The sequence below is a fragment of the Pipistrellus kuhlii genome, unplaced genomic scaffold, assembly GCF_014108245.1.
Source record: "Pipistrellus kuhlii isolate mPipKuh1 unplaced genomic scaffold, mPipKuh1.p scaffold_m20_p_30, whole genome shotgun sequence".
NCBI lineage: Eukaryota > Metazoa > Chordata > Mammalia > Chiroptera > Vespertilionidae > Pipistrellus > Pipistrellus kuhlii.
The window spans coordinates 2,166,789-2,288,684 of record NW_023425530.1 but is presented as its reverse complement, the minus strand read 5'-3'; the positions used below and the strand labels follow the sequence as shown (position 1 = coordinate 2,288,684).

At 46.7% G+C, this 121,896-nt stretch overlaps 3 protein-coding genes and 1 pseudogene across 21 annotated transcripts; 3 read left to right on the top strand and 1 right to left on the bottom strand.

The window, feature by feature from the left end:
• Nucleotides 1-514: 514 nt before the first annotated feature.
• Nucleotides 515-39,466, bottom strand: LOC118731175 (scaffold attachment factor B1). 10 transcript variants are annotated; one of them, XM_036459506.2, is made up of 22 exons: nucleotides 39,156-39,459; nucleotides 35,685-35,769; nucleotides 24,783-24,847; nucleotides 24,494-24,697; nucleotides 22,921-22,983; nucleotides 22,360-22,392; nucleotides 19,040-19,067; nucleotides 17,591-18,101; nucleotides 17,133-17,182; nucleotides 15,800-15,894; nucleotides 12,965-13,114; nucleotides 12,802-12,884; nucleotides 12,320-12,459; nucleotides 12,057-12,145; nucleotides 10,047-10,153; nucleotides 7,580-7,879; nucleotides 5,678-5,815; nucleotides 5,180-5,222; nucleotides 1,949-2,067; nucleotides 1,555-1,661; nucleotides 1,069-1,135; nucleotides 515-862 (listed from the first exon to the last, which is right to left on the bottom strand). In XM_036459506.2, the coding sequence occupies exons 1-22, from the start codon at nucleotides 39,342-39,344 to the stop codon at nucleotides 727-729; spliced, it is 2,802 nt and encodes a 933-aa protein (XP_036315399.1). In that variant the 5' UTR covers nucleotides 39,345-39,459; the 3' UTR covers nucleotides 515-726. The 10 variants fall into 10 exon arrangements, with proteins under 10 accessions (XP_036315399.1, XP_036315400.1, XP_036315401.1 ...); XM_036459507.2 differs by having other exon boundaries at nucleotides 515-828; XM_036459508.2 differs by having other exon boundaries at nucleotides 1,555-1,655.
• Nucleotides 39,467-39,651: 185 nt separating this feature from the next.
• On the top strand, nucleotides 39,652-78,299 carry SAFB2 (scaffold attachment factor B2). Of its 6 annotated transcripts, none has more exons than XM_045589140.1 (21): nucleotides 39,654-39,977; nucleotides 41,088-41,175; nucleotides 43,885-43,949; nucleotides 44,034-44,237; nucleotides 48,730-48,792; nucleotides 49,879-49,906; nucleotides 50,811-51,321; nucleotides 51,746-51,795; nucleotides 52,467-52,567; nucleotides 57,578-57,727; nucleotides 57,853-57,965; nucleotides 63,253-63,383; nucleotides 64,856-64,947; nucleotides 68,178-68,314; nucleotides 69,892-70,161; nucleotides 71,113-71,256; nucleotides 72,414-72,456; nucleotides 73,446-73,576; nucleotides 77,431-77,543; nucleotides 77,706-77,772; nucleotides 78,067-78,299. In XM_045589140.1, exons 1-21 carry the CDS (start codon nucleotides 39,792-39,794, stop codon nucleotides 78,215-78,217), a joined length of 2,838 nt encoding a protein of 945 aa, XP_045445096.1. In that variant the 5' UTR covers nucleotides 39,654-39,791; the 3' UTR covers nucleotides 78,218-78,299. The 6 variants fall into 6 exon arrangements, with proteins under 6 accessions (XP_036315397.1, XP_036315393.1, XP_045445096.1 ...); XM_036459499.2 differs by having other exon boundaries at nucleotides 39,655-39,977; nucleotides 69,892-70,164; nucleotides 71,116-71,256; XM_036459500.2 differs by lacking the exon at nucleotides 77,706-77,772 and having other exon boundaries at nucleotides 39,653-39,977; nucleotides 69,892-70,164; nucleotides 71,116-71,256.
• Nucleotides 78,300-88,112: 9,813 nt separating this feature from the next.
• Nucleotides 88,113-89,385, top strand: LOC118731438 (annotated as a pseudogene). The gene is made up of 2 exons (XR_004991872.2): nucleotides 88,113-88,710; nucleotides 89,350-89,385. The product of XR_004991872.2 is annotated as a ubiquitin-conjugating enzyme E2 C-like (transcript).
• An 11,014-nt stretch (nucleotides 89,386-100,399) lies between these two features.
• LOC123653311 (ubiquitin domain-containing protein TINCR) lies at nucleotides 100,400-103,230 on the top strand. Of its 4 annotated transcripts, none has more exons than XM_045589135.1 (2): nucleotides 100,400-100,741; nucleotides 103,103-103,230. In XM_045589135.1, the coding sequence occupies exons 1-2, from the start codon at nucleotides 100,482-100,484 to the stop codon at nucleotides 103,140-103,142; spliced, it is 300 nt and encodes a 99-aa protein (XP_045445091.1). In that variant the 5' UTR covers nucleotides 100,400-100,481; the 3' UTR covers nucleotides 103,143-103,230. The 4 variants fall into 4 exon arrangements, with proteins under 4 accessions (XP_045445091.1, XP_045445094.1, XP_045445093.1 ...); XM_045589138.1 differs by lacking the exon at nucleotides 103,103-103,230 and adding an exon at nucleotides 102,492-102,579; XM_045589137.1 differs by lacking the exon at nucleotides 103,103-103,230 and adding an exon at nucleotides 102,176-102,482.
• The last annotated feature ends 18,666 nt before the right edge of the window (nucleotides 103,231-121,896 follow it).

Here is a 121,896-nt window from a genome sequence, read left to right as displayed (position 1 = left end):
CTTCTCATGTCCTGACAACACCCATTCCACACTCAGACCCAGCCTCTCCCCCAGCAGAGTTCATCACTTCCTGGTATTCAACAGCTCCTCTTTCTCCAGCTCCCCACTTTGCTATTAACTTGTCCTCACCCCACTAGGATGCAGTTCCATTCAGATGAGATCCGTACATGAGTTAGATCCAGAGTCAAAGTAGATGATGGGTGCTTGGGGAGGGGGAGGGGGAGATGTTAGTGTTTACTGAGTTCCAGTTTGGGGAAAGATGACTGGTGATGGTTGTACACAGTGTGAATTAAATGCTACTTCTGAACGGTGCACATAAAAATAGTTAAAACAGTAAATTTCATGTTACATATATTTTACCACACACAGAAAATAACAGCCTGTTCAGCAAGGGCTACAGGACTGCTGGAAACCCCCCAGTCCCTGGAAGCTGCCCTCTTTCCCTAAAGGAAAAGCTGTGCTGAGTACAATTTTGTTTTAAAGAGGCAGAAGTAAAAAGAGAGGATGATTTAAATAAAGGATATGTGAACAGAAACACATTTATTACAAAAAAACAAAACAAAAAAACAACCCACATCCACATTGTATTGAGCTACAATATGGCAGCAGATAAAAAAAAGTTATTGTACACAGTTTAAGATAAATCCTAACAGAACGTACTCTGGTTGCCACATGATGGAACACAGGATTCCAAGCACTTAGTAGTGGCGAGTGAAGTGAGCTTCATTAGGTTGGCTGCCCCGGTTCTGGCCAGCAAATCCACCTTGCATTCCACCACGTAGGATCACGTGACCCCGAGAGGCCCCACCGGGGGCAAAGCTGCCACGCCTGGAACAAATGCAGATGCTCATATATCCTAAGTCTGTTTAGTGGGATGTGTTGGGTGCCTGTGGGTCACATGCTCTTCAGAACCCTCCTTCCTCAAGCAGCAGCACCATGGGACAGACCTCGCACCATTTTAGGACACAGCATTAGGGGAGGCAGGGTAAGTTGGGAAGACTTGAATGTTTCAAAAACTCCCCCAAGGCAAGCTAACATATAGAGAGACCGACCAACAGAATGCCTTACCCTGATATCCCTCCCCTGTTCATCATGTGACCTGGCCCAGAGTGACCAGACATGCTTCTCTCACCACCTGGAAAACAAGAGACACTTTTCACATGGTGCTTCCAAGCACAGAATGCAGTTTAGAGGACAATGACACAGGGTTCTGGTGTGTCCAGTCCCTTTCTTGAGCCACCCAGTCAAACCAAATCTCACAGGTCCCCAGGGAATGTATAAGCACCAGAAGGCCACAGGACGGTCCTCACTAAGTTACAGGGGGGAGGGGTTACCAACACCTACATCACTCTTCTGTGCCAACCCTCACTCCTCACCCCATCCAGTCATTAAGGGGCTTCTCCTCTACCAGGCCCTGGGGAGGAAGAGCAGAGAAAGTACTCCTGCTCTCAGAGGAGGGGGATTAGCAATGATTAGTGAAGAACAGGTGCAGCTTCAACTTTCTAGATGCTTCTCTAAAGACACACAGATGCTTCCCTGAGAGCCAGTCCTTACCTTGCCACCTCTTGTGGCCCCTGTCTATCATGCCTCCGTCAGCAGCACCCTGCCATGCACGCTCATCCTCAATTCTTCGGCCATGGTCCCCCCAGTCACGCCTGCCCCTTGGAAAGAAACATCTCTGATTTGGAGGGCCCCATCTCTGCCTTTCAGAACAGCGACAGGAGTGGGTTCTGGGGCTTGGGTTTAGCATGCTGTGTTCCCAGCCCCCCATCCCTTCAGGCAGTGGGGACTGAGGGAAACAGGGCTGGCTCTGGCCCATGTTACTCAAAGAGCTCCAAGGTGGCCTGAGTAATAGAGCCAGTGCTCATCTCACCCCCGTAGACGGTGGGTCCTCAGCCTATCAGCTCTATGTGAGGCTCACAAGGGAACTGGAGTGTGAGACACAAACCTGGGTGGAGGAGGCAGTCCCCGGCCCTCGCTCATCCTCTTGTCAGAGCCATATCTGCCCCACCCGTCACGGGAGTCCCGTCCGTGGCGCTCTGGTCCTCCGTGGCGTTCAGGATAATGCTGAATGTTAAAGAGCCAAAATGAAAAGGCTTTAGTATTAACCCCTCATCCCAAGGCCTTTGGGGCAACAGGTAATAAAGACAACTACTACTCAGAAGCACTTGCACACCCGAGTCCATGTTGCCAGGCACTCTGCACACTGCCTTATGCCACACATGCCATTTCATCTCACATGACACAGCTGAATCGCTGAAGCTTGCTCATGGCCTGGTGAAGAACAGGTGCTCAGAGACAAAGAGAAGGAGAAGGAGGAGGAGGAGGAGAAGGAAAAGGAGAAGAAGGAGAAGGATATTTAGGGCTGAGATTCACCCTAATCAGAAGGCAGAGAATTGAGAGACTGAGGGACTGAGGGGTGCTGGCACCTAGCAACTGCTCCATGCCAAGAATGAGCCCCTGTGCTAACAATATAAACCCCCTGCAGAGCCACAGAGTACAAGGGCCACAAGGGATCCTTTAACACAACTCACTACTGGGCCTGGCATTATGCCCGACGTGCCACCGGCTCTGCACCAACAAGCACTGGGCTGCGCAGCCTCAGTAGTGCCTGGCCCCACTCTTTGTGCTCCAAGAAGGAGGGATGAGAGAAGCCCCTGTCTGCTAGAGGAACATCCATGGATGACTTTTAGGAACCAAGGAGGTGGCTTTCCCTCCATGATTTGCTGTTCCACAAACCCTACTGGTGACCTTGGGGGATTTGCCCAGAACCACATTTGATATGAGAAGGAACCAGAAGGGAGCCCTGGTCATGAAGCGCCTTGGATGCCTGTTACAGCAGCCCGGTCACTGCCCACAGCCATGTTCACATACCCCTTAGGCTGGGAGCCCTCCAAGGTCATGCCCTTACATGAAGCCCTAACCGCCACCTGGTCTCTTACCCCCAAATGTGCACAGAGACCTCCCCTCAACAAGAGAAGATAAGGTGTCAATTTTACCAGGTGGACAAACCAGAGCATTGTCCCTTCAAGGGGTGAAACCAAAGACCAAAATGTTAACGAAAGTCTGTGCTGTCAAGTGAAAGAAAAGCTGTTTAAAATGGACTCCTGAAATAACACTTCTACAAAATAAATTATAGCTCATGATTTACAGAGCTTCTTCATCTGATTGTGGACAAAGACTAAGGTTTAAGAAAGAATGAATTTTGCCAAAACCAGTTTGGCTCAGCGGACAGAGCGTCAGCCTGCGGACTGAAAGGTCCCAGGTTCGATTCCAGTCAAGGTCACGTTGGTTGTGGGCACATCCCCAGTAGGGGGTGTGCAAGAGGCAGCTGATAGATGATTCTCTCTAATTGATGTTTCTAACTCTCTATCCCTCTCTCTTCTTCTCTGTAAAAAAAATCAAAAAAATATGTTAAAAAAAATGAATTTTTACATGTAGCCTTCTATCTAAAGACATATAACTGGGCAGAGGAGTATTTAATACAGGGAAGCAGGAAAATTCAACTTATCAAGACCTGGTTCTTCAAAGCCCATTTTCCACCTCTTTCTGGCATTTTAAAGTTTAACCAATTCTTTTGTCAAACTAACTAGCCCATGTAACAGTTCAACAAGGCCCCAAAGGTCTGTACTATTTCCCCTTCCTGTTGTCATATGTCATCATCTGCCACTAAAAACAACAAATCCTTTCAGTTTTGCATTGTCTGATACCAGATGAAAACCTGCTAGCAATAACAGCTATGTGTGGGGGACTGTGCAAACACTTTCTCTGACCATGTGGTCTCCTTTATTCAACCACCTATGTGGTATAATACTATAACCTCATTTCACAGCTAGAAAAATCGGCTCGGCAAAAGCGGTGGCACGAGGCATGACCCTGATTCTGATTCTAGAGCTTTGACAGTTTTTTTTAAAAAAAATATATATATATTTTTTATTGATTTTGTACAGAGAGGAAGGGAGAGAGATAGAGAGTTAGAAATATCAATGAGAGTCATCGATCAGCTGCCTCTTGCACACCCGCTACTGGGGATATGCCCGCAACCAAGGTACATGCCCTTGACCAGAATCGAACCCGGAACCTTTCAGTCCCCAAGCTGACGCTCTATCCATTGAGCCAAACCGGTTTCGGCGAGCTTTAACCGCCGTGTTCAATTTCTCCACCAAAGAAAAACCTTCAGACTGGGTCTAGATTTAGCTGCATGTAAGATTTATCTCCAAGAGTAGAGAAAACAGACTCATGCGAGGATTGTCCTGAGGTGGCAGAGGAGCCCCTCATATACCAAGGAACCAAGCCACTCTTCAGCCACTTTCTTAGGAAATGATGGACAGGCCGGGAAAATGCTGGAGTCAGGGAAAGGACAGACTCATAGGACAGCAATTCTGCTGAACATCAGCCTGACCACAACCTTCTCTCATCCCTTCGATTTTCCATTTAACCACTCAAGAGTTGGCGCTCCTTGGGAAATTTCTCAATCCACATGTAAAATAGGAAATAAAGTAGAAAACTAAGCTTATTTCCTAAGGTGTTAATTCTGCAAAGGGAACGAGTGTGGACCAGAGACTGGGATGCTAACTAGGATCAGCAGGGAAGGCTGACCAGGGACCACAGGTGCACCTGGACTCCACAACAAGGAAGTGTGGCATCTGTCAGCTGTGTAGGTCACAAGGTTCACTCGTACAGAGCCTTTCTGGCATTTTACTACCAGTGAATTTAGTTTTTAGGGTATAGAACTTGAGGTCAAATCCACAAAAGGCTCAGAAAATCTGTTGAGATTTCCAAACAAGACGAGCACAATTCAAATTGTCATCCCAGCCGAAACCCTCAGTGGTAGAGCGTCGGTCTGCGGACTGAAAGGGCCCCAGTTCGATTCCGGTCAAGGGCATGTACATTGGTTGCGGGCACATCCCCAGTCTCTGGTGTGCAAGAGGCAGCTGGTCGATGTTTCTCTCTCATTGATGTTTCTGGCTCTCTATCTCTCTCCCTTCCTCTCTGTAAAAAATCAATAAAACATATTAAACAAAACAAAACAAATTGTCATCCCACACACAGTGAAGGGCTGCCCTTCTCCTTTACTCATTCTCGCACTGATGCAAAAGGGAGGAGGAGGAGGGCTGGTAGAAGAACAAAAGGGAACTCAATGGGAAAACTTGGCCTAAAACCATAGTTTCTGACTTACCTGTCCTTCTCTTTCTCCCATTATTGACCTTGAACCTTCTCTCCTGAAAGAGATAATTGAACAGAAACCGTAAGGAGCTAGTGGTTAGACCACCAAATAGAAAACATCTCCCAAACTGAATCCAGTACTCAACACACACACTGTTCAAATGGATTCACAAAACCTAGAAGTGCCAACCTCACTTTTTTTTTTTTTTTTTTTAATATATATTTTATTTATTTTTTACAGAGAGAAATGGGGAGGGATAGAAAGTCAGAAACACTGATGAGAGAGAAACATCGATCAGCCGCCTCTTGCACAACCCCTACCGGGGATGTGCCTGCAACCAAGATACATGCCCTTGACCGGAATCGAACCCGGGACCCTTCAGTCCACAGGCCAATGTTCGATCCACTGAGCCAAACCGGTTTCGGCCAACCTCACTTCCTTGCTATTTGGAATGATCTAGGACAAACATCATCTGCATTAAGTAGGCAGGATTGTGGGGGCCCAACTCACCTGTCTACTGAATGATCAGGGTAGCGGCCCCGGTCTCTGTGGTCAAAGTCGTGGAAGCGGTCGTGGCGGCTGAAGTCAGAGTGGTAACGCTCATCCAGGGCAGCTCTCTTGGCTTCTGGCCAATAGGGATCGTCTCGCCTGGGATGGGAAGTAAGAAAGGGCTGAGTGCATGTCCCCCCTCCAAATAAACCATCTTGTGGGAGCTGGTGAACTACCACTTAACTTGATCAAGAGTATTCTTTGCTGTACAAGCTGAGAGAGGCTGGGGGGTGACATAAGATCTGATTGAAAGCCCTGGCTGGTGCTGGCCTGTGCACCAAAGGGGTCACGGGTTTGATACATGGTCAAGGCATGTACCTGAGTTATAGGTTTGATCCCCGACTCTTGTAGAAGTGTGTGTGGGTGGCAAGCAATCGATGAGGTCTCTTTCTCTCTCTGCCCCTTCCACCTTTCCATTGTAAAAATCAGATGAGGATTAGCAATCAAACGGAAAAAAATCTGACTGAATTACGGTTCTATTTTGTTCAACACATCCGTTCCCCTATGTAGAAAAGCTTTGGTTGGCCTGTAAGAGTTGATCACACATACTCATCTGCAGAATGGCCACCCTGAGGATTGGCCTCAATCTATCAAGATAGCAAACAAGAGGTGTTATCGGGGCTCTATAATGTACTTCTGTGTCTTCACCCATGACACTGGCTTGACCCATTAAAGACATCCAGTGGGGACGAAACTGGTTTGGCTCAGTGGATAGGGCATCGGCCTGGGGACTGAAAGGTCCCAGGTTGGATCCCAGTCAAGGGCATGTACCTTGGTTGTGGGCACATCCCCAGTGGGGGTGTGTGAAGGAGGCAGCTGATCGATGTTTTTCTCTCATTAATGTTTCTAACTCTCTGTCCCTCTCTCTTCCTCTGTGAAAAATCAATAAAATATATTAAAAAAAAAAAGAAAAAGACATCCAGTGGGGAGGACTTTTAGAAGTATTTGAAGTGATGTTTGAAAATATTTATGAGAACAGACTCCCAGCATCAGTATTCTGCACAAAGGCATTAAAAAGTCCTGAAGGAATCTCAAGACCTCTTATAGAAGTCATGTTGTATGTTATATAGAGACCTCTTTTAGCTCAAGGAAGAAAAAAGATAAATGCATTTGGAAACACTCAGAAAGGATCACTGCTGGGATTACCACCCAGAGTCCTCACAGCAGGGTTCAAATTTAGTCCTCTTTTTCACCGGTGGTTAGCACTTTAGTTTCACGTACCACATCATATTTTTCATAACAGAAAGTTTTATTATTTGAATAAACAAAAACAAATTACTGCAATGATTACAAAGCCTGGAAAAGGCTCAGAGCAGGTGCTCTTTGGTCTGCCTGCCTGGGTACTTGAACTCACTCCTCAAGGAATCTGCTCTGGGACTGAAGATAATGCCTTCATCAGCACAACTTTCTCCAACTATTTCCGCACTGGACCTCAGACCATTGCAGATTCCCCGACCAAGTACAGGATATTGAATTGGACTGTAGCAAGTCCTAGAGCTTCCTTTTATTTATTTATTTATTTATTTATTTATTTATTTAATATATTTTTATTGATTTTGTACAGAGAGAAGGGAGATAGAGAGTTAGAAACATCGATGAGAGAGTCATCGATCAAGCGGTGTCAGGATGGCCGAGTGGTCTAAGGTGCCAGACTCGGAGAGAGTCATCGATCAGCTGCCTCTTGCACACCCCCTACTGAGGATATGCCCGTAACCAAGGTACATGCCCTTGACCGGAATCGAACCCGGGACCCCTCAGTCCCAAGCCGACGCTCTATCCATTGAGCCATACCGGTTTCGGCCATAATACAATTGTAATGTCATAGGCCACCCAAGGGTAGCCAGTCAGAGCAGCTCGGCTTACCGGCCATCCACATCATAGGGCCTCCGCACAGCAGGCCGCCGTTCGTGCTCATAGCGTAATTCCTGCTGACGCCGCAGCTCCTCCCGCTCTCGGAGAATGCGCTCCTGCTCCTTCCTGCGCTCATGCTCCACATGCATACGCTCCCGCTCTAGCCGCTCCCGTTCCATGCGCTCCCGCTCCAGGCGGTGCCGATGGAAGGCCAGCCTCTCTCGGGCATACTCCAGCTGCTCCCGCTCCTCCTGCTCCTCCTGCTCCCACAGTGCCTGCATGCGCTGCTCCCGTTCACTGCGTTCACGCAACCTGTGGGCAGAGAGCAGCAGCTGCAGGGGCCGAAAGGCCGCAGTGCTGGTGGCATCACCCTGTGAGTGATGAATGCAGAGAATGCTTTATGAATGCAGATCAGCCATGGAATACTGCAGAAATGTAGCTTGCAGGGCTGGGTGTAGACCTGCAGAACTGCTGCTCTAACGGGAAGAACAAGGATGGAACCCACTGCATACAAAAGAGAGGCAAGAGCCTGGAAACTAAGCATTGGCTGTGCTTACAGAGGAGTCCAAGACCAGCCAGGTTACAACAAAGAGGTATGTGTGGGATCTATAATATAAACTAAGTTCAACATCTGATTCTGTAAAATTACCCTCTAAAATAAGAAACAGAACATAGTTGTCATAGAAAGTCTGAATTAGAACCTTTGCTCTCTAAATCAGCAACTTCAATTAGTCACCGTGAAACCAAGCTAGTGCACTAGAATCAAAACCATTTGCTGCTGTTATATAAATTCAGGTGAATTTAACAACAAGCAAGGGCCTGTAACAGCTGAGTTGTAAAGTGCCATCAAGGCCATGCAGGGCCCCTGCCCCATGCTGGAGAGCCATTCTTGTGGTAGTGACACTGATCATAGAATAGCACGTTTCCTCCAGTCTCTGTATATCTGCGAGCCTGTCTCCGTTCCATCTTTTGCTATGCACTTACTGACACATATTTGTACTAACAGAAATGCATAATCTTGCCTTGTTTGTGTCTGTATTTAGGACAAAATGGCAGCTTCCTTGGCTCACATATCACATCCAGAACCTTCCCCATTTTGTATTTTTCCATGGGCTTTCAGGAAGGAGCTCGTGGAGTAGGCAGGTTTACATAACCAGCACCCAGAGGCAGACCTCATGGTTGTTCCCAATCTCACAAAAAGGGACACCCATATCCCCATTGTCCTGTGCATAAGTTCCTCCAGGGAGCTTTGAAGAGGTGGCATTACTGTGTCTGGGACAATAGGACTGAGAAGTGTGCCTATGCAGAATGTCTCCCGAGGCTGTGTGCCATGTCCACTCCCACCCTACCAATACCCGTCTCCCACACTATAATTCAAATGGTGGATCAAACTAAACTGGTGAATGAAAAGCTGGTTTCACTGCTGTTTTCATCTCAATTTCCCTGATCCCCAGGGAGGCTGAACCACTTTCTACAGGTTTCCTGGACACTTGAATGTCTTTTATCCATTTTACTATCAGGTTTTTTCCTTATCACATTGATTTCAAATGACCTTTAGTCCCAACTGTCACATGTCTTTTGACTTTTTTTCAGTCTTTCATTATAGAAAGGTTAAGTTATGATTTAGTCTACTTCTCCCTCGTGACTTTTCAGGACCTCTAAAGCTAAAATTCACAAATATACTTACTTTCATATTATATGAATGATTTTAATTTTTATGCTTGTGTTCAGTCATCAGTTCATTTTAACTATTTTGTCAGGGACATTGGTGAGTTGGGAGACCCAAAGGAGTGTCCAAAGAACAAATGACCCAAAGTCATTTTTGGGAGAGTCTATCACTACTGGGAAATGTCATTTTTATCAGGTTAATTTTCACATGTACATGGTTCAGTTCTGCAGATTTATTTGCCAATTTCATTATGAAAACAAAAATTTCCCTCTTAGGCATAAGGTTCTGTGCGAGACATTAAAAACAGTAACCCATTCCCTTTCCTCTCACTTTCTAGACTTTTTTTTTTTTTCCTAACAATTATTTTTTAAACTAAAGTTTAAAAGTTCTTTCTTGATAAGGAAAACTGTCACTCAATGTGGTCAACACTATTTGTGTTTAGTTTTTAAAAAATTATAAAAACTTTTCTTTTCTCAGCTTATTGAAGGATGAGGACGTCTCAGCTTCCTCAATATCTATACCACCATTTTTACTTTTTCATAGCTTCCGGAGCAAATCGGAGTAACTAGCATGAGTGCACCAATAAACATTCCATCTCCTGCCACTGTTCCCTTCCCTAATCTTCAGGAAGAGATGAGCCTATTTACATGAGAAAATAATTTGAAAAAGCCTAAAAGTCACAGCATGGAAAATGGAAACCAAAGGGGCCAACAGTTTCCACCCACAGCGGGCTTTGAAATAGCCTCGGACACAGTTATAACCAGTTCAGGGAAGCAACCAACCAGTGAACATTTCTGGACCCTGACTCACCTGCGGGACTCCGAGTCTCTTGATTTCCGAGGTTCTTTGACTCTATCAAAGGACACAACAGACCGCTTCTCTCTGCTGGCTGATTTGCGATCCTGGCTCTTAGAAACCTGGTTCACCAAGGAACATTACGAAGGTAGAAATGACAACAGAAACAACCATGTCCAGGTCCAAGCATCCAACATGAAGATAAGAAATGAAGATTAATGAGATAACTAGGTAACAAGATGTTCCCTCCTAAGGAACTTCATATATTGCTTATAATTCAAAATCACAGATCTTCATCACCATTTAATACTAATATACAGGTGATGCAAAAGTAGGTTTCCAGTTGTTCATATGGAAAATATAATAATTAATAATAAAAGATCAAAGAAGTATTTTTTAATCCTTTGTCTTTTGCATCCACAGTAAATTCCTTAATCTTGTTGTTTTTGTTCATAATTTAATATGCAGTGAGTGTCCAACTGAGGCCCCTTTTGGTATGTGGGAGGATTCCTTATTTGTGCTGACTGCATTCTTTTTGAGATCTACCTATTTTAGCCCTAGAATCCACTTTCATTTTTTACCATTTTCTTAAAAAATGTATTTCTATTAATTTCAGAGGAAGGGAGAGAAAGAAAGAAAGACATCAATTATAAGAGAATCATCAATGATAAGAGAATAATTGATCGCCTGCCTCTTGCATGTCCCACACTGGGGATTGAGGCCACAACCCAGGTACATGCCCTGACTGGGAATAGAACCCGGAGCTCCTGGTTCATAGGTTGATGCTCAACCACTGAGCCATGCGGGCCGGGCCTAAACATTTTTAATAAAGTAAGAGTAAAGGCTATCATATATTAAAATATTTGCAAAAACATATACACAGACTTCCATAATCAGAATGTTTACTTGAAACTGATGCACACTACTCAATAGCTGGAATGGTTTGTCATCTGTGCAGCACAGGGTTAACATAATGGGCCTAGGGTGGAATCTGGGAACTTGATGCTCCAGTGTCCCCAGTGGAGGGTTAACAGGTATGGGTGGTTCACTGAAGTGTGAACTATAGTTACACAGGAACTCCTGCTTTCCTTCTGGGAGTTGGGAATTTGATACATGCTAAGTAACCAGCCCCAATAAAAATTTTGCTGAGACTCTAATGGGCTTCTGTGGGCAGAAGCATCACCTGTGGGTTGCTGCATTTTCACTGCTCTGTGAGCCTTCATGGGAGGGAGGGAAGCAAAGGAGCTGGTAAAGGGTTCCCTCCAAACTCTGCCTGTCTTTCCCATGATCCACTGTGTATGCTCACTGCATCATTGTAGCCACCCTTAGCTGGAAGTACGTAAGCTCAGTCCATGGGTCCCTCTAGTGAACTAAATGTGGGTGAGCCTGGAAACCTACATCTATCAAAGTTGTAAGGCTGTCAAAAGTTGAATGTATGATTATCAACCCTAAAGAAGGGATACTGAAGCAGTAAGAACCTAACAGGTATTTTGTGGATTCTGGGTTCTGTAAAGCATCTGCAAGGAGACAGTACAGGATGAAGCTAAGGTGGCTGCAGGTTGGCTGGGTCACATGTAGATTAGGAATGCACAATGCAGTAATGTCAAAACTTTCAGGGCAGGCAATGAAAAATGGACTGGTAAACACTGGCTCAGGGAAAAGGTCCACCGCTTCATTTGAATCTTAATATTACCTTTAGAAAAGAAGAGCAATAATTCTCATCAGGACAGAGTTAAGTATAAAGGAAAGCATTTACTTATTTATTCAGAATTTCAAGAGTTTACTGAGGGGGAAAAAGAGTTTATTATAACCAAACTGATAGCATGGGCCAGAGAGCAAGATCTCATGTGCTCCTAAAGGAAAGCTTTAAAGCTTTTTTTTTTTAAGTTCAAGATATCTACATTTTGAAAGGGAGACAACCTTTCTCAAATTAACCTCAAGAATCTCTAAAACACACTTAGAAATGTAAATGGATGTCAAATGAAAAAAACTGCTAAATACCCTCGTTAGAAAATCAATACTCACTCTCTCTTTGGATCTCGATGTTTTGACACTAATAACAGGCACACCTTTAGATTTATCCATTACTACAGTCCGCTCGGTTCCTCGACTACCTACAGGAAGAAAGGTGTAAGGTAAGAAACAAGAAACATCCAAAGGAGAAAAAAAATACTGAACTCTATGGAAAATAAATCTAGTTTGTGTTGCAAACTGATGACAGCAAACCAACAAACCACAAGGAACAGAGCTCAATGCGGCTCTTCCATATCGGTTAGGCGGTGTGCTACCTGATTTTGTGGTTCGAGATCGCTCTGAAGGGCCAGGTTTCTGATCATCTGGATCTTTACTCTTTTCTCCACTTCCATCTTCACCCTTTCTACCATCATCTTTCCTGTCAGCTTTATCTTCCCTTTTAAGGTTTGCTGATCTAGGGAAGACCCCAAAACAAACAAGTGTGTTAGATCAGGTATTCTGATAAACAAGCCAGCCACTATCAGATTTTTGCAATGAGCACCAAGTGCCAAGAAGAAGGCTCCCTCAACTGGCATGGACATGACAACCAAGAACAAGGAGTCTATCTTGCTTTCCCCAAGTACCCCTGGATTAAGGAAATCCAGCACAATGACTGGTGCTGGAACTGCCTTACAACAAATGGGAAAAATAAAGGGGGTCAGGGGCCTCGTGCTCTTCCCTATCTGCGGAGAACTTGAAGAATGTGAAACATAGAAAAAAATCATCCTGGCTACAATTTCTTTAGAAAAAAGAATACCTCTCACTGGTGCCAAACTTCTCTTTTTTCCCTTCACCCTCTCTTTTGTCAGAGGTTTTCTTTCCAGCAGGCTCATTTTTTGCCTGAAAAACAGAAGCAAATGGAAGTATTACCTTACTGTTTCCTCAAATAGTCACAGCCCTAGAAGAAAATGGCCCTTTACCTTTTCCACTGAGATCATCTTCCCGTGGAGCTCAGTCTTGTGCAGGTGGTTAATGCATTTTGTGGCCTCTTCCGCTGTGGACATTGTCACAAAGCCGTAGCAGCGAGCTCCAGGACTCCGAGCATTTGTCACAACCTTGGCACCCACCACCTCAAAGGAAAACACGGAAATATGTCTTGCACACGAAACGCTCCCACACAGTCATTACCGTTCACACTGCTTTCCTCTGATATGCCCCAAGTTAGGCTTCCTCCCTGGTATGAGGATCCATGGGAAAACCCTGTCACCAGGTGCCTGAAAAGAGGCAGATGACTGGGGAAGATAATGCTACTGTCTTGCAGTTAACTAATCCAAGGACTTTCTCCACTTATGGCTATTCCTTCAGGGAAACAGGATGGCAGTGTGGCAAAAGCAAAATGAAGGCAGAGTTCTGCAAACATTCCTTTAATATTGTCTCAAACTTGTAAAAAAGTTACTCTGAATATACAGTCATAGATGTGAGCAGCAAATAGAAAGACACATCTATAGACGGCTATTGACCTAAAAACAAGTTTGTAAGGAGCACTCTGGAAGCAGAATCCATCTCAGGAATAACAACAACTTCATTAAGATATTTGAAGCACTAAAGGTACATTCTCACATACTGAGTAATTCCCCCAATCTTTCAGCTGATGTCTGGCACCAGGTCCTGGAGAAGCCCCATAGGAGCCAGTATTCATCCTTATTTTCCACGTGGAATCTTAGCCCCAAAGGAAGGCTTCAGAGCGGTCTGCTTCTGTGTTCAATGAAACCTACAATGCTCCCAAGAACCCATAGGTCTCAGGGTGACGTTTCCCTGCTGAGAGCACCCATCTCCTCTGAGGCCTCAGGGGAATGAGGAAAGGCTCACCCGGATTACTGAGGCCCAGGGAGACGTCAGCTATTTCTATCACCATGGCGTGTTTAATCTTCCCTTTGTTAGTTCTTGGACATCAATACAAACAAGTGTGTTAGATTAGGTATTCTGTCGATTTTATCTCTTATAATTTGCTCAAGCCTTAATATGAACAAGGGCCTGTACCAAGTTTTACTTTGGCTTGCCCCAAAAACTGACTAACAGAAAAGGAGCCCTGGATGTAATTTATTTGGGAGGCAAGTCCAGGAGCCACAGAGAGGAGGTGAGAAAAAAGGAAGGAAACCAACAAAAGTGCCCTAACAAACAAGCAACTGCAGTGGGAACTGTGGGGGGTGGGTTGGAGGGCAAAGTGGCTGGTACACGAGAGTCTATCAATCACTGCCATTACCAAGGGCTGAGGAGGGAGGAAAGAGAGAGGGGCTGGGAGTGCCCAGGGGAAGAGGCCATAAATGCTCCAGTTGTAGATAAAAACAGGCTATGGGTGCCCTAACTGGTTTGACTGAGTGCATAGAAGGGTCAGGGACTCTGGTCAGGACGTGTGCATGAGGCAACACAATTGATGTGTTTCCCTCACATCAGTATTTCTTTCTGTTTTTCCCTCTCCTTTCCACTCTCTGAAAATCAATGGAAAAAATATCCTCTGCCCTAACTTAGTTTGGCTTAGTGGATAGAGCATCAGCCCATGGAATGAAGGGTCCCCCGTTCAATTCCGGTCAAGGGCACATGCCCGGGTTGGGGGCTCGATTCCCAGAAAGGGGTATGCAGGAGGCAGCTGATCAATGATTCTCTCTCATCATTGATGTTTCTCTCTCTCGCCCTCTCCCTCTCTGAAATCAGAAAAATGTATTAAAAAAAGACAAAGCCGAAACCGGTTTGGCTCAGTGGTAGAGCGTGGGTCTGCGGACTGAAGGGTCCTGGGTTCGATTCTGGTCAAGGGCATGTACATTGGTTGCGGGCGCATCCCAGGTGGGGGGTGTGCAGGAGGCGGCTGGTCGATGTTTCTCTCTCATCGACGTTTCAAGCTCTCTATCTCTCTCCCTTCCTCTCTGTAAGAAATCAATAAAATATATTAAAAAAAAAAAAGACAAAAAAGAAAAGGAAATCCTCAGTTGAATATATATATATATATATATATATATATATATATATATATATATATATATATGTATATATTTTTAAATTAGGCTACAGGTGAGAGCTACATACCATCTTTAGGAGGCAGTAATTAAAGGTCCCTCAGTGGGATATAAAGTGGAGAGATAAGAAATGTAGTGACTGGATAGGAGTGGGGAAATATAGGATGGAATCAAGGCACTGGCAAGCAGAAGTACTGAGTACAATGTTTATTATTATTATTTATTTTTTAACAGAAATAAACAAATACAAAATTTGTTAGATTGTCATGGAACTACAACTATGACAACCCCTAAGGGTAGGTTATCTGGCTAAAAGCAGGTGTTAAAGTATAGAACAAAGGGCCAGTGTACAGATGATACAGATGTTCCCATAAGAGAATGACATGAATCTGGGCACACAACTGTAAATGGCAGAGCCGGAACCTGTCACTGGTCAAGATGCAAAGGCCTGTATGTGTACAGCCTCACTTGTGCTGTCCTGCAGTTACCACTGGCTCACAGAGTGCTGATAGCATCCTCTGCCATGCCCTTTGCTACAGCCCCTGTAGCCCTTCTTGGGTTTAAGTCCTGAAGCCTTAAAAAAAAGTGGTAGCTTGGGGGCAAAGGATGGGGGAGAACAGAAAATAGAGAGGGCCTGGAGGTTCCACAGATCTGTCACCTCCACACGTAGAGGGATAGGTGATCCTGCACAGGCCATAAACTGTGAGCTCAAAGAACAGCAAGGTGCCAAAGTGGTCACTGAGAGGACAGAAATCTGCATATAAAGGCTTAAAGACATCTTCTCCAGAAAACCCTTGGTCTTACCTTTCCATATTTGCTGAAAAGATTCTTCAAATCTGTAGCTCTGGTGGTGGAAGAAAGTCCACTAACCCAAAAATTTCTACCAGAACTGCTACGACCTATTTAAAACACACACAAAGAGTCTGGTCAAGAATATAATTCAAACAATATCTTAAAGTCATTAGGAACCACATAAGTTTCCCCAACTTGTCCAATATACCAGCAGCCCCCAAAGTCCACTGTCCTTACACAACTTGATTGACACACTAGGCCCAACAGGACCTGCAGCAATGCTACTTACAACAGCAAGCCAGGGGCTGTTAGGATCATTGAGATTTCCTCAAAGTTACCAAACCATATCATGAAAAACAGTGAGGTGGCTTTTGAACAAAGAAGGCTGGTATCTGTGTCAAACCACTTCGGGGTTCCTTGCAGGTGACATATACTTTGCACCTAAGCCAGTTATGGTTCTTTTTATTATATATATACATACATACATACATACATACATATATATATATATGTATATATATGTATATATATATGTGTGTGTATATATATATGTGTGTGTGTATATATATATATATATATATTTTATTTTTGTAAATATATTTTATTGATTTTGTACAGAGAGAAAGGGAGAGAGATAGCAAGTTAGAAACATCGATGAGAGAGAGTCATCGATCAGCTGACTCTTTGCACCCCCCCTACTGGGGATGTGCCCGCAACCAAGGTACATGCCCTTGACCGCAATCGAACCCGGGACCCTTCAGTCCCCAAGCCGACGCTCTATCCACTGAGCCAAACCGGTTTCGGCTATTTAAATATATTTTATTGATTTTTTATAGAGAGGAAGAGAGAGGGATAGAGAGTTAGAAACATCGATGAGAGAGAATCATTGATCAGCTGCAAGGTACATGCCCTTGACTGAAATCGAACCTGGGACCTTTCAGTCCATAGTTCGATGCTCTATCCATTGAGCCAAACCGGTTTCAGCTCTTTTTATAATATTGATTAAGAATGAATCTAGATAGTAAAATGTCAATTAAAGAAAAAATTGTAATCAAGAGGTAAGGTGCTGATAAAGCTGAAATACCAGGTAACTCCAAGATATCTGACACCAGAGCATTATTTTCCATTTCCAAAGTGCCCTCATGAAAACAAGGGCCAGCATGACATTGATACATTAACCCGAAAGCACTGGCCTGCTCCCCATAACCCAGGACCTGCAGAGTGAAGAGAGGAGTGGAAAAAGACCCATGTAACACACACAGACACATCTGGGTGAGAATTGCACTAACACACTGCACTGGTGCTGAAGATACATAACCTACAAGACACTGCCATAGGGACCTACCTTTGTCCTCTTTGGAAAGCCGTTTTGTATCCGAGTCATCTTCCACAGAACTAGAGAGAAAAAACAATGTCACCCCAGGAGGAAAAAGCAAAAAGGAAACCAACTCAAAATTATAACATGTGCTGAGGTTGCATACCTACCCGAAATTTAGTTCTGAAAAAATGATACCCCGACAAACTTGTATTAAAAATCTGACCTACCCATAAGATTTCAGACCCACAGGAGTTAATTAATTCGGCTGGGCTAAAGATAATTAAGAAGAATTAAAGAAAACAACCATGACGGTTGAGAATAGAAAAAAAGACTTATCAGTTTAAAGAGAAATAAAACGTTCTTTAGAAATAAATTACAATTTCAACATTCTGACTGGCCAATTGTAGAAAAAACAGCTTATGTTTATCATTAAACAACCAATGAAAAGGAGATAGCATCTGATCTAAAACTGAGAAAAAACAAACCTCATTTTCTGATCAGCGCCCTCACTGGCTGAGGACTCTTTAGGAGCCGGAGGGACTTCATTACAAGCTTCAAAAGCAAACTTCTTCACGTCTTCTTTGCTATCCCTGAGGTCTGGGCTTGAGGCTTCCTGGGGCGCTTCTGCCACCTCCTCGCTAGAGGCTTCTGTGCGCTCTGAGGCTTTACTACTCTGCTCAACTGGCTCCTCTAGCTCTACAGGCTCATAGTCCATCCTCTCGTCACCGCCTGTCTGCTCCACGGGCTCCCTTTTCACTACCGCTAACAGGGTGTCTGCCTCGCTCCACTGAGCTTGTGCTGTTGACTCGCTGGCCAAATCTAAGTCACCCTCCTCCGGGTGGCCGCTGCCAAAAAGGTCCTCTTCCTCCGCAAGCTTTCTGTCTGGCCCCACGCTACTTGTATCCTGTGCAAATGGCTGCTCCAGCTCGGAACCTTCTTCTTTTACTGGCTCAGATTTACAAGTTTCCCCCAAAATGTCGAGTATTTTCTCATTTTCTACGGATTTAACAGGAATAGAATGGCACAAGGTTTAATTACCAGGGAAATAAAACAATCACAAATGTGGAACTGGTGCGGCTGCCACACTAACACGAAGAGAACTGCTAGCTACACAGAGATTGGAAAACCCATGGGTACACACGTTATACTGGTTACACTACCTGCACGCCAACCGACTGCTACAGTAAGCCGCTGTGCTACATGGAAGAGAAAAGCATCCCAGAGATTTAACCCCCAAAACCTTCTGGCTGATTCTTGACAGTCTTCATTCTGTCGTCGTTTACATATGACTCTTCCAAATTTAGCTTCCAAAGTCCATGTTGTTTAACTGAATGTATCACCATTCACTGAACAGCTCAATTTCCAAATTTCTTTGAATTTCTTTTAACAGAACAGTCCAACATGACAATCAGAATCTTTTCCATCGGTGCTCTGAGATATTTGAAGTCCAGAAAGTGAATAGTATTTGTTTGGAATTCTCATGAAGAAACTCTTTCCTCTTCTGGATTCCAGTAATGTCTCAATGTTTTAAAATTTATCTCCCTGCCTCAATCTGCACTGCCTGAATTAAAAACCATAAAGTTAAGGTACTGTCCAATATCACAAGATCTGTTCTGTGGGTTACCGCAGTATTAGCTCGAGAGGCATGCAAACTCTTTCTACATACATTTAAGTGCCATTTATATTTAAAAAGGCATGAGATCGGTTCATCTCATAAAATCATTTTGCAAAATGAGAAATTAGCCACTTTCACAGATCTGGTGATATGGCTGGGTTTCCAATCTCTATGATCCTGGTATGGTCTGGATTGTAAACTTTTAAAACAATGTATAGTATACTAGGGCTACTTTTTAAAATTAAGAATTCAAATTAGAGAAGGTGGAAAACTAGAATAGTTCCAAACCCCCACGAATAAGTTTTTCATTGAACAGTACCTGGCTCCAAGGAGGGCTCTTCAATTTCCTGTGAAAAAAACACACACAAATAAATAAAATTAAAAAATAAGATTTGTACTACTTGGTTTATACCAAAAACTACAATAACTAAAAGGGAAATAAAAACATGGACTAGAGCATTCACAAATGCAACAGGGGAAGAACTTGCTTGTGAAGGAAAAGAGCCCTCACATCTGGCATTCCAGCTCCTTCCTCGGGGCCGCAAACCCCACGTTTCAGGCTACTCTCAAGCAACCTGGTCTCTGGTTTTCATTGTTTGCTGTTTCCCCAGCACCTAGTAACATTTCACTTTTCATGGTGATGAGCTGATCGCATGCCTATCCGTCCCTCTAGACAAAACTCTTAAATGCCAGGAGAGCGGTGTTTTCATTTTTCTACTTTTAGTGTCTAACAGAATGCCTGACACATAGCAAACAACCAGGTTTTCAGTAATTAATGTAGCATTAGTTTAGAATATTCGCAAGACTGAGGGAATACAGGCACGTAGTTGGAAACTGTTATTTTGCAGTTGTACCACAGCTACCCCTTTGTCACCTGAAAGCTCTCCAAGACTACATAGATCTCCTACAATCAAGGTCCCCACTGGGCCAGCCCTAATTCCTCAATATCCCTCCAATCCTTCTCAGGAAGCCCTGCCAATTCAGACCATTGTTATCCCTCACCTACAATAGCCTCTGGTTTACTATTCCCATCTCCATCTGTCTGCACTTTTGCCACCATAATGAGCACATGCCCCTCTGGGGCCTAAAAACTTTAGAAATGACCCCTCACATCACCTCCTTCCCCAACAGGCCCACTTGTTCCCTGACCTCACTCGCAGCCAGGTCTTACACATTTAGGTGAGGGTCCTCGAATCATAGAAAGGTCATCCTGAATGGCTTCAGAGGCTGAAGGGCCTTTCTCTCAATATGTAATGCCTGTCCCCTACAAAGGACATTATTCTAGAATTCCAGTCAATAGTGATGAGCACTATTTAAACACCTTATGTTTACATATATTAGATAGTACGAGCAGCTTGAAACTATTAGTGTCATCTTTTTCTCCGATTAGGGGACTGGCACAGAATGATCAACAAACTTGCTCAAAGAACACACAGCACACAGAGCCCAGATGTAAGCAAAGGCTGTGTACCAGTCAGGCCAATTCCCAATGCTGTTTATGTGTGTAGTGTGTACTCCACGCATGGAGGACTGGCTTTGTGAGGATGGAGAACAGTCTTTCTTCTCACTCATGTCTGTGTCCACACCATCACATCACACGTACTTCACATATATCTCATAAATGGTTGTGGATGGCCTGTATCTTTCCCTGGAAATTGACCTGCCATTCTAGGAAGCCCTAGGAAACTGTTCACTTTATTCATAGTTTCATTTAACTGTTAATCAAGTTGTTTTTAACATAACATATGCCACTTTGGGAAGTAAAACACTATGAACAAAACAAAGGATCACTCCAGGCAGAACAATTCTCTCAACTTTTTCCAAAGAAAAATGAATATATTCCTATTTGTCTCTGGAAAGGATTATGTGCTTTCCATTGTAATTTGGGAGTCCTTTGACCTAGAGCAAAAACTCAATAAAACAACCAGAACTGGCTCTTCCTTTCTTTTCATAGGGAGAAACAAAATGCACCTCTTCAAAGTAAGAGAGACATCAGTCCTAAAGTGAACTGGGTTCCATGAAGTTTTATTTTTTGAGGTTTGCATAGTCCTTGAGGCTAGGGCTCTACTTAACCAGTAACAACCAACCTTGCCCTGCCTGGCAGAGCAAAAATAAATTATTTGAAAGGTGATTTCTTTTTTTTCTTTTAAAAAAATATATTTTATTGATTTTTTACAGAGAGGAAGGGAGAGAAATAGAGAGCTAGAAACATCGATGAGAGAGAAACATCGACCAGCTGCCTCTTGCACACCCCCTACCAGGGATGTGCCCGCAACCAATGTACATGCCCTTGACCGGAATCGAACCTGGGACCTTTCAGTCCGCAGACCGACACTCTACCACTGAGCCAAACCGGTTTTGGCTGAAAGGTGATTTCTAATTAAGCAGCACAGTTGACATAAAAACAAACAAACAAACAAAAAATCAAGGACTGGAATAAGCTAATTGTATTTTCATTTCCTTACAACAGTTTCTATTAAAGCCTTAATCAGCTTGGCTCAGTGGCTAGAGCATCGGCCTGTGGACTGAAGGGTCGCATAAGCCTGGGTTGCAGGCTTGATCCCCAACAGGGGTTGTGCAGGAGGCAGCTGCTAATTCTTTCTCATCATTGCTGTTTCACTCTCCCTCTCTAAAATCAATAAAAATATACACCGTATTTTTCGGACCATAAGACGCACTTTTTCCCCCCCAGAAGTGGGGGGAAAAAGTCCCTGCGTCTTATGGTCCAAATATAGCCTACACATATACTTTTAAAAAAAGTTTTTTTACTTGCCCGGCTCTGTGTGGTCTCTCTGTGCTTGCCCGGCTCTAAAATGGTTCTAAATGCTGCTGTTTACTTTACAGGGTTGATTACATGTGTTTATGACTGTGATGTTGGGTTTTAATGCACATAAAATATTTTAGGACACTATTTGTTTCAGAATCTTTTTTTCTTCATTTCCCTTCTCTAAAAACTGGTGCGTCTTATGGTCCGGAGCATCTTATGGTCCGAAAAATACGGTACAAACAAACAAACAAACAATTTTTATTAAAAATTAGACCCAAACCCTGGCCAGTTTCTCAGTGGTTAGAGTTCTGGCCTGTGTAACGAAGAGCTGTGGGTTCAAATCCCAGTCAACTGCATGTACTTGGGTTTCATGTTTGATCCCGTCTTGGTTGGGGCGTGTACAGGAGGCAAAGAGTTGATGTGTCTCTCATATCAATGTTTCTTTCTCTCTGCTCCCCGCCCTCTCTAAAAAAAAAAAAATCAATGGAGAATATACCCCTAATTAAGGATTTAAAAAATAATAATTAGCCGAAACCGGTTTAGCTCAATGGATAGAGCGTTGGCTTGGGGACTGAAGGGACCCGGGTTCGATTCCGGTCAAGGGTATGTACCTTGGTTGCGGGCATATCCCCAGTAGGGGGTGTGCAAGGGGCAACTGATCGATGACTCTCTCTCATCGATGTTTCTAACTCTCTATCTCTCTCCCTTCCTCTCTGTACAAAATCAATAAAATGTATTTTAAAAAAATAAAAAAATAAAAAATAATAATTAAAAATTAGACCCAAGTAAGTTTATTCCAACAGTTTATATACATATAAGTCTGGCAGAAACATTAAAAGGAAACTCAAGACCCACATTTATTGAAATCATACCTGTAAGTTAGTCCACATCTCATTTTTTCTCATCTAAGGTTTAATATTTACAGATGGTAATGAAACAGCCAAGATGATAGAGTAATCAAAAAATTCCTTGCATTTTCCATAAGAAATACTTCCCAAAGGCAGAACTAGAAGCCTTGGAATCCACCTGTCCCAGCTGTGATGTCTGTGCTCTGCCCAGCCTACCCCGCCTGCATCCTACTCTGGACCCATCAATCTTTCTTAAGGAGGGAGCCCCCCTTGCTATTGACCTAACAGTCTTTCTGCAGAGGATGCCCTCAGCAATCAAATCAGCAAAAACTTTCCCAAATATGCCCTCTGTTACAGGGAAGCCATAGTAATTGAATGGGAAACCAAGACAATTAGTCCTTTGCAACAGGTACATGTATTTAAGGGGAGGGGAGCAAAACCCTCTCTAAAGATGCTGACAAAGTAGGCAATATTAACAAACCTTGCAATGACTTTTCCTTGGGAGTGCAACACAATGTCTGTATTGGTTTCCAGAAACTGTAGGATAAGCTTTGATGCCAAAATTATTGAGACATAACAATTTACCTGTAATATAGTGAAGTCAGATGATGAAGTATCTAAATTATTTATAGTTTCTCTGTCCTCTAGCTGTAAAATAAACAGAGAAGACAGTTTATTACATCAATAAGGCAACATAATGGAACATCTATACAAAGCAAGTAACAGCCATGAAAAATCACCTATGATAGCCCTGGTCGGTGGAGCTCAGCTGGTTGGGGGTTGTCCCACATACTGAAAGTTTGATTACCAGTCAGGATGCATGCCTAGGTTGTGGGCTCAATCCTTGGTAAGGAACATGTAGGAATCAGCCAATCAATGTTTCCCTATCGCACTGATGTTTCCCTCTCTTTCTCCAACCCCTTCCTCACTCTAAAAATCAATTTAAAAAAATCATTTGACAAAATTCTAAATACAGTACAGAAATCAAAACAATATAGTGTGATTCTACTGGGGGTTTGGAGCCTACCCCCATGGATAGGGGAGGCTACTGCAGTACATAAACTTTTATAAGCAGATTTGGAGCATGAGGTTTGGAGAATACTCTTCAAGGAACAATGTCTAGAATCATGTGTTGGAGTGGATTCTTTTTAAAAAAATATATTTTATTGATTTTCCACAGAGAGGAAGAGAGAGGAATAGAGAGTTAGAAACATCAATCAGCTGCCTTTTGCACACCCCCTACTGGGGATTTGCCTGCAACCAAGGTACATGACCTTGACCTGAATTGAACCTGGGACCTTTCAGTCCGCAGGCTGACACTCTACCCCACTGACACAAACTGGTTTCAGCTGGAGTGGATTCTGAAGACTTTGGTGGCCACCACCACTTTCCCCAAACCTGGATGCCAATGACAATGGGGCTATTGCTTCTAAGGTGTCAACTTGCCCTGAATGGAATGGCATCTCTGAGAACCCTACTTCCTATACCATTTTCAACATCCAAATCAGCGTATAGGGACAGAAGCACAGGACTGGCAAAGCCCTGGTGATCCATCACTTTTTCTGTGTACCTAGCAAACTTATCTTCATAAAAGTAAAATTATCTAATAAATGGTACCAAGACAACATGGTGCATGAGTTAAGTCCATGGACTCTGGAATTGGTCTGGTCTTAATTCTTATTCTCTCATGATCCTGGAGATAGTTCCTTATCATTTAAACCCTCAATTTCTTCAACTGAAAATGGGCATAACAACACCTATTTGTCATACTGTTGTGTAAAGAACAGCCCGGGCCAGAGTGACTCAGTGGTTAGAGTTGGTTATGACCAAAGGGATCTCAAGTTTGACTGGAGGTTCTATCTCAGCCCTGTCAGGGTGAGTGAGGGAGGCAGCCAATCAATGTCTCTCTCCCCTCCTGCCCCCCCTTCCCTTTCTCTAAAAAATAAATGGGAAAAATATCCTTAGGTCACGATTAACACCTCCCCACACCCAATTAAAGAACATAATGCCTAATGCCTGGCAGACAGGCCTTCAATAGTGTCCCTGAAACATTTAATGAATCATTCTGCAAATGTATAGCATATACTCCACTTTTCATCTATTATGACTTTTGAGGAATTGATGCACTCAGGGCACATTCTAGAGACCGAGTACCTACAGCATGTTCTTGAAGCTGCTCAGGAAGTTCTTTCATTTCTCCCTCTAGCTCTCTACTATCAGATAGAGACTCTGGGAGGTTATCATCATCATCGTCTTCCACACAATCTGCAACACTTCCATTATCGATTTCTGCTTCATCTAACACGCTGATATCCATCATGTCAATGTCCTGCAAGTTCTCCAAACTGGCTTCAACATCCTCCTGTGACATAACAAAACACAGCCATCAACAAATGAACTGCTACTGGTTCATCACTAAGCAGAATTACTGTCAATGCTACACATACCTGTCCATCCCCAGAATTTTCCTCCAGCCCATTATCTTCCACACCTTCTTCTTCTGGTTTACGTCCTAAAGAGATAATTATCAAAGCAGGAGATTAGTAACATGCGTTTTGCAGAAGCAATACATTTTTTGGGAAGTATTTTTATTGAGAGAGAGAGAGAGAAACATCAATGATGAGAATCATTTATTGGCTGCCTCTTGAACACCATCTTCTGGGGATCAAGCCCACAACTGGGGCATGTGCCCTTGAATGGAATCGAACCGGGACCTTTCAGTCTGCAGGCTGACACTCTATCCACTGAGCCAAACCAGCTAGGGCCAGAAGAAATAATTTTTGACTTTTATAGGCCCACAGCACTACAGAAATGGCCAGCTAAAAGACCCCCACTGTCATTTTATAATCCTTTCACTTAATATGTTGTAAACATATTTCCATATTCTTTTTTTCTTGTTAATCGTCACACGAAGGTATTTTTCCATTGTTGTTTTTTCCAAACAAGAAAGTAAATAGAACGAAAGAGAGGGAAGAGTGGAAAGGAGAGAGGGAGAGAAAGAGAGAGAAGTATCAATGTAAAACATCAATTGGTTGCTTCCTGAACGTGCCCTAACTGGGGCCAGGGATACAACCTGCAACCTTTCAGTGTATGGATGATGCTCTAACCATCAAACCACATGGACCAGGAAGTATTTCCATATTCTTTAATAGCACCGCATAGGGATATCATTATTTGTCTAATACCTATGGCTGAAAATTTTAAAAAACACTTATTAAGATGAATACTCTGGTGATTTTTATTTTTTACTTGGCATCTAGGCAATTATCCTCTTAGAACATGTTTCTAGAAATGGTACCCCCAGGACAAAGAGGATGTGTATTTTTAAGGCTTTGATTAAAACAAATGAAAACAGACATAATATTGTAATATCCCAGAAGATAGTTATTTCAATTCACACAGTATAATCTGCAATGAATAAAAGTGCCAATCTTTCTGAATCTTTGTTAAAATCAGCCATTTTTCTTTACCCTTACCACTGTGCCAGGTAAAAAGAACTACTTGTAACCTGAAGTTATCCGATTACTGTTTAGGTTGAAATTTTGTTGTTGCTCAAATTGTAGTTTTATAACTCTCATTTACATCCTTTTGCCATTTAAAAGTTTCTGTTCTTCCCCTACTGGTTTGGCTCAGTGGATAGAGTATCGGCCTGTGGACTCAAGGGTCCCAGGTTCGATTCCGATCAAGGGCATGTACACTGGTTGTGGGCACATCCTGCAACCAACGTACATGCGCTTGACCGGAATCAAACCTGGGACCTTTCAGTCAGCAGACCGACACCCTCTGCCCTTACCCTCCCTGCATTGACCTCATCCATAGGTGTATGATTTTAGTCCAGTCTTTTCCTGCATCCCCCCAAAACCATTTTCCCCTGATAATTATCAATCCACTCCCTTTCTTTGTAAAAAATCAATAAAAACATATATATATATATTTAAAACAAGGGTTGGAGAAGTTGTGGAAGAAAGGGAATCATCATTCACTGCAGGTGGGAATATAGACTGGTACAACCACTGTGGAAAGCAGTCCAGTGATCCCTCAAAAATTTTGAGAATAGCGATACCATACAACTCAGCAATCCACCTCTCCTGGTTATATACCCCCAAACCTCGAAATCATGTATTGACAAAGATTCATGCACTCATATATTCATTGCGGTATTATTCATGATGCCCAAAACATGGAAATGACCAGTATCCCATGATAGAGGACTGAGTAAAAAAGATGCAGTACATATACAGAATGGAATATTACTCAGCCACAAGAAAGGATGAAAGAGTACCATTTGCAACAAAATGGATGGACCTTCAGAATATTATGCTAAGTGAAATGTCAGTCAAAAAAAGCTAATAACCATATAATATCACCCATATGTTGGTTATAAAATTGAAACTCGTGAACATAACCAACAATGTGGCAGAGGGAAGGGGGTGGGGAAAGAAGGGAATCTTAATACATGGTGGCAGGTGGTTTGACTTTGGGTGGTGCAATATACGGTGCAATATACAGATGTTTTAATATAGAAACCACATTCGAAACTGTATGTTCACATTGACCAACACCATTCCAACAAAATAAAAATTAATTTAAAAAAATAAAAGATTCTGCTAAACAAATTATTGGTCTCAAATTACTTTGGAGGAATGCTGAGAGTACCTGAGATATGCTTGCAGGGATTCTGATTAAAATAACCAGGATGCTGATTTCAAACCATCTTGAATTTGTTCATCAAGAGGGTTAGAAGAGCCCTGACCAGTTTGGCTTAGTGGATAGACGGCCTGTGGACTCAAGGGTCCCAGGTTCATTTCCAGTCAAGGGCATATACCTTGGTTGTGGGGACATGACTAGGAGGCGGGGATGTGCAGGAGGCAGCTGATTGATTCTTCTCTCTCATCAATGTTTCAAACTCTCTATCCCTCTCCCTCTTCTCCGTAAAAACAAACAAACAAACATCAATAAAATTATTTAAAAAAAAAAAAGATGGTTAGAAGACAGAACTCTACAGTATTTTCAGTTAAACTCCCAATACAATCTAAAAAGGTAGTTGAAAATTGAAAATATTTTCAACTACCTTTTTATTTATTTATTTATTTATTTATTAAATATATTTTATTGATTTTTCACAGAAAGAGAGAGGGAGAGTTAGAAACACCGGTGAGAAAGAATCATCGATCAGCTGCCTATTGTGCCACCCCCTACTGGGGATGTGCTCACAACCAAGGTACATGCCCTTGACCGGAATCAAACCGGGGACCTTTCAGTCCACAGGCCAACGCTCTATCCACTGAGCCAAACCGGTCCCAGCTCAACTACCTTTTTAGATTGTATTGGGAGTTTAACTGAACTTGTCATATAAAATATTTTAGAACTTCCCATCCAATCTAATAAAAGAGTAATATGCAAATTGACCATCACTCCAACATACAAGATGGCCACTCCCATGTGGTTAAAGATGGCTGCCCCCATGTGGACACAAGATGGCCACCACAAGATGGCCTGCAGGGGATGGCAGTTGTGGGGGACCAGGCCTGCAAGGGAGGGCAGTTGTGGGGGGCCCAGGCCTGCAGGGGATGGCAGTTAGAAGGGGACCAGGCCCGCAGTGGAGGGCCGTTGGGGTGACCAGGCATGTAGGGTAAGACAGTTGGGAGAGGACCAGGCCTGCAGGGGATGGCAGTTGGGGGTGACCAGGCCTGCAAGGGAGGGCAGTTGGGGGGGACCCAGGTCTTCAGGGGAAGGCAACTGGGGAGGACCAGGCCTGCAAGGGATGGCGGTTGGAGGGGGACCAGGCCTGCAGAGGAGGGCAGTTGGGGGTGACCGGGTTGGCAGGGGAAGGCAATGGGGATGACCAGGCCTGAAGGAGAGGGCAGTTAGAGTGACTAGGCCAGCAGGGGAGGGCAGTTAGGGGCAATCTGGCTGGCAGGAAAGCAGTTGGGCATCGATCAGGCTGGCAGGGGAGTGGTTAGGGGCAATCAGGTAGGCAGGCAGGCGAGCAGTTGGGAGTCAGCAGTCCTGGATAGTGAGAGGGATGTCCCAGATTGGAGAGGATGCAGGTTGGGCTGAGGGATACACACCCCTGTGTAAGAATTTTGTGTATTGGGCCCCTAGTATAAAATATCACAATACGCCATACTGGTTTGGCTCAGTGAATAGAGCGTTGGCCTGCAGATTCAAGGGTCCCAGATTTACCGTATTTTTCGGACCATAAGACGCACTTCCCCCCCCCCAGAAGTGGGGGGGGAAAAGTCCCTGCGTCTTATGGTCCAAATATAGCCTACACATATACTTTAAAAAAAAAGTTTTTTTACTTGCCGGGCTCTGTGTAGTCTCTGTGTGCTTGCCCGGCTCTAAAATGGTTCTAAATGCTGCTGTTTACTTTACAGGGTTGATTACATGTGTTTATGACTGTGATGTTGGGTTTTAATGCACATAAAATATTTTAGGACACTATTTGTTTCAGAATCTTTTTTTCTTCATTTCCCTTCTCTAAAAACTGGTGCGTCTTATGGTCCGGAGCGTCTTATGGTCCGAAAAATACGGTAATTCCAGTCAAGGCCTGTACCTTGATTTCGGGCACATTCCCAGTAAGTGGTGTGCAGGAGGCAGCTGATGTTTCTCTCTCATTGATGTTTCTAACTCTCTCTTTCTCTCCCTTCCTCTATGTAAAAAAAAAAAAAAAAAAAAAAAATCAATAAAAATATATTAAAAATATATATACCACAATATTCTATAAAGCTCCAAATAAAATTAATTCTGCTAGGCAAAGAAACCAGACACAAAAGTGATTCTACTGAATGAGTTCTACTTTACATGAAGTTCCAGAGCAGGCAAAACGAATCTATGGTGACAAGAATCACAAAATTTTGTGGGAGGTAGGAGGGGAAGTGTGACTGGGAAAGAGCAAGAAGAATCTGACAGAACTATTCCTTATTTTGATCTTTACCTACCTCAAAACATATGTGAAAATGAATTCCAAATGAATTAAAAATGCTAATGTAAAAATAAAACCATAACTATTAGCTCTAACAGGGGTCCTCAAACTTTTTAAAGTGGGGGCCAGATCACGGTCCCTCAGAGAGCTGGAGGGCCGGGCTATATGAACTACTAATTCCTACTGTAACATCTCGGCTGCGCTCACTGCCCAAAAAACCTGGCGGGCCGGATCAGACTCCTCTGCGGGCCGCATGTGGCCCGCGGGCCGTAGTTTGAAGACGCCTGCATAATGTAAAATACTTTCTATATTTTAAAGAGAGGACCTTTTAAAAACACAAATAAAATCTAGAAAACATACAGAATAGGTTGACAGCACTGCCTAAATTAACAAATAGAACACCACAAACAAGTTAAGTCAAATGACAGACTGGGTAAGAAACAATAGCAACATTTTATAGAGTCCTTAAAAGTCAACAAGATAGCCGAAACTGGTTTGACTCTGGAGAGTGTGTCGGCCTGTGGACTGAAAGGTCCCAGGTTCAATTCCCATCAAGGGAATGTACCTTGGTTGTGGTACATCCTCAGTAGGGTGTGTGCAAGAGGCAGCTGATCGATGATTCTCTCTCATTGATGTTTCTAACTCTCTATCCCTCTCTCTTCCTCTCTGTAAAAAATCAATAATATATATGTATTTTTTAAAGAGAGTGATAACTTAAAAAAAAATGTCAACAAGACAAACAACTAGGTAGAAGAAAATGGGCAAAGGGCATGGAAAGACAATTTGGTAAATACAAGTGGCCAATTATCAGAAACTGTCTAATCTGTGAAGAAATGCAATTGAAAACCTTACCTGTAGAGAAATGCAGATAAATACAATAAAATATCTTTCTCCTATAGAAGTGGTAAAAAAGGATAATACTCAGTGTTTTTTTGTGTGTGTGTGTTTTGTTTTTAAATATATTTTATTGATTTTATACAGAGAGGAAGGGAGAGAGATAGAGTTAGAAACATCGATGAGAGAGAGTCATCGATCAGCTGCCTCTTGCACACCCCCTACTGGGGATGTGCCCGCAACTAGGTACATGGCCTTGACCAGAATCGAACCCGCGACCTTTCAGTCCGCAGTCCGACGTTCTATGCACTGAGTCAAACTGGTTTTGGCAATAATACTTATTGTTAAGTGAGAGTTAAAAAAATAAGCACCCCCCCCCTCATATTTTTAGGTGAGAGACTGACCATTACAGACTGTTGGAGTAACTATTATAAAATAAAATGCAGATATCTTTTGACTATAAAATTTTACTTCTAATTATCTACACAGACAAAAGAGTAAGATGCAAATTGACCGTACCTTCACAACACTTCTAAGCCAATCAGAAGTGAGTATGCAAATTCACCCAACAAAGATGGTAGGCGAACTTATATATGCAGGTGCCGAGCAATCAGGGGCGGGGCAGGGTGGGCTACTTGGGTTGCTGCCACCAACACTAATAAAAGAGTAAGATGCAAATTGATCGTACTTTCATGATGCCCCTCAGCCAATCATAAACGAGTATGCAAATCAACCCAACAAAGATGGTGGGTTAATTTGCATATGCTCGCAATGAGCAACCAGGGGTGGGGAGGGACACTTGGGTTGCCACCATGGCAACGATGCAAATGTTCTGCATGGCTCAAGATGCTCTGGGCAATGTAGGAAAGTGGAAAGGCAGCTCTGGGCTAGAGCGAAAACGCAGTGCTGACAGCTATTCTTGCATGAATTTTCATGCATCAGGCCTCTAGTCAAAATATATTTCTTTAACCAGAGACATTTCTGGCTCATGGCAGCACTGAAAATTGGATATGCTGAATAAAAATGGGAAAATAATCTCAACAGTCTAGTACCAAGGAGACTGATGAGCTACATATTGCTGTACATCATATGAAAGATTACTATTAAGCTATTTTAAAAGAATAATGTCTTTTACTTGTAGAACTTGGAAATATGTCCTTAACATGTTAAGTGAAAAAAGCAAATCCTATCCTATACTATATACTATAATAAAAGGGTAATACACAAATTGACCCTAACAGAATGACCAGGAGCTACCGGATACTATGACGCACAATGACCACCAGGGGGCAGATGCTCAATGCAGGAGCTGCAATCTAGGGGGTCAGTGTGCTTCCACAGGGGGAGCACCTCTCAGCCCAGAAGCTGGCTCAGTGGTGGGAGCTTCTTTTGCATCCATAGTAGTGCTAAAGATGTCCAACTAAGCCAGCAGATGGACATCTCCCAAGACCTCCTGGCTGCCAGAAAGATGACTGCCAGCTTAGGACTGATCCACCAGGGTGCGGGCCTAAGCTGTCAGTCGGACATCCCCCAAAGGGTCCCAGACTGTGAGAGGGTGCAGGCTAGGCTGAAGGTCCTCCTCCCCACCAAGTGCATGAATTTTCATGCACCGAACCTCTAGTTATAAAATATTTTGTATAGGAGCTAGCTGGTTTGGCTCAGTGGATAGAGCATCAGCCTGCAGACTGAAGGGTTTGATTCCAGCCAAGGTTACATGCCTGGATTGTGGGCTCAATCCCCAGTAGGGGATGAGCAGGATTCTCTCTCATCACTGATGTTTCTCTCTCTCCCATCTCTGAAATCAATAAACATAAAATAAAAAATATTTGTATAGGACCTTTTTCTTAGGTCTTTTACTTGTAGAACTTAGAAATATGTCCTTAACATGTTTATTTTTTCCATTGATTTTTAGAGTGGGAGGGAGGGAGGAGGAATAGGGGAGGTGGGAGAGAAAAAGTGAGAGACAATGATGTGAGTGACAAACACTGACTGGATGCCACCACACACATACCCCCGACCAGGGCTAGGGTTTGAACCTGAGACCCAGGTAAGTGCCTTTGATTGGGAATTAAACCCTCAACTCTTAGGTGTCTGGGCCTATGTTCTAAGCAATGAGTGATACTGGCCAGGGAAGGACCTATTTTTTTTTAAAGCAAAGGAGAATAAATCTACATAGGTATGTCTGCATCTTGATGTTTTTAGATTGCACGATATTTGTGCACATGGGGAGGGGTACGGGGGATTGTTCCCTCAGCCCAACCTGCACCTTCTCCAACTGGGGACCCCTTTGGGGACATCCCTCTCGCTATCTGGGACTGCTGGCTCCTAACTGCTCACCTGCCTGCCTGTCCCTAACAGCCTCGGCCTGCCTGCCTGCTCAACCCTAACTGCCCTTCCCTGCCAGCCTGATCTCGCCTCCAACTGCCCTGGCAGCCTAGCACTGACTGCAGGGCTGACTTCCGGTGGTTCAGCCTTCAGTCGTTATGGATTTTTACATATATTAGGATGACTGCATATACACATAAAAGTCTTATAAAGCATGCCCAACTTTCTATTAGGTTTCCTCCTTACTGAGAAGAAACTTCTACATGTTGCTTAATGCCAAGTCTGTAATTTCAAAAACCTTAGTATAATTTTTTTTTTGGGAGGGGGGGGAGGGTTAATCCTCACCTGAAGATATTTTTCCTTGTTGTTGTTGTTGTTGTGTGTTTTTTTTTGTGAGTGGAAGGGAGGTGGAGACACAGAGAGAGGGGAACATTGATGTGAGAAAAACACATCGATTAGTTGCTTTCTGAATTTGCCTGAAACAAGGCCAGGGATGAGCCTGCAACTGGATTATGTGCCCTTGACCAGAATTGAACTTGGGACCCTTCAATCCACAGGCTGATGCCCTATCCACTGACCCACACCGTTTAGGGTAGTACAATTTTTTTTTTTTAATGGAAAAGCAAAACAAAGCAAAAAAAAAAAAATAAATAAAAAGATTCAGCGGAAACTAGTCAGAGCCTCAGCCTGCGGACTGAAAAGTTCCGGGTTCGATTCTGGTCAAGGGTATGTACCTGGGTTGCGGACACATCCCCAGTAGGAGGTGTGCAGGAGGCAGCTGATCGATGATTCTCTCTCATCAATGTTTCTAACTCTCTATCCCTCTCCTTTCCTCTCTGTAAAAAATCAATAAATATATTTTTAAAAATAAAAATAGATAAAAAAGATTCAGAAGCTCCCACTACAATTGTCTTTTTCTGATTTTCCAGTACACTTCCCCTTACCAAAGACATTTACTTGGGCAAAGGCAAAAATACACAATGTATCATGGACCCAGAAGTGATTTCATTACAAGGTGAGGTCACAACTACAGCTCGCCCACAGCTTACACCACAGTGTGGCTGACATTGGTGCCTGCTTCTCAGACATTTCAAACCCAGTTCTTTCTTCATCACTGTCCAAGTAGTATGAATATTTAGTTTTGATTTGGACCTGAGCAATAAAGCCTCCAAGGGACTATTCAGAACAGTCCAAATGCCCAATATTAACGGATTCTTTCTTAAAACAGTTGTTTAATGATATTAAATTACTGAGTAATTACCGAGGAAACAAGGAAGATATAGTCCCTGCCCTCAACAATCTGATTATGACATGTTGCCAAATGACATAAGCAAGATATGAGGAACTAGGTCACAGCAGTGTAGAGGACCTAAGGAGTTGTGAGTTGCTTTTGGTAGGATCACAAGTTGTCTCTTCATGAACGAGGACATGAATACAGACAGATAGAGAAGAAGAGTGGGCAGAATACAGAAGGCCAAGAGAATGAACCACATATTTTACAGCCTGATGAAAGCCCAGAATGTATTGTAGTAGAGGAAGGTAGTGGGGGAGGAAGGTAGTAGGGGAGGAGGTATCCCCCATGTAAAGCAAGCACTGAACAATGCTATGTGGCAAGTGGTTTTTATACAGCAGGTAGTTTTTTAAAGTAATGTCTATAAAAGTGACAACTTTGTTTTGGCCAGGAAGCATTCAAAATGACAGATAGTTTCTGCAAGTCACAGCAATAGTAGACTCAAGCCATCCTAATACTCTTTTTTAAGGAAAGTGAAGAGCCCAGAATAGCAAAGGCTGCTGAGAAATCTAGAGGAAAATGAGTAAAGGTGTAAATGCCCCTTTCACCCTCTGAATTCCCAAGTATCACAGAAATAAAATACAGTGATCTGTCCCAAATATCAGGTCTAGTAATAATTAATGTCGTTTTTAAACATTCGTTTAAAATCTTGCTTGGCGTTGACTTGTATTGACATAACCTTCAAACACGTGGTATCTACAGAACGTGTGAAGCGCAATTAACAAGTTTTGCTTGAAAAAGTTTGTGTTTGGTTTGGTTTTTGTTGCAAAACTAGGGCTAAGAAGATGGCGGATGAAGAGCATATTCGGCACTGCATGCTTTACGAGTTCCAATTAGGAAGAAAAGCAAGTGAGGCTGCAAAAAACATCTGTAGTGCTCTTGGTCAAGATGCAGTTAGCGCCAGAAAATGCCAGCGTTGGTTTGAGAAATTTCGCGAGGGTAATTTTTCGTTAGATGACAAGAGTGGTCGAGGCCGTGTGTCCAATTTTGATCAAGAAGCTCTTCAAGCTCTTTTGGTGCAAAATCCTCAAATTACCCAACAAGAGCTTGCGATAACTTTAAATTGTTCACAAAAAACAATTTCCAATCAATTGCGTGCACTTGGCAAAGTCCAAAAGTTTGGAAAATGGGTTCCTCATGAGTTGACCGACAACAACAGTAATCAAAGAGTCACAATTTGCAGTTCGCTCCTCTCTCGTCAAAACCGTTTGCCGTTTTTAGAGCAAATTGTTACCGGAGATGAAAAATGGGGGCTGTATGTTAATTTGAAAAGGTGGCCTCAATGGTTGGACAAAAATGAGGCTCCGCAGCCCACGCCAAAAACTGACTTGCATGCGAAAAAAGTGATGTTGTGTGTTTGGTGGAATTTTAAAGGAATTCTTCATTATGAACTTTTACCATCTAACCAAACCATTACAAGTGCAGTGTATAGTGCCCAATTGGAAAGGTTAGCCCAAGCTTTAAGAGAAAAAGAACCCGCGCTGATTAATCGGAAGGGCGTAATTCTTCACCACGATAATGCACGACCGCATACTGCAAGAATCACTGCTGAAAAACTGCGCCAGTTGGAATGGGAAGTTCTCCCTCAACCTGCATATTCTCCTGATATTGCCCCTTCCGATTACCATTTGTTTTGTTCTTTGCAAAACTTTCTTCTTGGAAAAAAATTTAATAATGAAGAAGGCCTCAAAAATGCATTGACCGAATTTTTTGCATCAAAATCACAAGAATTTTACAACAGAGGGATTAAAATGCTTCCTGAGCGTTGGGCACAAGTAGTAGAAAACAACGGCAACTATACTGTTGATTAAATTTTGTTGTATTGTTTAAATAAATTTGATTTAAAAAAGTATTAGAAAACGACATTAATTATTACTAGACCTAATACGACCAAGTAAATGAGGCACATTAGCAAAGGTAGTAATTTTGAAGACAGTGCGACATTAGCAGTGGTCATAAATTCCTTGATACCTTTGCTAGATCTCTTTGATGTCTTCTTGTTTCCTTCAGAGGTAATTTCAATTTCATCAGGATTACCCCCTTCATCTTCAATTGCCTAAAGGAAAGGTAAATGGGGAAAAAAAATTTCACCATGAAAGTCAACAGAGACTTTACTTTCACAGAAGCTCGGGGTCAATGATTTGGAAGTGCATCACCTTCACCCCTTCCATTCTTTCTCTTGTTCTACACATTGAAGCAAGGGCTCTGGAGTCAGATGATAACAGTTCTAAGCTCTGTGGTCTTAAGGAGATTTAATTAATCACTGTTTTCTACTTCATAACGTGGGGTTACACAAAAATACAGCACTTACCTTAATAGCTGTGTGAGAACTCTATCCCCTATGTAAAGCAAGCACTGAACAAACTACCATCTTATTTTTGACATTACCACTACAATCTGGTTTATCCTATTCTCAGGCTCAATGGAACTAAAAAACGGAAAGGCAGTCTCCTATGATTTCACCTGCTATTTGACCTCAGAAACCCCTCTCCATGCCACACCTGCACTCGACACTGTCTGTATAGAATACAATTCGTTGGCTGAGTTCCTACTGTGTGTGGCTTGGAACAAGATATGACATGTGGTACTTCATCTATGACTGACTCTAAAGGTCTTGCTCTCAGCCAGTAGGGGACTCACCTCAAAGGATACAGAATTAGAAGATCTTGACAAGCCCAGCCTCCCACCCCAAAAACTTGTCACTCAATACAACAGCCACACCCACACTCAGCAAATCAGTACTGAACATGTCAATGATGATATCCCTGAAAATTGGGCTTCAGGTTTTACTAATAACCCTTTCTCTTTTTACTGTACTATCCAGTGAGCATAATTTTCCTATAAATCCACTTCAAGTACTGCATTTTATTTGTAGACCGTTTCAGATTCTCAGGAGTTGCCAGCTTGCTATCTGAGTTTAGAATGGGACTGGGGGGTCCTGCACCTACCTAATCTGTATCAGGAGCAAAGAAAACTTCTCTCATCTCCCTGAAGCCAGATCTAGAAAAAAAAATCAAAGTTCTGCCCTGGGATCAAGGAGCAGACAACCAGAAAGAGAATAAAGCTGTTCTAGACAGGAGGAATACATTTCACCCTCACTCTCATTGGGGTGCAGTGTTTACAGGATCATCTCTATGGGGACTGAGAGCTCTGAGTCATCCTCATAGGCCTGGCAAATTAACTTTGTTGTGTGATCCCTCCATCTTTTCCTCTTCTGCCGTCCCAGGAAAAATAAACCAAGGAAGGGATACAAACTGGATGACAGAACTTGGAGAGAAAGAGAAGATCAGCAATAATTCCAGACTTGCTTGGGCATGGTAGACGAGTTCATAGGCTCCCGGTATTTACTAGTACATAGTGCCCATGTCCCTAAGAAACTGAAAGGAGGGAAAAGGTGGGATGGAAGATGACAGTGATGGAAGATGCAGTCTCAGCCACCCGCCGGACAGGAGGATTTAATACCATTTTATCAGTTGTGCAAACATGCAGACTCTCTGGGAGGAAAAAGTATAAAATGCCCAATTTGGTTTTGTTGACAGGAGGCTCTGATGGCTGAGAACATGGACTACATCTTCCCAAGTGCCAACCCTCACCACCCTCGTTGCGTTTCCTCCAGGTAAACATCTGGAGGAAACTGCCTGCTCTGAATAAAGGACTTCAGTATTCATAGTGAATAAAAGTTAAGGAAGTTAGTATCCATAGCGAAAGAATATAAGCTCTAGTTAGAAAGGCCCCAACTGGCTCTGGGCATGTCACCTCACCACTCTTGAGCCTGAGCTTCCTTATCTGGGAAAGTAAGAAAAATAGGAAAAATATCTACTTCCTCTCAACAGCACTCAAAATAAAAAATAAAACCCCAGCCCTATCTGGTTTTGCTCAGTAGATAAGAGCATTGGCCTGTGGACTGAAGGGTCCCAGGTTCCATTTCAGCCAAGGGCATGTACCTTGGTGGTGGCACATCCCCAGAAGGAGGAAGCTGATTAATGTTTCTCTCTCATCAGTGTTTCCAACTCTCTCTCCTCTCTTCCTCTCTGTAAAAAATCAATAAATACATTTTAAAATTAATTAAATAAATAAAACCCCATTCCTTACTGTTTGGGAGTCAGGGTGGAATGAGCCACATAGCACACTATCTGCAGGGAATGGAGACAGGGGTGAAGGCTGAGGGTCTCAAGACAAGAGGAGGCTGGCCAGTGTGGATTAGTGGTTGATGTTAACCTATGAACCAGGTCACCTGTTTAATTCCGGGTGGGTGGGGGCTGCTGGCTCCAACCCCATTAGGGGCCTTTCAGCAGGCAGCCTATCAATGATTCTCTTGCATCATTGATGTTTCTACTTCTCTCCTTCCCTCTCTGAAATCAATAAAAAATAAAAAATATAAGAGCTAGGTGGAGAAAAGGTAAAAAAAAATAAAAATAAAAATGAAGCTAATAAGAATAAGAAAAGCGTAAGAGATGCAAACATTTACTTGACTTCGTGTTTCTCACACCTATCCTTCAGTACCCCTTCAGGTAGGTATTACAGGAAATGACATAGAGATAAAATGACTTGTGACAGCAATCAGATTCCCAGTGTTTACATGCGCCAGGCAATATGCCAAGGCCTTTTAGGCAACCTCACTTAGTCCTAAAACAAAAGCACTATGTTTTCCTTCTTTTTACACGAGCAGCAGCAGACTCAGAGAGGATTAAACGTCTTTCATGCAAAAGATGAGGCTACAGAAGCCCCCCAGAGCCCTAATCCCGGTCGCACACTGCCTGCCCTTTGGGGTAAGCCATCTCGGTGTCTTCCCCAAGCTCGTCTTTTACATTTCTGGTCCCTATTGCAAACGACACTTTCCCTTCCGTGTTGTACCTCCAAGATAGTGATGGCAAACCCCAAATTGGTTTTGCCCTTAAAATATTTCCTTGACATGCTCACTTTATAAATTAACCTCCTATTCAAGGATCGTTGGCCTAAAATCAACAACTATCTTTGTCGAAAAGACTCCCGCGGCCGGCGAGGGCTCAGGGACTCCGCCGTCTTGAGTTAAAATCTCCTTGACCGTTCAAATCTCTCGACCTTCCCCTGCCTCCCCCAGGAAGCGAGGATTTCAGGATTCCCCATCCATCTTTGGGAATGAGAGGAAAGCCCTCAACCAGCAATTGCTGCGGAAAACAAGCCATCGGGCGATGTAACCCGCCATCCAGGGCTGCGCGGCTCGGCTTCCTCCGGTCGTGTCACATTTTCCTTTTCTTCCCTCGCCCCACTGCGGCGCTAGGATGTGAACCTGGGCCTGGCTGGGCTCGCCGCTCCCGCTGGGGCCTAGGAGGAGCAGGGAGAAGCACGAGCGCCAGGCCGCAAATGGGGGCCGGAGGCGGGCCCGGAGACCACACAAACTCTGCTGCGGCTGCGGAAGTCCCACGACCCAACTGTGGTCCCGGCAGAGGGCCCCGGCCCTACCTTTCTGAGCCTCTCCATCAGGGCGCTCTTGTTGCCGCTCGAGTCGAGGTTCCGTTTCTTCAGCTCCGCCCGCAGATCGATCACCCGCAGGTCGCTGAGGCGCCGCGTCCCGGTCTCAGACGAGGCGGAGCTCAGAGCCGCAGCGCCCGCCGCACCCGAATCGCCTAGGCCTGAGAGAGCCTCCGCCATTCCAGGGACCCTGGCTTCGCCACCCACTTCACACAGAATCGGGCCTGGGTTCTCTCAGCTCCTAGCACAAAATGGCGCCGCCTGCCAGAAAACTGCTTCAGCCCCCCTCCCGGCTCGTCTCGCTGCTGCGCAGGCGCACCTGGCGAAGGCCCGGGTACTCGGTTGCGTCTGGGACTGAGGAGAGAGCCTGGGGGGGGGGGGGGGTGCGCAGGCGCGTTGCGACACTCCAGCCTCCCGCAGCGTACGGCCGGCACGCATGCGTGTGGTATCTACGGCGCGCGTCGTTGGGAACCCGCGGTTGTGGCTCCTCGGGACGCCTGCAGCAGTCTGGAAAGCGGAGCGGGAAGAAGTGATTGCGTTTTCCTCTTTGGCGGCGCCATTTTGTGCTCCGAGCCGCTACAGCCGCCGGCGGTGTGGGGAGTAGGTGCCGGAGACGGGAAGCTCGGGATGGCGGAGACCCTGGCGGGCTCTGGCGACTCCGGTTGTGGCTCGGCCGCTGTGAGTCCCGGCGCCTCAGAGGCGGGGACCCGGCGACTGAGCGAACTGCGAGTGATCGACCTGCGGGCGGAGCTGAAGAAACGAAACCTGGACACGGGAGGCAACAAGAGCGTCCTGATGGAGCGACTCAAGAAGGTGAGGTGGCTCGGGGCACGGAAATCAGGGTGCGTCCCCGAGGGGACCTGTCACCGCGGCTTCTGGATCCGGGCGACTTCGGCCCGCCCCCTGTTGGCCGCCCCTCCCTCCACCCCCGGCCTGAGCTGTCCGGAACGAGGGCGCCTGGCTGTGTGACCTTGGCCTGTTGTCGTCCCTCTCTGTGCCTTGTTTCCTACCAGGTAGTCGCCTCAGGTGCGCTGACAGCCTGCCTCCTGCCTCCTACCAGGCGCGAGTTTTAGGCTGGGTTCTGTGACCTTGTACAAGTGCCTGTGTCTCATTTTCCCTCCCAGGAGTACAGATATTGAAGGACCTTTGAGATCTTGCAGGAAAGGGAGCTGTGCTTGTACCTGCCCCAGCCTGCCCCTTCTCACTTACCATACCCTACGCCAGACGGCTCCTCTCCCAGGTCGCCTGGCTGACTCCTTGTCTTTTGGATCTGTTTGCGATGTCACCTCCCAGGTCACTCTACCCTGTCTAAATCACCTTCAGTAACGTCCAGGCCCCCCCCCCCCCCCCACACACACACACCTCACTTTCTCTTGTCATCCTGTGCTTATTCCACTCAACACAACGCATAACACAAACTTAAATATGGAGGATTGTCGTGTCTCCAGCCAGAACAAGCCTAAGGGTGGGGAACTTGTGAGTTGAGTGTGAGAGCCCAGTCTTGTGCCAGGCAGGAGGAAAGCACTGAGGCCGCTTCCCCAACCCAGCCTCTCGGTCCTCCCTCCCCGCACTACCCCAGGCCAAAGATGGCTTGGTAGGAGCCTCTTGTTATTTCTTATATTGTTAACTTAAACTAGAAGGTTGGGCAGTTTCAAGGTTATGGGCCAATTTGCAACTGGTCATGACCCTGATTCTGAACACCCTTTCACACCCCTTTGTCTTCGGGCCTGAGGGAAGGGGGTGCAGAGAGAACCAAGTTGTGCTGGGTTCATCCTGAGTCTTGTGGGCTTGAAGCCCAGATAGCAGAAACAGACTTGCTCTCTGCAAGGAGGAGTTAGAAGTTGTTACTTAAAAACTACAATGTGGGCCCTGATAATGTAAAATGCATCTCTTGGTAATGTAAAATCCATCTCTTCCTGACAGGCAGTTAAAGAAGAAGGGCAGGATCCTGATGAAATTGGCATCACATTGGAAGCCACAAACAGGAAGACAGCAAAGAGAAGTGTTAAAGGTATCCACCTGTACTTACTGCTGCTGGAGGCCCCAGTGTTGTTGTGAGAGCTTACTTAGAGAACTGTCTTTTTAGCACTCTTTCTGCCCCCCGGGCCAGGAGGAGAATGTCTGCAGCTGCCATTGTCTTTCATCTCCTAATTAGCCTGCTCTTCACCAGCGAGATACCAAGTGAAATTAAAATACATGCTGAAAACATCTCAGTTCTTGCCATCGGTATTTAAAAAGGACTAGAGTAAGACCCTCTAAAAGCTGTCCTGACTGGTTGAGCACCTGCTTTGGCTTCCTTCCTGGTTCAGAAAAATACGACTTAAATCAAGGAAAATGACAACCACCCAAGACCAAATAGAACTCAGCTTCTCTATGGACCAGAATAGATTGTCACAGTATTTGTACCCAGCCTATGTTTTTACTAGTGTGATTTTTAAAAAAATGAAGATATAATTCAAATACTATACAATTCACCTACAGTGTACAAGGCAGTCATCAGTGCAGTCATCACCGGTGTCTACTTCTAGGTATTTTCATTACCTCTGTGCCCACTAGCAACCCCTCCCCATTATCCCCTTGGCACTGATTGACTTTGTCTCTAGATTTGGCTATTCTGGACATTTTATATAAACAGAATCATACAGTCTGTGGCCTTTTGTGTTTGCCTTTTTTCACTGAGTATTATGTTTTCAAGGTATTATATTTATGTCATGCCCATACATTAATTCCTTTATGGATAATATCTATTATTTCTTGGAAGGGTTTAATTTTAGAAAACTTTGAAACCTTGCTCCCCTTATTGTAGGGAGGAATTACTTATTGTATTAAAATGATGAAGAATTAACCAACTGTCTTCATTATTAGATTTTACAGTGATAAGATCAATATAATTTAGGGAGTGGAGGACAGTTGTTTAGAAAGTCAAAAGAGCCAAAGCCGGTTTGGTTCAGTGGATATACTGTTGGCCTGCGGACTGAAAGGACCCGGGTTCTTGTGATCTTCCAGTCTGTTTTTAGGACTCTGTAATTTTTTTATTTCAGACAATGTTTTCTTCATTTCTAGTTGATCCCTTTTCATATCCTCATAGGTCTCATTTATTTTATCGGCCTTTTTTAGAAAATTCTTGAAAAGCCTTATAACTGTAGTTTTGAACTCAATGTCCATTCTTTTATTTTCTTCCATCTCCTTCCTTTTGTCCTGCAACTTCTCTGCATTTTAGCTGTTTTCCTGATTTGATGGAATTGTTTTGTGTGCTAGTTGTTCTGGTAGAGCCCAGTAGCACAGCCTTCTCAGTTATCTGAGGTGGACAATCTTGGTGTAATCCTTTGTGGGCTGTGTGCAGTCTTGTTGTTAAGCCTTGCTTATTGTTGGTATCACTAGAAAACGTTGATCTCCAAGCCAATTGGCTGTGAGGATCAGCAGTACCTCAGCCAGGAGGGCTTCTGTACTTGGCTTGGATGGAACAGAGTCTCAGGGTGGTATAGACAAGCTTTGGTTCCCTGTCAAGTCTTGCCTTAGGAAAGTCCTGTTCGCGGTGAGTCTCACAAGATTGATTGTAAGCGCGCACACCACTGGTATAGGCGCCGACAAGCTTTGGAATCCCGTCAGTCTCTCCTTAGGAAAGTCCTATTTGTGGTGAAAGCAAAAGCCAGCCTCTGGGAGAGCTTCTGTGCTCAGCTTGGATGGGGTGGAGTCTCGGGGTGGTGCAGACAAGCTTTGGTTTCTTGTCAGCCCCTCCCTGAGTCCCGCAGTAATGACCACTGGCTTCACACACCTCCGAGAGATCTCTGCCCGCTGCCTGACAGTCTGGCCTCACCCTGACTGGGGCCATCTATCAGAGCAATAGGGTGGTTCTGTTTTCTTCCCAGACAAGAAAGCCAGCCGTGCGTTAGCTGTCCACCCTCTCTGCATGCCTGGAGCAAGACAGCAGTGAACTTGGTCTTCCTCTCTGCTTGCTGGGAGTAAGTCAGTAGTGAACTCGGCCCGCCCTCTCTGCGTGCCCTGAGCAAGCCAGCCTTTTTGCACACAGTTCCTGAGGCTCAGCATGCCTTCTCTCTCCTTCCCAGATGGTAGAGCCTCCTCTCAGCCAGCTGTCCGGTGCTTCAGGGCAATGTTTCCCGTTTTCCAGTTCTAAATTCAAATTTGTTGTGGTAGGCTGCATTCAGGTATCCAACCTATGCCGCCATTTGGTTTCTCTGAAGTGTTCATTAATCGGTTTTGAAATTTTTTTAAATGCTTAGATATTTTGTTAAAAATCAAATGCTTTTTGTTTGATAGTTATTACAGAAATCCTAGATATCATATACCAATGGAGACAAAATTGCACACATTGAAACAGGCACTTTGACTAATTGGCTCTATGGTTGAGTGTCTGTCTACCCATGAACCAGGAGGTCATGGTTTGATTCCCGGTCAGGACACATGCCTGGATTGCGGGCTTGACCTCAAATATGGGTTGTGCAAGAGGCAGCTGATCAATGATTCTCTTTCATCATTTTTGTTTCTATCTCTCTCTCCCTCTCACCTCCTTTCTGAAATAAATAAATAAAAAATTTTAATTAGTAAAATACTTAAAAAAAACACACACACAGAAAACAAAACAGGCACGTCTTCTAGTTTTCTTGTAACATGTTCTAAGATTGAAATGTATCAATCTGCATAAGTTAATTATAAGCCTACACCTGAGTGTTATCTGATTGAACAATTATTCTGTAATTAGGACAGAAGATAGAGGAAGAAGGCACAGAAGATAATGGCCTAGAAGAGGATTCCAGAGACGGGCAGGTAGGTGGCATGACAGTGCAGACAGCAGCAGGAGCTCTGAGTCCTGGTCTACCTGGTCATTGATTCTCTCATTCCTCTTTATAGGAGGATGTGGAAGCAAGTTGGGAGAGCTCTCAGAATATTGACATGATGGATGTTAGTGCGCTAGAAGAAGCTGAAATGGAGAACAGCAGTGCCCCAGACTTTGGGGATGATGGCACAGACAGCATCCTCGATTCCCTTTGTGATAGCAAAGAGTATGTGGCCGCACAGCTGAGTGAGCTTCCAGCTCAGCTCACAGAACATGCTGTAGGTAACACCGAGACACGTGGAATGTGGCAGGAGGCCCTAGGCTCCCAGTGCTTGTGTGCTGCTTATATGGGCAAGAACATGCTAAGGGTTGGTTGATTAAATAAGAAGCAGCAAAATAGCCACCATAAACATTTAATTTAGGAACTGAACCTTGGTGGTAAATTCTGTCCATTTAAACTCAACATAGGTCAGATATTAATAACTTCTTGGTTAATGTTTTTAAAAAAATATATATTTTATTGATTTTTTACAGAGAGGAAGGGAGAGAGATAGAGAGCTAGAAACGTCGTTGAGAGAGAAACATCGACCAGCTGCCTCTTGGACACCCACTACCGGGGATGTGCCTGCAACCAGTGCCCCTGACCGGAATCGAACCTGTGACCCTTCAGTCCCCAGACCAATACTCCACCACTGAGCCAAACCGGTTTTGTCTTTGTTAATGTTTTTTAGATACTATTTCTAATTGGTGGGAGACACTTTCTAAGTATAAGCCATAAAAGGTTGTACAGTTGATATATTTTCCTTTTTAAAAAATAGGTTAAAAAAAAACAACAACTAGAAAGATAAAACAAAAACAGTTTATAACTTAATCATGCAGATAATCTTATAGATGTTTTATTTTTATTTATTTATTTATTTATTTATTTATTTTTAAATCAATCTTTATTGTTCATATTATTACAAAGGTTCCTCATTTCTTCCCCCCTCCACCAGGTTCCCACCTCACCCTCCGCCCCCTCTCCATCCCCCATTGTCCTCATCCATAGGTGCACAGTTTATGTTCAGTCTCTTCCTCCCTCCCTTTCCCCGATAGTAAATCCCTTTTCAGATAGCAAATCTGTTACTTAGCATTTTCTCATATCAATAATACCTCCACATGCCCAATGATACACTTCACACAAAAGATTTCCAAATAGGTCAACCAGCCTCATCCAGGCCCCACCCAAGGCACTCACAGATCAACACCCCAGCACTATACTAACTCAACACATCCAGATCTAAGCCTTCATCACTTGATTCAGCAGACCCTCAAGTTCCCGCAAAAGTTTCCAGCCAAGTCTGAGAGGCAGCCGTGGGGCAGGGGCAGGTGAGGAGCGAGCTGTTCCGGGCCTGGATGCTCCGGACCTGGCCGTACCAGATCCGGCTGCTCCGGGCCTGGCCGCTCCCAGCCTGGCAGCTGCTGCTCCGGGCCTGGCCACACCATACCCGGCTGCTCTGGGCCCTGCTGCCCTGGGCCCGGCCGCTCCGAGTCTGGCCGCTCCCAACCTGGATGCTTCGGGCTTGGCTACTGCTGTTCTGGGCCTGGCTGCTCCCAACCCAGCTGCTCTGGGCCCAGCTTCTCCGGGCCCGGCCACTCCAGGTCTTGGTGTTCCTGGACTGGCCACCCTGGGCTTGGCCGCCTCCGCCTCAGGCCTGGCTGCCACTGCCCCAGGTCTGGCTGCTCCAGTGCTGGCTGTTGATGCTCTGGTTCTGGCTGCTGCTGCTCTGGGGCCTGGCCGTTGCTGCTCCGGGCCCGGCTGCCACTGCCTTGTGCCTGGGCACTCTAGGCCTGGCCGCCGCTGTTCCAACATTCTGTCCTTTTTTTAAAAAAAACAAAACAACGCATTTATGTTGCAATGTTGGCTGGTGAGTTGAGTTCTGACTTAGTCTTGATTTTTCAAGATCTTCTTTGTATTCTTTCTTAAGTAATTTTACTATCTTTTGCTCTCACTTGATTTCTTCACATTGAGAACTTCTTTGGTTTCTTCCTCCTTGTCCTGGGAGCTCAGCAGGTTGGCCTGTGGCACCCCTTTGTTCTCCGCGGGCTCCTGCGCTGCTTCAGCCTGTTGCCGGGGTCGGTGCCACCCAGGAAGCAGCCCCTGTCCTTGGCTCCGTTGCCCACGCTCAGCGGTCGTAGGCTCAGGGGCACCTCCCCACCTTGGGGGCCCCGTCGCCTGGCTCCTTGCTGGTGCCCGGCTGGCCGGTGTCCGGCAGGGGCTCCTGCTCCTCGTCGAGTTCCTCCAGTCTGGAGCTTTTTTTCTCCTTCCCGCTAGGGGAGTCTAGGATCAGAGTCAACAGACTGTCCTCTGCGCGCAGTGCGCGCCACTCCGGGGGCTCAGCCTTTCGCCGCTCTCCCAGGACTCCACCTCACAGCCCCGTCTCCCTCTGCTTGAGCTTGGGTCCCCAGAGACTGGCCCAGTCCTGGAGTTTGGGGCGGTCCGGACTGAGGCTCAGCGCCGCCAGAGGCCCTGTTCCTTCCGGCTAGGGTAATCCAGCATCAGAGTCAACATTCAGTCCTCTGCGCATGTGCGCTCAACTCCGGGGGGGGAAGTGGGGAGGGGGCGCCCGCCTTTCACTGTTCCCCTGGGATTCCGCCTCACAGCCCCGTCTCCCCCTGCCGGAGCCTGGGTCCCCAGGGTCTGGCCCATAACGGGCTCAGCGCTGCCGGTTCGGGGGTTCAGCCCAGGCTAGGGGTTTTATTTCCTTTCTGCTAGGGAATGCCAGGCAGCACCCAGCCCTCTCCTCCTCTCCGGCTGCGACCTCTCCGTGCGCAGCATGTCTCCATACCTTAGGCTTTTTTTCAGCTCCTCTGATTTTCCTTCTGGTTTTCTCTTTCCTTCTTGTTGTAGAGTTTTCAGTCAGCCGACTACCTATAGCTCTGGGCAATGTCCACTCTACATTTTAGTTGTATTCCATTGAAATTATTGTGTGCTGCTGCGGTTAGATGTCTACCCGAGCAGCCATCTTGGATCCTCTCTCTATTTTTATTTTTTATTAACTTTTTTAAATAAAATTATTATCTGTGTACATATCTAACCATTGCCCCTCCCCACCCCCCCTTATAGATGTTTTAGAACACATGTGTCAAACACAAGGCCCACGGGCCAAATCCGTCCCGCCAGGCCTTGCAATGTGGCCCGAACCACGCTGTCATCACTGCACTCCGCTGCGTTTCCATCACAATGACAGTTTATGACTGTTCAGTAAACCATTCGGCCCGTGATTTAGGCTGGATTTTAGATTTTGGCCCCTTCTCTGATTGAGTTCGACACCCCTATAGAAAGTTTATACATAAGACAGTCATGCTCTGACCGGTTTGGCTCAGTGGTTGGAGCATCGGCACACTGACTGAAGAGTCCTGGATTCATTTCCAGTCGGGGGCATGAATCTTGGTCGCAGGCTTGATCCCTCGCCCCAGTAGGTGCGCATGAGGGAGGCAGCCAACCTTTGAATCTCTCTCACATCAATGTGTCTCTCTCTGTTCCCCTCCTTTCCACTCTCTAAAAATCAGTGGAAAAATATCGTCAGGTGAGGATTAATAATAAAAAAATAATAACACTAGCTCTAGCTGGTTTGGCTCAATGGATAGAGTGTCAACCCTGGGACTGAAGGGTCCGGGATTCAATTCCAGTCAAGGGCACATACCTCAGTTGCAGGCCCAATCCCTGGCACTGGTCCCAGTGTGAGCGGAAGGAAAACCATGTGTGTCTCTCTCCTCCTCCTTCCCACTCTCTAAAAATCAATGGCAGAATATTCTCAGGATTAACAACAACAACAAAAGAATAGTTAATCATATTAAAAGTGACATACAGTGAAAAAAGTATTTGTCACCCCAGAAAAACCCCTTCCATTAAAGGGATTCACAATAATGTCCTGGTGTGTAAGGTAGGGCTTTAATTCTGTTACTGGTATCTCCTTCCCATGTTCTCCCAGTATTTTGGCATAGGGCTCTCTGTGGTGGCCATCCTAGAAATAATGGTCATTTGAATCTTACCAACTTGGCATGCCCAGCCATTCTAGTTTGGTTGTGTTGTTTACTTAAGGCATTACACCTTAAACTAAAACAACTGCCCTCGAAGGACTGAACTTTAAACCTTCAAGGACAAAAGCCACAAACTCCAAACATCACTGATCAATCTAGGATAATATTAAGCAACTGATTTTCCCTCTCTAGGCGTGATCCTGTTGGTTTCTAACTTCTTGGTTAATGGAAGTGTCCAGGTTATAAGGTTCAAATTTATAAAATGATAAATATTTGGAAAGGGCCTTTTTTTGATGTAGTAAATAATAAGAAAATAGTCAAGTGTTTGTTAAATACAGCACTTTAGAAGAAAGTACCCTGTTGCTGTTATTTTAAAAGTGTTCCTACCAAGTGAAATTGGAGGAGTACCTGGTTTTGAGTTCTGCTTTGGGAATTCTGTGGCTGAGTGTGGTATGTAGACCACCAGTATGTGGAAACTGGCTGTAAGCGAATTCATTCATTCATTTGGGCAATGCTGACAGAATACCTGCTGTCTGCAAGCCTCTGTCAGTGATGCTGCTGTTATCCAGTACTAGAACAGGTGTGGGGACAGAGGCAAGTAATAAACTGAGTAATCTGACAATTAACTTGTGGATGGCAGTAGATATCTGAAGGAAATAGATACATGGTTTGCCTGGAACATAGTGAGGCATAGACCTAGGCATTCCCAGCTCTGAGCCCACAAAGTGACCTTCCATAATCTTTCAGGTAGACGGGGAAGGCTTTGAGAGCACTATGGATGCTTCATCGTTGGACTTCAAAGTAACTTCGGTAAGTGACCATCTGTTTCTGCATGATTGGAAATTTGACATGAATGATTGGCGTTCCATGTTTGGAAAAGATGTGTAGGTGTATGTACAGATGATTCATTGAGGATTAATATTGAGCTGGGTGCTAAGGATAAGAGGTTTGAGAACCAAACCGATCAGTTTCAGGGTTTGCAATCTAGTTGGGGCAGGGTTAATAACCAATAAAGAATGTAAGTGGGAGAGAAGTTTGAGTAGTTGGCCAATCTAGAAGGCTACCTGGAGGAAGTCCTGTTTGAATTAAGGTCTGACATTGGTCAGGACTTAGCCCAGTAAAGAAGAAAAGAAGACTTTGGGGTAGAAGGGAACATGGCTTATTGCAGGAATGGAGTACACTGGGTGAGGGCCGAGGGCCGGAGTGGGGCTGCAGAAGCAGGTGTGCCTGACTGCCAGTCTTTGGGTGGGAAAGGTTTGGCAGGTGTTCTTGTTTTCAGTGGGAAGTCAGGGAAAGGTTTTAACAGGTTCCAGTTGTAAATAATAGTTTATGTTGGGAGAAACACACTTTTTTTTCTCCAGTCTGATTTGATCTATAAAGCAGTGGCCATCTGTGTAACTTCTGTCTTGACTGTGGGAGTCTGCCAGCTGCAGAGGCCATTAGATCAGCTTAAACTTGGGTTGGGATGGCCAGACTCTGAGTGGAGACTTGAACAGGCTAAATATTACTGCTGCCTTTCTGCTTTTGCTGGGGGGGAATGGCAAAGTGATTGTATAACGGAATGCATTCTTTTGAGTGGATCTGCCCAGTTTTTTAAGTGCCTTATGGCTTTTCTATCTCTTATTTATTTATTTATTATTTATTGTCTAAAGTTTTATATATGTCTCCTTTGCCCTGCTTGACACCCTCCTCCCCCTCAGCCATTTCCACCCTGGGCAAGCCCCCACCGCCCCAGTGTCTGTGTCTGTAGGTTATGCTAATATTCATGCGTACATGTCCTTTGGTTGCTCTCTACTCCCTTACCCCCCCCCCCCCCATCCCCCTCCATTTGTCTCTGGATCTATTCTTGTTCAAAAAATTCTGTTGGTCATTATTTTCTCTCTTTTTTTTATTTAGGATATCGAAGAACCACTCTTGGAGCCAGGTACTGATAAGAGAAACACAACAGTTATGGTTTGAAAGTTTTTCTCACTATGTTTTTTTCAAGCTGTTTATATATTTTATGCTGTATTGTGGTCTTGTAAATGATTTTAATGGTGGACAATCCAGATCGTACAAGGATCAGAGATTGGAAACCCATTCATATCACCAGATCTGTGGAACTGCTGCTCTGGTTTCTAGAGGTCAGATGTATGTGGTGAGATGTAGTGGTTACGTTCATCTCTCCAACCTCATAGAAAGGCATTCACATAATTTCTTGTGATTCTTCCATGTGTTTCTACGCATGAAACAGATCTTGTGATATTTCTCTGCAGTCAGTTTGATTAATGCAGTTAAGGCAGGATAAAGCAATTGTCAGGGAACTTATAACCTGAGAAGTGACTGGATTCCAGAAGAGGAAACAGTTTCTTCATGAAAATTTCCAGCATGTTATTTCCCTTCTGGACTGCGTTTATCTCTCGCCATCTGAAGAGTTTCTGGTGTTCCTGTTGGACTGTTCTGTTAAAAGAAATTCAAAGAAATTTGGAAATTGAGCTGTCATTGAGTGATGACTGCATTCGGTTCAGCACCTTGGACATTGGAAAAATAAGTCAGAAGACCCAGACTTGAACCAAACATGAAGAAGACTGTTGAGAAGCAGCCAAGTGGTTGTAGGTGTTTAAATCGGTGGGGGCCTGTTTCATGTAGCGTAGCGGCTTACTGTAGCAGTCGGTTGGCGTGCAGGTAGTGTAACCAGTGTAACTTGTGTACCCATGGGTTTTCCAATCTCTGTGTAGCTAGCAGTTCTCTTCGTGTTAGTGTGGCAGCCGCGCCAGTTCCACATTTGTGATTGCTTTATTTCCCTGGTAATTAAACCTTGTGCCATTCTATTCCTGTTAAATCCGTAGAAAATGAGAAAATACTCGACATTTTGGGGGAAACTTGTAAATCTGAGCCAGTAAAAGAAGAAGGTTCCGAGCTGGAGCAGCCATTTGCACAGGATACAAGTAGCGTGGGGCCAGACAGAAAGCTTGCGGAGGAAGAGGACCTTTTTGGCAGCGGCCACCCGGAGGAGGGTGACTTAGATTTGGCCAGCGAGTCAACAGCACAAGCTCAGTGGAGCGAGGCAGACACCCTGTTAGCGGTAGTGAAAAGGGAGCCCGTGGAGCAGACAGGCGGTGACGAGAGGATGGACTGTGAGCCTGTAGGGCTAGAGGAGCCAGTTGAGCAGAGTAGTAAAGCCTCAGAGCGCACAGAAGCCTCTAGCGAGGAGGTGGCAGAAGCGCCCCAGGAAGCCTCAAGCCCAGACCCCAGGGATAGCAAAGAAGACGTGAAGAAGTTTGCTTTTGAAGCTTGTAATGAAGTCCCTCCGGCTCCTAAAGAGTCCTCAGCCAGTGAGGGCGCTGATCAGAAAATGAGGTTTGTTTTTTCTCAGTTTTAGACCAGATGCTGTCTCCTTTTTATTGGTGTTTTAATGACACACATAAGCTGTTTTTTCTACAATTGGCCAGCCAGACTGACGAAATTGTAATTTACCTATAAAGAATGTTTTATTTCTCTTTGTGTATTTTTAGTGGCTGATTTGATTCCTTCTTTTCTCAACCGACTATGGTTGTGTTCTTAAATTGCTAAATGTTCTCTTCAGTTAAATGAAATTGATTTAAGAATCTGATATTGTATTTTGGGGGGTCAAATATCCAACATAAGCTTGCAAAGGTGTCTTGTTAAAATTTTACTTCAGACTAATTTTCTGGTAGGTATTCAATTTTAGCACACATTATATTTTTAATTTAGTTCCCTTTTGCTTTTTTTCTGCATGGTTAACATTAACTTTTGTCTCTAGTTCTTTTAAGGAAGAAAAAGATATAAAGCCAGTCATTAAAGATGAAAAAGGTATGATTTACGTGGTGGGGAACCACCTGCGGATCCCTTGGCGTAGGAGGGAGGGGCCTGAAAATTGCCACATTCTGGAATTTACAGTGAATCCTGTCACAACCCTATTTTCCATTGAATAATGTAAGAAGGGTTATAGAAACTGCTATCTTTTTTTTTTTTTAATATATTTTATTGATTCTTCTACAGAGAGGAAGAGAGAGAGATAGAGAGCTAGAAACGTCGATGAGAGAAAAACATTGACCAGCTGCCTCCTGCACACCCCCTACCAGGGATGTGCCCACAACCAATGTACATGCCCTTGATCGGAATTGAACCTGGGACCCTTCAGTCCGCAGACCGACGCTCTACCACTCTACCACTGAGCCAAACCGGTTTCAGCGAAACTGCTATCTTGGTTGAGATCTGATCATTGAAAGACATTTCAGTTCATAATAACCTAGACAAGATTACTCCTCAAGTAAGAAAACTCTTGTTTTTCCCTGCCAAATTTTCATCTCTGTCCTATGTGTTGGCAGTAATTAAACTCTTGAATTAAAAGAGTTGAAATTGAAAAGAAAAAAGAAGCATTGAAATTGGATGTGGTTATGGTTTAAGAGAGAGCCACATTTCAGGAGTGGTCATGGTTACTATTATTCCTGGTGGCAAAGCATAATCTCTCTCTGCTTCAGGTCGTATCAGCAGCAGTTCTGGCAGGAATTTGTGGGTCAGTGGACTGTCCTCCACAACTCGAGCAACAGATCTGAAGAACCTTTTCAGCAAGTATGGAAAGGTATGCTCTCCCTTATGTCTGTCTTGCTACCCAGTCTCAATTTAGCATTAAAAAATATACTCAATAAAAATATATTTTAAAAAAGTGTGTGTGTGTGTGTGTGTGTGTGTGTATATATATATATATATATATATATATATATATATATATATATATTCTCTCAAGCCCTGTTGGCGTGGCTCAGTGATTGTTGACCTATGAACCAAGAGGTCACAGTTCAATTCCTGGTCAGGGCACTTGCCTAGGTTGCAGGCTCAAACCCCAGGAGGGAGCCTGAAAGAGGTAGTCCATCAGTGATTCTTATCATTGATGTTTGTATCTCTTCCTTTCTCTCTGAAATCAATCCTATAAAATAAAAGGCTAATATGCAAATTGACTGAATGGCAAAACGGCTGGTTGCTATGATGCATATGACCACCAGGGACAGCCACTCAATGCAGGAGCTGCTCCCTGGTGGTCAGTACGCTCCCATGGGTGGTGGAAGTGTGTGGCCATAGCTCAGCCAGAAGCCTGGCTCACCGCTGGTGAGCTAGGAGGTGGTGGGAGCTTCCTCCACCTCCACAGCAGCGCTAAGGATGTCTGACTGCCAGGTTAGGCCCGCTCCCTGCTGTGCATGAATTTCATGCACCAGGCCTCTAGTAAAAATATATACTCGAATTTAAAACCCTACTTCATGCTAATTTTATTGTTGGTCATTTCTAATTTAAGAAAAGGCTGGAGGAGGAAATCCTCAATGAGGAAAACCTGCCTTTTTTTTTCTGTTTGAAAAAAAACAGACAAACCAGATAAACATGATGTAGAACACTATGCAGGAAACTTGTGTAAATAGCTAGAATCTGAAGTTCTTGTGGTTCTTTCTAACTTCTCTTCAAGAAACTGCTATAATCTTTTGGCTTATACAAAATTTAAAGCTGGCATGCTGAGGGGTTTTTTCTTAGCAGTAAGTTAAGTGTTGGCTTTATATCTTACTAGAGGCCCAATGCACATAATTTGTGCCCTCAAACAGGGGTGGGGGGAATCCCCAAGCCTGGCCTGTGCCCTGTTACAGTGCGGGAGCCCCACGATTGATTGCCCCAAGGAGGTAGGCCAGAGCCAGGGCCCCGCCTCCGTGCTGTGCAGAGCCAGGAGGCTGGACTCGCAGGCAGGCTCTGTGGTGTGCACAGAGCGTCAAGCCCACCCCACCTGCCCACCTGTGCATGCCCACTGTGGGCACAGCCATCTTCTGATGGCCTGAGGGCATCACGGCTTGAGGACCACTTAGCCTTTTATGAGTAAGAATAGCATCTTAAGTATTGGGTCGGCAACTAAGTAATTGCGGATTTTTTAAAGAAAAAGACAATTTTTTTATGGAACTAAGTAACTTTATTCTGTAATGTATTGCCCATTTTGATCAATGACCTTTTGCCATCTTTCAGGCAGCATCATAATCCCACGTTCAAAAAACTTCTGGTTTTTATTAGCAAAAAACTGAATCAGGTACGATTTGACATCATCATCATTATTGAAATTTTTACCATTCAAGGAGTTTTGTAAAGATCGAAACAAAAAGTAATCAGATGGTGCAAGGTCAGGACTATATGGTGGATGTGGCAAAACATCCCAACCAAGCTCCATTAATTTTTGCCGAGTGACCAAAGATGTGTGTGGCCTTGCATTGTCATGATGGAATATAACACCTTTTCGATTTGTCAATTCGGGCCACTTTTCTTTAACTGCATTGTTTAATTTCGTTAGTTGTTCAATGTAGACATCAGAATTGATCGTTTGGTTGGGTGGTAAGAGTTCAAAGTAGACAATTCCTTTGTAATCCCACCAAACTGATAACAAAACCTTCTTTTGATGAATATCAGCTTTTGATGTTGTTTGAGTTGGTTCACCTGGCCTGCTCCACGATCTTTTCCGCTTGATATTGTTGAAAACAACCCATTTTTCATCGCCAGTTATCAGTCGTTTTAAAAATGGATCATTTTCATTATGTTTCTTTAGCAAATCGCAGCTGCTAATGCGTTGCGTTAACTGTGATTCTTTCAGTTCGTAAGGAACCCATGTATCGAGTTTTTGAACATAGCCAAGTTGTTTTAAGTGATTTTCAATGCATGTATGTGATACATGAAGCTTCTCTGCAATCTCACGTGTTGTACTGTGACAGTCCGAATTGATTATTGCTTTGATTAGGGCGTCATCAACTTCAACTGGACGACCAGAGCGTTTTTCATCTTTGAGTGAAAAATCACCAGAACGAAATTTGGCAAACCAATTTTGACACTGCCGTTCTTTTAAGGCTTCGTCACCATAAACAGCACATAACTTTTTATGAGCTTGGGATGCGTTTTTCCCTTTGCGGAAATAAAAAAGCAAAATATGACAAAAATGTTCCTTTTGATTTTCCATTTTTCAACGAACGCCAAACGAAAACTACAAAACAGATCAAAAAACTTTTTTTACTGATTAACAGCTGAATAGCCAACTATCAAATAACAAAATGTGTTTTACATTTGTACTACGTCTGCAAACCTAAAAATTCAACTGAAGCCATATATGTGTGAAACCCGCAATTACTTAGCTGCCGACCCAATATATACTTTAAAAATAGAATGTGATAGTGGTTTACCAATAAATCACCTAATATGCTGATATTGGGAGCAGGCAGAAAATAATACAATTCTAAAACTTTCTAAGGAACTTAAAGGACTTTAAAGTGAAAATTATTCTGTTACTTTGGAATTAGGTGATGAAGCAATCCTTTTATAAGCCATAGAGACTGCCCTGGTCTCCAGGTACCTGTGGGAAGTGGCTCTCTGAGGGGGAGGTAGGGGACAGTGCCTCGAGGAGTTGAGAACTTGCAGGGATTCTAGGCAGAGTTTCTGAGGCTGACTCATCCTGGCTACTCAATCATATCTTTGCTCAGATCCATGTCACCCAAGTAGGTATTGGTGAATACATTAGTAATTTAGGCAGTATGCATCCAGAAGATGCATTCAAAAGGGCTTGGAAAACTATTAAGCCGTAACCTCACTTATTTTGTTGACCTCTTTCTGAACTCAGGTACTGATTATAAAGCCTAAGCAAACATGTAAGTTCCCTGTCATAGATCTTACATACTGGTGGGAAAATCATTTACAGAATAAACACATACAACACATTGAATAAATATGTTAAGGAAAATTACAGCATGCAATCATATGGTACGAGATCTAATTTAGATTTGGGTGGTTGGTTCAGCAAAGCTTGCTGAGGAAGCCACATTTAGGGCAAGACCTGAATGATTGGAGTTCAGCATGCCTGTGGAACTCAGCTCTGGGTAAAGGATGGCCCAGTGGTGGGACAAGGCTTTATAATTTGGATGAACTCATCAAAGGCTACTGTGCAAAGCTACAGGGCAGAGTGCAAGGGGAAGGAGTGGGGAGACAGCTTCTCATGGTACCTGCCCTTATTTGGGTTTAACAGTCATTGGAAATAATGCCCTTGCAAGGATTATTAGTTTAATGGAAAGATCAAATGACCCCATAATTGGCTCAGCCCCTTGAGCTTCAGGAGAAGTAAGAATGCAAAGCTGCTCTGCTCTGAGATCCGGCACTGTGTCTTCAGCAGAAGCTTCTGTCACCTTTGTCCCAGGACCCTTCAGTGTGCAGGCCAGTGCTCTATCCACTGAGCCAAACCAGCTAAGGCTAACCCAATCATTTTTTATTGGATACCAGGCATTGTGACTTTTACCTTGTGAGCTAGTTATTCTTATATCCCTGCAAATGTCCCTGAGCTTTTGCTGGGGCACAGTTCAGTCACTTGCTCGATCAGTGCAGAGGCCTGCTGTTAAGTTTGTTAATCAGGCCAGAGCTCAGGGCTAGCTTCATCCACTCCTGGGCAGCATCCGTCTGAGCACTCAGCCCAATGCCCATGAATTACAGGCTTTTCTGTCCAGCCATTTGGGTTCATTCTGAGGGAAGTGGGCCTTGTAGCATTGAGCGAGCCCCGGGGATTGTTCCCTCTGCTTCTTAGGTGGTCACCTCCCCAGCCTTGGTGGTTTTCTCACACATATGTGCCACTCAAGGGGATACAAATTCTCTGCAGCTGTCTTGCGTGTCTCTCCGCGTGGTACTATGATTGGTCACTGCTTTTATCTCCTCAGACTCTGACCTGTGCTCATCTCAGGGATACCAGCCCCTCAGTTCCTCCTCCCTGCCCAGGGCCTACACATCTAGGTAGTAAGAATGGGCAACCATAAGGCTGCTTCATGTGTTTCCACTCTTGCGGAGGTCTCCGTCCTTTGTAGACTGGTGCGTGGTGTCTGAAAACCCTTGTTGCCTACATTTCCTACCGTTTTTTAGTTTCAGGTAGCAGGAGAGCTAATGGCTGGCTCTCTGTGCTGGCTGTAAGTGAAAGTTTCTCTGATCTATGTCAGAGGTCTTTCTAGCCTTGGTTCACATAGATCGTGGTGCATTTCTGAGTAGATATTCCCTCAGCTGTCCATGGATAGAATGGAATTAGAGAAAATGATCTGAGTGGGAAGGGCTTTTGATTGATTAAAAAGTTTCCATTAGTGTAGTTCAACTCTTTTTAGCTCTCCCTGTTTGCTTTTTGTCACTGTAGAGTTGATCTCGTATCAAAAGCACTTGTATTTTGATAGATCAATTATTTTTAATAACTAGGAAGAACTGACAAATACTGGAGAAGTAAAAACTACTACAAATGATTTTTTTGGGGGTTACTTATGCCTATTTATTTAGCTGTGGTCATGGAGATTATCCCAATTTTCCATAAAATCCTCTTGACCCTGCTGCAGTATCATGGCATAAAAGACTCAAAGTGCCACTAGACAAAAAGACAAAGGGTTTTGTTTTCTTATTATTCACCATGATTTTGGATAATGTTTGGGAACATTTTATATAGATGGCCAGATGAAAGATACCAAATGTCTAATGGAAATGATTTTGATGATCAGTTAACTGCTAGTAATTTTTTACATTGTGTGATTATTTGTATGAGAAAATAAGAGTGCCCTTTCCCATGAAGGTTGTCGGTGCCAAAGTGGTGACCAATGCCCGCAGTCCTGGGGCTCGGTGCTACGGCTTTGTCACCATGTCTACCTCTGATGAGGCTACGAAATGTATCAGCCACCTCCACAGAACTGAGCTTCATGGAAGAATGATCTCCGTAGAGAAGGTAAGGCAGTCCTTGCCTGTTCTTTCTCATGAACTTTACATGGGGGAAGACCTAGTCCATGAGCCATTTCTTTCTTTTTTTTTTTTTTTCCCCATGAGCCATTTCTATCTGCATTATATTTTTAGGCCAAAAACGAACCTGCTGGGAAAAAACTGTCCGACAGAAAGGAGTGTGAAGTGAAGAAAGAAAAAGTATCTAGTGTTGACAGACATCATCCTGTGGAGATCAAAGTTGAAAAGTAAAGTAATTTTTTAAAAATATTTTTTTATTGATATCAGGAGGGGAGAGGGAGATAGAAACATCAATGATGAGAGAGAATTGTTGATTGGCTGCCTCCTGCATGCCCCCTCCTGGGATTGAGACTGTAACCTGGGCATGTGCCCTTGACCGGAATTGAACCCACAGGCCGACGCTATATGCACTGAGCCAAACCGGTTTCAGCTAAAGTAATTTTTTAAACGCATTCTCTTGGGATGATGGCTGGAAGGAGGGCAGATGGCAGCCACAGGGTAGCTCAGGAAACAAGCATGTGTCCTTTGCATAAACAGCCTCACCAGCTTCTCATTACATCACAAGTGATTTCTGCATCTTGCTGCTACTTCAGTGTTTAGCTTTCAACAGATATTCATTTCATAATGCTAAAAAAATAGATTCAGATGATCCTTAATAAGTATGTACATCTAAATTACCTAGTAGCCTGTTGGAAAAAAACACACACAAAATAAATAACATTTTTTTATTAAGTATATTTTTATTGATTTCAGAGGGAAAGGGAGAGAGAGATAGAAACATCAGTGATGAGAGAGAATCATTAATCGGCTGCCTCTTGCATGTCCCCTACTGGGAATCAAACCCAAAACCCAGGCATGTGCCCTTAACTGGAATCAAACTTGAGTCCGCAGGCCAATGCTCTATGCTAGGGGTGTCGAACTCAATCAGAGAAGGGGCCAAAATCTAAAATCCAGCCTAAATCGCGGGCCGAATGGTTTACTAAACAGTCATAAACTGTCATTGTGATGGAAACGCAGCGGAGTGCAGTGATGACAGCGCGGTGCGGGCCACATTGCAAGGCCTGGCGGGACGGATTTGGCCCGCGGGCCTTGTGTTTGACACATGTGCTCTATGCACTGAGCCAAACCAGCTAGGGCAGGCACCATTTATTTTTTATTCCAAACATCCTGGGCCCTTGCACAGCCTCTGAAAATTTGGAATCATTTCACAGTCCAGGTTGATTTTCATGTGAATCATGCTTTTTATCCCAGCAACTGCAAAAACCCAGCTTTGCAAAGATAACATCATTATTCAAAGGAATGTAAGCTGATTGAATATTGAAATGAGCTGCCTAAAACTAGTATTTTGTGCAGCACCTGGCAGTTGTCAAGTATTTTTGTGTTTCCCTCAAAAACTTGAAATATCCCAGATTACGTATTAGTTCACTGAGGTACCTTGGGGATTCCTTGGCATAGTAATTTGGGGGTCTATTTTTATAAATAGATACTATTTATTTAAAGGAGGTGATTTATAGCTTTAATGAAGATGGAAATAGGGACAGATCTTTCACAGCAGGCATTGATTATACTTTTATCAAAACAATATGCTTGCCTTAGCTGGTTTGGCTCAGTGGATAGAGCATCAGCCTGCGCACTGAAGGTTCCCAGGTTTGATTCCAGCCAACGGCTCATGCCCAGGTTGTGGGCTCTATCCCCAGTAGGGGACGTGCAGAGGCAGCTGATTAATGATTCTCTTTCATCATTGATGTTTCTATCTCTCCCTCTCCTTTCCTCTCTGAAATCAATAAAAATATCAAAACAAAAGCCATAGGCTTATCGTTTGGGTAGGTAGAATTTAGTGATGTGCTTGATAACAGTGTTATTCTCAGAACACTGTGTGTCTGTGTTACACTTATATTGTCAACACAATTTATTTCCACTTCCAGGTCCACTTGCATTCTAAAAATTAAACCCTTTGCTAAGAATCTGTAAATTTCACAGTAATTCCATTTTGCTGTTTTTTGGTTTTTTTTTTACATAAGAAAATTGATAGTTGAGTAAACATGGCTGTGGACATCAATACTCATAAGTTGGGCTTAGTTTTTAACAGTATAATTGCTGGTCTTCAATGTGACCAAGTTAGAAATTGTAGGGCCATGAGAATGGCTATTAGATGAGCCTTCATGTACTTAGAAGACCCATGATTTTATCAGCAACTTCTTTTTTTTTTTTTTTTTTTTTTTAATATATTTTATTGATTTTTTACAGAGATGAAGGGAGAGGGATAGAGAGTTAGAAACATTGATGAGAGAGAAACACCGATCAGCTGCCCGCCGCACACCCCCCACTGGGGATGTGCCCGCAACCAAGGTACATGCCCTTGACAGGAATCGAACCTGGGACCCTTGAGTCCGCAGGCCGACGCTCTATCCACTGAGCCACACTGGTCAGGGCTATCAGCAACTTCTTATTTAAAGGACACATCTATTAGCAGTGCTAAAAGTATCTGTATTGTTAGAATTTGGGAAGCTGTTGAGAGTTGTTGGTTTTCTTAGGGTCTTGGGATGCTTTTTGTTGGTTGATTTTTTTGAATCACAGAAGTGAGATGTGTTTATGGCAAAAAGAAAGTGGATAATATTCAGCTAATGTATGTGTGTACAGGGTGGTCCCTGAGTCTCTGGAAGAATCTTGTGAAGTCTGTACTCTGTGTAGGAAGAAGAGGAAACTGGCCCAGAAAGGGGACCCAAGGTCACACAGCTCAGCTGGCAAGCAACAAGGTCAGAATTTAGTCCCGAGCTGTTGCCTTCAGTTCTGGGCACTTAACTGGGTGATGAGCTTAAGGTGTTTAAAACCAAACTGCCTACGTGATTTGTCTAGCAGGTTGAATATTTCAAAATTTGTTTTTAACCTTATTTATTTCATTCAAATAAACACTTTTATTAGCCTTTCCTAGAAATTAGGAATTTCTAGGCTAAGTCGTCAGACTAAGTGAAATGGAGAAGCTTGTCCATACAGGTGGCTTGTCTTGGTTGTCATGGATTAGTAGTGATGTTTCTATAATTGTTGTTTAGAAAGCACACACTGAAGTCAGGCAAAATATCACTACCTGGTTGAACACTTTTTGGTATATGTCCCTCTAGCCTTTTTTCCTACGGGCAGGTGTTTTCTTTATTGGTTTTCTTGTGTAGGTTCTTTTTTAAAAAAAATTATTTTTAAGTTAGTGTTATCAACAAGACCATTGTGTCTAGGAGGTGCCATGTGAGTATAGAACAAGTAGGGAGAGGTCTTCTGTTGAAACATTATTCAGGTCTCCTTGGAGGGAGGAGGCACCACTGCAGAATAATGGAAGAGGTACATCAGAGAGATTCATGGTGGCTTTATTTGCAGTCATTTGGCCACTGGAACCAATCTCTAGTCTATCATAAGGGAAATGGAAATAGCTGTGTCCTGTTAGGTAGCAGCTGAAAGGAACCAGATCTGTGTATGAATCCACATAGACTAACCTTTTTAAAATACTTTTTTATTTTTATTTTTTTAAAAATTTTAATTAATATATTTTATTGAGTTTTTACAGAGAGGAAGAGAGAGGGACAGAAAGCTAGAAACATCGATGAGAGAGAAATATCGGTCAGCTGCCTCTTGCACACTGGGATGTGCCTGCAACCAAGGTACATGCCCTTGACCGGAATCGAACCTGGGGCCTTTCAGTCCCCAGGCCTACGCTTTATCCACTGGTTTCGGCTTTATTTATTTATTTATTTATTTATTTATTTATTTATTTATTTTTCAGATAAGCAGGGAGAGGGAGACATTGAAAGATCAATGATGAGCAAGAATCATTAATCAGCTGCCTCCTGGCATGTTCCCTGACTGAATTCTGGTTCATAGGTCAGTACTCAAGCACTGAGCCACACTGCCTGGGCCAGACTAACCTTTCAAGCAGTTATTTTTCAACCGGTGTTTTAAATATTCTTTAAATATAAGAATATTTAAAACATGCAATACCTGACTATTTAGTCAAGGGTACTGACCTCTTTTCCCTTAGATTATCAAAATAAAAAATGACAACAGCCAACTAATCACCAATAGCCGTCTGATGTGAATGAATGAAAATCATACCCTTTTCTTTTTTTTTCCTCTTTGTCACATTGGTAAAAAATACATTTTTTAGTGTGCGGCAGCATTTTATAGTGATTAGTTTGTATGAGCCATAAGCTGAAAATCGCTGCTTTAAAGCATGAGGTGAAAAGTGCTCAAGAGCACCATATCAAGGCCCATCCCACTATGTTAGTCTCCAGAAATGTAAAACATCCCTGAAGATCTTCATGGTTCTGTGCAAATACCCATAAAAGTTCAAGAGGTGAGCCAAATGATTGACAGTATGGCAACATGGGTGGTGATGGGACAAGTGTATCTGTGACATTCACTGCATATTACTATATTGTAAGGAAATCCTGCCCTGGTTGGTTTCTTTCTCATCTGCCTGGGGACCAAAGGGTCAAGTGTTTGATTCCAGGTAAAAGGGCACATACGTTAGTTGCAGGTTCCCCAGCCCTGGTAGGGGCATGTGCGGGAGGCAACCAATTGATGTATCTCTCTCACATCGATGTTTCTCCACCTCCTCTCTTCCTATGCACAAGAAGTCGCTGGTTCAATTCCCCTTCAGGGCGCATGCGTGGGTTTTGTACTTAATCTTTAGCAGGGGTTGTCAGGAGTTACCTGATCAATATTTTTCTCTCATCAATGTTTCTATCTCTCCCTCTCCCTTCGCTCTCTCTAAAAAACAGAACTGCCTTTGGTTGAAATGATAGTTTCCATATTGGCTGACATATAATAGCATTTTATTTTATTTTTAAATATGTTTTTTATTTCAGAGAAGAAGGGAAAGATAGAAACATCAATGATGAGTGAGAATCATTTATCGGCTGAGCCCACAACCCGGGCATGTGCTCTGACTGGGAATCAAACTGTGACCTAGTTCATAGAGCAACGCTCAACCACTGAACCACGCTTGGTGGGCTAATAGCATTTTAACTCCTCCAAGTATGCAGATATTTCCAGGTACAAGTGTTAGTGGGCAGGTGGCTCACTGCTTCATGTTGTAGGAACATCTGTTCCTGGTACTGTACCTCCATTCTATATCATACTATACCTGTTTGGGGGAAATTTTTTCCAACAAAACTTAATATTCCACATATACAAAATGTTTCAAAATGAGACATTTGAAAATAGTTTTTCATAAGCATTCTTCCATCATGTATAGTTGCATAGATGTCATATATGTAAGTGCTTTTAGCATCTTGGGAAAACATCCTCATGAGCTTGCAGTTTTCTCCTGCATATTTTGAGATGTGACAGATAACTTAAGTGGGAATAAGGGCTGTGTCTGAAGAGGGGAATATTACCACAGTTTTCAAATAATTTTCCCCATCCACTTGCTGCTGGCCTGATTGGTTTTGTGCATCAATCTGTGCGAGCAAACTGCTCCTATTAGAGACTCAGGAACTCAAGTTTGATAACCATGTTTTTACATAGAACTGTAATTAAGAAGGAAGAGAAGATGGAGAAAAAGGAGGGAAGAAGGCCTGAAGACATTAAAAAGGAAGAAAAAGATGAAGACGAGCTAAAACCAGGAACTACAAATCGGTCCAGAGTCACCAAATCAGGTGATTAGAGACTAAGTGTTCTTTTTTTTTCTTTTTTTTCATTTTTTTCTTTTTCTTTTTTTTTTTCTCTTTTTTCTTTTTTTTCTTTTTTCAGAGACTAAGTGTTCTTGACGGGGGAAGAGCCGGTCACAATGGGCTGGTGGGTGTCATAGTAGATCAAATAAGTGCAGCGAGCTTTTTAGTGACTTTGCCTAGTTTTGCTGCTTATAAAAAGCCATTAAAGCAACAGAGCCTCAGGTGATGAGGTGGCTTAAAAGAGTTTCTACACAACAGCAGAAATGCAGAGATGTTCTGGTCAGTGATTTAGCTTTACTGGCAGCTCAGTGACCTGGGTTCTTATTTTTCCTGAGTCTTTAACATAAAAAAATGGGAGTTTGCCAAGGGGGTGTCCTAGTTCTTATAACTAATTCAGTACAACTCTATATGTGTGTAATCTTATTTTTCTTGCCTGTATGGTAAAGCCAGATCAAATGAGAAACAGAAAATGAAAATCTCATGTCTATAGACTGTGGAGGAGCAGTTGCACTTATAGTGTGCCACCTCTGTTGTCATTTTATAAAAATTGCTTGCATTCTGCATCTTCAGACTTGCATGAAGCTCCACAGAATGTTTTGTGGCAAACAAACAAACAAACAAAAAAACATACTCACACACACAAAACAAACAAATCCACCCCCTCCCCTTCTCGAAAAAGAAAACCAGAAACAAAACCTGACCATCTGGAGCATTGGGATTTGGTGCAGTGCATTACAAGTTAGATCTTAATCATTGGGGTAATTTGCCAGCAGTCTCCTGAGGAACATGTTTTTAAAATGCTCCTGGAGTATTGCAAATTTCCCTAAATCCATGCTTGTTCTGGCAGTTAGAGCCTGCTTAGCTTGTTGTGAAGAGGAAGAATTGGTGTAGAACCTTTATTTCTACAGACGGTTGATGGGAAGCCCACTCGTGGGGGTGGGGAGGGGCTCCCTCGGAGCCAGCAGTATCCAATTCAGGCACAAGAGCCTGGGTTATGCAGAGCATCCCACAATGTGTGGTAGGAATAAAAATTGAAATTGGTTATCCTGGAGCCATTAGGATTGAGTATGAGGGGTAAAGGACACAAGCCTACAGGTGGAATGTCTTTGTGTACATGTTGCAGAATGCACTTTGACTCAGATTTAAGTTGTAAGATGCAGGCAAGTCCATTCTAGATGAGCAAAGACATGTTTCCGCCCAGTATAGTCCTATTGGTAGTGCTTCTTTTTCGTAATCCTTGCTAGAGGATACTCTTTCCTTTTGTTTTAGAGTGAGTGGACGGAAGAGAAAGACAGAGAAACATCAACTTTTATATCATCATGAAGACAGGGACAGGACACAAAGGCTTTAGCATTAGCATTAGTCACTTGACAGCTGGGGGCAGGGGCGGCAAGAGCCCCCAGCTGGCTTGTGTACATCAGCACATTTTCACAGATTGCTGTGTTTTTGTCCTGAAGGAAGCAGAGGAATGGAACGGATGGTAGTAATGGATAAATCAAAAGGAGAGCCTGTCATTAGTGTGAAAACCACAAGCAGGTCAAAAGAAAGAGTGAGTATTGCTTCTGCCATCTCAAGGCCAGTCGTTTTTTATTTGCATTTATGGAAACAACATTGTTCTGCCTTTAAAATTTTTAAGAGTTCTTTGAAGTCCTTGGGAGGCATATTATTAACTCTTTAGATTATGCATAGAAACATGAACTTAGATTCTCGAACTTATTTCAGAACAGTGCTTATCCATGTTTGCTTTCCAGAAATGTGTTTGCCCTTCTTTGATTTTTTGTCAGGTTATGCCATCTTTTAGGACAGTGGTCCACAAACTCATTAGTCAGCAGAGCCGAATATCAACTGTACAATGATTGAAATTTCTTTTGAGAGCCAGATTTTTTAAACTTCTAATGCCAATTCTTCAAAATAGACTCACCCATGCTGTGGTATTTTGTGGAAGAGCCACCCTCAAGGGGCCAAAGAGCCGCATGTGGCTCGTGAGCCGTAGTTTGCCAATCATGTTTCTAGGAGAATTGATTGCCAATGACAGAGCTGGAAGGACAACACCCAGGCTTTCCAAATCGGAGGCAGCTTCTACTCTTTTGGCTAATCTAATAGCAGTTTATTCATTTTCTTTAGTTGATTTTCTATTAAATTAACCAAAAAGAAAAGTGGAGTCCACTCTAAAACTGACTGTCATGTTATCAAACAACAAGTTACATTGCTTATTAACTTAAGCACATAGGTGGACAAACTAGCGACCTCCATTTTATCTGTTTCCCAGATAAAGATTCTAGCTAATATGTTAATGAGGAGAGCAACACTTTTTCAGTGAATACACTTTTTATGATTCACCCAAGAATACTTTGTGTTGTTAAGACTTAAATTTTAAATTAACATTTAAATTTCATAGAGAGCAGTTCCTAATGCCATTTTTTCTATGGACTACATGGAAATCATAAAATACAGAGAAATAAATAAGACCCATAAACTTACCACTCAGATAACTGATGTTAAAAAAAAAGATGTAGTAGTGATGTAAATGTGATTAAAGCATTCAGATATTATAAGAAGGCACTACATAAGCACAATGGAAGCCTCTTTTCTGCGTGGGCTCCTCACACTTCTTTTTTTTTTTTTTAATATATTTTATTGATTTGTTACAGAGAGGAAGAGAGAGGGATAGAGAGTTAGAAACATTGATGAAAGAGAGACATCGATCAGCTGTCTCTTGCACACCCCCTACTGGGGATGTGCCTGCAACCAGGGTACATGCCCTTGACTGGAATTGAACCTGAGACATTTCAATCCACAGGCCGATGCTCTATCCACTGAGCCAAACCAGTTTCGGCACACACAACACATTGTATATGCTCTGAAACACCACCACAAATGGATTCAGATGACTTGCTCTGGGACACCTTTTGTGCAAAACATACTGAAATATACAGTGCTACTTTCTAATTTAATTTTGAAATTATTGTAGATTGACAGGGAGCTGTAAAGAATAGGACAGAGGTCCTATGTTTCTGTCACCCAGTTTTGCCCAGTGGTATTATTTCCTGTAACTGTAGCACAATATCAAAGCCAGCAAGGTGATGTCGACGTACAGTGTGCGTGCAGTGCTAAGACATTTAATTGCTAGTGTAGATGTCCTGCTATTGAAAACTGCTGTGGGCAGCCTTCCTGTGTCTGCCTCTCGGCAGACTTGCAACCACCTGTCAGTGAAATTGCTAGGTCCAAAGGTGTATGTGTGTTGTTCTTTGTGGTGGATGTTATCAGCTGCCCTTCAGAAAGTTACAGAGGATGCTGCCATTCCTGGGGTGCGGAGCTTTACCCGAGTCACCAGTAGGTGGCGAGGCCATGTTATGACCAGGAGTACAATTTGAGGACTGCAGTGCCTGCTGGTCTGTCTCTGCACTAGATCATATCCTTCCCCCAGAACCTAGGGTGGCTGTCCCTCCTCATTCCCACCTGCAGAGTGTGTGATTACACTGTAAGCCCTGCCCGTCTCGTAGGTGAATGATGTTTTGGGGGTGCATCTGTCTTTTCTTTGAATGTCCCTCTCTATTACCCCCAGCCCCCACAATCTTTTTTTAGTAGAATAGCTGGTTCTAATCTTTGCCCATCTTCTTTCCAGGTAGCTTTGTCTTCATCGATTTTTTTTTTAAACCCTTTGTGTGGGCTAATTAAGAAATTAAGCTGAACAGCATTTTCTTTTAAGATTTTTAATTGATTTTTAGAGGAAGAGGAAGGGAAAGAGGGACAGAGAGAGAGAGACACATCTATGTGAGAACAAAACATTGATCTGCCGCCTCCTGCCACCAGAGATTGAATCTGCAGCTCAGGTATGTGCTCTGACCAGGAGTTGAACCAGCGCAACCTTTTAGTGTACAAGATGGCACCCTTAACCAACTGGGCCACCCCGGCCAGGGCAGAGGAGCTTTGTAAAAATGTGGTGTCCCAGACCCTGTCCTGTGTAGGAGGCCCTGGGTTCTGGGATATGTGAAAGCTTCCTGGGAGCGTCTGATTGGAGGCCAGTCTTGGGTGTCTCAGCCTCTGAGAGCCTTAAAGATGTTAGTTGTCCATCGTTTTCTACCTTATGCCAGAAACAGAATAGGCAAGTCACCCATTAATCTTTTCTACATTATTGGGAGTGAACTTTACAGTACAGTACCTTGGATTATTCTGTTTTAAGGCTGCCTGCTTGAGCCCTGACTTAGCACTTGAGAAGTGAAAGATGTAGTCCTTCATCTTACTGTCCAAACAGCTGCCCCGCGCCCCCCCCCCCCCCCCCCCCCCAGTGAATGAAGGGGCCATGTGGCTCTGCTACACTAGAAAAACTGCCTGCAGGTTTCCTGAGGTTCCATCCCATCTTTTCTCTTCCCTTAATATCCTTTGCTTACAAGGTTTAAAACCCAGACTAGAGGGCCCTAGCCCGGTAGGCCAGTTATAGCATCGTCCCGACACACCAAGGTGGTGGGTTTGATCCCCCGTCAGGGCACTTTCAAGAATCAACAGGTGAGTACATAGATAAGTGGAACAACAAATTGATCTCCCTCCCTCCCGCCTTTCTCTCACTTCTCTAAAAGCAATTTAAAGAAAAATTAAAGACAGATTATGGGGTGAGCAGTGTGACTCGGATGTGGAATGAAGCGGCCTGTGCTGGGGCCTCCATGTAACCTGAGTGCCACAGAAGAATCTTAGCTTAATCCAGATAATGTGTATTTCCCTTTCATTGTGCATTTGTTGTAATCATTTTTCTGACATTAATCAACCAATTTTGGTGAACAGAGCTCCAAGAGTCAGGATCGAAAATCCGAAAGCAAAGAGAAGAGAGACATGTTATCATTTGACAAAATCAAAGAGCAGAGGGAGCGAGAGCGCCAGAGGCAGTGGGAGCGGGAAATCCGAGAGTCGGAGAGGCGGCGGTGAGTGGGGCAGAGCAGGCTGCTGGTCTGCTCTGGGGATGGTTGTCCTTTCTCCCCAGTGAGTCTCCTCTGTAGCCTGGGCTTGCAGGCCATCTTGTGTGTTTCCCCTGGGGCCAAAGGGACGGTATGATATTCATCAAAAGCCCCCTTTTTTTTTTCAAATTGAATTATTTGGGTAACATTGGTATATAAAATTATAAAGGTTTCAGGCATACAATTCTACAATACATCATCTGTATATTGAATGTGTGTTCACCATCCCACCATCAAAAGCCCATTTCTGCTGAGCATTTCCTCTGGCTGACGGTGGACCCTGGCCTGTGGAATTCACCCAGGGATGGCTTTGATGGAAGGGTCCCAAGTGTCTAAGTCTTCCCTCTGGAAATGTACATAAATAAGTGAGACTTAAAAAAAAAAAAAAAAAGGCAACCAAGGAATGTGGCAGTTTTATTGGCGATGTTACAGGAGTGGCCTCTTCACCCCTGGATTCTGCGGTTATGGCCTTTTCCGGCAGCAGGGGTCGAAGTCATGTTCTTTGCCCTCTCACCTTTCATTAAGAAGATAGTCTATTGGAGGAAGCCTGTCATTTCCGCTTCTGTGTTCTGCCATATCATGTCAAGACATTCAGAGCCCCCTGACATTTCCTTCCAGTGTTGTTCCATGAAACAAAAGGTTTACATCATGGTGTTTGGAGAAGTTTCTTGAGCTAAAGCAGATCACATACAACCCTCTTAAGTTATGCTACGTTTATCTGAAGTCACGTGATTTTAGCTCCTGCCTGTGTCACTTTAGAAAATAAAAGCACGTTGAGAAGCCCTTTGATCCCATTCGGAGGTATTTTGCTTCCAGCTTGCTCCTGCTTGGTTTGGAGGCTCTCCAGGCACTGGTGGAGAGTGAGAGAAGCGGCAGCATGTCCTCTTCTCACACAGAGGGGTGGTCCCAGTCTCTGCTCAGCTCTTGGTGTGCCGTGACTGAGGACATGAGACCTTGGTCCCAGCTGCCGGTGCCAGGCCAGCATACAATCGCCTCACTAGCCTTTGCCTATCCCCACACCTTCCTAGGTCTATTCAAAATGACCCTCATTTCAAAATACAGTGTTTTTAGGGGGAAGATATAGAAAAGAGGGGGCTCATTGACAGCATTAATCTACAATAGAGTACCTTTTTACCCTCAGGGAAAGCTACTATAATTGCTTCTTAAGGGTTTGCTCTGTATACACAGCAGTTACCCTTTGCTTTTCTGACTTTTCTCTACCTTATTGATGCGTGGCTTTATTTGGGGGCCTTTGAGCCAAGTCCTCCTGGCCTGAACCTGAGCTCTGTGTCTCCTTGCTGGTCCCTCCCAGCCCACCTGTGTCTTTGCTTTTTTGAGAAAGGGAAAATTTGGACATTGGGGCTTCTGGCTGTTCTAAGCAACTTAGTGGGAGTGGGTAAGCACCTGCCGCCTATAGCCTGGCCCAAACCAGTGAGCATCCAAGAAACCCAGACTGGCCAGGTAAGGTATCCTGGCCCCCTTGGAGGGCAATGCCTCAGTGGCCAGGGACCTCCCTCCAGAGTGGCCTTGCTGTGTCCCTGCAGAGAGCGCGAGCAGCGGGAGCGGGAGGCCTGGAAGGAGAAGGCACGGCTGCACCGGGAGCGCATGGAGCTCGAGTGCCAGCGTCACCTCCTGGAGCGGGAGCGCATGGAGCGGGAGCGGCTGGAGCGAGAGCGCATGCAAGTGGAGCGGGAGCGCAGGAAGGAGCAGGAGCGCATTCACCGAGAGCGGGAGGAGCTGCGGCGTCAGCAGGAACAGCTACAGCAGCTACGCTATGAGCAGCGGCAGGGCTTCCGGAGGCCCCATGACGATGGGCGGTAAGGATCCAGCCCACCTGCGGCCTAGAGGTGTGGCCTCTCCTCCTGTTCAGGAGCTTCTTCGGCTGCTGTCCATCTGAGAACTCGTTGCCCTTACCACCAGGGATGTGTGTAGTTTAATGTCAGACTCTCCTGGCTGTGCAACATTCTCCCCAACTGAGTTCATGGAGAATCTTGGTAGTTCCAGTGCTGAAGGGTTTGTGATGCTTCCGCTTAGGCTGTGCCATTATTTGCATTGATTCCTGGTGGAGCATCACCACCCTCCAGGTGCTGTTGCAGGAGATGACCAGGAGTGCATTAGGCCCTCATTGGCCACGGCCGCCACTCCACGTCGTGTCCTTGTAGGGGGAAAGGCACAGAGTTGGCACTGGGGATAAGGATATTACCTTCTGTTTTAAAAGTAGGTTTATTGGTCTCTAGCTTCTCTGAGCTGCTTAATTGTCAGTCACCCATTACCTCACTACCCATGAGCCTAGTTTTCTGGTAAAAATCAGGAAGAAGATAATTGGATGCTGTCCTAAGCTGTATGTAGTTCACTATCACCCGATCTAATTCCTTTGCCTTTTGCATAAATCTCAGGGGGAGGTTCAGGTTATAGAAGATGGGAAGCTGAAAACGTGGCACTTCAGAATACCAGTCTTGAAGAATCAAGTATTTTTATTTCACTTGCATTTGAACTCGGGTGGGGATCAAGGTATTAACAGTATTATGACACAATTAGCTGACAGCGTCCGATTTTCAGAATTGTCAGATGAGAATACTCGTGCCTCTTGGCAGTTTTGGGAATATTAATTTATCCAATCAAAGTGATAGTGGTTGAATGTTTAGCGATTAGCCCTGCAGTACATTTTAAATGATGCTGGGTCTGGAGAGAGAGCTCCCCTTCCTACCTTCATTCCCTTTTTCCTTTGTTCTCTTTCATAAGTAAAATTTCCCTCCTTTTTAAAACAGGCGAGATGATGCCTATTGGCCAGAAGGAAAACGTGTGGCCCTGGAGGACAGGTACCGCCCTGATTTCCCTCGGTACGATCACCGCTTCCACGACTTTGACCATCGAAGCCGAGGCCGGTACCAGGACCATGTGGTCGACAGGTCAGTCCCCCACCCCCTTTTTGTAGTAGAAACAGGTCTCCCTCTGTTCTCTTAACGTCTGATTTACTTGTGATGTGCTAGTGGGTAGGGTTTGACCAGCCACACATGGAATTCAGAAACAGGCCTTGAGCAGTGTCGGAATCGTGGCCAGTTATGGCATCTGGGACTTGTCTGGCAAGACGGTCCCCCAGACCTCATTTCATCCACTGTCCTTTGCACGGAGTGGATGGATGGGGCCCTAGGCAGGACCTGAGCCTCAGAATTCTCCAACACTCAACTCTCTTGTGGGTGGCCCAGGCTCTGGTTTTCACACCTCCCTGGTGATTCCTCCCTGTCCCTCACGTCAGCACCAGCCCCCAGGATTCACTATCACCGATCTAATTCCCTTTGCCTTTTGCATAGGGAGGGAGGGAGGAAGCAGTTCTTAGAAGAGGTGTGACCTGCCTAAACTGGTGAAGGCAGAGTGGGCAGGAGGGTTTACTGACAGGTGTAGGTTTCTTTGCCAGCAAACTGCAAAGAGAACTGACCAGAGAATGGGGGGCAGTTCTCACTGGGCCTTGTTTGTGTTTTGCAGGTCAGGGTGGGTTTTCAGCCAGTGTTTTTCTTTGCCATGCCTGATTTAACGAGGACTAGATTAGGAAGACGGCCCTCACCTTTCCAGGTGAAGAGTTCTCTCTTTTTGGGAGAAATCCCATTGGGCTCCCCTGGGCTGCATATCCTGGAGCCATTTCACATTCATTAGCTCTCTGGAAGGGAAGGGAAAATGTGGCTAAAAAGCTACTTATTTAATTCATTGTGGCTGGAGTTGGTTTGAGATTTGGTGTGAATCAAATGTGTTGAGTAAGAGGTTAGGTTTCCCTGTTACCAGGCCATAGGTAAGTGAAGCCTTAGCTTCATTCATGGGTGTCTGCTTCTAAGACCCTTCCCTCCGGGGTATTTCAGTAAAATTAATATTTCCACCTTGTTAAGATCTGACTTTACTCCCACCCCCAGGGAAAGATGTGAGCCTGCTTTTTTTTTTTTTTAATGAGGCAGTTCTTCCGTGGGTAAATAGAATGAGGACCCCAATTGTGGCTTTTGTGGGACCTGTAGAAATGTTGTATGGTACCATCAGCTGCCATTGGAGTGAGATTCTTTTATTTATTTATTTTTTTCAGGAGGGAGGGCTCAAGGACAGTGATGGGAGAGCGAGATGGACAGGTGAGTAACATCCAGACATTGGGTGCCTGCTCTGTCTGCGTGGGCGGGGGAGCATGGGCACGGCACTCTGGAGAATAAGTAACATGCAGAATTGCTTGTTTTCTGATGAGTGGAGGCTTTGTTCAGATGCATAGGGCTTGTTCTTGTTCCATTTTTCTAGCAGGAACTGCAAGTAGCTCTTGTTGCCAGCTTGCTTAGAGTGCCTCTGAGTCTCGGGACTTTGGGTACCCCAAATGGGGCTTAGTGGCCTGTCAGGCGGTCATTTAGCCCATGTTTGGTGGTGGCGGGAATCCCTCTGTTTCAGGTGCCTCCGGGGTGGATCCCAGTGCCTCTCATCTGCTGATACCTGGTGAGGGATGCATAAGGTGTCAGTTCAGAGAAAAGGGGAGCCTGCCAGGAGAAAGGCAGGGGACAGGCATCGGCAGCATAGTTCTTCAAACAGGAGTGTGTGTTCCAAGAACAGTAGACCAGCTCCATATCACGGCCCAGACGTGCTGGATTCCTGAGCACAGAACTGGTTGGCCAAGGCACTGAAGTTCTCTGCTGCGCTTGCCTCCAGTGTCAGCTACTGAGGAGCCGTGCCACCTCCATAGATTGAGGACAAAGGAGGAAGTCAAGGGGACCTCCTGTTATCAGCAAGGAAGACTCTAAGTGACTTTTCTCAGTGGACCTCACAGGGCCAGAGAGGCTTGTGCTGGCTCTTTGTGTGGCACCAGTGATAGAGCTATAGGGACTCTCAGTTCTCAAGCAAGGAACAACGAGCTCTGCCATGAGCTCCTCAGGTATCGTCAGGGTCGCAAACAGAGCATCCAGAAGCTAGCAGGCTTCAGAATGGGCCTGGGCAGGCCCTCTCAGAGGGGCCAGAGGTGCTGTGGCACACCCTGGCCCGGCCCGCAGTGTGTACAGGCTGACAGGCCTTCCAGAGGTGAGCCTGTACGGGCCTGTAGGGAGTGAGATGGCCAGAGTCGCCCTGTCCTTCTGCCTTTCAGCACTACTCAGATGACCGCCATGGCCACGGAGGACCTCCAGAGCGGCACGGCCGGGACTCTCGGGATGGCTGGGGGGGCTACGCCTCAGACAAGAGGATGAGTGAGGGCCGGGGGCCACCACCTCCACCCAGGTTAGTGGGCAGCCCATGATGGCGGTGGGCATCTTCCCCTGGCTGGAGGCCCGCCCCGCTGAAAATGAACTGGCTGTGTGCACCTGGCCAGGTTGCCTGCATCACCCCAGTTATGAACATCTGTATCACAAGGCCCTGCCTGCTGAAGGAGACATCCCTGAAGCCTTCCTTAGATTTCTCCCCCTAGAGTCTTAGGCTAGTGGTTGAGAACCGCTAGCAGGGTCGCCTAAGACCATCGGAAAACACAGATACCTACATTACGACTCATTAACAGTAGCAAAATTAAAGTTATGAAGTAGCAACGAAAATAATTTTCTGGTTGGGGGTCACCACAACTGAGGAACTGTATTAAAGGGTCGAGGCATTGAAAAGGTTGAGAACTATTGCCCTTGACAATATAAAAGCTTTACTCCCCCACATCCACACCCTCCCCTCCCCAAAGTATTCTTTAGGAATTTTGAAGGCCAGCGTCTTGGATACCAGAAGGTTCTACTTTCTCTCTCGTGGGGTTTCAGGGGTTCAGTCTGATAGATTAATGCAAAGTGTGCTTTCCCGAGCCACCTACTTAGCACTCAGTGTACATTTAAACCATTTTCCTTAAGTGCCTGTGGGAATATAAATGAGAGAACTCTCTCAGACTGGAGACAGCCCTGAACAGCCTCACTGCATGATTGGGTGTTGTCCCCTGTTGACATTAGAAACAGCCTCACTGCATGATTGGGTGTTGTCACCTGTTAGCAGGCATTAGAAACTTTCGGGTTTCACTTTTGAGGAGCAGTTTTGCATTTGCCCTCACAGACGTGTTGGGGGCTCTGGTGGATTCCTAGTTCTTGTCTCTGAGCACTTGTCAGCCCAGTGGCCAGTACACTTGTCATTCTAGACTCAGCCTTGGTCTTACCATTCTTGGACAGTCATTTTCTTAAAAAAATATATTTTATTGATTTTTTACAGAGAGGAAAAGAGAGGGATAGAGAGTTAGAAACATCAATGTGAGAAAACATCGATAAGCTGCCTCCTGCACTGGGAATGTGTCCGGAACCAAGGTACATGCCCTTGACAGGAATCAAACCTGGGACCCTTCAGTGCCCAGGCCGATGCTCTGTCCACTGAGCCAAACGGGTTTCGGCCGTGGACAGTCATGATGACTGCTGGTGCCCTCACACTGGGACCATATTTGGATTTTAATCTCACATAATTTCTGTTTCAAACAATTTTTTAAAAATATGTTTTTATTGATTTTAGAGAGAGGGGCAGGGAAAGGGCTAGAAAGAGAGATTGGCTTTTTCCTACATGACCCCTACTGGGAATTGAGCCCACAATGTGGGCATGTGACCTGACTGGCAATCAACTAGTAACCTCTTGGTACATTGGTTGATGCTCAACCACTGAACCACACCAGCCAGGCTCTTTTTCAAATAGCTTTTTTGACACATAGTTCACATGCCATACAGTTCACCCATTTAAAGTGTACAATGCGCCCTAGCCAGTTTGGTTCAGTGGAAAGAGCATGAGCCTATGGACCAAAGGGTCCCGGGTTTGATTCTGGTCCTGGGCACGTACCTTGGTTGCAGACTCCTCCCCGGCCTGGGCCTTGGTCAGGCTTGTGCAGGAGGCAACCAATCAGTGTGTTTCTCTCACCTCGATGTTTCTCTCTTTCCCTCTCCCTAAAAATCAATGGAAAAATATATTTGGGTGAGGATTAAAAAAATAAAGTAAAATCTACAATTCAGTGGCTTTCAGTATGTTCATAACAGTCTATTTTAGAATATCTTCACACACACACAAAAGCCTTTCCCTAGCTGGTTTGGTCAGCCAACATAGCGTTGGCTTGTGGACTGAAGGGTCCCAGGTTCTATTCTGGTCAAGGGCACATGCCTGGGTTTCAGGCTTGATCCCCGGTAGAGTAGGGGGCATGTAGGGGGCATGCAGGAGGCAACTGATTGATGATTTTCTCTCATCAGTGATGTTTCTTTCTCTCTCTGCCTTTCCCTCTTCCTTCTCCTTCTTCCTTCTCCCTCTTCCTCTCCCTCTCCCTCCCCCCCACCTTCCTCTCTGAAATAAATAAAAATATATTTTAAAAAAATCATTTCTGTCCCCTCCACCAGCCTCTAGCAATCACTAATCCACCTCCTGTTTTTCTGGATGTGCCTATTCTGGACATTTCACATAAATGAAGTCAAATTCTTTGTGGCCTTTTGTGTGTAGCTTCTCTCACTGTGCATCATGATTTCAAGTTTCATCCACATTATAGTGAATGACAGTGCTTCTTCATTCATTGTTGTGGAAGAGAGAGAGAAACATTGTTGTTCCACTTACTTGTACATTCATTCGTTGCCCCTGATATGTGTCCTGACTGGAGATTGAACTTGAAACCTTGGAGTTTCTAACCAACTGAGCTACCTGGGCAGGCTTTTTCTTTTCTTTTCAGATTTATGAGTTTACTAGAGGCCCGGTGCATGAAGTTTGTACACTCAGGGGATGTGACAGCCTGGCCTGTGCCCTCCTGCAGTCCAGGAGCCCTCAGGGGATATCCAGCTGCCTGCCACAGCCTCTGCTCTCGCCAACCATGAGCCTGGCTTCTGGTTGAGCAGCACTCTCCCTGTGGGAGCACACTGATCACCAGGGGGCATCTTCTGTGTTGAATGTCTGCCCCCTGGTGGTTGGTGTGCGTGATAGCGACTGGTCGTTCTGCCATTGGGCCGATTTGCATATTAGCCTTTTATTATATAGGATTTGAGCCAAACTAATGGCATGTGCTGGGAAACTAGAACTCAAATGTTCCCGCTTCACTCTTTCATGGTCACATAATGTTCCCCAGTATGGATGGGCCACTTCTATATTAGCCATTCATGAGTTGAAGGACAAACACTTGGGTTATTTCCGTTTGGGGACTATTATGAATTATGCTTTTAACAACATTTATGTTCAGGTTTTTGTTAACATATGTCCCCTTCCCTAGACACTTAGGAGAGGTGTTGCTGGTTCCATGGTCCCTAGAAGGTGAACCTTTAGAGGAACCACTGCTGTTGTTTCCCCCAGGCTACCCCATTTTCAGTTCCCGCTAGCGGTGTGAGGGTTCCAGTTTCTCCACATCCTCACCAGCACTTGTTACAGTCTGTTGTTGTTTTTTATTGCGCTTTTTTTTTTTTTTTAATCCTGACCTGAGGTTATTTTCCATTGATTTTTAGAGAGAGAGGGAGAGTGGAAGGAAGAGAGGGAAACATTAACATGAGAGAGACACACCAATTGGTTGCCTCCCACACACACCCCAACTAGGGCCGGGGATTGAGCCTGCACCCCAGATACATGCCCTGACCAGCATTGGCCTCCTGACTGGAATCACACCCTCGACCTTTCAGTCCGATGGTCGACACTCTATCCACTGAGGCAAAGCTGCTAAGGTTAATCTTTTGTGTGTGTTTTTGTTTGTTTTTGTTTTTTTGAGAGAGAGAGAAAGAGAAAGGAGAGGTAGAAACATCAATTTATAGCTCCATCCATTAATGCATTCATTAGTTGTTTCTTGTATGTGCCTGACCAGGGATCGAACCCACAACCTTGGTTTATCAGGACAACATTCTAACCAACTGAGCTGCGTGGCCAGCGCCTATCTGATAAGAGTCATGGCATAGCTGGGATGGAGTGCATCTCAATCATCTGGTTGAGATGTTATCGATGCTGACCATGTTCTTGTGTGCTTATTGGCCATGCGTGTACCTTTGGAAAAGTGTCTGTTCCCATCTTTGTCCACTTCCCTCAGAAACAATCGGTACAAGGTGTGAAGGCTGAAGCCATGGCACAGCCTTCTCTAGAGGCACACTGGGGTGTATCTGCTTTTTTTTCCCCTTTCGGTACAGGGGTGGACGTGACTGGACGGAGCACAGTCAGAGGCTGGAGGAGCACCAGGAGCGTGCCTGGCCAGGCATGGTAGACGCAGGCACGGCAGGCCGGGAGCACGGCAGGTGGCTAGGTATGGGCTAACTACTTCCCATGTGGGGGGGGGGGGGCGGTGCTCCCAGGAAGGGTTGGCCAGTCCCAGAACTCTCCATGGGCCAGCTCGCCCTCCCCTCCCCCCAGCTTTTCCAGAAACTTCCAAGAAGCGAGTGTTTGCAGACTCTTTCTTCTCTTCCAGGTGCTGAGAGGGGCCTCTCCGGACCCTCAGCGACAGGACACGTGGCCAGTCGGGGTGGATTGTCAGGGTAAGAAGTTTTGTCCCTGGATAAAATTGATTTGTTCCTGCTTCTCACTTCCTCTCCCTTTTGTGCATGTTTGATCAACTTGCTGGGTTGAATGGTTTGAAAACAGTCCCAAAAGCAGCTCTCGGTAACTAGTGCAAATAGCGCTCTCCAGGGACCCAGAATGTAGTCTGTAGTTATGCTGTTTCTCACCCAGAAAAAGGTACGCGGGCTCTGAAGGCTGCAGAGCTGCGTGCTGCCATGTGATGGTGAAAATGTAAAGCATTTCAAGGGATAAATGTGTGCCTTTGTTCCTAGGCGAGGCGGCTTTGCACAAGATGGGCATTCCCAGGGCCATGTGGTGCCCAGTGGAGAACTGGAAGATGGAGACCTGGCCAGCCAGGACCGGGGCAACAGAGTCCCGCACCCTCACCCCCCTTCATCCCCCCCCTTCACTCGCCGCTACTAAACCCCACTCTCTCCACGTGTTCAGGTAGGCAGATGCACTGTTGAATTTCTTAGCCAGTTACCTTGAACTTGTGGAATCTTTTTTTTTTTTTTTTTTAATATATTTTATTGATTTTGTACAGAGAGGAAGAGAGAGATAGAGAGTTAGAAACATCGATGAGAGAGAGTCATCGATCAGCCGCCTCTTGCACACCCCCTACTGGGGATATCCCCGCAACCAAGGTACATGCCCTTGACCGGAATCGAACCCAGGTCCCCTCAGTCCCCAAGCCGACGCTCCATCCATTGAGCCAAACCGGTCTCGGCGAACTTGTGGAATCTTTTAAGAAACAACAAATCCTGCCACCATGTAGTAGCTCGGTAATATGTGAACTCATTTTTTTCTTTTTTTAATAAGCATGTTCTTGTTCTGCTATTTTTGAGACAAGGTTTCTGTAATGAGGCATTCCATTTTCCATTAATATAAGTTTATGGTTCTAATTCTTGTGTGTGTGTGGTGGTGATTACAGAGCAAAGAATAGTAATACCTTCAGCACCACCATTGCTCACTTGGTGGTGACTGCCAGCTCATCATACTTGAATTCTTCCAACCATTGATAAAATGGGCATCATCTCCCCATCTGAGAAATAAGGAGCCAGGTGCAGGGGTTAGATCACGTGCCCAAGGTCTTAGAGCTTGTAGGTGGCAGAGCTGGGATGGGAATTGGGAAATCTTTGTTGAGGGGAGGGGTGTGTGCATTGTGGAGCCCTGACCAGTCACTTCACTCTGTGCCAGAGTGCCTGGGGCAGCGTCCGGTGATGGTGTGAGGTTTGGGGGCCTGGCTAAGGGATGGGCACATGTGTCGGGCCCTGGAGTGCTTGGTAGCTGCCCTGGGCCCCCAGAGCACACTGGCTTTTCTAAAAGGGCTACCTCTTCTTGGCACGGGCTCAGTGCGCCTGGTCCTGTCATTTTTCTGGAAGAGAAAATTTTCATGTGAAGTCTCCTCATTTGTGATAGAGTTGATTCCGGTTTTCTTCATTAAAGACTACCCAATAAGGCACCTGGCTGGGCAGAGGTGCCACATCGCAAGTCCGAGCAGGCCCCTCCAGGGGGACACCACAGTGAGGTGCTTCTCTTCTGGGAGAAGAGCAGTGGCACAGGCAGACTGCCCCTCAGAGAGGGGGACTGCAGGCATGTTGGGGCAGAAAAGCCATATATGTCACTTCATGAGTAGGAGGTCTGGTGGCCACAAGGCTGGGGCAGGAGGAGGGTTCGCTTCCCACCTTTCCTGGCCCTGGTCCGGTGTGGGAAGAGTTAATCCACTGTGCTACCTGCTGGGAACCTCAATTCCCTTCCCTTGGTAACTGGGACAGCCACCCCACAGGCCCCAAACAATTGCCAATTCTCCCTGAATGCCCTGTGTTCCTGCTGGGCTGTTTAGTTTTAAAAGAGCAATCTGAAAATCCTCCCCACCATCAAAGGCAGGCAGTGCTGGCCCTCCGTGACCTGTCTGTCTGAATTGCTGCAAATAAACACTTTGTGAGCTTTCCCCACCACATGGTTCCTAGAGTCGTTTTCCAATGACAGGTTGACAGGACATCGGCCCCATGTTGCGGACGGGGGACGACATGGCATATTGCTTCCTGCACAGAAGTCAGTCTCTACAAAGTATAGTCTGGGCTTTCCATTTGGGGCACGAAAAGCCAGACTTAGCCTGAGGTAGTGGGTGAGAGCAGTTTAGCTGTGGTCACGTAGCTGTAATGGAGCCATTACTCCGGCAGGCAGAGTTGCATCCTAGAGTGCCACCAGGGCGCTCAACTGGGGCACTGCCACCGAGCTGCTTGGGGAAGCCTTGGGGAACAGTGCAGGCAGTTCCCCCTGGACAGCCCCTTCCCAGTTAGCTGGGCCTTTTTTGTTAATCCTTTTAATAAAAGATGTTTTTGTTTTGTTTTTGTCTTTTCCCATTGATTTTTATTGTGGAAGGAGGGTTGGAGGGAGAGAGAGAGAAACATGGATGTGAGAGAGACACATGGATTGGTTGCCTCCCTTCTACATGTGCCCCAACCAGGGCCTAGGATTGATCCTGCAACCCAGATATGTGCTCTTGACCAGGAATCTAACCCTTGACCCTTGAGTGCACAGACCAACACTCTAACCACTGATCCATGCCAGCCAGGGCCCAGCTCTGTTTTATTAGTATGTAGAGACACAAAATGTTTAGTTTACTAGGGCTGCCATAACACAGTACTGCAATCTGTATGGTTTGAAACAAATTTATTCTCTCCCAGTAATGGAGGCTAGAAGTTCAAGATCAAGGTGTTGGCAGAGCTAATTCCTCCTGAGGCCGTGAAGGAGAATCTTTTCTGGTGGTCACTGCCAATTTCTGGCATTCTTGCTGTGTGGAAGCATCGCCCTATCTCTGCCTCCTTTACCCAGCCTCCCTGTGTGTTTGCATTCAAATGTCCCCTTTTTATAAGGACACAGTCATACTGGATTAGGGTCACCCTAATGACATGCTACCTGTGTAAAGGCCTTGTCTCCAAATGGGGTCACATTCTGAGGTCTTGGGGGCCAGGACTTCATATGGATTTTCCCAGGGGTGCAACATCTGGGTAAATTGAGAGGAGTGCTTATTGTTCAGTACAGAACCTTACCAAGAGTTGCTCACCATTTCTGTGAGCAGAGCTTCTGGGGTCTCTGCCTCCTTGCTGATTCTGCCTGATCGGTATTGTCTGAATAGGTAGGTCCTCACCTTCGTGCTCAGTGTCGGACATTCTTGTTTTTTCTGTCTCTATCTGATAATTAATGCATCACATTGGTTGGATTGTTACTTTTTTAAAGTTGTGTGTAGTTAGGTTATATTCACTCTGATTTTTATTTCAGGAGAGAAAAGAGGAGGTAGAACAAGATACCTGTTACATAAAAGGGCTGCAGCCCTGGCCAGTGGGTTCAGTGGTTAGAGCATCGACCTGAGGACCAAAGGGTCACGGGTTGGATCCCCAGCCCTGGTCCAGGCACATGCAGGAGGCAGCCAATCACTGTGTCTCACATCAGCTTTTCTCTCCCTCCCTTCCTTTCACTCTAAAAAAATCATTGGAAAAATGAAAGGGACACTCGGGTTGTTCCATCCTTTGGCTTCTGTGCATAATGCTGCCATGAAGACAGGTGTATCTGTTTGCCGTTCTCTTGGTGGAGACTTTTTAACTTGAGGAACCGCCTAAATGTGGCTGCACCATTTTCTATTCCCACCAGCCAAGAACAAGCTTTCTAATTTCTCCATACCCTTGCCAACACTTGTTAGTTTCTGGGGGTTTTTTTGTTCCATTTTATTTTTTTGTTTTTGTTAATCCTTGCCTGAGGATATTTTTCCAATTATATTTAGGGAGAGTGGAAGAGAGTGAAAGAGAGAGAAACATAGATATGAGAGAAACACATAGATTGATTGCCTCCTGCTCCAGGCCCCAGGCCAGGTAGGAGCCTGCAACCAAGTTATGTGCCCTTGACCGAAATCGAACCAGGGACCCTTTTGCTGACAGGCCAATGCTCTATTTACTAAGCTGAACTGTCCAGGGCTGTCTGTTTGTTTTATGATAGCCATCCAGACAGTAGAATACTATTGTATTCATCCTTAAAAAGGAAGGACATTCTGACATCTGCTACAAAGAGATGGACATTATGCTCAGTGAAATAATCCAGTCACAAAAGGACAAATATTGTGTGATTGCATTCATAAGAGGTCCTTAAAGGAGTCAGATCCATAAAAACAAAGCATATTGTGGGCCCTAGCTGGTTTTGCTCAGTGGATAGAGCATTGGCCTGTGGACTGAAGGGTCCTGGGTTTGATTCCAGTCAGGAGCACATATCTGGGTTGCAGGCTCAATCCCCAATAGGGGATGAGCAGGAGGCAGCCGATTCTCTCATCATTGATATTTCTATCTCTCCCTCTTCCTTCTTCTCTGAAATAAATAAAAAATGTATTTAAAAAAAATACTTAAAAAAAAAAAAAAAGAAAGTATGTGATGGGAGCCAGGGGCTGTGGTAGAGGAACGAGTAGTTAGTATTTAATAGGGACAGAGTTTCAGTTTGGTAATATGAGAACACTCTGGAGATGGAGGGTGGGGATGGTTGCACAACATTGTTAATGTACTTAATGCCATTAAGCTAAATACTTCAAAATTGTGCCCTGGCCTGTTTGGCTCAGTGGATGGAGTGTCGGCCTTCAGAGTGAGGAGTCCCAGGTTTGGGGGCCCAAGTTTGATTCCAGTTAAGGGCCTGTACCTTGGTTGCAGGCACATCCCCAGTGGGAGGAATTCAGGAGGTGGCTGATGGGTGTTTCTCTCATAGATGTTTCTAACCATCCCTCTCCCTTCCTCTCTGTAAAAAATCAATAAAATATATATTTTAAAAATAGTTACATTTTATGTATATTTAATCACAATCCTATCTAATAAAATGATAATATGCAAATTAACCATCATTCCATCACAAAGATGGCAGCACCCATAGCCATGAGATGGTGATGCCCAATCCTTTCAGCCCTGCTGGAGTCCCCCAGTCCAGGGGGTAGGAGAGGTGGCCACTGAGAGCAGGCAGCGTGAGTGGCCTGGTAGAATGCTTGCTTCGTTGCCCCGGCGATAAGGCAAGCATTCTGCACCTGGTCGAGGATAGGCCTCTGGGCCACAGAGAGCCTCTGGGCAGTGGGCATGGAGCAGCCCCACAGAGCTACTGCCCCACAGATTCGTGTGCAGGGCTACTAATTTAAAATAATTTTAAAGGTGGGGATCTGTTAGGTATCAGGAGTGAGAACCACTGGGATATAAACTGGGAAGCGAGGCTCAAGAAACAGACTGCTTAGAATCAACCCACCTGTCTGCCTGCACCTCATCCCTATATGGTAAGGCCTGTCCACAGGAAATTACTAATTTTTCTCTGCTTTGGCTTCCATAACTGGCAGAAGGGAATAGTGATAGTATTTACCATAGAGGGCCTTTGCTGTGATTAAATTGATTAATATAGCCCTGGCCGAATGGCTCAGTTGGTTGGAGTTTCATCCCATACATCAAAAGGTGGCAGTTTTGATTCTGTCAGGGCACATACCAAGGTTGCATTTTTGATCCCTGGTCAGGGCTCATATGGGAGGCAACTGATCAATGTTTTTCTCTCATTGATATCTCCTTTTCTCTAAAAATCAATGAACAGCCCAATAGACTGAAACCTTCAGGTTCGATTCCGGTCAAGAACATGTATCTTGGTTGCAGGCTCCTCCCCAACCTGTGCCCTTGTCAGGGCTCGTGCAGGAAGCAACCAATTGATGTGTTTCTCTCATGTCATTGTTTCTCTTTGTCTTTCCCTTGCTCTTCCAGTCTCTCTAAAAAGCAATGGGGCCCAGCCAGCGTGGCTCAGTAGTTGAGTGTTGACCAGGAGCCAAGAGGTCACAGTTAGATTCCCAGACAGGGCACATGCCTGGTTTGCGGACTCAATCTCCAGTGTGGGGCATGCAGAAAGCAATCAATGATACTCTTTCATCATTGATGTTTTTACCTCTCTCCCTCTCCCTTCCTCTCTGAAACCAATAAAAATACATTTTTTAAAAAGATGTTTCTCTACCGGAACTGATTTGGCTCAGTGGATGGAGCGTCGGCCTGCAGACTAGAAGGTCCCGGGTTCGATTCCGGTCAAGGGCATGTACCTTGGTTGCGGGCACCTCCCCGGTGGGGGCTGTGCAGGAGGCAGCTGGTCAATGTTTCTTTCTCATTGATGCTTCTAGCTCTCTGTCCCTCTCCCTTCTTCTCTGTAAAAAATCAATACAAAAAAAAAAGTTTCCTATTTATTTATTTATTTATTTATTTAAATATATTTTATTGATTTTGTACAGAGAGGAAGGGAGAGAGATAGAGAGTTAGAAACATTGATGAGAGAGAGTCATCGATCAGCTGCCTCTTGCACACCCGCTACTGGGGATATGCCCGCAACCAAGGTACATGCCCTTGACTGGAATCGAACCTGGGACCCTTCAGTCCCCAAGCCGACGCTTTATCCATTGAGCCAAACCGGTCTCGGCAAAAGTTTCCTATTTAAAAAAAAAAAAAAAAGCAATGGAAAGAATATCCAAAGGTGAGGATTGAATAAATAAATAAATACATAAGCAAATCAAGCTGAAACTGGATTGGCTCAGTGGATAGAGTGTCAGCCTGCGGACTGAAAGGCCCCAGGTTTGATTCCGGTCAAGGGCATGTATCTTGGTTGTGGGCACATCCCCAGTAGGGAGTGTGCAAGAGGCAGCTGATTGATGTTTCGCATTGATGTTTCTCTCTATCCCTCTCTCTTCCTCTGTACAAAAGTCAATAAAAAAAAAAAAAGAAAGAAAATCAATAAACATATCCTGAGATGAGGATTTTTTAACAATTAATTTTAAAGCTCAGAATTGCTCCTGGCACATAGTAAGTGCTTAATAAATTTTGCCAGGCACTAAGAATTCCTTCAGGAATAGGGCCCAGGATGCCCGTGTTTATAGGAGACCTGTAAAATGAGGAGGCTAAAGGAAAGAATTTATTGGCTCCACAAATACAAAAAGAAGACTGTAAAATCAGAATTAATACCTTATCAAACGTCTCCACATCTACAAAAATTTGTCAACTTCATCAACTGCTAAATTTTGTATTCTTAATAATTTCATTACATTTCAAAAGAGCTCCTAGGTTAAATTTTCTCACTTTGTAGGAATTCCCACACCTGCAGGATGATTGCCAGGCTTACATTGCATGTGTTACTTTTAGTCAAAAAATTTCAAATGCAACGTTATAACAAGGGCTTTTTACCTTTTAAACACACATCCACAAAGTCTTGGTTAGTGGGGATGGGGTGACTGTTAACTGGCTTCCAGGTCTCTCCTGTGTAGTATCACTGTCCCTATCTTGGTCACATGGTCCAAGGTGAGGCCCAGATGTCATAAAGAGTCAAAAGCCAGAAAATAAAGACTTGGCTAACCCACCTGGAATGTGGTAGACACAGAGTAGTGAATGCTTACCGAACTTAGGAGGAGAAAGAAAATACAGAATAATTCTGTATCTTCAAGTTTCCAGATTGCTTCACCTTTGTATGACCTACTGGCTCTTTTGAGACCTGGTACAAAATTCCTCTAGTTTAAAGTGTTATGGGGCCTCTAGATCCTGTGTCTTCTGGTGTGGGCAATAAACACCAGGTGGAAGATTATCTGCTGAGACGCAGAGGGGGCACTACAGACATGTTTGGACTGTGCAGTAGTAGGACTGCCGTTACTTAGAACTGAGGAAGGTATAGGGAGTTACGTGCTTCTTTAAAATGCACCTCCTGCCGAGACTGGTTTGGCTCAATGGATAGAGCATCGGCTTGGGGACTGAAGGGTCCCAGGTTCGATTCCAGTCAAGGGCATGTGCCTTGGTTGCGGGCATATCCCCAGTAGGGGGTGTGCAAGAGGCAGCTGATCGATGACACTCTCTCATCGATGTTTCTAGCTCTCTATCTCTCTCCCTTCCTCTCTATACAAATTCAATAAAATATATTTAATAAATAAATAAATAAATAAATAAATAAATAAATAAATAAATAAAATGCACCTCCTGCTCCAGCCCAGCAGCTCACTAGAGCATCATCCCTATATGCTCAGGCTGCAGGTTCAGTCCAGGTCATATGCAAGAAGCAACCAATGAACACATAAGTGAAACAACAAATTGATGTTTCTCAAATCAATACATAATTTTTTAAAATGCACCTTACTTCACCTCCAGCAGGTCTGAGAGTTGGGGTTCCCAGGCCCCAAGTCAGACGTGCTGGTTTGATTCAGGCCCTACCTCCAGCCACTCCTGGGATCCTGACGGTTGAGAAGCACTGGGATGGTGGCCCTTTTGGGGAGGCCTCCATGAGGGTTGGGTGACTTGAGACCAAGCTAGGCGGGAGAGTTCCAACCCCAGCTCTGCCCTTCGCCACCTGGATGACCTTGAACCCCTCTGAATTTTCTTGTAAAATGGGCAGGGCGATTCAGAGGATGTGAGAAGATGATGCATTTAAAGTGCTTTACACAGTATGTGCATGTAGTAGGCTCTTAACAAATGGTTGTAGTTGCTGTTAATCCTACAAGAACCAGGTCTGAAGTAGGCCTCTGCCTCCGCCAGAAAGCCCTCCCTCTACGGAGCAAGTGCTGCCGGCCACGAAGGACCAAATGTTTACAGACTCAGCTGAAATGAGACCCAGCAGGGTAGATTTCACAAGCAGCTGAGAAAATGTCCCTTCAGTCCCTGTCCCTGGAATAACAGGACACAGAGAGGGAAGAAGCCCACTTGGCCAAGTCCCCTCCCACCCCCAGCAAGGCAAGATCAAAGATGTGAGGAAGGGGTCCATTTGGCATTCATGTCCATCTGTAATCTATGATAGTGCATTAATAATTTTTTTAATTAAAAACATTTTTTATTGATTTTTTTACAGAGAGGAAAGGAGAAGGGAGAGAGAGTTAGAAACATCGATGAGAGAGAAACATCGATCAGCTGCCTCCTGCACACCCCCTACTGGGGATGTGTCCACAACCAAGGTACATGCCCTTGACCGGAATCGAACCTGGGACACTTCAGTCCGCAGGCTGACACTCTATCCACTGAGCCAAACCAGTTAGGGCTGCATTAATTTTTAAAACCAAGAGGCCCCAGGTTTGGCCTCTTGAATGCTGCATGCTGCGGGGTTAAGTGCTGGGAGCCTCTCGCCACATCTTCCAGTTCTTCAGTCTTACCTACCTCATGCCAACCTGCTGAGAAACTGGCAGGGCGCCCCACATACCCAGCCACAGAAACCTCATAAAAGGGAGGCTCATAAAAGGCACTGAAGCTTCTCCTGCATAGTTGCTGCCGGCCACGACGGACCAAATGTTTACAGACTCAGCTGAAATGAGACCCAGCAGGGTAGATTTCACAAGCAGCTGAGAAAATGTCCCTTCAGCCCCTGTCCCTGGAAAAACAGGACACAGAGAGGGAAGAAGCCCACTTGGCCAAGCCCCCTCCCACCCCCAGCAAGGCAAGATCAAAGATCTGGGCTCAAGAGTTACTTAAGAGCCTTTTCTATTGAATAGCTCACTCATTCATTTAGCAAACACTTCCTGGGCATTTCCTGTGTGCTGGGCTCTGCCAGGGATGCAGCCATGACCATAACCAAGACAGACCTGCTTCCGGAGCTCAGTGGATGATTTCAGGGACGGGATGGAATAAGGAAAAGAAGAGATTAAGAGGCTCCTGGAGGAGGTGACTGGAAGGGCATTCTGGGAGAGGGAACAGAATGTGCAGTAGCCCAGAAAGGAAAGGGTGCAGCACCTCAGAGCAGGCAGGTGCAGGGGAGACATGGGGTCAGGCAGAGTGGCCTCCAAAGTCTGGGTGGTCAGGGTTCAGGTGTCAGCTAGCAGGTGATGTGGTGGGCGGGGCATTGAGAAGAGATCCCTGCTCTCTTAGTAAGGTTCAAGGGTGACTGTTCCTTCCCCTCTCTTGGACCTTCCTTGCTTGGGGGCCCAATAGGGAGTCAGCAGTAACCAGCCCTGGGGAAGGGGTAAGCCAACATGGCCTATGGGCCTCTTCAGTAACGGAACCAGGCACCCCAATCATCCCTCCCTGTGTACCCCTTATTAGCCGCACCCTCTGTCCTCTGCTCTGCCCTTGTCCAAACAGAGGCTGGACAAGGATAAAGCAGGGGGACCACGTGCTCCTCCAGGTATGAGGTCCCCTCCCCAAAGACCAGAACATAGAAGGCAGGTGTGGCTGGCAGGCAAAGCTGATGAGGTTGGTCATCACACCCCACCTCGACTGAGTCATAGTGACAGCCTTTGGTGGCAAGAAGTGCCAGGATGATATCATTGGGGGACAGGGCACAGGGGATGTGGCTAATAAGAGGGGTACACAGAGTTACAGTCGTGTTCTCAGTGTCGGTCTCAGTGTCCGAGTCTGCCAGTGCTGCCCCGATGGCCTTCCAACACCGTGACCCAGCTGCCGCCAGCGTCGCCGCAGCTCGTAAAGGAGCTGAGCCCAGTGGGGCGCCGCCTGGGGCCCGTGGACAAGAGGTTACAGCAGGAGCTGATGAAAGGAATTCCTTCCTTCTCTGAATCAGACAACCTTTGCAAATGGGTGGGGACCATCCATGGAGCAGCTGGCACAGTATACGTAGACTTGAGGTATAAACTCTCCCTAGAGTTCCCCAGTGGCTACCCGTACAACGCTCCCATGGTGAAGTTCTTCACGCCCTGCTACCACCCCAACATAGACACCCAGGGTAACATCTGCCTGGACATCCTAAAGGACAAGTGGTCTGCCCTGTATGACGTCAGGACCATCCTGCTCTCCATCCAGAGCCCGCTGGGAGAACCCAACGTCGACAGCCCTTTGAACACACATGCTGCAGAGCTCTGGGAAAACCCTACGGTCTTCAAGAAGTACCTACAGGAAAACCATGCAAAGCAGGTCTCCAGCCAAGAGCCCTGCCCGGGGCGGTCCAGCCTGTCTCCTTGTGCTTTTTTTAAAATTTTATTTTATTGATTTTTTACAAAAGGAAGGAAGAGGGATAGAGAGTTAGAAACATCAATCAGCTGCATCCTGCACCCCACCCCACTGGGGATGTGCCCGCAACCAAGGTACATGCCCTTGACCGGAATCAAACCTGGGAACCTTCAATCTGCAGGCCAACGCTCTTATCCACTGAGCCAAACCAGTCAGGGCTTTGTGCTGTCTTTTTACTTTTTTCCTTGATGGTCTGTCCTCGCCTTGATTTCTGTGTAGGACTCTATCTTCAGCTGTGGTGTCATATTTGTTTTGTGTCTTTGTTTTTTAAATTAAGTCTCTGGTTGAGCCCCTGTGATGAATATATTAAATAAATACAATTTGAAGTTATTGAAGAGACTTTGGGCTCTGGCAGTGGGGAAGAGGTGTGAAGGGAGAAAGAAAAAGAGATGGAGAGCCACAGAAGATGAGACAGAGCTGGAGAGAGAGAGACACAGAAAGAAAAGGAAGAGAGAAGAGGCTGAGACAGAGAAATAGAGACACAGATGCAAATAGAGACATAAGCAATCACAGATGAACACAGAGGAACCCCGAGACCCGCAGGGATGTTAAGCTGGAGCTGTCATGCCCCCTGTCCCTTGTACCCACCAGGTGGCGTCCAAAGGCCATGCAGCCATCCCTGCCTAGCTCCTCCTTAGCAGGAGGCCCTGGGCCCCAAGGAGGAGGGATGGAGGTGGAGGCTGGCACAGGGGAATCCCACCTAACCTGGCCCTAATGTGTGTGCATATATCATGTGTATATCTATGCTTGTTTGGGACTATGTCTGCATTGGTCTGGGTGTGCTTTTTAAAATGTTTTTATTGATTTTAGAGGGGAAGGAAGAGGGAGTGAAAGATAGAAATATCAGTGATGAACTGAAACAGGTTTGGCTCAGTGGTAGAGCGTCGGTCTGCGGACTGAAAGGTCCCAGGTTCGATTCCAGTCAGGGGCATGTATGTTGGTTGCGGGCACATCCCCGGTGGTGGTGGTGGTGGGGGGTGTGCAGAAGGCAGCTGGTCGATGTTTCTCTCTCATCGACGTTTCTAGCTCTCTATCTCTTTCCCTTCCTCTCTGTAAAAAAAAAAATCAATAAAATATATTTAAAAAAAAGAAAGAAATATCAGTGATGAGAGAGAATCATTGATGGGCTGCTTTCTGCACACCGCACAATGGGGATGGAGCCCGTAACCCAGGCATGCGTCCTGATTGGGAATTGAACCATGACCTCCTGGTTTATAGGTCAACGCTCAACTACTGAGCCACACCGGTTGGGCTGCATGTGCTTGTTTTGAAGTGGGTGTGTCTTCATAGGTCTGGGAGTGTATGTTCTTGAGTGTGTTTCTGGGGAGGAGAGGTAACTCTATGTGTCTCTTGTCTCCAAACCCACAGAAACCTGACACTACCTCTCCATTCACCTTCCTCGGCAGCTCTGTGTTGAGTCACCGAAAGAATTAGAGATCTGAGCCCTGACCGGTTTGGCTCAGTGGATAGAGCATTAGCCTGCAGACTCAAGGGTTCAGGTTTGATTCCAGTCACGGCCATGTACCTTGGTTGGGAGTACATACGCAGTAGGGGGTGTACTGGAGGCAGCTGATTGATGTTTCTAACTCTCTATCCCTCTCCCTTCCTCTCTGTAAAAAAAAAATCAATAAAATATATATATTTTTAAAAAGAATTAAGAGAACTGAAACATTTATGGAGCACTTAGTGGTGGTACCGAGAGTCTGTCATGGGACCCCCAAGGAAAGGTGACAGGAGACAGAAACAGGTGTTCATGAAACTGATGGAGGAAAATTTAGGTTCTACTAAACCTCAGCACCTACCATGTGCCAGGCCCTAGCTAGAGAGCTACTTTAATGCTGTGGACTCAGTTTCCTTGTCTGTAAAATGGACCTGATATTAGACCAAATCATGGCTTTGCTGTTAAGTGATTGAGTTGAGTTTTGTAAAGCTCTTAAACCCTGCCTGGCACAGCCCAAGGAGTCCGTAAGTGATCAGAAATCACTTATAACTGCAAGCACATCCATTCACCCACGGGTCAGTGGGAGCCCCTGGGAGCCCTCCCCTCACTGCTCAGGGTGTGAGGATTGTCTTAAAGACCTAAGAAGGCAGAAGCTCCGAGGCCTGCACAAAACTTCCCTTTCGGTCCAGCTCACCAGTTCTCTCAGTCAGCGCACAGGGAAATGAGTAGATGAGATGCTATTCCAGGCATCAGGGACTCAGCAGTGAACAAAACAGACAAAAATCCCTGCCTTCGGGCAGTTTCTGCTCTCGTGGAAACAAAACACAATAAATGAAATTGATTTGTCACTGGGCAAAGGTGAGTCATTATAATTAGTTATTACCCATCAAAGGCTTTCAGTACACTTTGCCATTTTACCTTCATGAAAGATGGTACTAACTTACGCCAGCAACAGATGTGTTCTTTGACTTGCACCCTCACAGAACTTAGTATCATTGTTGAATATTAGAGAATCCTAGGGTGATTAAACACTTTTTATGTGAGTCTTTATTTTATGATTTCCCACCTATGTCTTCTATTTTTTTATTATTTTTTAAAATTAGCCCAAACTGGTTTGGCTCAGTGGATAGGGCGTCTGCCTGCGGACTGAAAGGTCCCAGGTTCGATTCTGGTCAAGGGCATGTGCCTTGGTTTCGGGCACATCCTTAGTGGGGGGTGTGCAAGAGGCAGCTGATCGATGTTTCTCTCTCATCAATGTTTCTAAATCTCTATCCCTCTGTCTTCCTCTCTGTAAAAAAATCAATAAAATATATTTAAAATAATAATAATAATAATAATAATATACCACTTTTTAATTTTTTGATTGGTACAGCCACCTTTTTATATTTATTTATTTATTTTGAATCCTCACCCAAAGATATTTTTCCATTGATTTATTTTTTGTTATTATTTTAAATATATATATATAGATATTATTGATTTCAGAGAGGAACATCAATGACAAGAGAATCATTGATCAGCTGCTTCCTGCAGGCCACCTACTAGGGATGGAGCCTGCAACCTGGGCATGTGCCCTTAACCAGAATCGAACCTGGGACCCTTCATCCTGCAGGTGGATGCTTTATCCACTGAGCCATACTGGCTAGTGCGGTCTTTTATTTTTAATTTTCAGTGTTAATCCTCACCTGAACATTGATATTTAGAGAGGGTAGAAGGGAGGGAGAGAGACACAGAGAGAGAGTCATTGATGTGAGAGAGACACATGGATTGTTTGCATCCCCCATGGGCCTGAACCAGGGCCAGGGATCGAGCTTGCAACCTAGGTATGAGCCCTTGACTGGAATCAAACCTGGAACTCTTCAGTCCAAAGGCCAATGCTTTACCCACTGAGCCAAACCAGGTAGGGCTATGTCTTTTATGTGTTCACAGTGACATCCATGTCCTTTGCATATCTATTTTTATTTATCTCTAATGACTATTTATATATGAAGGATGCTACTTTTGAACAGGTTGCTAGCAAATAGCCTTTGTTTTTAATAGAACTAGAAATAACATAATTTACCAACAGGGACCACCATGAACTCTCTTTTACCAGGTATCCTAGCAATGAATTTCTTATGAAATTTCTTTGGAGTGGGACACGTAGACCCAAGAAGTAGTAGCTATGAAGAGAGCACTCTGACCTGAGATAAAGCCATCTTCTAAAATAGATTCCACATTGCCAGGGACCTTTCTAACATAAATTAGATGAGGCCACTCCCTTGTTTCAAACCCTCCCATGGCTCCCCATTGCCCTTAGAAGGAAATCCAAACTCCTCCCCATGCCCTTCTCAAAGCCGCCCTTTCCACACCACATTTTCTTTTTGGTGCTGCGCCCGCCTGGCAGAGGCCCCTGAGCTCTCCTGCTGACTCACTTCTGCTATGTTCCATTTCTGCCTGCTTCACCTTCCTGCGTGGCTTTGGGGAAGCCTCCGTTTTCTCTTCTGAGAAACAGAACAAAAGTACGGACCTTATAGGCTTGGTGACAGGGACCCAATGGGGTAGCTGATTGCAAAGCATGGAGGGATGCCCATTTGCTTTTTCCATAACCTTCTTAGCATCTCTTCGTGGGGGAAGGAGAGACATTGGCAAACAGCTTCCTTGGGACTCGCTTTCCTGATCAAGATGAGGATACAAGTCAGTTCTCTTACTGGACCAGGGAAGGCCAGCCCTTCAGGGCTCAGGGCGTGCATAGGACCAGGCAGGGATTGTAGGGAATTTGTGTCCCGTCCTCAGAGGGCCCATGGCTGACCCTTGGACTGGGGGCCCAGTAGAGCTCCAACCTCTTATATGGAAACACTTACTGACCAATTCTTTAAAAAAAAAAAACCCCAAAAAACAGCCCTAGCTGATTTGGCTCAGTGGCTAGAGCAAGAACCTGCAGACTGAAGGGCCCCAGGTTCAATTCCGGTCAAGGGCACATGCCTGGGTTAAAAGTTTGATTCCCCAGTGGTGGCTGTTCAGGGGCCAACCAATCAATGAGTCTCTCTCATCATGGATGTTTCTATCTCTCTCCCTTCCTCTCTGAAATCAATAAAATGTAAAGTAAATAAATAAATAAATAAATAAATGCAACAGAAACATTGTGTGGGCCTCTGGGCTTGCAGTTTGAGGGGACAAGTCCAATAACAAACCTCTTTTGGCCCTGGCCAGTGGGTTCAGTGGTTAGAGCGTCAGCCCGTGCACCAAAGGGTTGTGGGTTCGATTCTTGGTCAAGGGCACCTATCTGGGTTGCAGGTTAGTTCCTGACCCGGGTGGAGGCATGTGTGGGAAGTAACAAATCGATGTGTCTCTCTCTCATTGATGTTTTTCTCTCTCTTTCCCCCTCCCCCTTTCTCGCTCCCACTCTCTAAAAATCAATGCAGGGGGGTGTCACAAGAGACTAAACATCTGTGACTCCAGAATTTGGCCAAATTCAGTGGCTATGTCACCCGTAGGGGCAAATGGGCACAGACCTCACCCTCCCTTCCTGTCTGCCTGCAGTATCAGGGGACACCAGCCCCACCCACACGTATCCCTTCTGCTTCAGAGGACCCATGCATTCTGGCCTTTTTTTTTCTTTCATTTTTTTATTAAGGTATTATATGTATATCTGGCCCTTTTAAAAAACCTGTTCTTCTCACTTCCCACTGATTCTCTGAACTCCCTCAGAACCTTCCCCCTCATTCCTTTGCCCCCTAAGACACCCAGAAGTCACCTGTGTGTTGATTCGTAGGGAACCCTGAGCCCTGGATTCTAGAATGTCCATGAGGAGGGGTGAATATTCTGAGGGTCTGGAACGCCAGGCCTTCCAAGATGCCGGGAGTCCGCAGTTTCAGTGATCCTACGGTGCTGGGCCTCCCAGGTCCCAGACGCAGGGATTCTCCAGCTTATCCCTGCCTTCCCGGCTCCTCCATAATTGCTCCTGACAGATAGTAGTGTTTCCAGGCAGAAACATGATTCCTCTAATCCAGCAGGCCACGCCCAGGGCCTGCTGCGCACAGCCACCTGGCTTTCCCCGAGCAGCTTAATGAGAGAGTCAGAATTAATTGGAACTGGCACCCGACACTCACAGGGCTCAGGGTGGCCGGCTTGGCCTCCATATGTTCCTGGGCCTTGCTCTGATCTGTCCTAGACATCAACAGGTATGACACGTGAGGCCTGGAGCTTAGCCTGATAAGGGAGGTGGCTGGGGCCGTGCTGACCTGGTTCTGCAGGTAGAGCCAGCCTGCTCACCTTCCCTGGAGAGAGTGCACACCCCCGTTCTACAACTTCCCCGCCTGCCTCAGTTTCCCCCTTTGTTCCCTAAACCAGCCTCGTGGTTTGCTGTAAATTGCTCAGCACATGCATTGTGCTGTAATCTGTCCTTGGGCACATGGAGACTCCCAGAGGCCTATAGCTAGTTTGTTATTTCAATAGCTATTATCAGAGAGATCATGCTGTTTCTCGCACTCCAAACCCCAAGATGTGAAATGGCTCTTTCCCCAAAACCCCAGCAACATGGTGAATGATTAAAGTTTTTCACCTTCAGCAACCTAACATTTCATTTTTATAAAGCTATTTCATGATAGTTTTACTTTATACTAGTTTGTTTTACTTTATATCTAGTTTATATGAATGAAAATGACTTTATGTCATGTTCAGAAGGCACTGTATTTCCTTTTTTTTAAAATGTATTTTTATTGATTTTAGAGAGGTAGAGAGAGAGAGAGAAACATCAATGAGAGGGAATCATTGATCGGCTGCCTCCTGCACGTCTTCTACTGGGGATGGAGCCTGCAACCTGGGCATGTGCCCTTGACTGGAATCGAACCTGGGACCCTTCAGTCCACAGGCTGATACTCTATCCACTAACCCAAACTGGCTAAGGCATGTATTTCCTTTTCAAAAACTTCGTATTTTTGGCTTTTTTTATGGGCCTATTGGCCATTATTGAGCTTTTGAAGCTGTGGACGAAAGGGGCCACATGCTGACCTGACAGGCTCAGGGGAGGCCTGCATGGCAGTCTTGCAAAATCAGAGACCTAAAGTCACCACAAAGAATGGTCTGAAATTATACTTTAACTAAACGCAGTTATGGTGGGCAGTTACGTCCTAGGTCGATACCTTCACTGAAAAGGTCAACCTTAACTAAGCCTATCTGTCTTTTTGCATCTATGATAACATACTCTTGAAGTCTCTGGGTAACTATTAACTTCCCTTTTCCTGGACCCCCGGGGGTACAACCAAATGTGCCAGGCGCCAGGATGGATACCACAAATTCATTCATTATCATGTTAATTGTTCCTGCACCCACCTAAACATGTGTCCATTATTTTACTTTTTAAAAAAAAACACATATATTTCTTCATTGATTTCAGAGAAGAAGGAGAGAGAGAGAGAGAGAGAGAGAGAGAGAGAGAGAGAGAGAGAGAGAGAGAGAAACAATGATGAGAATCGTTGATTGGCTGCCTCCCGCATGCCCCATACTGGGGATTAAGCCCACAATCCAGGCATGTGCCCTTGGTTGGAATCGAACCTGGGACCCTTCAGTCCACAGGCTGATGCTCTATCCACTGAGCCAAGCCGACTTGGGGCTCATTTTATTTTTTATCCAACCCCCCCTCCCCTCCCCCCACTTTGTTTTATCCCACCTCCTTAATCTATCACCAATGGATTTCATGTAACCCCCCTATGTCCCTCCTTTGATTGCAATGTATAAATACAGATGTAACCCCCATTCTCTGGGGCATTATCTCAATTCGTTGAGGTTCTGCTTCCTGGCATATGTCGACAGTTGGGTTCAAATAAACACACAAATATTCTTTACAGGTTTCAATGTGTTGTTTTTACGTTGCCAAAGCTATTTATAATACATATTAAGGAAATCAATCTTGGAAAAGTTTTCCTGACTTTGGCTATTGACTGTCTATTGACTGTCTAGTATGTGTATGTGTGTGTGTGTGTGTGTGTGTGTGTGTGTGTGTGTGTGAGAGATAGAGATAGAGAGATAGAGAGAGAGAGAGTTTTACATTTGCTTGCAATCAGTTATTAATCTTTTAATTAAAGACTTCAGGGTTTAGCCGAAACTGGTTTGGCTCAGTGGTAGAGCGTCCATCTGCTAATTGAAAGGTCCCAGGTTCGATTCCGATCAAGGGCATGTACATTGGTTGTGGGCACATCCCCGGTGGGGGTGTGCAGGAGGCAGCTGGTTGATGTTTCTCTCTCATCAACATTTCTAGCTCTCTATCCCTCTCTCCTCCTCTCTGTAAAAAATCAATAAAATATAAAAATTTAAAGACTTCAGGGTTTAATGTCATGTTTTAACAAACTAGGATTATTATTTTTAATTCCCATGTTTTCTTTGAGTAGTTTATAGTCTGTCTCTCCCCCCTCCCTCTCCCTCCTCTGTTCTGGAAAGGGTGATCCATCTGGAATTTGCTTTTAGCCACTTTCAAAAATCTTAATGTGAAATCTCATGATTGTGTAAGAAGCTTTATAGTCAGCGGACAATAGTGTGATTTTTGAAGCCAAGTGATTGGGATTCAAATCCTGGCTCTGCCATTTCCACTGTGGACCCAATCAGGGGAGCCATATATTCTCTCTGTGCCTCAGTTTACTCATCTGTAAAATGGGAGATAATAGCATCATGTGAGAATAAAGGGATGTGTCCTATTTTTTAAAATATGTTTTTATAGATTTTAGAGAGAGGGGAAGGGAGAGAGAGACATCCCTTTGTTTTCCCACTTACTTGTGCATGTACTCACTGTTGTTTCTTATATGTGCCCTGACCTGGAATTGAATCCACAAGCTTGGTGTATTGGGAAGATGCTCTAACCCAGTAGTTGGCAAACTCATCAGTCAACAGAGCCAAATATCAACAGTACAACGATTGAAATATCTTTTGGGAGACAAATTTTTTAAACTTAAACTTCTCCTAATGCCACTTCTTCAAAGCATACTTGCCCAGGCCGTGGTATTTTGTGGAAGAGCCACACTCATGGGGCCAAAGAGCCGCATGTGGCTCGCGAGCTGTGGTTTGCCGACCACTGCTCTAACCAAATGAGCAACCAGCCAGGCCAAACTGCACTTTTTTCTGAATATCCTCTTATTGATTTATTTACAGAGAGGAAGGGAGAGAGATAGAGAGTTAGAAACATCTATGAGAGAGAGTCATCGATCAGCTGCCTCTTGCACACCCCCTACTGGGGATGTGCCCGCAACCAAGGTACATGCCCTTGACTGGAATCAAACCCAGAACCTTTCAGTCCCCAAGCCGACGCTCTATCCACTGAGCCAAACCGGTTTCGGCTGAATATCCTCTTGAAACCAGACAACCCATGGGTCCGGGCCGCCTGTCACTGCCTGAGCCATTTCAGCAGAGACAGGGCTGCATCATATATGAGCGTTTATTCCGGTGCCACCAGCAGCACAGGAGAGCAGCAGGCCACCCACAAAACTCTGCTCTGCAAACCCCCACAGACCAGCTGCTTATCAGGTGGGACTAAGATTACTGGGAAAGCAGGGATTACAGGCATGGGGAGGTAGGCTATTCGGGCTGGGGTGGGACTCCATTTTTTTTGGGGGGGAAAGGTTGTTACCGTACTTTTCAGACCATAAGACGCTCCAGACCATAAGACGCACCAGTTTTTAGAGAAGGGAAATGAAGAAAAAAAGATTCTGAAACAAATAGTGTCCTAAAATATTTTATGTGCATTAAAACCCAACATCACAGTCATAAACACATGTAATCAACCCTGTAAAGTAAACAGCAGCATTTAGAACCATTTTAGAGCCGGGCAAGCACACAGAGACCACACAGAGCCGGGCAAGTAAAAAAACTTTTTTTTAAAGTATATGTGTAGGCTATATTTGGACCATAAGACGCAGGGACTTTTTCCCCCCACTTCTGGAGGAAAAAAAGTGCGTCTTATGGTCAGAAAAATACGGTAATTTTTTCATGATAATGGGCAGTTCTTGACTGAAAATGGACCACATTCCAAGGTTGAGGCCCAGGTCCTGGGTGGGGCTACAATCCCAGCCAAGTTCGAATGTCCTTTCTTTTTTCTTTTTTTAAAATATATTTTATTGATTTTGAACAGAGAGGAAGGGAGAGAGATACAGAGTCAGAAACATCGATGAGAGAGAGTCATCGATCAGCTGCCTCCTGCACACTCCCACCGGGGATATGCCCGCAACCAAGGTACATGCCCTTGACCGGAATCGAACCCAGGACCCTTCAGTCCCCAGGCCGACGCTCTATCCATTGAGCCAAACCGGTTTCAGCTCAAATGTCCTTTCTTGAACCAGAACAAGGCAATCATGGTTAACAGAGCATGGTTACTATTTCCCATAACCACAGCTAGTCCCCAATATTCTATTTTTGCCCCTAACACTCTCAGCACAGACAATTGTAAGTGACTGTGCTTCAGTAACATTTCTCAGTGCTCTACCTCAGTCATTTCATCCTCATAACAACCCCAGCGGATAGATGGGGACGTGGAGGCCCAGGGTCTCTAAGTTCCTTCCTGGGGATCTTTCCTTCCTGGGTGGGCTTAGAGCCCACACTCTGTCCACTTCCTGTTCTGGCCTCAGCCTCCAGCTCGCCCTCCCCCCTGCCACTGCTGGAGGAGGAGTTCCCAGTGGGCTTCATCTTAACTGGCTTCTAAGTACAGACTGAATCATGGAGGCCAAGCCAGCACCCCAGATTCCCAGAACTGGTCAATCCTGTCCTGGCGGGTAAGACAGGGGCAGGGGAGGACTGCAGGCAATCAGGGAAGGCTTTTGGGAAGAGGGTGCTCTGGGAAGAGGTGTGACTGGAGAGGGGAGAGGAGCCCGAGAAAGGGGTAGCCAAGGTGGGGGGACATGGCATTGGGATAGATGAGCCTCCTGTGGCTGCCACTGACCACAAATCTTTCCTCCTGCTTTCCCCCCCACGAGGCACACACTCAACTATAAAGTTGGTGATGGATCGTGGGAAGGTGTCTCCTTAGTGGGAATGTTGAACTCCTATTCATCTGCCAAAGCCCTAGCTCCAGTGCCTACCAGTCTGGGAGGCCATGCCCACATACTGGCCTTTCCCAGTCTGGGTTCTCTCTTCCTACTTAAGCCCTGACCTCATAGGCCTGGGAGTGTCTGTGTCCAACTCTGTATCCCTCACCCTCAACTGGGAGACCCTTCAGGGCAGGGCCCTCGGTTGTGATGTCTCTGGTGCTTGGCATTGCCCAGCCCAGCACAGAGAAGATGCTTGCTGAGTGTGTCTTGAAGGAAATAAGGAAATAAATGAGTAAGCGATGAATGGAATTCTCAGTCACTTGTTTCCCTCTGCCTACGCCCCTCCAGTGTTACCCCGCCCTCAGGGTAAAAGCCCAAGTTCTCCCCAAGGCCCAGGTGGCTCTGTAAGACCTGCCCCTCATCACCTCCCTGACCTCACCTCTTCCCTCTCTCCCCCTTGCTCCCTCCCTCTGCTCAGCCACCAGGGCCCCTGTCTTTCCTCTAACCACCAGGCATGACCCTGCCCCAGGGCCTTTGCATCCCGCTGCCTCCTCTGTCTGGTCTGCAGCACTCTGATCCTTTGCATGACTGACTCACTGCTCTCACCTTCAGAAGTCAATTCAAATGCCACCTCCTCAGAGAGATCTCTCTTAACCCAGATCTCTAGGAGAATCACCAACCTTGCTTCCCTTCCTTCTTTTCCCCTCCCTAGTCCTTCCCAGGATAGGGTGCATTGTGGATCTTTTTTTAAAAAATATATTTTATTGATTTAAAAAATATATATTTTTTTATTCATTTTTTATAGAGAGGAAGGGAGAGGTGAGAGATAGAGAGCTAGAAACATCGATTAGAGAGAGACATCCACCAGCTGCCTCTTGCACACCCCCTACTGGAAATGTGTCCGCAACCAAGGTACATGCCCTTGACCGGAATCAAAACCGGGACCCTTCAGTCCGCAGGCCAACGCTCTATCCACTGAGCCAGACCGGTTTCGGGACACTGTGTATCTTTAAGATTTGGGGGAGAAAGTCTCTGACTTGGGATTTGTTCGCAGTTATCCAGGGCGCTTCCAGCAGGCACTTAATACATGTGTGCATGAACATGAACAGAAAGGGGTCTGCCCCGCCCTCCAGGGCCCTCCCTCGGGCACAGCGGGCGGGGCCGGCGGGCGGGGCGGGCGGGGGCGGGCGGGGGCGGGCTGCCAGTCCAGTCGGGCGGGTGCGCTGGGCACGCGGGGCCGGGGCCGGGCCGGGGCCAGGGCCGGGGCCGGGCGGGAGCGCCCGGCGGGCGCCATGGAGGGGCTTCGGCGGGGCCTGTCGCGCTGGAAGCGCTACCACATCAAAGTGCACCTGGCGGACGAGGCGCTGCTGCTGCCGCTCACCGTGCGGCCGCGCGACACGCTCAGCGACCTGCGCGCCCAGCTGGTGGGCCAGGGCGTGAGCTCCTGGAAGCGCACCTTCTACTACAACGCGCGGCCGCTGGACGACCACCAGACGGTGCGCGACGTGCGCCTGCAGGACGGCTCGGTGCTGCTGCTCGTCAGCGACCCCAGGTGGCGGCCCGGAGGGCGGGCGGGCGGGGGTCCCGGGTGGGAGCGGCCTGGCTGGAGAGGAAGGCAGGCAGGGGGCCGGAGGGCTGGTGGGGTGGGGGATGGGGATGCGGCAGGGCTGGGGGAGAAGAGTGCGGGTAGGAGGGACCTGGGCGGGCGGGTAGACTAAGGTCCTTCCCCACCCCTGGGACGCTTTCTCCCCGGCCCCAGCTCTGCCCTGATGGGCACCGGCTGTAACAGGAATGGAGAGATGCCAGGAGGGCAGCTGGATGCCTCTGCCTGCTTCCCTCTTTTCTCTCTCGCTGTCTCTGGCCTCCCTTCCCTTTCTTTGTCTCCCCTCTCTCCCTCTCTCTGCAGTGCTGTCCTATTTATTCCACTTCCTATCATTCTTTCTGCCTCCCTATGGCTCGGCCCATTTCTGTCTGTCCATTCTGTCTCTGCTCTTTTCTCTGTCTCTTCCCTTCTGTCTCTCTCGGTGCATTTCTGTCTCTATTTGGCTCTGTCACTGTCTTTCTGAGTCTCTGGTCCTTCCCTCTTTATCCATCTCTCCAGTACACCTGCCAACCCATATTCCCATCCTGACACTGGCTGCCTGCACTCTGCCCTGGCCATCTGGAGTCCTGGCCAGGGTGACCCACAGGGTCTGCAGAGAAGGGCTTCTGGGCCGCGGGGAGAGCACACACGGAGGCCTGGGGCTGTGCTCAAGGTGTGTGTGTGGGGGAGGAAGGATCTTAGGGGCAGGGGGAGACGATGGGATGGTGACGGATGGGGTTTGGGGTCTTGCGCTGGGAGAGGGTGTTCCTGGCAGTGCACCTTCTACAAGGTCTGGAAGCTGGACAAGCCCAGACATCACACACCATACTCATCGTTCAATACACAATAAGCATTTATTGAGTGTCTACTGTGTGCCAGGCCATGTGCTGGGCCCTGGAACCCAGTGGGGACTCAGACTAGGCCTGCCCTCACTGAACAGACATGAACCCAAATAAACATATGATTAATGTCAGATTGGAATGTTTTACACCTTCCTCCTTCCCTCCCTCAGCTCCTTCAGGTCTTTGTTCAGATATATACATCCTGGCAGAGATACACACACACACACACACACACACACACACACGCACATACACACACACACGCACACGCACATACACACACACACACACGCACGCACACAGGTACATATATATAATTCAGAGAGGAAGGGAGAGGGAGAGAAAGATAAACATCAATGATGAGAGAGAATCACTGACCGCTGCCTCTTACACTCCCCTTTACTGGGGTTCGCAACCCTGGCATGTGCCCTGACCGTGAACTTCTGGTTCATGGGTCAATGCTCAACCACTGGGCCACACCAGCCAGGCCCCATCCCTGCTTTTATCTTTCTCTCACTTCTCTATATTTTTCAATTGTTTTTTACCTCATCTCCCCCAGCAGACTGTAAACTTCATGAGGGCATTGTTGTTCATCCTATTCACTGTTGTGTTCACAGTTCAGTGCCTGCACATAGTAGGTGCTCAATAAATATTTGTGGAAGGTATTGTCTGGGGGTGAGGAAAGGGCTGCTCAGAACATTTTCCTGGAGCCCTAGCAGTTCCTAGATGTGGAGGAGAAGGTCTCTGACGTGGGGGTAAGTCCTGGCAGGTGTGGGAAGATGCATCAGCCAGAGACTGAGCAGATAGGTGAGCCTTTGAGAGCCGAGGTGAGGACTGTGTTTGGCCACAATCTGTGTCTTTCTGTCGCCCTCCTGCAGGTAGCCCGGGTTGGAGGAGGTGGAGCCATGACCGAGGGGCCGAAGATGCTGGCTGAAGGAGCAGGCTGGGTGGGGGACACTTCAGGAGGTAAGTCATTCCAGGGACCTTACCTATTGTGAGGACCACAGTTGGGGGAAATGAGGCCCAGAGAGGAGAAGGGACTCAACTCTTTTGAGTGTCATCCCCCAACCGACTTGAAACCCCTGCATTGGGCAAGGACACTGTCCTTCCTTCTCACTCATCTTTAGACCAACCGCGCTGCCCCGAACAGGAATGATGTTCCCAGACTTGCTGTGTGGCCTTGGGTGAATGACTGCCTCTCTGGGCCGTTACCTGCCTCCTCACCTTGTCCTCTTGGCCTGAATTCCTGTGGCTCCCCCCAGCCAGGCCCCTCTAGGAATGGCTGGCTCCCTGTGGCCACAGGGCCTCCTGTCCCTCCGGGGGCACCAGCACGTGGGGAAGGAGGGAATGGCTGCAGGCGTTGCTGTCCACACCCGTCGGCAGGGGATGTCAGGGAAAGGGAAGAGGCAAACCTGGCCAGAGAGCTGGTGTTTCATGCTCCTAAAGGCCTGAAGTGAGATTGGCTTATCCGCCCCTCCTGCTCTTCTAGGTTCTGGGCTCCGAGGGTGGACAGGGCAACACTGCCCTGACCAGCTGATGCCCACTGCTGGGGACACTCCTGATGGAGCTCCACTCCCTGACTCTGAACTAGGACATTGTCACCCCAGCTCAGCCAATCAGCTCAGCCCATCAGCTCAGCCCATCAGGTTTACTGTGTGACCCTGAGGCCCTGCTGCAGGAACCACGGTGCCAGCGTGGGCAGCCAAGGGATATCACATGAAGAGAAGCACAGAGGGGAGAGGAGAGGAAAGAGGCAGCACCACTCCCACCTCGTACGTTCTCGTGGCCACACTTTGCCCAGAGGCACCTTCCACAGCCCTCTCTGCAGCTCCAGTCCACCTGGAACTCCAGCCTCCTGCAGGAAGTCTCAGAAGCCCTCCTGCCCGGCCAGAGAGCACCGCATCCTCTTGTGGGGCCCACAAGCCCTCTACTGTGATCAGCCTTGGCTGTGGGGAACAGCCAGTCGCTCAGGAAATCTCAAATGACTGAAGGTGGAGACTGAGGGACCCAGCCCTCTCCCAGTTCTCCAGTGTCGTTCTGTGCTCTATCCTTTTCCCCAAATACCTCCTCTCATTGCATCTGTGCCCTTTCCCCTGGAGTGCCCTCCCTTAATGCCTTGCCCCCTGTTTGCTGCATGGGGTTTCCTGGTTGGGTCTGAAGGGCTCTGGCAGAGATCTGGGGGCCTCTGTGCCTGGTAGAGGGGACAGGTCCAATTTAATGCAAATTACATGCAAATCACCACCCATTTCTTAAGCCCGGACAGCTCTGGCATGTTGTGAAATAATAATGTTGGACCTGTCCCCTTCCATTCCACTCATTTTTATTGTGACAATGAAGCACGTTTTTGCGAAGTCCCAGATGCTGAAAAACAACTCCTTAAGGTTGGCTGCAGCCGCTCACCCTGCTTTCCACTCCGAGCCTTGTGCCATGGGTGGTAATTTTGAGGACATTCCAGGCAGTGTGTTATGGGAATTCTGGGTACAAGACCCCCCAGATCGAACGCGGAGCCTTGGTTGGATCTCTAACCTGCAGCCGCGTGGAGTCTGGTCCTTTGCGCAGACCTGGAGGCTGATTGGGGGTGGAGGGTCCGGCCGTGTGCGTGTGGTGTGGCGTTCACGCTCCAGCTGCTGGCCTGGCGCCGGGAAGAGGCACGGGAGCCTGGGAAGAAATAATGTTTTAATTAAGAAAGAGTCATGTTGGCCACAAGGCCCTGAGCGGAGACAGGTGGTTAAGAAATCATGGCTGTGGGGACAGTGTGCTCAGACCACGTTTGCCTGTTGCAGGGCGGGCACCAGGCCTGCAGGCACGTCTCCTAGGAGGTGCAGTGCTGTGACCCAGGTTGTCCCTCAGAGGTGGTTTCCAAGCACCCAGTGGGTGTGCAGTGGGGGAGGCAGCCAGGCTTGGGCTTCTCTCCCTGGGTCACATGCATGGGCCTGTTGGGGCCCAGAGACCCCTCCTTCCAGGGCCCAGCAGAGAGGTAGGGCTTTTTAATAATCATCCCAGCTCAGTCCCTCCCTGTCAGGGTCTGTACCACATACTTATGGGGCCAACCATGATGTTTAACCGCGGTGGTGGCTGTAATTACGGCCCATTTTACAGAGGGGGTGTCTGAGATCACTACCCTCCCCTCCAGGCTGCTGCTCCAGCAGCCCCTGAACTGAGGGGTCCTCAGCCCAAGCGGGGGTCCCTGGTGAGGATGGGGGAGAGTTTCCTGTGTGCATATGGGATGGGGGTGGGGAAAAGCACTTTGGGAAGATTTTCATGGTTAACAAACACCATGCAAATTTAATGCAAATGACATGCAAATCACCACCCATTTCTTAAGCCTGGACAGCTCTGGCACGTTGTGAAATAATAATGTTGGACCTGTCCCTTGGTGGGGGTCTGGAGGCGAGATACAAAGCCTTCTCCTTCTTTCCTCCTCCCTTTCCCTTTCCTTCTTTTTTCCTCCCTTCCCTTCACCTTTTCTTCCTTTCTTTCCTCCCAACCTTCAGTTTCTCTCCCTCCTTTCCTTCCTTCACATTATTTGTTGAAGACCCCTCCCCCCCAGTCCTGAGATGAACACAAACAGCAAAAGTGGCTTCTGGTGTTACTATTTTCCAGATGGGGAAACTGAGGCACAGGCCTGGCCTGAGGTCCCAGAGCCATGTTGCGGAGAGTGTTCCCGTCAAGTGTCCTTATCGGCCAAAGTGGCGGGTACCTATGACCCAAGGAGAAGAGCTGACAGTGGCGGGACAGGCTCACGGGTTTCTTGGTCTTAAATGGCAGGCTGCTAAGCCTGGATCTGAAGTCTCGCACTGACTTGCCCATTCCTCCAGTCCTTCTTCTCCTCCCACTCAATCTTCATATTCCTTGAATTCTGGACACAACCGTCTGCTCCATTTGCATGTCTTTCCTTCTCTGTTTGGCAAGCTTCTACTTATCCTTTAAAAGCCCAGCTCCAATGCCCCTTCTTCATGAAGCCGTTTCTGATCCTCTGAGAAGAGCCTCTATTCCCCTCTGGGCTTCTGTGGCCCCTGGTCTCTTTCTGGTCCGGCCATGACCACCGGAGCCAGCAGTGTCACTGAACACCCTGACAGCTCAGCCCTGGCCTGGAAATGTCACACTTCCAGTCCTTTGCATGTTCTCTTCCCAGAATGCCCTTTTCAGTCTTTTGCACCTGGCACACCCCTAAATTTTCAATGCCCACCACGAATGTGCCACCTCCATGTGGGCTCTGCCGCTCTCTCCCAGACCACACCTGGGTCCTGCAGCCTCCGCCCTCTTTCCGGCCCACGCCTGCCCCTTGGAACCGGGAGGTCTGGGGAGCTGCCTCTGGGGACCTGGGGTCACCCAGGTTGGGACTGGGTACAGAGCGGCTGGCTGTGTGGAATGTGTACTGATGAAAGATTAAGTGTTTGAAAACAAAATCAAATTCAAACCTCATAGCCAGCGCTTCCTTCACCCTTTCCTCTTGCTCTCGTCCAGGCCTTTGCATAAGCTGTGTCCTGTGCCAGGAATGCCTTTCCCCTTGAATCCTCTTCTGGGGGACCCTAAGCCAAGCACCTCCCCTCTCTGGGCTGAGAAACTGGGGAGCCCGCCCCCCACCCCAGGGCCTTTCAGGCTTCTGGCTCCACCCCAGGAGCAAGTCTGGGCTGTGAGGAGTTTCGGGTGAGACTTGGCAGCCACTTCCCTCTCTGGGCCCACGGCGGCGTCCCAGGGAGGAGCCACCTCCTGCCTCAGCTGCCCACCCAGTCTGCGCTCTCAGAATGTCAAGGGGCATTTTCCTGGGCAAGTAAATCCAGACAATTCCCAGAGGAGGCACCTGTGGCTTCGCTAGAAACTACATTTACCCGACCTCCCGCTTCAATCCTGTTCATTCTCATATTTCTCTCTCTCTCTCTCTCTCTCTCTCTCTCTCTCTCTCTCTCTCTCTCTCTCCCTCCCTCCCTCCCTCCCTCCCTCCCTCCCTCCCTCCCTCTCTCTCTCTCTTTCTTCTTGAACTCAGTTAAAAGGACCCCCTTTTTTCCTGATGCCCTGAATGTGACCGCGGGCATTTTCAAAAGCTGCTGGGGCCATGCAATTTGAATTACTTGAATGAGCACCACGAGTTTACACGGATGGCGTGGTGGTCAGGACACCCAGCCGTGGGCCCTCCTGCGCTACAGAGTCGGGGCCGCTCCTGGTACCCCAGTCACAGACTTCCTCTGATGACCTTGGGTGGTTTTTGTCCCTCTCTGGGCCTCAGTTTCCCCACCACCAGAGGAGGATGGTGTTAGGGTGGCGGGGCCAGGAGCTACTCTCATGGCATAAGCTGTTGGCAGAGAGAGCCTGACTCATCCCCGTGTCCAAATGCGTTTGAAAGAATCCTCCAAGGGGAAAACAGTTGTAAGAAAAAAAAAAATTAAATAAATAAAAAAGTCACAGAGCTGACCACCCAGCCTGCCATCTGACTCACCTGGGAGGAAACAGCCCCCCTGCCATCCCCCGCAGCATCCGGGAAACTTGCCTGTCTCTCCTCACTGTGGCCCGGCCCATCCCCTGCGGCCTCCCTGTGCGGGGCTCAGGCCTGGCCTGAGGAAGCACTGACCTCAGCCTTCTGTTCTAAGCTCCAGACCCACCAGACCCCTGGCTGGGGTCCCACTCTTCCTGGCTCCAGGCACTTGCATGTGCTGTTTCTAAGTGTGGAGTTCCCTCTCCTCACCCCTCATCTTTCACGCTCCCACTTGCAGGTTCATTGTCATTTCCTTGGGGAGGCCCTGAACAAGTCTCCCGTTTTGCATACTCACAACATCCTGTTCTTTTCCTTTGTGGCATTAGTTATTTAGGTTGTTAATCATTCAATGTATGTTTTTCTCTGCTAGCCTGTGGGCATGGTGAAGGCTGGGAAGGGGTCTCAGCTGGTCACCACTGGGTCACACGGCATTTAATAACACAGTATGCTATCAACAATAAAATATACATATAGAAAAGAAGCCAGTGTAAGGCCTGGGGGCCGGGGACATCCTCCCTTCTCAGGCCATGAGGGCCTCCGGCCCCCGTTCCCGTCACCATGCTGCGTGCTCAGGCGGCTCCGGGCACGGGGCTCGGATTGGGATTCCAGGCACTCTGGCTCCTGCCATGGCGATGAATGGGAAAAACTCAGAATTAATTACTGGCTGCTTCTCTGGCCTGATGTGGACAGATACAGAGTGTCCTTGCTGCTGTGTCTGCCCACCACCTCTCAAGAGTTAATTAGAGGCTGGGAAGTGGCCGGCTCAGGGGAAGGTCCCAGAAGGCGCTGCTGCCAGAGAGAGCTGGGTGCACAGCCTAGCTCTGCTGGGCCACTTCCTGCAATTCACTTCTCCTCTCCGAGCCTGCGTTTTCTCATCTGGAAAAGGGAAAGAGAAAACACCCTTGTCTGTTGGGATGAGTTTCTTGGGAGAATCACCTGGAGCTGGTAGAGTGTGGTGTGCAGTAGGTATCCGATGGATGCTGCAGAAATGGCAAGTTTTCTATGCAGGCTTAATTCTTCCTCTACTGCAAAGACAGGAGAATGAAGTGAGGGTTAGGGGCAGCATCCTTACTCAGAGGTAGATCTGTTTCCCTCACCCAGAGAGATAGCACATGGCAAACACAGGTCTGTTTGTAAAAACTGATCTAAGACAAAAACCACAAAGGACCAACAGTTTGTCTGAACTACTTCCTTTTCCCTCACATTTCAGATTGCCTGACCCCACTGCCAAGGGTACAGTGCCCTCTGGTGGGCAGTATGAAGGTGGCATGAATACAAATGTCATCAAGTCCACCTTGCACTGAGTGGTAGAAAGATAATGGAATCCATAAACATAATTTAAAAATTTCTGGTACCACTAGAAAAAAGTAAATGTAAGCAGGTAATTTTTATTTTAATAATATTTTATTAAAATATTATTTGATTCAATACACAAAATATTTTAACCAATATAAAAATTTGTTAATGAGCTATCTTATATTCTTTCTTTCTTTTTTTTTTTCTCATACCAAGTCTTTTAGAATTTGGTGTGTATTTTATACTCACAGACATCTCAATTTGAACTAGTAACATTTTTATTTTATTATTTAAAAATATTTTTATTGATTTCAGAAAGGAAGGGAGAGGGAGGGAAAGAGAGAGACTATAGCACCCCTCATGGTCATTTTGTTCCCCAAATACCATCTCCATGTGCTGTGAGTGCTCATCATTAACTACCCTGGACCCACCAATGTGAAAGAACTGTCTGTCTCTTCCTTTCACTCTTTATCCAGATTCTCAGAGATTTTCCCATTTTGCTTTCCCTGCCTCCCTAATCGTCCACCAGTGGATTTCCTGCCACCCTCCTTATGTCTTCCTCCTTCGGTTCTAACGTATAAAGTAAGCTGCAGAACTGCCATTCTCCGGAGCATTTTCTCAGTTCGTTGAGATTTTGCTGCCTGGCCATTGCCATGAGTTTGCTTCAAATAAACTCATAAAAGTTCTCCACAGGTTTCTTCCATCAACGGCTCAGGCGAGCTCCTGACACCTGCCGCGGTCCTGCCTGGGATCAGGGTGAGGGGAGAGGCACTGGCCTGGGAACAAACTATAAGGGGGCTCCCTGAGACTCAGTCATCTGGATAAATGCTACTCTAATGCAACGTTTAAGAAGCAAACAAGCAAAAAAACCAAACTAAGACTGTAAAAACATCTACAATGAAAGAATCAGTGTGACGTATTGGCAGGATCTGACCCTACCCCCTGGCTCCACCCTGCCGCACTACCTCCCCCTGTTCCGGGCTCTCGCAGCACCTGAGAGGCCCCTCCTCCAGCACAGTCTCCCCTCCCGGCCTCAAAGGCCCCTGATTAAGCCTTAATTCCCCATAATTAGGCCCAGGGATCTGGTAGGCCTGAAGCATTCTGAGGAGGGAGGCCCTGGCGGGTGGGCCAGCCTGGGCTTCCCTGGGGAGAGGGGAGGCCAGAAGGGAGGCCACTGAGAGACGGTGGGGAAGCCAAATCTTAATTAGTGCCTCGGGGTTTATTGGGCCTAGGAACAGGCTGAGACATCTTTTTCTCTAAGCCTACCCCCATTCTCTTCCAACACAATATATTTATTTTCAAAATGTTTTTTTGTCTGGCCAGGTTGCTCAGTTGGTTAGAGTGTCATCCCGCTACCCCAAGGTTTCAGGTTCAATTCCCCATCAGAGTCAGGGCACATTCAAGAATCAACCAGTGAATGCATAAATACGCAGAACAACAACTCGATGTTTCTCTCTCTCCCAAAAATCAATTTTTTAGACTTCTTTTTTAAAAATATATTTTTATTGATTTCAGAAAGGGAGAGAGAGAGATAGAAACATCAATGATGAGAGAGAATCATTGACCGCTGCCTCATGCATGCCTCCTACTGGGGATCAAGCCCAGGACTCTTCAGTCGACACTATCCATTGAGCCAAACTGGCTAGGGCAATCAATAAATTTTTAAAAATGCACTTCTATATTCTACCATGAAAACATCTATATATATATAAAAGGCTAATATGCAAATTGTCCCCATGGGAGTTTGGCTGGGAGACCAGAAGTTCGATTGCTTGCTATAATGTGTGCTGCCCACCAGGGGGCAGCATGCAATGAAGGGAGTCCCCAAGAGGCCCTGATCGCCCACCAGGCCTAGGGACCCTAGCAGTGCATGAATTTCTTGCACTGAGCCTCTCATGTGTGTGTGTGTGTGTGTGTGTGTGTGTGTGTGTATATAACAATGTATTATATAAACTTTGGGGATATATATTTAAATGAATGTGATCTTGTTTAGAATCATGGTAACTGCAGCTGCTTTGTGAGCACTGAGTATGTGCCCATTGTTTACACACATTTCTTAGCTCATCTCACAAGAGCTCTGGGGGTATACAAGCTATTCTTACCCCATTCTCCAAGAGCTTGCCTGATTCTAGGATCTGTGCTCTTGGCCCCAGTATATACACCAGAGTGGGTTCAACTTGGCCTCTTTGCCTGAACAGGCTGTTCTATGCAGGAAAGCCACTTTGGGTTTCAGGTGAAATTGGAATTCGTGATTTTTTTTTTTCTGCTTGGGTGTCCAAGCATTTGCTTGGGCAGTTCCCTCCACCAGGAATGCCTCTCCTTCCCATGTGTGAATCCTCCTTGATATTCCAGACTCAGGACACATGTCTGAAGGAGGCTTTTTCTGAGACTCCCCAAATTGAGGCTTCACAACTTCCTGCCAAGGGCCCCCAGTCTCCCCCGGCCTCATGAGGCCCGCGTGGTGTGCCTGCCGCAGACGGGTATTGCAGAGCCTGCTCTGCACGCCCATGTCCCCACAGCCCTGCCGGTGGGTGGCAGGCCGTCCTCCCTGTCCCCTCAGCCTCACACATCAGCCCGCTCTCTGCCTCCAGCCGGGAACAATTATAGTGTCAGAGATGTTGCCATCGCCCCAGACAGGTCGGCCTCATGTTTAATTCATCTCGGGGCTAATTATAGCCAGGCTGGGGAAGGGGCGCGGTAAACTTGGCTTTCCCGCCCCGGCCTTTCCTGCTGCCAGGGTGGCCCCGACAGGGTGGTGGGCGGGACAGGGTTTGTGTCCCTCTCCCCACCTCCAACCCCCAGCTCCGGACAGCTGTGCCAGCTTGCAGCACCTCCTCCACAGGTGCAATCTCCGAGGCAGCACTGATGGCGGGAACGCAGACCAGGGCAGGGCGGGGCAGTGGGAGGAGGCGCGTGGATTCCAGCTCCTGGCACCTGTGTGCGAGCATGAGCATCCGAATGCCTTCTTCCCTCCAATCCCCCTCGTTTCCGCGGATCAAGATTGCTAATAATAACCTGGGACGGTTATTATTAAAATGGCAAGCGAGCCCACCATCTTCCAGGTGAGCCCATCAAGGCCTGAGTGATAACTGCCAACCTTCAGAGTGGGTGACCGTCGGTCTTGTTTGTGGGGTTTGGCCACCGCCAGCCTGGAGTGCCGGCTGGGCCAGGCCCAGTCCTGAGCAGCGGATGTGAGTCTCACTGGGCTGGGATGTAGGGGGAGGTGAGCGAGGCACGCGCCTGGGTGGCGAAGCTTCGGGAGGCACCAAGGAACTCAGCAAGAGAAAGACCACTTTCAGCCATGTTTTAAAGAATCTGAAACAGCAGAAACCGGTTTGGCTCAGTGGTAGAGCGTCGGTCTGCGGACTGAAAAGTCCCAGGTTCGATTCCGGTCAAGGGCATACACCTTTGTTGCAAGCACATCCCCAGTAGGGGGTGTGCAAGAGGCAGCTGATAGATGTTTCTAACTCTCCCTCTCTCTTCCTCTCTGTAAAAAAAAAAAAAAAAAAAATCAATAAAATATATTAAAAAAAAGAAACGAATCCGAAACAGGACAAAAGGTTCCTGTGAAACAAAATATCCAAATGTGAAATACAAACCCTGCTCAGGTAGAACGTGCATGAATGTTTTGATCCGTTCAACAGCCCCTAGGAGGTGGGGATGGTGATGACCAACAACAGATGGGGAAACTGAGGCACACTGCCTCCTCTCTGCTCCACCCACCACCCTTGTCCTGGCCCCGGCTGGGTCTTTGTTCTCCCCTCCCCGGTGTGGACCCTGCTTCCTGTCCCCAGCTTGCCCTTGTCAACTTGCCTAAGTGGCACTGCCCGAAAGAGCTGGCAGGTCAGTCCCCCGAGGGCTGCCCTATGCCCGGTGCCCACCGCCCCCATCACAGCTCTCCTGGGCTGCTGGCCCACGGAAGCCCCTGGTGCTGGAGCCTGGGCACTTGCTGCTCCCTCCATGCTCGGCGACCCCATGTGTACGTATGTATCCTGGGGGCCTTCCAGTCCAGCAAGAGGGGTGGCGAGAATCGGGTCCCCGCCTGCTTGAGGGGCCGCCATTTGTGGGGATAAGGGCGACCCCCTTCAGATCCCAGTTTAAATGTCTGTGCACGTTGGAGCTATGATTCCAGAGCCAGCGGCCTGGGCCCCAAACCTGCCCCCGGCACTTGCTCGCTGTGTCATTCAGGCAACACTTAACCTCTCTGTAGCAGCGGCCCCCTAAGCAAAAGGCCTCCGGAGGAAATGGATGGGGGGGGGGGGGGGGGAGAGGAGTGTAGGGCGATGCCTGGCGCATAGTTGGTGCACAATGAGTTGCTGAAATCCCTGGGGCCCGGCGCTTGGCTTGGAGCTCCGGGGTCCTGGGCCCCGCATGTCTGACGCGGGGAAAGATGAGGGGCCTCGGCTCCAAGAAGGCTCAGGACAACACGGAGGTGGGGATTCCAACCGGGGGCTGGGCCTCCAGCGCCTGCCCACGCTGACCCCGCTCACCCCCTGAGGCCAAAGAGGCGCCTCGGCACCTGAGCGGAGAGCACACGGGCTGGGGGCTGGGGGGCTGGGGGCGGCGGCTGGGATGAAGGACCGAGGTCCCAGTGTGGAGCATTGCCATGGCAGCCCGGCGGGAGTCCGCTGCTGCGACTCAGGGTCCGCTGGAGCGGCTGCTAAAAATAGCCAGCACCACCCCAGCTCATTCGCGCGGGCTCCCGGCTGCCAGGTACCCGCTGCCCGCTCCCCCACCTGCTTCCAGGCCGGGCCCCTCCTGGCCTTCCTCCCCGGATCTTCCTCAGAGGCGAAGCTGATGGCTCTCCTCCCCTTCTCTGAAGCCTTCCGTGGCTCCCCCTTGCTTTTGACCTCAAGCCCCCACCTTCACCCCTATTAGCTCCCCCCTGATTTCAGCACCCCCTCCCTGCTCTGGATGTCTCTCAGGGGCTGGAACCCACACATACTCCCCCCCTCCGACATCCTTTGCTTGGCGGTCCCTCCCTTACCCTGTGGACTGTGCTGCCGTCTCCTTTTCCTCGTTCACATCTCAGCTGGCACATCTCTCCCCCCCCCCCCCCCCCTGCAAAAGAGCCTGCAGCCCCAGCTCAGCTCTGGGGCCTCTGGTAGGTCCCCTCAGCCAGCCCTGACGCTGACCTGTGAGCTCCGAGGGGGAACGGATGGGCGTGTTTTGGGTCCACCATGAGGCCTAGCACATGGCACACAGCAGGTGCTCAGGGAGTGTTTGTGGGATGAGTAACGGAACGAGATTACCCAGTTCTGACGGAGGCATTTCCTGGGGTAGTCACGGTGGGCATCCAAGCTGAGGGTTCCTACTGTCCTCTGTCCCCAGGCCAGGAAGTCCAGGGTCCGCCTTCTCTCTCCAGGAGACTCATTCATCCCCTTCCTCACGGGAGGATGGCTGCTGTGTGACCAGCTGTGTCACTCACCCTCTCTGATCCCCTTTCTGCCTCACCCATCGCCTCAGACACAGGACTTAGAGGTTGAGAGGACCCAGCTAGCAGAGCTGCCAAAACCTGGAGAGGAGAGGGCGGGAGGCAGGACAGTGGAGGTGAGGGAAGTGTATTAGCTGGTGAGGAACCAGTGGGCAGCCTCAGGTGAACAGAGTTTTCTGAGGAGAGAGCCAAGGAGGAGAGTTTCCAGGCTGAGCGGAAGGTGCCGGATTTGGCATGGCGTTGCCTGGTTGCAGCAAGAGGGGTGAGGCCAAGAGCAGACTCTCAGGGAAATCTGCAGTGAGGACAGTGACAGTGCGCAACTCTCCTGATGACCTGAGGTCTGTGCCCCGTGAAACTGTGGCCGCAGCACCGTCAGACTCGGCTTAAGCGGGGAGGCGCTCACGGCTCCCTGTCCTCAGCGCCGGGCGCCATCCCGGGCTGTGCTGGAGGCTCCTCAGCCACAGAGACCTCGGCGTCGTTTATCAGCCGAGCTCCCGTCAGGCCAGAATGGCTGCTGCTTCGGCCCTGCCACCACGGCCCCCTTCCCTGTGAGGGAGGAGGAGGGAGGAGAAGGGGGAGGAAGGCCTATTCTTATCTCTGGAGGTTACAGCCGGGAAGGTTCCGGCACCATTCATGCTCACATCCGCCATGTAGTCCAACAGTGACGCTGGGTTGCAAGAAGGGCCAGGAAGTGTGTGTAGTCTTCAGCCGGGCAGATTCTTTTGTTTTTAATTTTTATAATTTTTATTTTTTTAAATATATTTTATTGATTTTTTACAGAGAGGGATAAAGAGTTAGAAACATCGATGAGAATCATTGATCAGCTGCCTCCTGCACACCCCCTACTGGGGATGTGCCCACAACCAAGGTACATGCCCTTGACCGGAATCGAACCTGGGACCTTGCAGTCCGCAGGCCGATGCTCTATCCACTGAGCCAAACCGGTTTCGGCTGATTCTTTTGTTTTTTAAACTTTCACCCAAGAATAGGTTTTCATTGATTCAAGAGGGAGAGGGAGAGGGAGAGGGAGAGAGAGAGGCGAAGGAAGAGGGAGAGGGAGAGGGAGAGGGAGAGGCAAAGGGAGAGGGAGAGGGAGAGGGAGAGGGAGAGGCAAAGGGAGAGGGAGAGGGAGAGGGAGAGAAAAACATCAATGCGTTGCCACAAACCTTTGGTGCATAGGACAATGCTCTAACCAACTGAGCCACACTAGCCAAGACATGGGCAGATTCTACTTTTATTTATTTTAAAATATTTTAATTGATTTCAGAGAGGAAGGGAAAGGGAGAGACAGAAACGCCAATAATGAGAGAGAATCATTGATTGGCTGCCTCCTGCACGCCCCCTACTGGGGATCAAGCCCACAACCCAGGCATGTGCCCTTGATCAGAATCAAACCTGGGACCCTTCAGTCCACAGGCCAACGTTCTATCCACTGAGCCAGACCAGCTAGGGCCTGATTCTATTTTTAAAGGAGAAAGTAGAGAATGAATATTGGGGCCACCCACAGCGACTGCCACCGAATGGGTTGGGACGGAGGAGTCGACATTTGTCAACATTAAATGCTCCTCCTTGTCCTCTGGATGACCTGGCCCTGTCACCTCCCTGCTCTCCCTCCTCCCTCTCTTCCCCTTGCTCTGCTCCAGAAATTGGGGGGGTGGGGAGGAGGGGTGCAGGGGTGAGGAAAGGCTCCTTGCTGTTCTCCTGCCTCCATGGTCCTGCCCCAAGGCCTTTGCACTGGCGATTCCTGCTTCCTGGAATGCTCTTCTCCCAGATCTGTCCATGGCCCCCTCCCTCCTCTCCTTCAGATCTCTGCTCATATGCCATCTTCTCAGTGAGGCCGAACATCCTGTTTAAATTTGCAAACCGCCGACTCTCCCCAATGCTTGCTCCATTCTGCTCTAATTTTCTTCCCGGCACTTAGCGTTCTCGAAAGCTCTATAGACAGGGAGACTGTGGTCCCGAGGGGAAAGGAGATTCACCCGAGGCCACATGCCAGTGGGTGGCAGCGTTACCTGAGTTCCCATCCACAAGCCCGGGATGACCAAGGGACTCCGCTGTTATGCCAGGCACAGGGCCTGGTGCACGAGCTGCTCTATTACATGTCATCGCCACACAAACATGAAAACGTTTGCAGGTTTCAGAGTGCACCCACAATGCTCTTGGTCCCACTTCTCAGGGCAGGGAGGGTGGAGGCAGCGTGGGGGGAAGGGGAGGTCCTGCTCACACAGCCAGGGGGTGGCAAGGGGCGGATTTCTGCTTCTGACTTCCTGGCCACCGTTAGACCAGGCTCCCTGCCCCCCGGGACTGTGCAAAGCTGAAGGTCTTGGGTTCAAACCCTGCCTGGTGCGGCCTCAGGCATCTTCCTCTCCCCTGCCAGACCTCAGTTTCCTGTTCTGAGAAACGGGATCCTAACCGCTGTCCTAGGTGCATCGCACAGAACGCCCCATGGTTCCCGGAGCCTGGCATAAAGGTGCGGGCGCCAGCCAGCTCCCGAGGGCAGCGTTGCCCCCAGCCCAGCGCCCTCCAGTTCCCGGGCCTCACTCCATGTTCCCTTGGCCACCCAGTGCCAGGCTTCTGTTTAGTTTAATAATCTCCTGAAAGTTTAATTGTTGTTTTATTCATCCGTGACCTTTCTCTCTCATCTGGAGACGTATTATTGCTAATCTACAAATTTCAAGAACCAGATTTATTTGCAAAACCAATTACCTTCCTATGCAAATGACCTCTTTCCACTCCCGCCTCCCTGGCCAGCTGGCTGCTGAGGGGCGCGGGGAGCTGCTGCTCAAACGCTCGGATGCAGACTTATCTCTAATTCCTCCGAGCGGGTGGCCCTCTCGGCCCGGAGTTAATCAGCATCTCAGTAATCAAGGCAGGCCCTGACCCCACGCCTCTCGGCTCTGACCTCCTAGAGGGGCCTCTTGAAGTGGCCGGAGGTTCTGATTGCCTCCCCACCTGGCCCGTCCGATGGGAAGGATGGCTGTTCAAGGGTTCACTCGTGCATTTGTTTATTCCTTCATCCAAAATGATGCATTGTCTGCTGTGAGGCAGGCACAGTTCTAGGCTTTGGAAGCAGAGCAGGGACTAGGCAGGCCGGAAGGAGAGAAGGCCCATCTTCCTGATGCTGACCGAAAGAGAGAAAACAGGCAAGATCGCCGAAACCGGTTTGGCTCAGTGGATAGAGCGTCGGCCTGCGGACTGAAAGGTCCCGGGTTCGATTCCGGTCAAGGGCACATACCTTGGTTGTGGGCACATCCCCAGTAGTGGGTGTGCAGGAGGCGGCTGGTCGATGTTTCTCTCTCATCGATGTTTCTAGCTCTCTATCCTTCTCCCTTCCTCTCTGTGGAAAATCAATAAAATATATTAAAGAAGAAGAAGAAGAAGAAGAAGGCGGCGGCGGCTGTCCTGGGCCTGCATGTCAGGGCGTGAAATAGGCACAAAATTTAAGGGGGTGAGGGAGTAAAAAGAAAAAAAAAGAAAAAAGAGAACAGACCAGGAGGCCGGGCCAGCGTGGCTCAGCTGGCTGGGCGTTGTCTTATGTACCGAAGGGTTGCTTCTTTGATTTCTGCTCAGGGCACGTGCCTGGGTTTTGGGCTGGATCCCTGGTAGGGGGCTCGCAGGAGGCAGCCGGTCCTCACTCTCATATTGATGTTTCTCTCTCTCTCCCTCTCACTTCCTCTCTGTCCCAAAGTCAATTTAAAAAATCTTTAAAAAATGTGTTTTAAAAAATTCCTGGGGACGGACAATCAAGCAGGAGACCATCGGGGATGGGTGGTCAGGGAGCTCTTTACCCCCTCCTCCACTCTTCAGTCACAAAAAGGAGCTGATTCGTAAAAATGCCAAACTTGGTCCTGCCTCTGGGCCTTAGCACTTGCTGTTCCCACTGCCTGGAATGCTTTTTCCAAACCTCCTGGTTAGACCCACACTTCCTCCTACCGTCTTAGGTCACATGTCACCACCTCAGGGAGGTCTTTCCTGATTGCCCCAGCTGACAAGCATCCCTCCCAGACCATTTCTGTCCCCTTTCCTTGCTTTATGATTCTGACTGTTTCCTGAAATTAGATTAGGTATCTGTGAGATGAGATCTCTCTGTATCACTCTATTTTAATGTCAGCACATTGAGGACAGAGGAACTGTGTCTGTTTTGTTCACAGCTATATCATCAGTACCTAGAACAGTATCTGGGCACTCAGTAAATATTTGTTGAGTGAATGAGTGAATGAATGAGTGAGTGAGTGAATGATGCAGCGGCCAGGAGGCCATGCTGGCCACGATGTAGAGGACTGAACTTCTCACGGACATCTTGGCCTCAGCCCTTTCCCATCCCCTCATGGAGGGGCTGAAAGTCCCCATTTTGCAGCGGAGAACATGGAGGCTGCTAGGCTAGGCATGCGGCTTGGCCAGCCAGAGCTGACGGGCTGAGACCAGAAACCAGGGGCTGAAGGGACTGCCCTCCGTGGTGCTCGGGGCCCCTGCAGCTCTCTGACATGAGGAGGGAACAGAGCCTGAACTCGGAGGCATGACCCCATCAATCCCTAGGCCTCAAGTTCTCCAACTGGGCAAGGGCCTGCGAGACTCTGCCCACCATGGTTTCCCTCTCCCCTGGTGGGGAGGGGTGGGCGTGGCCACGGGCCTCTAGCTCTTTCTGCCGGGCTCAGATGGTCTCTGGCTGTGCTGTGCCTCTGTCTCCTCTGCCTTCTTGTCGCTTCCTATGGCCGATTCTTGCTCCTCCCATGGATACCTGCCGTTGAGTCAGACACCAAACATCTGATCTGCCTCTCTTTGGCATATACTGTTCCTTCTGCCTCTCACATGAAGCCTTTCCATGGCCTCCCAACCTCATTAGCCCTTCCCCCCAATATACATGTTCAATTGTTTGTTTAACATTTATCTTCCCAGCTAGACACTAAGCTCCAATTGAACAGGGGCCTCAACTGGGCCTCAACTGTCATTTAAAGTTTTTTGTTTTTTCTTAATTGATTTTTAGAGAGAGAAACAGAGAGAGAGAACAGAGAAACATTAATTTGTGGTTCCACGTATTTATGCATTCATTGGTTAATTCTTGTATGTGCCCTGACTGGGGATCGAACCTGCAACCTTGGCATATCAGAACCATGCTCTAACCAACTGAGCTATCCAGCTGGGACACTTCATCTGTCATTTTTATCCTGATGTCTATAGCACCCAGCACAAGGAAAAGCTGCACTTGTTGGCAGCTTATAGGTGTTCGTTAAGTGATTGATCAGTGGATGGGCAGTCGGGGTGTGTGTGGATGAATGAATGGGTGGGCAGGGGGGTAAGTGTGGGACTGTTCAAGCATTTATTCATTCATTTGTTTATTCATTCCAATTGACCAGTGGGTGGGGGACGAGCGGATGGATGAAAGGTTGGATGGTTGAGAGATGGATGAAAGAGTGGGGGGACGAGTGTATGTGTGGGGTGGATGGAAGGATGGGAGGCATAGGTGAGAGGGTAAGTGGGGGCTGAGGGAATGTGTGGATGAGTGGAAGGTGGGTGGTGGAGCCTTGCCTGGGTGAGGCAGGCTACCCCTGCCGGTGGGTCTGAGGACATGGTGGGAAGGGGTGGGCCTGGCGCGGACCTCTAGCTCTTTCTGCAGGGCTCAGAGTGTCTCGGCCCTCACACCTCCACTCCTCCGCCCATAGCTAGCACATCCCCCTGATGGGGCCCCGCTTTAAGCCAGGAATGCAGCCCAGCCCTCTTTACCCCTTCACTTGATTCAGTCCTGGCCACCTGCCGGTTCAATTATTCTGCTGCTGGGTGGCTGGCAGTTTTCTTTCAGGGCTGAGAAGCTGTGTCTGTATCTGTGTGACTTTGAACAGCATGGAGACCCAGAGACAGAAACACAGAGACAATGAGAAGAGAGAGAGAGAGAGAGAGAGAGAGAGAGAGAGAGAGAGAGAGAGAGAGAGAGAGAGAGAGAGGAGCAATCTGGGCTAATCTCATCTCCCCACCCCCCAAGCTTTTATTTATTTATTTAAAAAACTATTTTTGCTGCCCAGTAGGTGTGGCTCAGGGGTTGAGCATTGGCCTATGAACCAGGAGGTCATGGCTCAGTTCCCAGTCAGGGCACAGGCCTGGATTGTGAGCTGGATCCCCACCCAGTAGGGGGCATGCAGGAAGGAGCTGATCAATGATTCTCATCATTGATGTATCTCTCTCTCCCTCTCCCTTCCTCTCTGAAATCAACAAAAATATATTTTAAAGAAATAAAGAAAGAATATATAATACAAAAGTAACCTTTCTAACTGAGCCACACTGGCCAGGGCCCTCCCTCCAAACTTTTAAAATATTCAAAACAGTGACCACCCAACAAGAATTCCAGAATTTTCCCTTTGTGACCTCGTTTTACTTTTCCATCTTTCAACACACACACACACACACACACACACACACACACACACACACTCACTTCTGGACACAAAACTCAGCCCAGACTTTGCTGAGGACCTTGCTCAGGACTGGTCAGCTCAGGGAAAATGGAGACAGTGAGCTCCTCATCCAGAGCGGAGTCCAAGCAAAGGGCGTAGAAGTTCAAGGTGCCCACTGGGTCCTTTAGGTTTTTCCGAGCTCTCGCCAAATGCCAGGGGCTGTGATGGGGGTTGTGAGGGGCCAGAGGGAGGAGGTGAGGGCTGGAAGGGGACAGAAGCAGGTTGTGCAGGGCCTTGGGGGCTGGAGGGTTTTGGCTTTTATCCTGAGGGAGGTTGGAGCCCCCGAGGGTGCTGTATTCCTGTCTCAGGTGCTCATAAGGGCCTCTGATGGTGACTTGTGGGAGGTCCGTTGTCAGGGGACCAGGGCAGAAGCAACTGCACTGGTCCAGGTGAGCAATGGTGCGGGAAGAGCGGTCCAGGCAGAGGAGGCAGCCTGTGCAAAGGTCCTGGGGCAGGACCGTGCCTCGCGTGTTGGAGGAGCAGTGAGGAGGCCTATGTGGCTGGAGCAGAGTGAGGGAGGAGAGAGAGGGAGGATGTGAGGGCAGGGAGGGGACAGAGGCAAGTAGCGCAGGGCCTAGCGGACACCAGGGAGGAGGGAGCCCGGGGGGCGGTGGGCAGAGGAGGGATGGAACTGACTCGGGTTACCGCAGATGGCTGTGAGTACCTCGCGCCTCTCTGGCTGTGTGACCTTGGACGGGTTCCCCCCCTTCTCCAGCTCTTGAGGCCCCCCCCCCCCAAGGGCGGTGATGGACAGCGTCATTTCCCAGCACCCTCCTGGGCAGCCTCAGGATCCTTGATGACTCCACTGCCCTGGATCACGGGCGATTATCTGTAAGCGCGAACCCTCCCCAGAGCTTTGCAGACAATAATGAAATCACCTAATCTCATGATCAGGGACTTCACAGGGCCGTCCTCACCAGCTGCTGCCTCTCTCCAGGGAGAGATTCCCCAGGCTCCGGAGGAGAGAGGAGATGGCGCCTCTTTTTCTCTGTGCCTCCCCCTGCCAGGAGCTTAAGCAAAACCAGCCGCTCGCTCCCTGGGGAGGAGCCATCTTCACTCAGGCACCTTTGGAGTCTAATTCTGACTGCGCACCCTCCTTGCCGGGTGGTTCTGGGCGACTCTCACCCTCTCTGGGTCTCAGTTTTTCCAAACTGGCTCCTGATGCTGCTTCTAGACCTCCTGTGAGGGGCTGCCTGGTGAGAAGCACAAGGCGGGGTCACCCCGTGAGAGGCAAACCCTTTTCTTCTGCTGCTTGTCTCTCCGCCCCCCCCGCCCCAACCGGCCCCCGCTGGCCCCCCGCTTTAAATTGTGGTCAAATACACAGAACATAACATTCACGGTCTGAACCACTTTAAAGTGCACAGCTCGGTGGCATGAAGCACATTCACATGGTGCAGCCATCACCACCATCCATCCTCAGGGCTGTTTTTCATCACCCCAAACACAAACTCTGCATCCATCCATTACTCCTGCCTTTTCATCTTAACGAAGTACCTTAGTGATACTTCTGTGACATTCCTTAGTCTTTTATGTAGTTGCAAGGGACTCCTGGTATGGCTGGATCTTCAGCCCGTCATTTATTTACCCCTCTGCTTTTTTCTGAGCTTTCTACGCACGTTTACCTCTCGCTTTGT

What these genes read in the sequence shown, in the direction of transcription:
- LOC118731175 (XM_036459506.2), bottom strand. Translation starts at nt 39,344, where the DNA reads ATGGCGGAGGCTCTCTCAGGCCTAGGCGATTCGGGTGCGGCGGGCGCT. An exon ending in AGCAGCTTCAAGAACATGCT is followed by an intron (nt 22,984 to 24,493) that starts GTAGGTACTCGG and finishes TTTATTTTACAG; the next exon opens with CTAGAGGACAGAGAAACTAT. An exon ending in ATCTCGAACCACAAAATCAG is followed by an intron (nt 12,146 to 12,319) that starts GTAGCACACCGC and finishes TTCTTCCTGTAG; the next exon opens with GTAGTCGAGGAACCGAGCGG.
- SAFB2 (XM_045589140.1), top strand. Translation starts at nt 39,792, where the DNA reads ATGGCGGAGACCCTGGCGGGCTCTGGCGACTCCGGTTGTGGCTCGGCC. An exon ending in GGCGCTGATCAGAAAATGAG is followed by an intron (nt 51,322 to 51,745) that starts GTTTGTTTTTTC and finishes TTTTGTCTCTAG; the next exon opens with TTCTTTTAAGGAAGAAAAAG. An exon ending in GGAGCACGGCAGGTGGCTAG is followed by an intron (nt 77,544 to 77,705) that starts GTATGGGCTAAC and finishes CTTCTCTTCCAG; the next exon opens with GTGCTGAGAGGGGCCTCTCC.
- LOC123653311 (XM_045589135.1), top strand. Translation starts at nt 100,482, where the DNA reads ATGGAGGGGCTTCGGCGGGGCCTGTCGCGCTGGAAGCGCTACCACATC. An exon ending in CTGCTCGTCAGCGACCCCAG is followed by an intron (nt 100,742 to 103,102) that starts GTGGCGGCCCGG and finishes CTGCTCTTCTAG; the next exon opens with GTTCTGGGCTCCGAGGGTGG.